General features: G+C 52.9%; 11 protein-coding genes and 3 long non-coding RNA genes across 25 annotated transcripts; 6 read left to right on the top strand and 8 right to left on the bottom strand.

Moving 5' to 3' along the window:
- Positions 1-1,276: 1,276 nt before the first annotated feature.
- TRIM56 (tripartite motif containing 56) lies at positions 1,277-9,746 on the top strand. Of its 3 annotated transcripts, none has more exons than XM_007186606.3 (4): positions 1,277-1,328; positions 1,430-1,495; positions 2,352-2,409; positions 2,519-9,746. In XM_007186606.3, the coding sequence occupies exon 4, from the start codon at positions 2,520-2,522 to the stop codon at positions 4,785-4,787; it is 2,268 nt and encodes a 755-aa protein (XP_007186668.2). In that variant the 5' UTR covers positions 1,277-1,328; positions 1,430-1,495; positions 2,352-2,409; position 2,519; the 3' UTR covers positions 4,788-9,746. The 3 variants fall into 3 exon arrangements, with proteins under 3 accessions (XP_007186668.2, XP_057385383.1, XP_007186667.2); XM_057529400.1 differs by having other exon boundaries at positions 1,311-1,328; positions 2,298-2,409; XM_007186605.2 differs by lacking the exon at positions 1,277-1,328 and having other exon boundaries at positions 1,343-1,495; positions 2,298-2,409.
- Positions 9,747-28,083: 18,337 nt separating this feature from the next.
- On the top strand, positions 28,084-34,981 carry SERPINE1 (serpin family E member 1). Its single transcript, XM_007186604.2, has 9 exons — positions 28,084-28,241; positions 28,897-29,168; positions 29,815-30,048; positions 30,589-30,783; positions 31,398-31,596; positions 33,068-33,168; positions 33,286-33,372; positions 33,911-33,994; positions 34,326-34,981. Exons 2-9 carry the CDS (start codon positions 28,898-28,900, stop codon positions 34,361-34,363), a joined length of 1,209 nt encoding a protein of 402 aa, XP_007186666.2. The 5' UTR covers positions 28,084-28,241; position 28,897; the 3' UTR covers positions 34,364-34,981.
- A 2,036-nt stretch (positions 34,982-37,017) lies between these two features.
- On the bottom strand, positions 37,018-46,333 carry LOC130704862 (uncharacterized). 2 transcript variants are annotated; one of them, XR_009005378.1, is made up of 3 exons: positions 45,664-46,333; positions 40,780-40,896; positions 37,018-40,684 (listed from the first exon to the last, which is right to left on the bottom strand). It is a non-coding gene; the product is annotated as an uncharacterized LOC130704862 (long non-coding RNA). The 2 variants fall into 2 exon arrangements; XR_009005379.1 differs by lacking the exon at positions 45,664-46,333 and adding an exon at positions 45,281-45,638.
- Positions 45,426-51,501, top strand: AP1S1 (adaptor related protein complex 1 subunit sigma 1). Its single transcript, XM_007186603.3, has 5 exons — positions 45,426-45,537; positions 47,374-47,552; positions 48,205-48,313; positions 49,293-49,430; positions 50,703-51,501. The coding sequence occupies exons 1-5, from the start codon at positions 45,535-45,537 to the stop codon at positions 50,748-50,750; spliced, it is 477 nt and encodes a 158-aa protein (XP_007186665.1). The 5' UTR covers positions 45,426-45,534; the 3' UTR covers positions 50,751-51,501.
- A 971-nt stretch (positions 51,502-52,472) lies between these two features.
- VGF (VGF nerve growth factor inducible) lies at positions 52,473-67,825 on the bottom strand. 5 transcript variants are annotated; one of them, XM_057528950.1, is made up of 3 exons: positions 66,882-67,825; positions 55,330-55,549; positions 52,473-54,821 (listed from the first exon to the last, which is right to left on the bottom strand). In XM_057528950.1, the coding sequence occupies exon 3, from the start codon at positions 54,799-54,801 to the stop codon at positions 52,984-52,986; it is 1,818 nt and encodes a 605-aa protein (XP_057384933.1). In that variant the 5' UTR covers positions 54,802-54,821; positions 55,330-55,549; positions 66,882-67,825; the 3' UTR covers positions 52,473-52,983. The 5 variants fall into 5 exon arrangements, with proteins under 5 accessions (XP_057384933.1, XP_007187083.2, XP_057384934.1 ...); XM_007187021.2 differs by having other exon boundaries at positions 66,808-67,825; XM_057528951.1 differs by lacking the exon at positions 66,882-67,825 and adding an exon at positions 60,088-60,220.
- On the bottom strand, positions 61,798-65,946 carry NAT16 (N-acetyltransferase 16 (putative)). Its single transcript, XM_007198608.3, is given in 5 exon segments — positions 61,798-62,198; positions 62,200-62,468; positions 62,471-62,558; positions 62,561-62,701; positions 63,342-65,946. Coding segments are annotated over 5 exon segments (993 nt in total). The 5' UTR covers positions 63,747-65,946; the 3' UTR covers positions 61,798-62,108.
- On the bottom strand, positions 63,480-74,376 carry MOGAT3 (monoacylglycerol O-acyltransferase 3). 3 transcript variants are annotated; one of them, XM_057528954.1, is made up of 5 exons: positions 73,759-74,376; positions 73,427-73,539; positions 72,318-72,492; positions 67,860-68,019; positions 63,480-63,566 (listed from the first exon to the last, which is right to left on the bottom strand). In XM_057528954.1, exons 1-4 carry the CDS (start codon positions 74,145-74,147, stop codon positions 68,016-68,018), a joined length of 681 nt encoding a protein of 226 aa, XP_057384937.1. In that variant the 5' UTR covers positions 74,148-74,376; the 3' UTR covers positions 63,480-63,566; positions 67,860-68,015. The 3 variants fall into 3 exon arrangements, with proteins under 3 accessions (XP_057384937.1, XP_028023464.1, XP_028023463.1); XM_028167663.2 differs by lacking the exons at positions 63,480-63,566; positions 67,860-68,019 and adding exons at positions 70,913-71,453; positions 71,534-71,741; XM_028167662.2 differs by lacking the exons at positions 63,480-63,566; positions 67,860-68,019 and adding an exon at positions 70,913-71,741.
- A 16-nt stretch (positions 74,377-74,392) lies between these two features.
- LOC103017470 (putative diacylglycerol O-acyltransferase 2-like protein DGAT2L7P) lies at positions 74,393-76,943 on the bottom strand. Its single transcript, XM_057528824.1, is given in 7 exon segments — positions 74,393-74,580; positions 74,843-74,873; positions 74,875-74,994; positions 75,096-75,191; positions 75,193-75,245; positions 75,287-75,976; positions 76,928-76,943. Coding segments are annotated over 7 exon segments (1,194 nt in total).
- A 643-nt stretch (positions 76,944-77,586) lies between these two features.
- PLOD3 (procollagen-lysine,2-oxoglutarate 5-dioxygenase 3) lies at positions 77,587-85,220 on the bottom strand. 2 transcript variants are annotated; one of them, XM_007186600.3, is made up of 19 exons: positions 84,773-85,157; positions 84,318-84,409; positions 84,015-84,151; positions 83,744-83,907; positions 83,501-83,613; positions 83,266-83,329; positions 82,612-82,709; positions 82,247-82,348; positions 81,946-82,071; positions 81,631-81,752; positions 81,092-81,196; positions 80,853-80,978; positions 80,421-80,562; positions 80,230-80,343; positions 79,968-80,036; positions 79,391-79,495; positions 78,719-78,865; positions 78,364-78,489; positions 77,587-78,022 (listed from the first exon to the last, which is right to left on the bottom strand). In XM_007186600.3, the coding sequence occupies exons 1-19, from the start codon at positions 84,882-84,884 to the stop codon at positions 77,867-77,869; spliced, it is 2,220 nt and encodes a 739-aa protein (XP_007186662.1). In that variant the 5' UTR covers positions 84,885-85,157; the 3' UTR covers positions 77,587-77,866. The 2 variants fall into 2 exon arrangements, with proteins under 2 accessions (XP_007186662.1, XP_057385402.1); XM_057529419.1 differs by lacking the exon at positions 79,968-80,036 and having other exon boundaries at positions 84,773-85,220.
- A 203-nt stretch (positions 85,221-85,423) lies between these two features.
- On the top strand, positions 85,424-93,888 carry ZNHIT1 (zinc finger HIT-type containing 1). The gene is made up of 5 exons (XM_007186601.3): positions 85,424-85,885; positions 92,560-92,730; positions 93,180-93,259; positions 93,384-93,553; positions 93,648-93,888. The coding sequence occupies exons 1-5, from the start codon at positions 85,864-85,866 to the stop codon at positions 93,667-93,669; spliced, it is 465 nt and encodes a 154-aa protein (XP_007186663.2). The 5' UTR covers positions 85,424-85,863; the 3' UTR covers positions 93,670-93,888.
- Positions 85,900-91,557, top strand: LOC130704895 (uncharacterized). The gene is made up of 3 exons (XR_009005452.1): positions 85,900-88,467; positions 88,711-88,793; positions 88,886-91,557. It is a non-coding gene; the product is annotated as an uncharacterized LOC130704895 (long non-coding RNA).
- Positions 93,889-101,130: 7,242 nt separating the features above from the next.
- On the bottom strand, positions 101,131-108,103 carry CLDN15 (claudin 15). 2 transcript variants are annotated; one of them, XM_007186599.2, is made up of 6 exons: positions 106,510-108,103; positions 105,929-106,392; positions 103,028-103,192; positions 101,956-102,037; positions 101,739-101,855; positions 101,131-101,650 (listed from the first exon to the last, which is right to left on the bottom strand). In XM_007186599.2, exons 2-6 carry the CDS (start codon positions 106,143-106,145, stop codon positions 101,524-101,526), a joined length of 708 nt encoding a protein of 235 aa, XP_007186661.2. In that variant the 5' UTR covers positions 106,146-106,392; positions 106,510-108,103; the 3' UTR covers positions 101,131-101,523. The 2 variants fall into 2 exon arrangements, with proteins under 2 accessions (XP_007186661.2, XP_057385823.1); XM_057529840.1 differs by having other exon boundaries at positions 103,028-103,123; positions 105,929-108,103.
- Positions 108,104-108,205: 102 nt separating this feature from the next.
- Positions 108,206-111,976, bottom strand: FIS1 (fission, mitochondrial 1). Its single transcript, XM_007186598.2, has 5 exons — positions 111,821-111,976; positions 110,838-110,970; positions 109,403-109,479; positions 108,854-108,959; positions 108,206-108,516 (listed from the first exon to the last, which is right to left on the bottom strand). The coding sequence occupies exons 1-5, from the start codon at positions 111,863-111,865 to the stop codon at positions 108,419-108,421; spliced, it is 459 nt and encodes a 152-aa protein (XP_007186660.1). The 5' UTR covers positions 111,866-111,976; the 3' UTR covers positions 108,206-108,418.
- Positions 111,977-112,108: 132 nt separating this feature from the next.
- LOC103017297 (uncharacterized) lies at positions 112,109-116,085 on the top strand. Its single transcript, XR_451373.2, has 3 exons — positions 112,109-112,257; positions 112,783-112,867; positions 114,994-116,085. It is a non-coding gene; the product is annotated as an uncharacterized LOC103017297 (long non-coding RNA).
- The last annotated feature ends 19,137 nt before the right edge of the window (positions 116,086-135,222 follow it).

The following is a 135,222-nucleotide window of genomic DNA, read 5'->3' on the forward strand; positions in this document are numbered from 1 at the left end:
TGGAAGTACCTCTCAGCCTCCTTCACGTCCCAGCTCCTCCCCAGCTTGCCCTTAAATGTCTATGTTCCGCATAGTGCCATCTCGGCCCTGCTCTTCTCACTTTGGACACTGTTGGGTGACTTCATCAAAACCAAAGATACATTGCAAAAGTCTAGAAAAGTCATAAGCCGGGTTATCAGCAGCCAAGCTCTCCGTCCTGACCTCCAGACCTGCAAAACCTGAAGGACTTCCTACCCTCCTTCCGGCACCTCCCTCCACAGGGACAGTCACAAGACCCACGGCTTCTTTCACCTGCAGCCGCTGCTCACACGTGAGGCTCCCATCCTCCACCCTCCTCTCTGCCCCTAGTGGCGCTGTGTCAGCTCAGACCCCTCCACGTTTCACCTGGACCCATGGTCAGGCCCCCCCTCTATCCTCTTGGCCGCTGCCAGAGTGAGTTCTCACCGGTTCTGTTTCCTCCCGAAATCCCATCACTGTTGGTAAAGCGATGCATACATGGGTAGCTGTGTGATGAATCAACTACGGCAAGATGTTAACTGTAGAATCTAAGGGGTAGGTACAGGGGTGTTCGTTCCAATCCTTTCAACACCTTTGTGCTTCCAAATTTTCAGAAGATGTTGGGGGAAATATCCTTCAATGGTTTCTTTTGGCTTTTTGGATAAAACTCAGACCCCTTCATGTAGAACGTAAGGGCCTCTGTGACCTGGCCGTTTCCTCTCCCCTCATCTGCTACCACTCACATGTCCCTTTCCCACAAACCATCCTGAATTACTTGGATCCCCCAGCAGGGTCGTGGTATTTCATTCCTCTGAGCCCTCGGACTTGCTGTTCCCAGTTCCTAGAATGCCCTTCCCTGCGTTCTTCTCAGGTGATCCCCAACCCCCATGCACTCTTCTGACTCATCTCAAGTGACGCCTCCTCCAGGAAGCCTTTGCTGACTCCTCAGTTCGAGCCCCTTTATCTGGTTCCCACAGCCCCTCCCGTATCTCAGCAGAGATTTATGGTACGAAGGACCTCACCTAAGACTGGATTGGCAGATATGCAGCAGCGCTGGAACCCGGGTCTGAGACGGGGCTCTAGTTACCCTACGTCTCCAAATCACCTATGATCTCTAATTTCTTCCCTCAGAGGACGCATCCTCAGGCATCTGGCCTGCCTTTGCGACAAACACACTTAGCAGGCTGAGCGAATCCTCGGGCTCAAACTGACAAGCCAACCTCGGTAACTCCAGCCGCGGAGGCTGCCCTGGCCCCGGAGCCCTGGAGCCCTGCTGGCGGGGGCTGTGCCCTGCTGGTGGAGGAGGCCCCCAAGGAAGAGCTCCAGGCAGGGTAGGGAGGAAGGCGGGGCCTGCGGCTGTACAAGTCGGTGTCCCGGGCCTGGGACGGAAGTTGCAGAAGTACAATTAGTTTCAGTTTTGTTTCTCTTTCAGGAGCCCAGCAACAGCAGCGCCAGGGCCTCGGGGGTTCTCCACTCCGGGTCCTGGAGCCCCGGCTAGGTAAGGAGAGGGGCTTGGAGGGCGGTTGAAGGGACAGCTGAACTGGAGGGGGTGGGGGAAGGGAGAGAGCGGGAGGAAGAGGAAGGGAGTGGGGAGAGGGACCCAGAAGGCGGGAGGAGGGGGGAGGCTTCCCCCGCGGGGCCAGAGATCTGAGACTTCCTGGGGAAGACCCCCTCCCACTGTCTGAGCTCTCCTCCCAGCCCCTGCTTTCTGAAAGTTTGGGGGAAATCCCCCAAGTTTCTTGCTCAAGTATTTCACAGCCACTGTGCAGGGAGCTGGGGGCATTCACAGATGATCCTCATGTGACTCTACCCTCCAGAGGCTTCTAGGAAAGCAGGAGGCCTCTTGCAGCAGGAAAGGCTGAAAGAAAAGGGCTGGAGGAGATGGGGCAAAGGCTACGGTGACCCTGAGTTTGAGGGCTGGAAGGAAAGAGTGAGGCAGCCCCTTTCTCTCAGGCATCCTTTCTGCCTGTTCATTTCAGGACAGTCGAGGCAGGAAGAGGGGCCCTCACAACCCGTGATGCCACTGCCAGGGCCTAGGAGGCAGGTGTACGGGGCTGTGGGAATTGGGGTCCCTCATACTCCCCCACCCTCCAGGAGTCAAGGCACATCTGCCCACCCAGACCCTCAGCTGGTCCTCTCTGCCCTCCCCTCACCTGGCATCCCACCCCCAGCAGGACCCCCAGGATCTATTCACACCAGACTCGCACCCCATGTGCCACAAGGCCTGTCAGTGGGGGGCACCGATCATTACACCAGCAGGTCTCTAAGGCTGGGCTTCTTGGTGTTGTCATATCTCGCAGGGCCTGACATGCAAAAGTGCCCTTTACTTTTTCACATTTGCTGAATGTCTGCAGGGAGGAGGGAGGCGGCTCTTTATCTCAAGAGACCAGAAGAAAATTCCTGGCTATTCAGGTGAGAACCCAGACCTGGTGGGGCTTGAGGATGGGGGAGAGGCGAGAGGGCAGGTGGGGGCCACCGTGGAGGTGCCCTCTGTCCTCTGACCCCGACCCCTCGCTTGCAGAATGGTTTCCCAGGGCTCCTCGCCCTCCCTGCTGGAGGCCCTGAGCAGCGACTTCCTAGCCTGTAAAATCTGCCTGGAGCAGCTGCGGGTGCCCAAAACGTTGCCCTGCCTGCACACCTACTGCCAGGACTGCCTGGGCCAGTTGGCCGAGGGCAGCCATGTCCGATGCCCTGAGTGCCGCGAGTCCGTGCCTGTGCCGCCCACGGGCGTGGCTGCCTTCAAGAGCAACTTCTTCGTCAACGGGCTCCTGGATTTGGTGAAGGCCCGAGCTGGCGGCGACCTGCGTGCAGGGAAGCCGGCCTGCGCGCTGTGCCCGCTGATGGGGGGCGCCAGCGCCGGGGGGCCAGCCACAGCCCGGTGCCTGGACTGCGCCGACGACTTGTGCCAGGCCTGTGCCGATGGGCACCGCTGCACCCGGCAGACCCACAGCCACCGCGTGGTGGACCTGGTGGGCTACAGGGCAGGGTGGTACGACGAGGAGGCCCGGGAGCGCCAGGCGGCCCAGTGTCCCCAGCACCCGGGGGAGCCCCTGCGCTTCCTTTGCCAGCCCTGCTCCCAGCTGCTGTGCCGGGAGTGTCGCCTGGACCCCCACCTGGACCACCCCTGCCTGCCCCTGGCCGAGGCTGTGCGTGCCCGGAGGCCCGGCCTCGAGGAGCTCCTGGCGGGCGTGGACAGCAATCTGGCCGAGCTGGAGGCCACCCGGCTGGAGGAAAAGGAAGCCTTGGCCCGTCTGCGGGAGCAGGCGGCCAAGGTGGGCACGCAGGTGGAAGAGGCGGCCGAGGGGGTCCTCCGGGCCCTCCTGGCCCAGAAGCAGGAGGTGCTGGGGCAGCTACGGGCCCACGTGGAGGCTGCCGAGGAGGCTGCTCGGGAGAGGCTCGGGGAGCTGGAGAGCCGCGAACAGGTGGCCCGGGAGGCGGCCACCTTTGCCCGTCGCGTGCTCAGCCTGGGTCGCGAGGCCGAGATACTCTCGCTGGAGGGGGCGATTGCCCAAAGGCTTCAGCAGCTGCAGCGCTGTCCCTGGATGCCTGGGTCAGCCCCCTGCCTGCTGCCCCGGCTGGAGCTCCATCCTGGACTCCTGGACCAGCAGTGCCACCTGCTGAGGCTCTCCTTTGAGGAGCAGCAGCCCCGGAAGGCCAGCGGGAAGGACGGAGCCAGAAGCCAGGGAGGCGACGAAACCCAGCCCCAGAGCAGGGATGGAGCCCCGACCCCGAAGCAGGACGGAGCGCAGACGCCCCAAGAAGATGGAGCTCAGACCCTAAAGGCGGAGAGAGCCGAGACTCCCCAAGAAGACGGAGCCAAGACCCCGAAAGAGGGCAGAGCCCAGACACCCCAAGAAGATGGAGGAGCCCAGTCCCCAAGGGGTGGCAGATCCAACAAGAAGAGGAAATTCAAAGGCAGGCTCAAGTCCATTTCTCGGGAGCCCAGCCCAGCACCTGGGCCAAACCTGGAGGGCTCTGGCCTCCTCCCCAGGCCCATCTTTTTCTGCAGCTTCCCCACGCGGATGCCGGGGGACAAGCGGTCTCCCCGGATCACTGGGCTCTGTCCCTTTGGCTCCCGGGAGATCCTGGTGGCAGACGAGCAGAACAGGGCCCTGAAGCGCTTCTCCCTCAATGGCGACTACAAGGGCGCGGTGCCCGTCCCTGAGGGCTGCTCCCCATGCAGCGTGGCCGCCCTGCAGGACGCCGTGGCCTTCTCGGCTGGCGCGCGGCTCTATCTCATCCGCCCCGACGGCGAGGTGCAGTGGCGCCGGGCGCTGAGCCTCTGCCAGGCCAGCCACGCCGTGGCCGCCATGCCGAGCGGGGACCGGGTGGCCGTCAGCGTGTCAGGCCACGTGGAGGTGTACAACATGGAAGGCAGCCTGGCCACCCGGTTTATCCCTGGGGGCAAGGCCAGCCGGGGCCTGCGGGCACTGGTGTTCCTGACCACCAGCCCCCAGGGCAATTTCGTGGGGTCGGATTGGCAGCAGAATAGCTTGGTGGTCTGTGACGGGCTGGGCCAGGTGATTGGGGAGTACCGGGGGCCGGGCCTGCACGGCTGCCAGCCAGGTTCCGTGTCTGTGGATAAGAAGGGCTACATCTTTCTGACCCTTCGAGAGGTCAACAAGGTGGTGATCCTCGATCCGAAGGGGTCGCTGCTCGGGGACTTCCTGACGGCCTATCACGGCCTGGAAAAGCCCCGGGTGACCACCATGGTGGATGGCAGGTACCTGGTCGTGTCCCTCAGTAATGGGACCATCCATGTCTTTCGGGTCCGCCCTCCTGACAGTTAAAGGGCTGGGACTGGGGAGAGACTTCGGGGTGGGGGGACTGGGGGGGTAGAGAGAAGGGAAGCAGGGCGGCCCGAGGGATGTGGGCATTTTCCCAGAGAGCAGGGGTTGGCAACTTTTCAAGGTGAAGTGCCAAACAGCTCTTCAGGTGCACAGGAATAGGGACCAAGGGGCGTGGCGTGGCGTGGCCATAACCCTCAGAGGCAGAGGAGGAGGGGTTGGAGGGGTGCTGGGCATTAATGCTTCTTGCTTTTGCTGGGGGTGACTGCCGCTGCCGCCACCGTACAGTCTAGGTTTCCAAGATGTGTAAGCTAGTCCTGATCTGAGTTCTTCTTTAAAACCATTCCTGATGGGGTAACCCAGGGAGAGTCTTGGGGAAGTGGGTAGAAATAGCCCTTTAAGCCCAGGGCTTGAAGGGTATGTCAGGTATGTACTTTCTGGAAGAGAGCTGAGAACCCCCTCCCCTCCGACTTGAACGGGACGCACCAAGTCAGAAGAGGTCTGGGATTTTGAACCCGGCCATAAATGGCATCTTCCACCAGCCTCGGCTGGGAAGTTGAGGCTCCTCTGATAATGGCGTCCCCCAGTGAAGTGCGGGGTGGACTTCATGGGGGACCAAGTATAGACAAAAGCCGAGGCCAACAGGCGTTTACCTTGAAGTCCGTGAAGAGAATGTGCTACTAGAAAATGGAACCCTGCAGTGTTGGAGTCTAAAACACAGGGTTCTGAGTGTGAGACGAGGGGAGACCCTGGGTCTTACCCCCCAACTTCCACCACCCCTCACCTCCAAGCCAACCTGAGGCCAGACCTATGTAGGATATAAAACCTTTTCTTTTTTGATGTCTTTATACTTCCTGGAGTTTATTTTTAGCCTCCTCTTAGTTTTCTGGCACAATTCCTTTTGAGAAATTTTGGCTGAACTAAGGGGTTGAAGGCATTTGTCCATATTGCCATTATGGGTGGGGAAAAAACCTAAGCCTAGAGACCAGGTGTGGGACTCAGGGGCCAAACCGGTTGGAAGACCTGGGAAGTCGGTAGTGGGGCTGGGATGGGCAGAGGGGTGAAAATCTCATGGAGGGATCCCGTCAGAAATGAGCCATGACCACCGGCCTTTTGCATAGGCTGTGGCAGCGGTGGAACTGAGGTGGACATGTTTAGCCAGGGGCTGTTGAGAGGTGACCAAAGGGAATAATATGTAAGGATCATGGGCAATGAGTGTTCATGGGAACCAGAGAGATTTTGGACAAGTCCGGATGGAAAGTGCAGGACATTAGGTGTAGGGAAAAGAAAATCTTTTTCCAGGGAGGTCATTGATTGTTTAATGAAGTGAAAGGGGAAATCATCAATGTCAGGTGGACAAATTCAATTATATAAAATTTTGAAATGTATGCACAGGAAAGAAGAACGAAGATTAAAGGAAAATCAATGAGATGAGGAAATTACGGAGCATTGATCTGAGGAGTCTCCAGTATATGCAGTGACTAAACAGATCTACTTGGTCAAAGGACCAAATAAGCCGTATACCCAAGAGAACGAATGCCCACAGGCCAGGACACATAAAATGAAAAATAAAATAAAATCGACCACTTGCATTCGTCAAAAATACATTTAAAAAAATATGTCGTGGGGAAATAGACCCCTGGCACTATAAATGATGCTTCCTGGTGAACAGTTTGGCAGTTCTTGACAAGAGTCAAAGAAGTGATTATAAGACGAAGTTATCTCACTTTGGAGAGTACATTCTGGGAAAAGGATTCAAAAGGAAAAAAAGTATCTGCACACAGATATTTGTGGCCACCCTATATATTACAGTCTTTGACAGGAAACAGCTCCTGTTCCTGTTTCCAAAAAATTGGCTTAGCTAGCCAATTCTGGCTAGACCAGAATCTAGCCAAGTAGATTGTGGTCTAGCAGGGCAATGAGCTACTGCCTTCATGTATGACAATTATGAGAACTATTTAGATGAATATGATGTTATATGATGCAATCGTAAGCCAAAAAGAAAAGATTTTGGCTTTCTGATCACGTAATGATAGCAACAAGGTAAAAGCATGTCTGAATAGTTACCGAGTGGAAATAGGTTCAAAATGTGTAAATAGTCAGTGATTGGGGAGATTGGGTTCTTTTTATTTCATGCTGTTATTCATATATGCACATTTCTACTTCAGTTATTATTGTCCATTAAATAACATATATGCTTGACTACTTCAGAAAAATACACTCAAGAATAACTACTGGATTTGTAAATGAATGTGTCAGAATAAGTGAGACTGTCCTATCAGGGGTAGGGGTGGGGGGGTAGGCAGGAGTCAGGAGGAGAATCCCAGCTGGTCAGGACCCAGCAGGGAGGAAGGGTCGTCAGAGCAGGGTCCTGTCTGGTGACTGACCAAGGAATCTGCCCTGGGAAGTTTGCAGAGCTCAGGTGGTCCCCGTGGGTGGTCCCCGTGGGTGATCGGTCATTGTGGAGTGTCCAGAGGCAGGGGAAGGTCTTATTGGGTTCACAAACTAATTCAGACCAACTGGAAACCAAGTGGCGGTTCTGCGGAACCAGCTAGTTTCAGATGAGTTGCACGAGTGGGGTGCTGTGTCTGTCTTCTTGTAGCTCTCTCTACAGAGTCAGCACAGTGATGGCTCCTAGTAGGTGCTCTGTAAACGCCTGTGGAGCGAATTGATGTCTAGAAAATGCCAAGTTTTCCAAAACTTTGGCTTGTGGGAAATCTCCAGTAGGGGGCACTGTGGACACAGCCTACCATAAGCCTCCAGGAGACTGGCTCAGCTCTAAGTCACAAAAGAGGTGAAATTCAGGTGTCCTGCTTATACGTCCTGGGTGTGGGGCGCGGTCCTGGCCTCTAGGGGATAAATACCTTCAGGTTGGAACAACAGGTTTGCAGAGCCGCATGGGAACCGCGTGCAGAGGGCCCGGCTAGTGGAATGGCTGCAGCCGAGTGGCTCACCCCTGAGGCAGGAATAGAGAACTTCCGGAGGGAAATATCACCTGGATGCAGGAAGAGAACCCCACAGGTGCTCTAAAGATGCAGGGCACATGGGGCTTTCAGGACGCTGTAAGAAGCCTGGGGAGTCGGGCACTGGACGATTGACAGACATACTGAATTTTCCTCGTGAAGGGGTAGGGGTGGGAAGGCACAGAACACGGCAAAATGTGAAATGGATGAGAAGTATAGCATTGAGCATAATTTGGAGGTAAAATCCCCAGTGCCCCAGCTGTCACCCGGGAATCCTAACAAATCCCGGCACAGAAAGCACTGCTCAGTGCGGAGAGAGAGTTCTTGGCTCAACTACAGATGTTAAGAAATCAGGAACATTGTGAAAGATCCAACATCCCCACCCTGCATTGGACTATGGCAATTAACTTGATCAATCATTCCTTGTGCTGTTTGGAACTTTCCAGATCGTGTAGGAATGGAGAATGCCGTTCGGGTAGAGAGAAAGGGAGTAGAGAACCTTGTTCATATTCTTTGGGTTTAAAAAAGGAAGGTGAACGAGGCAGCGGAGACCTGGGTTGAGTGCTGGCTCTTCCAACTAAATAGCTGTGTGATGTTGGTCTAGCTCCCTAACCTCTCTGAACCTCAGTTTCTACATCAGTAAAATAGCGATAATAATAGCCACCATGCCCACCTCACGGGGTTGTGGTGAGGACTGGCTGAGAGGCATAGAGAAGGATTTGTACCCCATCAAGCTCAAATCTGCAGTCTTGGTTAGGAAAAATTTTAACCGACTTTAGTACTGACTTATTTTCCATCAGGGTAAGCGTGAATGGGGATGTTGTGTGCATGCCTTGTGAGGGGAAAACTTGAGAACGTCTGGGTAGAGTTGTGACCTGCTTCTCCTTTGGAGGAGACTTATGTTTCGCTTTCCAGCAGTTATTTGGAGAAGCCATTTGCTAAGACACAGCAGTGACCATAAGAGCAGAAGGGACCAATGGCCAGCTTGCTAAGACTCAGTGCTACTCCTAAAAGCCAGCTGAGAATCAGGCTGTACTAATGAAGGCCTGATAACCATAGGTATTTAGAAGAAATTCAAAATGGCAAGAGTAGCCCAATTTTTTGGTAATTTAGAGAAAATATAATTTGGGAGAGAATAACTCTTCTTTCGCTGTAGTCTTATTATTACTGTATCTATAAAGCCACGTCATAGAATAATCTACAGAGATAATATTCCAGAGGGGCAGACATTCAAGAGAGAAGTCAGAAGTCTTCCGAGGAAATTGATGAGGTTGGTGACCTGAGCTGGGCAAGATGTGATAAGTGGATGCCAAGATCAAGGCATTTGACCATTTCTCCTGGGCAGGTCAGCTGAGAACTAGAGTTATCCCGTAAGTTAAGTGGGAGATTGGATGGGGATGCAGAGTTCTGTTTGGGGGAGAAAGTAGTCTTAGACCAGCTGGGGCAGGGAGCTGCCAGAGAGAGTGCTCAAGAAGACGTTCCCATTAGGAGAAAGGTCAAGTTCAGATGCAGGCTTAGGAAAACAGGTAACTTGACAGAAGGTAACAAAACCAGCCTACCCAACTGATTCATGAATGTAGTTTAATTAAATGAATCTGGATGGGAACAAAAATAGGTCTAGGAACCACAGAGTGATTGGACATGTGGAGAAGGCTCAACAGGGTCTGGCTGACCTCACCCTCACCTGAAGCCTGGGTGAGGAATCTTTGGGACCGGGTGGAGAGGGGACCGTATGTAAAGAGGCAATTAGGAAGTAGTTTGGGGAGGTTTTGGAAGGTTATCTGACTTGTCTTCAGAGAAAGTTTGAACTGGTTGCATTAGCAGCTAAGAGAAATGGGATTGGAAATGGTGGAATTGGGGCCTCTGTACCCTTGGTGTCAGCCCAGCAAGTATTTCTTTGTTGCCACCAGGCTGAAGAATCTGTGTTGTAAACTCTTTCATTCCTTTATACTTTGTATCTTTTTTCTGTTTCTTAATAAATTCTTTTGAAAAATGTGAACCTTCTCTCAGATGGTTCATGGGTATGGGAAATGATCAACACCCAGGTAGCAGACTTCCCTGGCGGTTTAGTGGTTAAGTCTCCGCACTTCCACTGCAGGGGGCGCAGGTTCGATCCCTGGTCGGGGAACTAAGATCCCACATGCCTCGCGGCACGGCCAAAAAAATTAAAAATTAAAAAACTAAAAAAAACCAAAACAAAACCCAGGTAGTGAAGGGAATCAGATATCATGGCCATTCCCTGCTGTAGCTCCAAAGATGCTACACAGAATCCTTGGGGACATTTCAGGAGCACGGTGATCAACACTGTCATCATCTGTGGTCCCAGCCCTCGCCCCGGGCCACTCCCACCTGTAGGACAGAGGGGCCCTCTGGGCAGAAATGTGCATCTTCCAGGCTCACATTTGGTGGGAGGGAGCCCTCAGGTGATCTGGCCCAGCAGGACCCCGTGGAGGTGTATATGAAGGAGGTGGGCCAGGGGCCCAGGTCAGGATGGCCGTGCCCATCACTGGTCTCTGCTTGTTTTCTGGTTTGTGGGCTCCATCTAACGTGCTGCATTTGTGATCCCACAGTGGCCCCTGCAAGGCTGAGAGGTACCCAGGCTCTAGGAATATCTGCCTACTGGCCAAACCCAACCCCTCTGACCTACTCTCCAAAGACCCTCCAGGAGCTCCTGACCCTCCCTTCTGAGTCCTGAGCAGGAAGAGAAAAGATCTCAGGTCTTTATTTCTAATTCACTCAGCCTCCGGCCTCCCCATCAAATACAGGAGTCAAACAACAGTTACTGAGTGCCACCTACCTGTGCTTCACATCCATCGACTTCCGGGATGGAAGTAGGCACCATCAACGTTATTTTACAGACACGGAAACCTAGGCCTGCGAGGTTTGCTCATTTTAAGTAGATTTCGTTTCTGACTCCAAAAACTGCCCTTCCGACCAGCTCTGAATCCTGAGCGTCTGAATTCTGAGCCTCATTCATCGATGAGAGAGCTGAACAAAATGAGACCTGAGGTTCTTCCCCGAGCTAACAGGCCAGGACCTGTCCCTAAACAGGTCCAGAATCTAGACCCCGGAAGGGAAGCTCGGTGATGCCCCACGCACCTCCACCACCATCTTCTCAGTGCCAGAGCGGCCCCGCTTCCCCACGGAGCAGGAATGACAAGCCACAAGAGAATGCTCTAAGCGGCTCGGTGGGGAAGCAGAGGGTGGGGATGAGGGCCCACCACTGCTTCGGTGACAGCCTGAATAAGAATTCCGCAATTCATCATCAAATGACTCAGCCTGGCTTTGGACCAGAGCCTCTGTGAACCCTGGGGAGTGTGACTCAGCAGCTGAGGGGGCCGGGCGCAGGAGAGCCTGCGGGTCCATGTGAGCGGTGACTGTGGGGAGAATGGCCTGTTCTAGCTCCAGACCCCAGGGCGAAGCGTCTGCCCCTGTGGTCAGGCACACGTGTGCTCGGTTCCCAGCCATGCGGCCCAGCCTCCTCCCTCAAACCTGGGTCTGTCTCTCCTCTGCACTGGAGACGTCACAGCCCCGGAGGTGGCAGACCCACTGCCTCTGCTGACGGGGTCTGCAGCAAGTTGCCAGGCCACAGACTCTGCAGGCCTCTCTCCTCTTCGCTGCCCTGCTGGGGTCAGGCCACCTTCGAATAAGGGCAGCAGAGGCCACACTGTAGGGGTGGGGAAGCAGGGCCATGTCACAGGCTGGGCACACAGCTGGACAGATGTTCACTGCATCCCTCCTCATCACTGGGGTCAGGGGAACGGGCCTCTGGGGTCTTGATTTTGCTCCAGGGTCAACTCAGAAAATGTCTCTTCCCCATCAGAAAGGGCAGCGCCTGTTTCCTCTCCCCTGAATACTAAGTTAGGGACAGTCTCACCAGAAGAAAAGAGCCAGAGCAAGGAGAGACGGAACAGCCCCCGAATCCAGTGAGGGGCCAGGGCACCGAGGCCAGAGGTCAACGTGCAGGGCGGGTGTGCACAGACCCGCTTCTCCCCGCCAGCGCCTGCTTCCCTCCCGTCTCTGACGGCCCTGACTACTTTCTCACCTCGATTATTCACACGCAGCTCTTTCCTCACCTGCAAAACCCTTCAGGACAAGAACTTCTGATTCACACTGAATTTTCCATAACCAGGTGTTCTATAAATACCGGTGAGGGAAAAGATCGAATGAGTGAATTTGGGCTAAAATCTAGTCCCTGTCACTTACGTCAGATAGAACACGGAGAGGAGCTGGAAACATTGCTGGGGCAGGCGCGGAGGCAAAGAGGGTTTATCCCTTTTCCTTAGAAGGGAACATGAGTAAGAGTGAAGTTATCTGGAAAAAAAGATAGTAATCTCACTCCGTTGTACTTCTCCTATGTTCCATGGCACTTTAACCTTCTAACATACTATTCCATTGAATTATTTGTCCTACTTATTGTTATAATTTGTCTCTTCCCCCAAATTCTACCCCAGGTAGAATGCAAGCCCCAGGATGGGGCATTTTGCCTGTTTTGTGCACTAATACCTCCTATGCCTGCAGAATAGTGCCTGGGATATGGTAGATTCGGAATGAATGAATGGTATCTATGAAACATTTACTTGGAGGCAGGTCCCTCTCCGCCCGCTATGTATTTACGTGTACTAAAGTCCAGGAGGTGCATAGTATTATCACCTCTGGTCTAATTATGGGAACAGTGAGGTTAGAAGATTATGTGACATGAACAGGATCACCAGGAGCCGGGAGAGGAGCTGGGCAGAGGTCAACACCAGCCTTGGCCAGCCTGGGACCAACTCTCCAGCACTCCCTGGCGAGGAGATGCACACGAAGCCTTCCCAGGAGCCATACCCTGGTCCAGCTTTGCTGGGTGAGGCTTTTTTTTTTTTTTTTTGGCGTGGACCATTTTAAAAGTCTGTACTGAATTTGTTACAATATTGCTTCTGTTTTATATTTTGGTTTTTTTGGCCACAAGGCATGTGGGATCTTAGCTACCCGACCGGGGATGGAACGCACACCCCCTGTATTGGAAGGCGAAGTCTTAACCACTGCACGACAGGGAAGTCCCCAAGGCTTTTTTTTCTTTCTCTTCCTTCCCACCAACTTCCCACACGACCCCATTCTACCCCCCAAAAGTTAGCTCTGCCCCAAAGTACAGCTTCTTGTCAGTTGGAAAGACTTTTCTTGGCAGGAGAACCACGGAGACACGGGAGCAGAGCGCGGGCCGGGGACCCTGGGCCTGGCTTTCCCTGCCCGGGCCCTGCAGAGCTGGGACAGGGCCGTGCCGTTCCTGCTCCCCACCACCTCCCTCCCCCCACCCCACAGACTGCGTGGGAGGCTCCCAGGCCCAAGCTGAGGGCAGGAGGAACTCCCCAGATCACTTTTTCTGTGCGTTTCCTGCTGCTGGGAGCTGAGCTAGAACCTAAGGAGGTTCCTGCCCACCTCAAGGCGTGAGGGCTCCAGACACTGTCTCCTCTCCAGGCCAGCCCTGCAGGGCCCAGGCAGGGAGAGCCAGGCGCCCTCACCTTCTGCCTTGCTCCCCAGTTCCCTTCTTGGCTCCCGTGCCTCCATGGTTCTCTCGCCAGGAAAAGTCTTTCCAGCCGAAGAGAAGCTACACTTTGGGGCAGAGATATCTCTTGGGGGTGGAATGGGGTCGTGTGGGAAGTTGGCGGGAAGGGAGCTATAAAGGAAAACATCATCCAGGAAAGATGAGCTGGGGTGTGGCTCTCAGGAAGGCCTTGTGCGCTTCACCTCCCCAGGGAGTGCTGGAGAGTTGGCTCCAGGCCGGCCGCGGCTGGCGTTGGCCTCTGCCTGACCACTCGCTCCTGTGTGATCCCTGGAGAAAAGAATAGAGACCCAAGAACACCAGGAAGCAGGGAGAAGGCTGCAGAGACTTGAGGACACACACATCCAAGCTCAGGGAGACACGACGCCATATATCTCCATCCGAGGCCTCGGGGAGGCAGCAGGAGAGGAAGCGAAGGAGGCTGGCGTGTCTGAGCATTGCCTGGAAGTGGTCCATCAGGGGAGGCGGAAGCTGGATTGGGGTTTGTCATCGAGAATCTGTGTCCAGATGTTGAGAAGCAGTGCCACACCCTACGTATGGGTTTGTGGGTGTGGCCAGGGCCAGGCATCTTTGCCGGTGTTTAGATGAGGTGTATCTCTGTGCTCTGCAAAGCACACAGGGGTGGGGGACCTGCTGTCAGGGTGTTCCCCGGCAGGGCACCATGTTCCCAGGCAGGGCACCATGCCAACTTTCACCTCATTAAAGAATCAAGACTGGAATTTCCCTGAAGCTCATTTCCTACCACTTACTACTTAGCGGAGGACCAGAGCTGCCACATCTGTCCTCCGAGGGCAGATGCTGGGCGTGGGCAAGGAGCAGAGCCCTCCAGGAGTGCCTCCATGCCCCGTCCACCTCTCCACCCAGAGGCCCGTCTCCTAACACAGAAGCACATGTGCCTTCCCTCTTGGATTCTTCCTCCTTCTCCTCCAAGAAAGGGAGTCACAGGGAAGAGATCCACATTTAGTCCCAGCTCCACCACTCGCTAAGCAGTGACCTGTGCAGAGGTTCCTTCACCTCTCTGAGCCTCCGTTCCTCATCTGTAAAACAGATGCAGTAAGACAGCACAGAGGTTCCCAGATGAATAAACAAGAGGAAGAACATAAACACAGACGGTGCCTGGCACGTGCAGATGTTCGGTCCATGGCCACCCATTCACTCCTCCCCTCACCCAGCCCTTGGGACCACGGGCCTTCTCTCCATCCTTTCAGAGGCAAAACACCCCATGCACCCATCACTCACTCCACCATGCAGCACGTATTTACTGGACCCTGCCTCTAAATAACCAATGCAAACAGCAAGTGCAAAAACGTCCAGGGGGAGCTTCCCTGGTGGCGCAGTGGTTAAGAATCCGCCTGCCAACGCAGGGGACGCAGATTCGATCCCTGGCCCGGGAAGATCCCACATGCCTCGGAGCAACTAAGCCTGTGCGCCACAACTACTGAGCCTGCGCTCTAGAGCCTACGAGCCACGACTACTGAGCCCGCACACCACAACTACTGAAGCCCGCGCACCTAGAGCCCATGCTCTGCAACAAGAGAAGCCACCGCAATGAGAAGCCCGCGCTCGGTGCAACTAGAGAGGGCCCGCACGCAACAATGAAGACACAATGCAGCCAAAAATAAAATAAATTAATTTAAAAAAAAAAGTGTCCAGGGAAGACACGGCCGGGGCGGAAGGTGGCCGGTCTCCCAGACGAGGCAGCTTTATCATGGTGCTTCATCACAGCCCAGCACCTCCTTCTCGGCTACATGTGCACACCTTGGACAAAGCAATCTCAGGTCCAATTAACATGAACCGGACGCACAAAGAATAGCTTACAGACCCCAAATGCTGGCTTGTTAATTTACAAACAGAGTCACATCCCCAGGCACCTGGACACATCTCTCCTGGGGGCCTCAGAATGTGGCTTTAGTGTGGAATCAGAACAAAGTCAGGACATTGGATGATCTTAATGGCAGGATGACAGTCTGAGGCATCCTCTGCACCTCCAGGCACACCCGTCCTGGGTCCTAGCCACTGAAGTTTGCGGGACGGGACGCCAATTGTCCGGCACAGCCTGGAGCCCCTGCACCAAGATGGGTCTCCTTGGGTCCCCCTTTATGATGAAGAGGAACTTTCCCCTCGTCTTGGCATTTTCCCTCAGACAGAAGACAATGCAGTTACTTCGCTGAAATGCAATCACAATCTTATCTGCTCCTCTACGTCTCCTTAATTGGATTTGGGATATTCACAGACAGACAGTCTCCTAGGTAATTTCTACAGAGGGCTAATATCCTCTCCTAAACTGAGTTTCTTCTTAATTGAATTCTCAGAAGGCCATGTTAACTTCAAGGTATTTGGCTGTCAGGCCCAAGTCCCGCCCACGTGGGGCAGTATTAAGGGACACAGGAAGAAAGTTTACACCCAAACAGTTCCTACCTCTAAACGATGTACAACCCAGTAGGGAAAACAAAACAAACACATGCAATGCAGTCGATGAATAATCCAGTGCTGAATGTGTGATTGTGTGGGTCTGCTCGTAAAAGGGATCAAGTTCAAAGGACAGACAGCTTAGGATGGCCTGGAGGAGGCTGGGAAGGCTTTGGGGAAGAGGCAGAAGCTAAGGCATCTTGGGAGGCTCTGTGGACAGCTGACTTACGTAAGAAAAGCAGGGGAGGTGGAACATTCCAAAGGCAAAACATAGGTGGGAAAAATGGAAATCAGATGGTCTAGATGGAAGGGGGACAGATGTGACCAATTCAGATCCCGCTCCTGTGATGAATGGCTTCCCGGTTCCCTCTTTCACCCCCACTGTTCCTGTTCCTCTTCCCCATCCATGAGCTGGGCTTGTGGAGAAGGTCAGGGAGGCCCATCTCCCCCACCCTCCCCAACATACACAAACACACGCGTGTCCAGACGCAGCAGAACTAACGGTCTGCTGGACAGGAAAGCCCTGTCAGAGTGCAGGGAACCTCCACCCCAGGCCAGGACGGACAGCCCTGGGCTTTCCACCTGCTGCACTGATCACAACCTGATTCAGCCCGGAAACCAGCCCCAGGTGCTAGACACAACATGACCTCTTCCCCTCTCCTACCAGCCCCTTGGGATTCTCAGAAGTGATAACAGGGAGTTCCCCAGTCAGGGGCTTTCCATCTGGGCTCTGCTGCTGGCTCCCACCTCCACCCCCACTTCCCTGAGTAAGCTACCAGCACAGGCAGGCAAGGGCAAGATGGAGTTTGGCATGCCATTTCCAGAAAGAGGGAGAACTGGAGGAGAAACCCCCTCAGAGCCCCGTTCTGGTGGTTTAGGTTCAGGACCAGACCCCTGAGACATCCAGAGCAGAATGGTTTCCATTAGTGCTAGTCTAAAGCAGGAGCTCAGAATGAGAAGGGGTGCCCCCCAATTTCCTGGTGTCCCCTCTGAAGGAGCTAGACCCTGGAAACAAGACAACGGCCCCTCTGCTTCCCCAGACAGCCTGGTCCTTAGACAGAGCTGGCCAGTGTGGAGCTGAGGACTCAGGAGGGCGAGGTCTCTGCCTGCAGGGCCCGCAGCTCCTTCCAACCCTGGCATGACTGAGGCTGTCTGCGTCTGGGACCAGCCTCGCAGAATGGTGAGCTGGCAGGCAGGGCTGCACCCTGGGAAAGAGGGAGTGGGCCCCAGGGAGCCAGTTGTTGGTCTAGGCTGTGAATAACGGAGGCCTCATCGGCACCCCAGAGCCCCGGGGCAGAAGCACCCAGCACAGGGACTGAGTAAGAGAGCAGGTCCGGGCGGGTGGACGACGACAGGGGGGTCGGGAGGCTCTGTCAGGCTACACACACACACACAGACACAGACACAGACACGCACACACACACAGACACACACACACACACACACACACACACACACACACACACACACACACGAGCAAATCTCCCGGCCTGCTCTTTGGGGTCCTTCATTTCCAGGCCCTTCTACCCACACGACTCTCTGCTTCTCCAGGCTAACTCGTCCTCCCTGCATGCCCCTCTGCCCTATCCCAAAGGTTGGGGCCCTGGACTTCTCCCCCCCTGCCCCAGGCCGTGGCTGTATGCCTGATTTCATGTGTCACTCAAGAGGCATTTGACCCAACCTTCCTTGGAACTGCTTATCTTTAGAAATGCCTGTCTTTCTCCGGAACAGAGCCCTGAGTCCCTCCAGGGCTGGAGCCATATCTCCAGCCCCAGCACTTTCATATGCCCAGCGGGCAGAAAACACAATGAAAGCAGCTCTGCAGGAATGCCAGCAGATGACAATTATGATAGTGACCTTCATTCTTCACAGGCCCTGCCCCACAGGGAGCTTTCCTGAACAGTTCACAGCGTGGCTCTTTCAAGGCATTCGAGGCATGTTCTGGCTCCTCCAGCCCTGAACCAGCTTCTCGTCTCCTCTCTCCCTCTCCACCCATCTCAGAGTTGAGCCTGAAGTCCAAGGTCAGCAGAAAACCAGCTCACAGACATGAACAGGGCAGGAAAAGTGCTCAGGGAGCAACTGGGTCAAAGTTCAGCACGCCCATCCTCCTCCCCAGCTCACCGCCAGAGGCTGCAGCTCCCTGTCGCCAGGTGACCCAGCCTCCAGGCCTAGGGGAACACTGACCAGCTGTCAGGTAGACTCCTTCAAGTGTGATAAGGGGGCTCTGCCTCCAACAGCCTCCCCAGGGCAGCAAGTGCCTGACATTTCACGTCACTGGCTCATGGGGTCTAAGGTCATAGTCTCAATCCTAGAAGCACCCGAAGAGCTAGTAAAAACAAAACAAACCCCAGTATCCCAGGATTCCAGTTCAAGATTCCAATCATCAGGGGTGAGTCTGGGTCTCAGGACTTTTCAAAAGCTCTTGGCGGGGGTGGGTGATGAATTCGGAGATTGGGACTGAAACATACACACTATTATATATACACAATAGATAGCTAATAAGAACCTGCCGTACAGCACGGGGAACTCTACTCAATTCTCTGTAATGACCTATATGGGAAAAGAAGCTTAAAAAAAAAAAAGAGTGGATATATGTATATGTATAACTGATTCACTCTGCTGTACACCTGAAATTAACACAACATTGTAAACCAACTATACTTCAATCAAAATTAAAAAAAAAATTAAAACAAAACAAATGCTCCTGGGTGAGCCTCAGGTGCAGTGGGGGGGCTGAGAATCACTGGATCAAGGCACAGAATATCATAATTCCAAAGTGAGTGTGACTCGGGAGGGTTTAAAATGGTGAATCCTTAAGACCTGAGTTGGAATCAGTTCCTTGCTGGGCAGCAGATCTGGGGGGGTGCGGGGAGGGGAGAGGGGATGAGACCAGGGTCAGAAGAGTTCTGAAGGAAAGAGTCAAGGGTGGTGGGAAGGGGGCAGTGGGACATGCAGTGAGGGAGGGGCATGGACCCATCCTGGGCTGGGAGGTGAGGGGGGACAGCTGTACAGCTATGTGGACAGGTGAGGCACTGAAAAACAGAATGGAGTTAAGAGCTGAGGGCTCTGGAGCCAGCTCCTCTCATTAGCTGAGTGAGCTTGAGCAAGAAATCCGACTCCTTTGTGTGTCGGTTTCCTCATCTGTAGAATGGGGACATCGCCACTCCCCGACTCTGAGCCACAGGAGAACGAACTAAGGTGATGAGTACCAAAGAGGGCTTGGCAGATGGCAACCACTCAGCATACCGTAGCCATCATTACTGCTGTAGTTTGGGGAAGAGGGCAACTCCTAAAACCCTAAAGAAAAGGCATGCAGACCCCAACACCTTAGAAAAGAATGGATTTGCAGATCAGAAGCTGCCTCAACATACTAACAGGGTCAGTCACAAATCCAGGCTGCCTGGCACGAGTTTTCAGAGGCTCAGAATCCATCCTTCCTCCAGGCTTACCAGCATGGGAGTCTGGGAGGCTAGGGGCCCTGCAGCCCTGACGTGGCGGTTGCTTCTCCCTGTCCCTTTCGGATGTAGGCTTCTTCTCTAGCTCTGGGACTTGCCACATTCTTGCTCTTTCTAAAGGCCCTGAAAGAGGACGGAACTTTCCCCTCTGGTATTGCACACAGTGTGGGACCCCAGACAGGCCTCCACCCTGTTCCGGCCATGACCTCATTCATCTCTAATGAAGTTCCTGCAGGTTCTAGCTTCTGCAAATCCTGCCCTAGAACCTAGAATTGTCTTACTTGATTTCCAGCAGCCAACTGGCCATTCGGGGGCTGTGACGGTCCCAGCATAGATGGGTTTCTTTACCAGATGCTCCTTTGGTTCTCCTGGGATCTGCCTGACCTTGGCAGGGGACCCTGTTTTCCCCCCTAGGAGCTCATCTGCCTAAGAAGGCCAGCAAAGGGGGGGGGGGCAGGGACCATTTCTCCCAGTCACTACAAAGCGGGACTCAGACCTCCAGCCTTCCACTCCAGTGCCCATACCTGGAAAACAGTTCACGCTGGGGCATCCCCAGGGTTGTTTACCTGATTGGAGCAGGAAGGCGCAGTCCCTTTCCTTTCCCCCTTGTTCCCTGGTAGGTGATTCTGTTCCTTGTGCATTGTTTTCTTTCCGGTGGAATTTCTGCTCTTGAAGACTCAGCGTTCTGCGTTCCTCCCACCGCTGCCGTTCCTCACATCCTGGTTTCCTCCTGTCCAGACAGCGTTGGCCATCGGCCAGGACCTCGGCCATTCGTGGAGAGGGCAAGGGCTGAGGACAGCAAAGGGTGGAGGCGGGAAGTGGGAAGCTGATCATTCCTCCTTCATCGGAGCCTCAGGCCTCTTCTGCAGGGCCTGCAGTGTGTCCTCCATGGGCAGTGTGTCCACAGTGGGTGGCATGTCCACTATGGGTGGTGTGTCCACCGTGGGCGGTGTGTCCACTGTGGGTGGCGTGTCCACTGTGGGTGGCATGTCCACAGTGGGTGGCGTGTCCACGGTGGGTGGCGTGGCCACCGTGGGTGGCTTGTCCACGGTGGGTGGCTTGTCCACGGTGGGTGGTGTGTCCACCATGGGTGGCTTGTCCACGGTGGGTGGCATGTCCACTATGGGTAGTGTGTCCACCATGGGCGGTGTGTCCACCATGGGCGGTGTGTCCACAGTGGGTGATGTGTCCACCATGCACAGGCAACCCCTCCCCCCCTGCAGTGGGCAGTGAGGCCCAGAGAGCAAGCCTGGGGTGGACACATGGGGAGGTTCTACACAGACGGGGACAGACCTTGGACTTCCCACTCCCAAATTAGTTCCTCCCTGGATTGGGTACAAGACCCGCCTGGCACTAAGGCAGGCAGGGAGCCCAGACGGTCAGGCCAAGATTGAGGTTAATCTCCAGTGTGGTCTCAGGACAGCGGTTAAGGGTGGGCGCGGGGTGGCAGGCAGTACTGCCCAACTTGTGCCAGCTCGCCTGCCCATGGCACTTCCTGTGGGGTTGTGGAAGGTGGGGAGAGGGGGAAGGTGTTTGGGGGGGGGTGGCTCATGCTTCCCCTCTCCTGACCTGGACCCTAGCCCACAGGCCAGTTCCAGGAAAGAGCCCAGGTCTGATTCCTGGGTGTTAAATGCAGCCCAGGTCAACATGCCCCTCCAGCCATGAAGCAGAAGGGGCCCCAGAGCCTTTGTCAGGTCTGGGCCACCTCACGTCTGCCACTCAGCTCCCCTCACTCCAGCAGCCCAGCCCCTCCTCCACCCGTCCCCCCAGGCAGAGCTGTGATGTGAATGACAGTTACGCATTTGCCTGCATCAGCCTTTAATCACACAGCCCTGTTAGTTCCTGACACTGATGGGAGTGGGGGACACAGCAAGGCACCACCAGGCAAGGGACTCAGGACAAAGCCATGTTATAATTCTGGGTCCTGGGAATAGGAGGGACAGCAGGCATTGCCAGCTCTGAGCATCTGCTTTAGATCGAATTTCTTAACTTGGTAATGATGTCTTTTTCAAGCATCTGCAGGAAGCCTGGTCCTGCCCTGCCAGCGCCAGACATGGGCCTTCCTTGCCCCAGTGCCCAGGCCCCACCTGCTGAATTTCTGGGGTTCCTTACCTGAGGACCTGATTAGCTAATCCCTTCTATCACAGGAGTCTTGGTCTCTACCCTCTACCCTCAGGAAACCAATGGGCTCAAGAGAGGACACACACACACACACACACACACACACACACACACACAAACACACACATATTTTTTAAAGTCAGCTGAAGCCTATTGATTGCTTTCTTTCTATGGATAGATACACCTGGTCATTTCATTCAAGCCATCTTTTGAAACCCTAACAAGATAGTTATGGAAGTGACATCATTCTCCCCATTTTGCAGAAGAGAAAAGTAAGGCTGTGGGGAGTAAAAAAGTTACCCAGAGTCTCCTGCTAGTCCTCAGGCCACATCTGCCTCTTTCTACAGAAGACATCTTGTTCATGCCCATGGTGTCTGTCTAGAGAGACTGAAGCATTAGGAAGGGAAGATGATTTGCTCACGACCATGTGGATAACTGGAGCCAGGATGTCTGGTCACAGTGATGACCACCGGGGAATCCTGACGTGTTGAGAGCAAACACATGTGGCTCAGTAAGCAGGTCTGATCGAAAACAGTCTTCCCTCGGTATCTGCAGATTGGTTCCAGGACCCCCGCAGGTACCAAAATCCACAAATACTCTAGACCCTTATATAAAATGGTATAGTATACTCTGTCCTCCGTATTCGCATGTTCTGTATCCACAAGTCCTGCATCAGGGGATTCAACCGACTGCGGATATGATCGGTTGGTTGCATCCACGGGTTCGAACCCACAGATGCGGAGGGCTGACAAGAAGGGGAGGGGAACCTTCGGGTGGTGAGTCTTCTTGGGATGCCTTTCCTAATCAGGGTGGGGTCTCTGAGGTCAGGAAGAGGCAGCAACGGGGATCCAGGAGAGAAAAAGCAGGTCTCCGAGGATGACGTAAGGGACAGGAGCAGTTGCAAGGAGGAGCCCGGTGCTCTGGAGAAGGGAGTGGGCCCAGGAAAGCAGGGATCAGGAGGCGGGTGTGGACGGAGTCGGGAAAGTGTTTCTATGTGGCCTCCAGCCTGCAGAGGGTAGAGGGTGCTGCTTAGGACGGCGACTGCGGTGCAGTGTCTGAAGGCATCTCTGAATGTCACATCAAACCCATCCCAGAGGAGATTCAGAGAAGCTCCTTTATGAACAACTGAGCTGGCGGATGAGGGGAAGGCAGCCGTCCTGTGACTCCCTGGATCAGGCTAACGCCCTCCTGCTCCCTTTTCTTCACACACTGCACTGCTCACTGCTCTCCCCAGCCCTTTCTGCAGCCAAACGGCATGGAGCGGCAGAGGAAGAGCCCCCCACGGATCCAAGCAAGCCAGCAAGACAGGCACCAACTGCCTTCCTGCGCGCCAAGCCAGCTGAGGCAGCCCGGGGTGACTCAGACGAACAGACATGCAGAGAAGGCCTGCTTCCATATGGCGAGGAAGTAAGAGAGAAGGAATAGTCAGTGACTCGGGACGTCCCTGGCTCCCCACTGGCAAATTCCATCTGTGCTGCATCACCAGGCTGCTTCGTTCCTGGGACCTCTGCCCCCCACAGGTTCCCCACTGACCCAGGGTCACTGTTTATCTGGGCGTCTGCCCAGCTCAGTAAACTGGTTGCGTCCAGAGCCAGGATGCAGACTAGAGCAGGAGCCTCTACTTCAAGAACCTGGGAAGAGGCTGCAGTAAGAGTAGACCTAGAACACGAAAGCCCATGAAGAGAGCAAGACGGAGATGGGATGCCTCAGGCAGAAAGGGTTGCTGCCCGGAGATGGAGACAGGTGGAGAGAGGATGGGAGCATTGTCTCCCCTCCCTGTCCTGGGATCTGTGACCCGCACCCCCCACCCCCACCCCGCCCCATCCATGCTGCCCTCTGCTTCTCCCTTGCAACCCAGCATCAGTACCTCTTCCTCCGGGAAGACTTCCCTCCACATTTGGGCCCACACCCTGATAGCCCGAGTCTTACAACTTTGTATACAGAGTTTGACAGATGGTTTTAATCTAATCATTGCATGATGTTAATCTTCTGTCCCAGGATGTGTGTCTGTGCCTTCGGAGAAGGGAGAAGCTTACGTTTCTCTGAATCACACCATCGGGCATTGATTGTCAATAACCATTTGGCCATTTGGGGGAAGAGTCACACAACAGCCAGGGTAAAATGAAAGAGGATGTGTCCAGAGAAAGTGATAAAGGGAGATTCAGGAACGCTGGGAATGAGGAACAAGTGCTGGTAAATAGGAAAGAAGTGAATCAGAGTTAGACAATCTATGTACGTGGAGAGAGAAGTGGAAGGAAGGTTAGGATGGGACTGCGGTAGACCCGGTGGGAGTGGGAGGTTCCCAGGCCTGCGCTACCTCATTCTGGCTGCCACCGGCAGGCTCTGCGGTCACACCTACGCCAGAAATCACACATGCCATCTGCCCCATACTTCCCCCTGTGGCCACACTGGGCCCCGTTCTCTCCCTCTGCCTCTTTCTCCCAAGAGAACAGGCTCTTTCTTCCCTGGGGGCTGTGGGGGGGTCTCTGGTGCTCACTGAACACTGACAGTATGAGAGGCCACCCCCAAGGGAATACTGCCCCCCAACACCCCCCCTCCGAGAAATAAGGATAAACAAGACATGGCGATGGCCACAGTAAAGTGAAGGATAAGCACAGAAATGACTGTAAGAGAAGGGGATGTTTGTAAAAGTGGTTCAACTGTTAGGGCGTGTTACAGGGGAATCAATAAGACATAAGGGATGTGGGTGGCGGAGAAGGGGACAAAAGGGCCAAGACCAGAAGAGTAGGTCAAACTCTACTCCATTTTCACCTGCTGATAAAACAAGCCTCCGTCCTTCCTGGTATGCTGGAGGGTTCAAGACACGTGTCAAATGTCAGTGGGGTCCACACGTGACCCCACAGCTCAGAGAGGAAAGTCTTCCCAGGATCTAAAGTCTGCAAAGTCGGCCAGTGGGAGCATGTCAGGATCAGGGTGAAATCAAGAAGATCTGGCCTGAAATGGACAGAGGGGCTGACAGCCATTCTCCTGGGTGACCAGCCAGTCTGCTTCCCCAGGCATTTCATCCACTCTGCTAATCACCGAGAGACATCAAAATATATAACAAGGCGCTTGCCTTATGTCAAAATTAACAGCTCAAGTTGTCTGGGTTCCTGTCCTGGTTCTGCCCCAACCGAGAGCGGCTGCCACTTAGTGAGCGCCTGGAATATGCCGGATGCTTACAATATTTCATTTAATCCTCACAAAACCCCTGGGAATCAAGGGTGGGAATCAGTGTCCATCTACATACCTACCTCACATACAAAAACTGAGACCCACAAAGTTTGGTTTTGCCCAAAGACACATAAGTAGCTAAGTGTCAGAGCCCTGACCAGGCCGGCTCAATGGGCACTGTTCTCCCATTTATGGTATGTCGCTGTGTGTTCTCAAACACATCCCACGGCCTCTCTGGGCCTCAGGTCTCTTACCTGCAAATTCAAAGGACCGGACCAGATGGTTCTTAGAGCCCTCCTGCTCTGAAACTCTATGACATGATTGGAGAAAAAAGCATCCCACATTGGGGGATGCAGGTTTTACTGTTACGGGAGTTTAAGGCGAGATGGCTGGAGGTGGCGGCTGGAGAAGGCGTAAAGGAGAGGGGCTTATGGTGGCAGATTAGGGGGAAGTCAGGCTCGGCACCAGTGTGAGGAGAGACCCTGGACAGGCTGAGGTGGCCCATGTCTGTCGGGCTGTCCCAGGGTCGTGATCTTCAAAGAGAAGAAACTGACACAGAGCCCAGGCCTCGGCTCACTCCTACAAAATGGGGCCAAAAGCCCAGCCCAAACACAGGCTATTTTGGGCGTTGTATTCTTTGGAAAGCCACCAGGCCAGAAATAGCGCTGTGAGTTAGTAGGACCCCGGCCTTCTGCCACCCCCGGCTCTCCCAGTGAAATTACCAAGAATCAGGAGGCCGGCTCTTAACATTCCAGGGAGCCTGTGTAACTGATAGGAGGCAGCCTCTTCTCCCCACAGGAAGGCCTGGAGCAGAGCATTTGACTGTAAAAGGGATTCTGCACAAGGAGAGGAGAGGGAAAGAGGGATTGAGTCACGGAGAGCAGAAAAGAGAGAAGGGGAAAACGGGGAGAGAGCTCACATAGCTGAGACTACAGGAGACGGGCGAGAGGGGATGGAGATTCCCAGTGGATGGAGGGATGAGTAGAAGAGATAAGAAGAGGGAGTCTAGAGGGAGAAAAGGAAAGAGAAAAAGAGGGTGGGTGCCTGGGGCTTGGAGAGCAAAGGGGAAGCAAAGAGGAAGAACAGAGAGCAAGAGGGCAGCTGGAGGGCAGGAGGTAAAGCGTTGGAGGGAAGACCAGCATAGCTGAGGCCCCAGTGGAACCAGGGCTACTGGGGTGGGTGGGATGGGGACAGGGATGGGGGACAGTCACGGAAAGTGTGAGTCTGATCTCGTCACGAAACACCTGCTCAGGGCAGATGAAAACATCTTTCCCAGTTGGCTAGAACTGGAACTTCCCCCAGAAATCCACAGCCCTGTAACTCATCCTGTTATCTCTGACCCTCCGGGACTCAGAGATCCAGTTATTTCAACAGTAGGGACTTTTGACCCCTTAAAAAAGAGCCAACGCTTGAAAGAGGTGACGGGGTCAAGGCTGTTAGTTTGGTGTTCAGGGAAAGGAGGGAAAGTGACAGCTCCTTGAGTCAGGCTGGATTCTGAGAAGGACGTTGCAGGGAGGTCTGCTTTGGGGCAGGGGGCGATCGGACTGCACCCTGGTGTGGAGAAGATCTCCTGAAGGCAGACCAGGGGGAGGCAAGGCCATTTCACGGAGAAGAGAGGCAGGGACCACGATCAAGTCTGGGTTTAGATCATCTGGCGGCCCCAAGTGATCAGAAAGTCAAAGGGAGGGTCAGAAAACCCAGCATGGTACAGTTACACTAGGCTTTGCCTCAGTTTCTAATCCACACCCACCAGACACCTACAAGTCTCCTCCAGTTTGGGAAAAGACCCCTTAGTAAGTCAGCCCTTTCTGTTTCCAAGGTAAAGCGTACCCCTTCTCTCCCCAAAAGGACATAGAGCTGCTCCCAGGTGCTCCTGTGCCCAGGAACAGAGGGGCTTTTCTGGAATGGCATCAGGATCATTCAGGTCCAGGGGTGGGGACAGAAGTGGTCACTGCCCTGGCAGGACCCAGGCGGTCCCAGAAAACAACAGGGCTTTTATGGCTGAGGCTGAGCGAGGAGAGAGACAACAGCTTCTGGAACAGTCCACGGAGGAAGGGATGAGGCTCATCTGAAGTGGCTGGAGAGGCCGGACAGCGGGGCACCTGGAGGGCAGGTCCAGCCACCTCTTGACCCACTGCTCTTCCAACTTGGGGCTTGGCACTCCCAACACAGACTCCCAGGTCCCTGTCCCCCTGTGGCCCCCAAGGGTGAAGGGCAAGGCATTGGGGCCTTTCTGGGGTTAGGAGATGGCTCGGAGGCTTCCCCTTCTCTCCGTGCCACCCCACATCCCCACCTGGTTCCCAGGGGCAACAGGGAAAACAAAGGCGGAGGCAGAGTGAAAATGGGAAAGTCCTCCAGCTGCAGTTGCCCTTGGTATCTGTTTACTTAAAAAATCCAAAACAAACATCCCGACACATCCACCCACTTAAACTTCCTGTGATGCTGCTACCGGCTGTCTCCATGGATACTCCCAGTTGAACCCCACCACCTACACAAAACATGACAGTGTGTGGACTCCCCCACCCAAGTCAAGGGCACCATCCCCCCCAGGACCCCTCTGGCACTACCCTGTCCACAACATCAGGCTACACAGCCAAGGGTGCCACCAGACCCCTAAATGCACCAGCACAGTCCTACAAACTAGCCTCTAGCCAACGTCCACCATCTATAGAATTCTTTGGTCACTTTGCCACCCCTAATCCCGGTGCCCTAGAAGCACATCCCGTAAACCCGCCATGAACTGACGCCCTTACTTCCATCCCTACTGCCGCCACTCCAGCCCTCCAAATGTCTGCATCTGGAGGAAAAGGATAAGACGTAATCCTCCCCAGTCACAGCAGGGAGCTCAGAAAAATGAAACCTACACACTGGGCTCCTAATTTCCCGCCAAGGCTTTAGCCCTTTACCCCAGTTACCCACCACCCCGCCCAGCACACCTCAAACCCCAGCCAGACAGGACTGTTGACACAAAGAGAGCCCTGGGGACACCACCAGAGTCTGGACACGTGGGGGAGTCAGCCACGCATCACCCGATGGACGGGCTGGCAGGCGCTTGGCAGAGAAGAGGGAAAGAGGAGAGGGAGTTCTCCACCAGGCTCATGTGCTACACAGTCAAAACCCAGACAATCACATGGCACGCTCCGTGCCCTCTGGCTGCTGGGATGTGGTCAGGAAGAGGGAGGGGTGTTCTTCCCAGTTCGGCCAGTGCATGGAGCTGGTGGACAAAAGTTTGCAGGATCTTTAGCTTCTTTGATAACTTTGCAGTGATCTGTTTCTCCAAAGGAAAAAGAGGAAGTGTAAATCGTTTCCCTACACTGAGCGCCGGGGAAAGTAAGCACTGGGTGCCAGGGGTCAAGCTGGCATAACATCCCGAGGCAGAGGGCAGCAAAATCAAGGGAGGCCCTGGGGTCAGGGCAACCAGGACTTGCTCAATTGTTCCAAGCCCTCTCTCTCACATGTACACAGACAGGACTGCACGCACACACACACAGATGCCTCAGCAAGTCCCACAGAGGGAGGTGCTGAGGGGGCCCGACCGCTGTTCAGACAGACTTCCAGAGCCAGAAAGTGGGCGGGGCCGGACCATGAGTTAATCTGCTTCCGGCCCACATCTGGTATAAAGGGAAGCAGCAGCCTCCAGAGGAGCACGGCTGCATCTGGCTGAAGGACCAAGAGCACTGTCCAAAGAGCCACACCCCCTCCCCAGCAGAGGAATAGCCACCACCATCAACACCCGAAGCCCCAGCAGCAGCAGGAACGAACTGCCAGTCACAAGGCACCTTGAGAGTTTCAGGTAAGAGGAAAGCAAACTGTCTCCATCTCTGGACCTCGGGCTAAGGCAGGGAGCAGCCCTCTGCAGAATCTCCTCCGTCCATGATCCCCAGTGTTCCTCTTTCTTTCCCTGGAGACCTGCAGCCCTGAGTTGACCCCGTCATATCAGTGATCCCAGGAGAGCGGGGAAGATGGGCAGGACCCCCCAACAATCCCACCACCCAGAAGCAAGGGCCTCACCTCTCTTGGACCCTCTCCATTGAGACATTCCCCTTTCCCAGCGCAGGAAAGGGGTTTTTCACGCCTGCTAACTTGAATGAAGCAATGACTGTGAAAGCATCATAAGAGAATGAAAAAGCATCGTGTAAATCACAGATGTTATTATAATTTCGCCTTTCAGCCTCCTGGAAGGGAAGGGAGATCTCTTGGAGGGTGTTGCCAGCGGGTTCTAAGATTCCCACAGGTGAAAACGCACTTAAGACTCCCTGGGGCTGAGACAGAGAGGAAAAGGCTCAGGATCTGAACTCATCATGGTTTCTGTCCTGCCCTCCTGTTCGCGTATCATCTGCCAGCGGCAAACATGGGGAGCCTGGCCATGGCTGGGGTCCCATCACCCCTCCCCACTCACCATCCTTCCAGAACTATGCCCTCATCTGATCCTTTTCCACTGGCTCTAGGATGCAGATGTCTCCTGTCTTTGCCTGCCTCGCCCTGGGCCTGGCCCTCATCTTTGGGGAAGGCTCTGCCTCCTACAATTACCAGTCTCCGGCGGCCCACCTGGCCACAGACTTTGGAGTGAAAGTGTTTCAGCAGGTGGTGCAGGCCTCCAAGGACCTCAACGTGGTTTTCTCACCCTATGGGGTAGCTTCAGTCATGGCCATGTTACAGCTGACCACAGGAGGAGAAACCCAGCGGCAGATCCAAGAGGCAATGCAATTCAAGATTGATGGTGAGAGATGGGGCAGAGTGGGAGGCGGGCATTCACGTGGTCTTCCCAGGACAGGGGTGTAACTGACCAGAAGCAGAGGAAGGGCTGACCCCAGCTTAGCTGAGCCAACTCCTGTCCTCCCATGCCGCAGGGATGGACCACTGCATCTTCTTCTTACCACACCCTGTGTCACTTGGCTCTTGGACAGTCACAAGGTGTACAGGCCAGTGGATCTGGTATAAACCAGCCCTGCCTCACCACTCATATACTGTGTGACCTTAACCCCTCCGAACCTCAGTGTCCTCATCTGCAAAATGGGGACAATAAAAGTATCTACCACGTGGGGCTGTTGTAAGGGTTAACTAGAATGATGCATGTGAAATGCCTAGCATAGCTATTGTTATTATTCAAAGAAAAAAATTAGGGTTTATAACGTAAAAACAGAGAAAATTATTCCAAGCCAAAGAAAGGGTTAGGACCTAAGATTTTTGAGGAAAAGAGGGAAATGCAGGAAAGATTAAGGTTTGGAATGAAATCTCCATCCAGAGACCTCCGGGGGAGCAGAAGAGTCCCGTGCATGTGGACAGGGTTGGGGGAAGTTAGCCCCACTGGGAGCCCTGGGTTTGAGATGAGCTTAATGTGTCCTTTCCTCCCCGCTTTGGCTCAGAGAAGGGCATGGCCCCTGCCCTCCGTCGACTGTACAAGGAGCTCATGGGGCCATGGAATAAGGATGAGATCAGCACGGCTGATGCCATCTTTGTGCAGCGGGATCTGAAGCTGGTCCAGGGTTTCATGCCCCACTTCTTCAGGCTGTTCCGGACCACAGTCAAGCAGGTGGACTTCTCAGAGATAGAGAGAGCCAGGTTCATCGTCAACGACTGGGTGAAAAGACACACAAAAGGTGAGCAGGCAGGGAAAGGAGGCCAGTCCCAAGGGCCTGCAGAGAAAGGGGATTCAAATCCCAAGTGTCCTAACCTCTCCCTTCCAGCATCTTCTGCTCTGTAGACAGAAGGTCAAGTGCTTTAAGAATCAAAGCATCATGTTTTTCCATAATTAGGCCTTCCCCGTGAGCCAACTCTAAAGTCATCCCTAAAAAAGTATTGCGAGATGTTATAAGAACAGTTATAACCGTGACAAGGGGCACACACAACCCGTCAAGACTGCAGCTTAGGGAGCAAAGTAAGGGGAGACTTATGTTTCCAGGTCTGATCCTGGACAGGATCCCAAGACCATGCAAGTGTGGTGAGTTGGAAGGCTTTCTGAGACTCTTAGGAAGATGAAAGGGTTTGAAAGCAGCTAGATAGGTTCACTAAACCTTACCCAGGCTGTCTTCTGACGGAATCCCTTCTGACACACATCCATTTGAGGACTGGGCGCTGAAGAGGACCATCGAAAAGGATTTAAAAATATCTAGCCTCCTGATCACCTCGATCTCCCACAGGCATGATCAGCGACTTACTTGGCGAAGGGGCTGTGGACCAGCTGACACGCCTGGTGCTGGTAAACGCCCTCTACTTCAATGGCCAGTGGAAGATGCCTTTTCTAGAGTCGAGCACCCACCACCGCCTCTTCCACAAGTCCGATGGCAGCACTGTCTCTGTGCCCATGATGGCTCAGACCAACAAGTTCAACTACAGTAAGTGCAAGACCCTCCCTTCCCCAAGTCCCAGAGTGACTGCACCTCATCCCTGGGGGGCATCCCCTCTAAGGGAGGAGAAACCCTAGAATACACCCCAGCTGTGACAAAGACTCCCCAGGTAGGAGACACTGGGATTATCAGAGCAGCAGAAAGTAGCTTTTACCTTGTGCAAGATGAAGCTGAAATCCAGAAATTCCCTCAGGCCCATATTTGACTGCTTTGACCCCATCTCTCATCTTCATGTGGTTCTAGTGTGATAACCTGGGGTTCACAGATCCTTCTGGGGAAGAGTGATGTGAAAGTTGAGATTGAGGAGATGGGGATTGGAATGAATTAGTAGCTGGGTACTGGGGAGAAGGCTGTGAAGGTAAAGAAGGCCAACAAGAGACAGAGAACCCAGAAGACACTGTGATTTGGCAGAAGAGAAGGGAAATGGGAATAAAGACATTGAACAGGGGAGTGGTGGGGTGGGGGAGCCTCAAAAGCTAGGATGGAGAGCTGGCTTCCAGAAAGAGTGGAGGGGACAGGAGGACTAGTTGAAAAGCCAGTGCCGGGTTAGAATCAACAAGAGCTGGAGCCATTGCCAATGCGCCATCTTGGTGTCTTCGCAGCTGAGTTCACCACCCCCGATGGCCATTACTACGACATCCTGGAGTTGCCCTACCACGGGGACACTCTCAGCATGTTCATTGCTGCCCCCTATGAAAAAGAGGTGCCTCTCTCTGCCCTCACCAACATTCTGGATGCCCAGCTCATCAGCCAGTGGAGAGGGAATATGACCAGACTGACCCGCCTCCTGGTTCTGCCCAAGTAAGCCACCCTTTGCTCTTGCCACACTTGCCAATGCTCTAGTGCCCTCTGCCTACCCCCTCCCCTCTCCCCTGGTTCCCTGAAAGGGCAACCCCCATGTGGAGTTTCCCAAACGTGACATTTGCAGGGTAGGGACAGGGACATGTGTGGGTGGCTGATGGGAAACACTCCGGCCTGGGTTTGATTAAGATTCCTCCCATCATCCCTCTTCTGCTGGAGGGCAGCGGGGGAGTTTTCTAGACCGTGCCCCACATTTCCCACCCTCTGAATACCCAGCAAAAGCTAGCCAAAGGAAGAGCCAGAGAGACAGATGATGCAGGCTTGGGGTGGAGGGGAATACATTGATCTACACTCTTTTAGGAATGCCCCTCACTCCCACCCCCATCTCTTCAAGTTAGCATCCAAACAACGGAGACAAAAGGAATCACTTCCACAGATGAAACAGCCGGAACTACAGCTTCTAGCTGGCTTCCAATAAAGCAGAGTTTTAAAAATCCTTCTGCAGAAGCAAAGAGGGTACCGGAGGCTGAGACTGGATAATTCCAGAATTGTGGGGAAGCGTCCCACCATGCTTACTCCAAATTTCCAGATGCCATAATGCCAGGCTTAGGGAAAGAGGATAATTTAGTTGGTTAGCACGCTCTCACTCTCTCTCTCTCAAAAAAAAAAAAAAAAAAAAAAAAAAAAAAAATAGAGGTAATTAGTTGTGCCCTGATGGGAAGCAGAGCGAGAGCCCCAAAGCCTCGCTGCTGGAGTCCTTCTCAGGCTCAGCTCTCAGAACACAATCTACAGACCGGGTTTTTGTTCAAATATCCTTGCAGAAGAATTTGCCCTGCCCCCTCCCTCCCCAGTCAGACTGAATATCATTGTGCTGAAACTACTGCCTTATTTGAGGAAAGTAATTAGTCATAGGTTCAAGGGGGTGGGGAGATTGCAGGAAAATGTTCATTAGTACTAGAATCTCCCAGCAAGGAGGAGACCTTGCAAATGGATTTGAAAAAAACAAGCTTCCCACTTCTACTTTTTTTTTTTTTTTAATAAATTTATTTATTTATTTGTTTTTGGCTGCGTTGGGTCTTCGTTGCTGCACACGGGCTTTCTCCAGTTGCAGCAAGCCGGGGCTACTCCTCATTGCGGTGCGCGGGCTTCTCACTGCAGTGTCTTCTCTTGTTGCGGAGCACCGGCTCTAGGCATGTGGGCTCAGTAGTTGTGGCTCGCGGGCTCTAGACCACAGGCTCAGTAGTTGTGGCACATGGGCTTAGTTGCTCTGTGGTATGTGGGATCTTCCCGGACCAGGGCTCGAACCCGTGTCCCCTGCATTGGCAGGCAGATTCTCAACCACTGCGCCACCAGGGAAGCCCCCCACTTCTACTTTCACATCAGTCCCCATCCTGTTGGTCTGTGGGGACAGGGATACCTGGTAGGGTTAGAGGTGGCCTGAGCTTGAGCTGTGTCCTGCTTCTGTCTGCAGGTTCTCCCTGGAGAGTGAAGTTGACCTCAGGAGGCCCCTGGAGAACTTGGGAATGATCGACATGTTTAGGCCAAACCAGGCGGACTTCTCAAGACTTTCAGGTAAGAGGTTTTCCTTTCACTTTCTTCCCCTGGTGGACATTGGGGTCCCTAAGAGGACTAAGGAGCTTCTCACTGAGAACCAAAGCTGATGTGTTTTGGTATCCACCTCTGTTTCAGATCAAGAGCTTCTGTACGTGTCACAGGCGCTGCAGAAAGTGAAGATTGAGGTGAATGAGAGCGGCACGGTGGCGTCCTCCTCCACAGGTGAGTCAGGCTCAGGTGAGGCCTGGCAAGTCTCAGCCCCAGGCTTCCAGGAGGGGCCTCGGTCTGGCACCCAGACCCTGGGTGAACCGGGAAGACCCCACTGCCCACGTCAACCAGGTCTCTCGTGGTAGAGCTTCGCTTCCTGTGTGGAGAGCATCATCCCGATCCTACTAGAATACAGGCCTGCTTTCCCTGGCACCCCGTTCCCTCCCCACTGGCTCTGAGGTCCTCTGAATGCGAGGTCCTGGCTTGCTCTCAGAGTGGTCAGTCAACTTAAAGGCACTTGCTTCCAATACGCCCTAAAAGGGTTTAGATAAACGTGCCTGCGAGTGACTACCTGAGAGATCTCTACCCGATTCCTGGAGGAAACCAGGCCTCAGAGGACATCCCAACACTTTTAGGGTTCACATCCAGGAAACAACTGAGCCTCCTAAACCTCCCCCCCATCCCAGTGCCACTGTCACTGGATCACCTGTGACCAATCCAGGCTCCCGTGCCCACGTCCCTCTGCTCTAAGACATGGTCCCTTCTCTTCCAGCCCTTATAGTCTCAGCCCGAATGGCCCCCGAGGAGATCATCATGGACAGACCCTTCCTCTTCGTGGTGCGGCACAACCCCACAGGTGAGCGGGGGGCCCGGGAGACCCCCCCACCCCCCCTGCTCTCCTGGACTCGGGCACTAGTCCGGGCAGGTGTAGACGCCCCCACTCCCCCCAGGAGGACTCCAGGCAAGGAATCACAGCTCTGTTCCCCTTCCCCTCCTCGGAGGCAGTGTTCTCTCCAGACGGGGTGCTCAGTCTGTCCCCCAGTCCCAGCTTAGTCACTAGAGCGGCAGTGCCTCCAGACACTCACTCATCTCCCCGTATCTCAGTTCATCCGTAAACACCGAGCTGGGTGAGCTGTGCTGTCCCCATTCCCCCCACTTCTCATCGCCCATGATTCTTCCGTCCTCAGGAACTGTCCTTTTCATGGGCCAAGTGATGGAACCCTGACCATGGGAAATGCAGCCCTCATCTGGGACAGAACTGGAGATGTCCAAGAAGAAGAAACTCCGGAGCAAAGAATTTTTATTTTAATTCATTTTTCTGGAGAAAGAGAAGATATTTACCTTTTTTTTTTTTTTTTTTTTTAAATGGTAAATCTTTCAAATCTGCCTCTTAGACCTCCGGCTCTCCCAGGAGGGGGAAAGAGGACCTTTGAGTTAAACTCCCCAGTGGAGACCCTGGGAGAGACCTCGGAAGCACAATGCCCCGAAGGTCTCCCAACAAGACTGCAGAACTCCCAGGATCATTTGCGCAGCTGCTTCTGCCCATCGCTCTGCCCGTTCGGGTCTTCGGACCCGGATCGCACTGAGGCCCTGGCAGGATGGCATCGCAAGGCTTACAGGAAGGAGCTTTTGTGTGTTTGCTAGAAATAATTTGTGTTCCGGTCACGTTGCCATCACTCTTGCACTGTCTTGCCACTGCTGAGAAAGCTGGCTGCAGGCCAAAGAAGGCCAATGGGAGAAACACTCTTTCATGTCAAGGTCCGTCCTCCCCCAGCTCAGAGGCGCGAGACCCACCCAGGCCTGGCTGGCCCCTCCCCAGAAACAGTGTGCATATATTATTTTGGAGTGTAGGTGACTTGTTTACTCAGAGAAGCAGGTTTCTTCTTCCCACAAACTTTATGTTGCAGAAATAGAGGGAGAGAGATGAGATGTATGCTTGGTTCTTGGCTCCAATACCCTGGTGGGGAGGGTGGGATGCCAGGGGTGTCCTTGAGTATTTATCACATCCTTGTCCTTGTGTGCTTGTGAGAGAGAAAGGACTATGGAGAAAACATATTATTTAAACTTGTTCATAGTGTTCCTTTGTGGTCTGTGTCATTGCACCTCAGGAGTGGCCACTTGCCTGTCATTCCCCTCCTGGCAGCAGGCGTGATAGGGCCCACACTGCCACCTGGTGGCTGCCTGAACCCCACCGCTCCTCTCCTGGCCTTTCCACTCCGTGGAGCAGGACACCTGCCGGGACTGTCCAACTTCAGCCCACTTTAGGGACCAAAAGGATGTGGTGGGTCAAGGCAGACAGAGTTGTTGTTTCAAAATTTTCCAATATATTTAGGAGCGGGAGTGCAAGAGGCTACACGACCTAGCAGGACAGAACTTTCCCCAATTACAGGGTGACTCACAGCCGCATTGGTGACTCACTTCAGTGTGTCATTTCCGGCTGCTGTGTGTGAGCTGTGGACACGTGAGAGAGAGAGAGAGAGACAGAGAGACAGAGAGAGCGAGAGAGCGAGAGCGAGAGAGTGAGAGAGAGAATGAGAGACACAGCAAGAAGCTCGGGCTCAATTACCCCCGTTAGATAATCTTTCTGAAAGCCAACTAGCTGGTGGGTAAGGCATGAAGACCAGTTTATTGAAGAATTGCACATAGATGTCGAATGAATGTAACCTAATAGAACACTAATCATCCCACTGCGCCCTTCAGTGAAAAATCTTCGTTCTTTGTGTGTTTTTTTTCTTTTTCCATGATGCACTGGACAATGACAGCCACACAGTACCCTCAAGGATACCCAGATGTGGGGTCCAACGTTCTTGAAAGTGTGTTGAATTCTATGCTTTTTCACTTTTGATATAGAAGCAACTAAAAAATGTTTTTTTAAAATAATAAATAAATAAAAAGAATATTCCAAAAGCGTCCCTGGCCTTGACTTTCCATGTTTCACACGGTACAAAATCCAAACGCTGTCAGTTCACAGACCTCTAGGGGGAAAGGGATCTTTATGAAACACACACCCACAAGTTCAAGGCACACTGACCTGTCGTGGGCGAATCCACAGGGCTGGCCACCGGGGCTCTGCAAGAAGACCCCCAGGGATACATCGTGCAGGACATGATTCTCCCTTTGGGCACCATCCTCAAAAAGGAAAGAGGGTTCCCCAAACACCTGCCACCTGCCCAGACACACCTGCTCACTGCTCTGTCACTTCCCGTCTCTGTTCATGCCATTTCCTTCCCCACCCTCCCCCATGCCTACCCCACTCCCCATTTCTCAAAACCCAGACCAAATCCATTTCCCCCACCATGGATAACCCATGGATCCAGTCAACATCATCGCTCTCTGCTTGGCATGTACCCGTCTTTCTTTTTCCTGGTGTGCAACAGTGCGTGCATGTGTGTGCTCTGTGAGTGTGCATGTTGTCCTTCCCACCCCCATGGACATATCAGGTTCCTTGAAAACAAGGCTTTTTTGTTACATAGATTCTTTTTTTTTAACATCTTTATTGGAGTATAATTGCTTTACAATGGTGTGTTAGTTTCCGCTGTATAACAAAGTGAATCAGCCATACCTATACATATATCATCCCCATATCCCCTCCCTTTTGCGTCTCCCTTGCACCCTCCCAATCCCACCCCTCTAGGTGGTCACAAAGCACCGAGCTGATCTCCCTGTGCTATGCGGCTGCTTCCCACTAGCTATCTATTTTACATTTGGTAGTGTATATATGTCCATGCCACTCTCTCGCTTCGTCCCAGCTTACCCTTCCCCCTCCCCGTATCCTCAAGTCCATTTTCTATGTCTGCATCTTTATTCCTGTCTTGCCCCTAGGTTACATAGATACTTTTTTTTTTTTAATTTATTTATTTTTTATTTTGGCTGCGTTGGGTCTTCGTTGCTGCACACGGGCTTTCTCTAGTTGTGGCGAGCGGGGTTTACTCTTTGTTGCAGTGCGCAGGCTTCTCATCGCAGTGGCTTCTCTTGTTGCGGAGCACAGGTTCTAGGCGCACAGGCTCAGTAGTTGTGGTTCGTGGGCTCTAGAGCGCAGGCTCAGTAGTTGTGGCACATGGGCTTAGTCTCTCCGTGGCATGTGGGATCTTCCCAGACCAGGGCTCGAACCTGTGTCCCTTGCATTGGCAGATGGATTCTTAACCACTGTGCCACCAGGGAAGCCCCTACATAGATTTTTAATATCCTCCTTAAAATCTTATCCTGAACAGTCCTTTATTGTCTTCTTCCAGTATCTTGAAGGCTTTTGCCAGAGGACATACTTCCCCCAATTATTTTCCATTCGTATATTCAAAAATAATTTTTAAATGGAAAAAATACCAAGAACTAGCTGTCAAAATTGCGTGCTATCCAGCTCCAGAGCCCTGAAGATGGGACTGAGAGATGCAGGCCCCCCCTGGAAACCTAGATCATGTCTTAATAGGAACTAATTATTGTCCAGAGGCTCTTGATCAAAACATTGTCTGATAGTTAAGCGGTAGTGAGTTCTCCATCACTGGAAGTGTTCAAGGACAGCCAGGATGACCTCTTGGTGGGGATGAGTCAGCAGTCAGGGTAGAGGTGATTTTTTTTAAATGACAAGGAACACCTGCTCATACTAAGACATTCAAACAGTTTGAAAGGGTAAAAGTGGATCACTGATTGACGTTTTGGTTGTTTCATGGCTTTTTAAAAAAATGTCATTGTTGTTACCAACAATGCTGAGACGGACATCCTTGCACATTTATCCCAGTGCACACGTGCTCGTATATGCATAAGATAACTTCTTAGCAATGGGACTAAGTATCTTTTAAGCATCTCCTAATCCCGCAAGAATGTGATTATGTTGGTAACACCAACATTTTCAAATGGTACAAAACAATCAAAGGTGATCATCTTGCCTGGTAAGAATCCTACTTTTTCTGAAGTTTAAAAAAGCCTTCACAACTTTCCTGAATAACCCCACTGCCATGAATAAAGATAGATTTTTAGACATTGAACTGAAAGAAGCTTCACATTATAATTTTCCCTAAAATTATGTTAGACTTCCCTGGAGCAAATTTTGATTATATGTTTTGGAGAGTAAATCTAGAAAGGGTCTCCATTCACTGACTCCCTCCTCAGTCATTCAACACATACTAAGGCCTTCTCACTGCCCTTCCCCTCCTGTATCCCTCTCAAGTGTCAGTCCAGGGGCATTCTTGGGGCCTCCAACACGACGCACTAGGATGTTCCAAGGAGATGTGGTTATTACACCTTCTCCTTATGGTTTCCTCTCTTTACATTCAGGATTTCTTATCTCCCACGAGGCTGATGTAGTAAGAGGGGCCCCAAAGTGCAATCAAGCCTAGAAGGAAGGTCTTCCTCTCCCCTTAGAAAGCCAGTGGGAACCAGGGCAAGACCCAGAGGAACGAGGCCTAGAATGAGTAGTTCCCCAAAGCTACTCTCAGCTTTAGAGAGAGATGCTCTCCTTTAACCTCGATGACTTCTCCGTCTTTCCTTTCCTATTCTCACTGTGCAACTGGCAAGCCTTGAAGCACTAAGATATGGTTGTAGAACTACAGGGAAAAAGGCCAGAGAGGCCACTTTGCCTCTTCCTAGCTGGCTTAGAGCCCATACACAAAAACTAGATGTAGCCTGAGCCAGCTCACAAGATACTTCTACGCTGAGATTTATGGCCAAAACTTCAGCTGGGGCTAAAGGATTCCTCTTCCTGCAGGAATACTTCCTTCCTCTCATACAGATCCCGCTTCGGGCTCATAAAGGGTAGCTGGCTCATGAAGGCAAAAGTCCAAGAATTTAGGACACCAGCATCCAGATTTAACTTTTGTCCTCCTTATACCCTGAAAATGTGACCAAAGCCAGGCACTGGGCTAGTTGTTGAGGAGCTACCTATCTGTGACAGATTTGCTTAGAGACCAAAAGAGCCTCCTTTTTGCACAAGATGCTTCCAAAAGCAGAACACATTATAGCCTTAATTCTGCAGGATGTAATTCAAACACTGTCCATACATGCTGAGAAGGCTCAGAAGAAAAGAGTTCTTCAGAAGGCCTCTTCGCCACCAAGGGAGTTTGCCCCAGGAAGTGCCCCATTTAACACTACCTTCTTTTCTTCTCAGATATTTTGAGGACAAAGACGGTGATGCAGCCTCACAGTGTGAAGCCCACCCAGCCCTCCTTGGCCACTCTTCCTCTCTCTATTTCTAGGGATGAAAACTCCACAAGATCTGCCTGCATCTATCATAACTGCAGATTTCTTGTTCACCTCACCCATTGGAATTATTTATCTGCCCAGGTGTGGGCAATGAGTATGGATTTTGTAAATCCCTCAAGGGTAAAAAGATTCTATCAGAATGAAACTTGTCAAGGAGATACCATCTGTTTTCCAAATCATTTTTTTTTCCAGGTGGTTCCTCAAGTAAGTTTCATTGTACTAATCATGGCATGCACTTCTGTAGAGATGAGGAAGGTAAGACACAGGAAGGTTGAATCACTTGCCCCAGCCATGCCTGTGCTCCTGGCCACTACACTGTACCGCCTTCTCTGTGGCATTTGTGAACACAGGTCTCCCTGAACACAGAGGAGGGCTCAGACGCAGTCAGGAGCAAAGGTGCTGCCCTCACGTGCCCGTCACCAGGGCGTCCTGGGTGCACACCTGTGCCTTACCGGCTTGAACACCAGCATCCTGAATGCAGCCTTTTCTCCCCTGGCCACCAGAGGTCGCTTTGGCGCCAGTGGAAAGCTTCTGAAGCAAAGCAGCTATGGCTTCAACCAAAATCTTGCCAAGTCTGAACTCCAATTTAACAAGTTTTTCTTTAAACGTGTAACTGTATACTGGGGGCGATGAAGCACTTTTAAAACAGAGTAAGTGAGGGACTTCCCTGGCGGTCCAGTGGTTAAGACTCTGCAGGGGGTGCGGGTTCCATCTCTGGTCAGGGAACAAAGATCCCTCACGCTGCTCAGCGCACGCCAAAAAAACAACAATAATGTAAGTGATTGATGTTTCTTACTCTCAAGTACAGGCATACCTCGGAGATACACTTAATTTATAAATACTTTATTGCTAAAAAATGCTAACCATCATCTGAGCCTGTAATTGTAATCTTTTGCTGGCAGAGGGTCCTGTCTTGATGTGGATGGCTGCTGACTGATCAGGGTCGTGGTTGCTGAAGGTTGGGATGGCTGTGTCAATTTCTTAAAATAAGACAACAATGATTGACTGCATTGACTGACTCTTCCTTTCACAAACAATTTCTCTGTAGCCTGCAATGCTGTTGGATAGCATTTTACCCAGAGTAGAACTTCTTTCAAAATCGGAGTCAATTCCCTCAAATCCTGCCGCTGCTTTATCAACTAAGTTTATGTAATACTCTCATTCCTTTCTTGTCATTTCAAGAGTCTTCACAGCATCTTCACCAGGAGTAGATCTCACCTCAAGAAACCACTTTCTTTGCTCATCCAGAAGAAACAACTCCTCACCATGAAAGTTTTATCGCGAGATTGCAGCAGTTCAGTCACATCTTCAGGCTCCACTTCTGATTCTAGTTCTCTTGCCATTTCTACCACATCTGCAGTTACCACAGTAGTCACAAAGATCACTGATCACAGGTCACCATAACAAAGATAATAATAATGAAAAAGTTTGAAATATTGCAAGAATTACCAAAATGTGACACAGAGGCATGAAGTGAACAAATGCTGTTGGAAAAATGGCGCCAGTAGACTTGCTCAGTGCAGGGTTGCTACAGTACAAACCTTCAATTTGTAAAATACTCAGTATCTGCAAAGCACAATAAAGCAAAGCACAGTTAAATGAAGTCTGCCAGCATCTACGGAGAATACTCACCAAAAAGCTGAAATGTTATGGGAATCACTGCAAAAATGGTTGAAAGGAACATTCTAGAAATGATCACTGGAGTGTAAAGGGTTATCAGGACCGGGTGCTTTGTTCAAACTTAAAGGATGAATAAGATGGATTTGGGTCTGTGGGGAGGGAATGGCAGGGCATTCCAGAAAACAATATGAACAAAATCACAAAGGAAAAATAATAGCAAGGCAGGTTCCAGGGACACGCCTGAGAATGAAGTCCCAAGTCATCAAGTTGGTTTTCAGACTGCTGCCTCCCTCCTCTGATAACCCAGCCAGTCTCCCCTTTTTCCATACGCTCTCCTAGTCTATCAGGCAGGTCTGATCTATGTCCCTTGAATAAGCCATGCTTTTTGTGATCCTTCATGTCCCAGGCTGATAGTCTGCAAACTTAGGAAAAGGTGGCGATGTTGACCACAATGGGAAACCAAGAAATGGGATGGTTTCAGGGGAAGGCGGAAGGAAGTTACTCATTTTGGGCAAGTGAAGTTTGAGAGGACAATGAAATTTTCAAGTGGAGGATCCAGTGTACCTTTCTTCAACAACTCTTGGGTACCTGCTGTGTGCCGGGCACTGTGCTAGGCACAGGAGAAACAGCAAAAGAAGGCAGTTTATCCTCCAGCAGGAATAATAGATATTAAATATGTACTATTATATAGAAAATTAGAATTTAGCATATTTGGGGTGAGATGTAAGATTTAAATATCTCGATTAGGTAACCATGTATACCAATCATAATTGAAGCCAATCAACAAGCACTGTGCTAGGTGCTGTAAAGAAATAAAACATGAGTAAGACACTGTCCCAAGGGGAGCTTACAGCTCACATGTGCCATCAACAGACAGTGTGGTGTGATTACCTAGTTTACCTAGTTTAGCACTCAGAGTCCTTTGTTACCAGGAACTGAAACCAACTCTGGCTAAATGAAGCAGAAAAGGAAACTGGGGAGCTCAGGGAACTGCCAGGAGGGCCAGAGAACCAGCAGGAGGTCTCACACTGGAGACAGAGCCCCAAATTACAAATCACCAGGTACCCCCACCCTACCTCTTACTGGTACGGGACACTGCCATTGGCACCACTCCACCTGCGCCCTAGGTTTTGTCCTCTACGCTCATCACCCCATCCCCCCTCATTCCCTCCTGGACCAAAGTCCAGGTGAGAGTAAAGACTGGCCGAGTCCAGCAGACATGCCCATGCTGTGGGTACAAAGAGGGCTGCCAAAGGGAATAGCTGGGAAATTCGAATGCTACACTGGGAGGCTGCTCTGTCTCCCCCTAGACTCGTAAGGTGGGGATTCCGAAACCCTAGGAAGGGGGTTTAGAGCCAGGGAAGTGAAAAAGAATGGCAAACATCTACCACAGAAAGTATTCAGGACCCTTAGGAATAGCATATGATAAGGTCCCAACTGCTTAGTTAAAAAAAGAAGTTAAAAAAACCCCCAGAGATGACTGCAAATGACATCATCAGGGAACAATGAGTACTTAAAGAATACACCAAAAATGGTGGCGGGGGGCTTCCCCTGTGGCGCAGTGGTTGGGAATCCGCCTGCCGATGCAGGGGACACGGGTTCAAGCCCTGGTCCGGGCGGATCCCACACGCCGCGGAGCAGCTGGGCCCGTGCGCCACAGCTGCTGAGCCTGCACTCTGGAGCCCGCGAGCCACAACCACTGAGCCTGCGTGCTGCGGCTGCTGGAGCCCGTGCTTGACAACGGGAGAGGCCACCCAATGAGAAGCCCTCCCAGCGCCGCGAGGGCAACGAAAACCCAACGCAGCCAAAAATAAATAAATAAAAAATAAATTAAAAAAAAAGAAAAAAAAAGGTGGCAGGGAGCGTCATCACAGGAGAAACATAGATCATAGACTCAGAAATGAAAGGCTTCGGAGGCCATGTGGATCACCCTTCCACCCACCGCAGGAACCACCTCTCCAACCGGATGAGGGAAGAGGGAAGGCTTGGGGAGGTGTCAGCATGGGGTTTGCAGGATAACAATAAAGACGCCATCCATACCAATGAAGGAGAATCTCACCTCTCCTACTTTTCCATTTATACAAATGGCACCACTAATTCTCCAGACTCATCTTTGATTCTTCTTCCTTCTCTACTTAGATGAGTTCTAAATTCAGCTGATTGGCCCATTACAGGTATCTCTCCAATTTGTCCCTCTCCATTTCATTTTTGTGCCTAGATTCCCAAAACTGCCTCCTAGATGATCTTCCAGCCTTCCATTTGTCCTTTCAAATCATCCCCCATATTACTATAAGATTAACTTTTTCAAAGCTGTTTTCACCAAGTTATTCAGCAGCTCAGACAACTATAATGACTCCCAACTGCCCACTGCATCAAATCCGAACTCATCTGCAGACACAAGCTTATTGCACCCACTAACTCATAGATTCTCTACGTGTATCATTCACTAAACATGAAGAGATAAATGCGGTCCACTATCTTCTAGTTAGTTTAAACCACTTGAGTCTATGACTCTATGTGAGCAAAACCCCTATTTCTCACAATTCTCTCATGGATCTTATCTTCTCTGCAGCTAGGCATGGCACGTTGAGACAAGGAATTCTAGAAAGTGTCATCTTTCCAAGGAGTGTAGGAGTTTACATCTCTAGATCTTCCGCACTTCCTCGGGCTGTTGCCTAGATCTCTGCTTTACATCTTTACCTCACTGCTCATTACTTCTTTTTTTTTTTTTAATTTTTATTTATTTATTTATTTATTTTTGGCTGTGCTGGGTCTTTGGTTCGTGCGAGGGCTTTCTCCAGTTGCGGCAAGTGGGGGCCACTCTTCATCGCGGTGCGGGGACCGCTCTTCATCGCGGTGCGCGGGCCTTTCACTATCGCGGCCCCTCCCGTCGCGGGGCACAGGCTCCAGAAGCGCAGGCTCAGCAGCCGTGGCTCACGGGCCCAGCCGCTCCGCGGCATGTGGGATCCTCCCAGACCAGGGCTCGAACCCGTGTCTCCTGCATTAGCAGGCAGATTCTCAACCACTGCGCCACCAGGGAAGCCCTCATTACTTCTTTATATACAAACTTCTCCTCTCCCTTATGAGCACATTTTATTATTTTGCCTTCTGCCCTTCTCACACACTCCCATTCCATCTTTTCACTCCATGATGACAACTTGCTTTACTGATATGATTCTTGACCTAAAAAATAACACCAAGATAGTTCAGCCAATGTCTATGCCATTGGCAAGCCTATGATATAGGCAGAGGAGAAAGGGAGATGAAAAACAAAGGAATAAGAAAAAGAAGTAGACCAAAGAAGTTGGGAAAGGCAAATAGTAGTAATCGCTACCAATATCAAGTGTTTACAGTGTGTCTGATACTTTCTATACAGCCTCAAATCGGACTTGCAAGGTAGGTATTGCTATCTTCATTTTTTAAATCAGTAAATGGAGGGTTAAAGGACCCACCTGAGACTATACATCAAGTAGAGATCAGAAACCAGATTGCATCCCAGGTGATTAGGCCCACCCCCTTGCAACTAAAGCATATGACCTCCATAACAAAGAGTAAGAAGAAAAGAACGCAAAGTGGAGACAGGTAGAGCCTTACCAACATTTGCTTCAAGTGCTACTCAAAAACAATAGCATCATTAGTTACCAACAATTATCTAGAAATATGCCATTAAGTTTTCGGCATGACAAAATTTAAGATTTTTCTCTTATCCATTTATATGCAAACTCCTTTACTACGTGGACACACACACACAAGTATACACACTCACACGTGCACATCCTCAGTCAAAAAGCTTGTATTACAATTTACATCCTTCTCATTTTTACACTTGTGTCTGGGTTACGACTGTCCCTTTTTAGCTTTGACCCGTGCCAACTTTTTAAGATTCTCTTTATTTCTTCCTCTTTCGCCTTAATCATGCTTCTCCCCCTCTTCCTTACATCACTTTTCTATCAGCCCCTCCTTTTCTCTTTTTATTTCTCACCTGCCTCATTACCTACACCTTTCTCTTACTTTGAGTGTTGTTGCATCTAGCAGGTTCCCAGTAGATATCTATTTTGAGCTCCATACTTCTCTCATGCTTGCCCCACCACCACCCTTTGTCTTTGCCTTCCTCGTCATTCCTCCTTCCCTACAGACAATTCCCACCCTGCTCCCTCTCAATCGCCCACGCCCCTTCCATTAAACCACCCTACTTCCGCACAAACTCCAGCGGTCATCTCATCCACCTCTCACCCCTTTACCCGCCTTTCTCCCCCAAGGTTCCAAAGAGCGAGGACCTCATTGTCCTCCTCCCCCACCCTCCAACCAGCCCACAAGACAGCCTTGTTACCATGACGACAGGGCTACTCAAAGCTGAAGTCAAGGACCTGGTTGCCATGGCTTCCGCTTCTCCACCTCCAGCCCCGCCCGCGCGCCCCGCAGCGTTGGCGCCTGCGCAGTACGCAAAGCCTTGGTTCTCTGAACCGCGGCGGACAGGGCGGGGCTTCAAGCGAGAGGGAGGGAAGGAGGCGAAAGGATAAGAAAGGGAGTGGAGCTGGCGCCTACGGTGGCCGAAGAGGGACGCGCAGGGCCGGAGGCTGCAGGATGGTAGGCTGTGCAAAGAGGGAGGGGAGGGGGAACCGAGGGGCGTGGGCTGCACCTGCAGGGGTCCTTGGGGCCGCCCTCGGTGTGAGCCGCTCTTTCTCCCTCCGGTCCTCAGAGGCCCTCACTTACCTGGGCGGGTGGGCTAGCCGGCCTCGGAAGGAAGAGCAGCTGGAAATGGCTTTAGGGAGAAGGCGCGGAGAGGGGGCGCATTTGTGGGGAGAGAGGGAGGTGACTAGGGGGCGGCGGGACCGTCCGGAGCCAGGGGGAGCGCGCGGGTCGCGATCCAAGGGGTCCCAACCACTGCCGCAGGGAAGTCGCCCGAGGAATGGGGGCTCCGGGGCCTGTTGGCGGAGGGAGGCAGCGGGGGTCGCGAGTCACCGAGACCCTCTGTCCACGTGCAGCCCAGAGCGGCGGCGGCCGGCGGGAAGGGCGGTGTGTGCGAGGGAATAGTTTCCGGGTCCGAGGAGTGGACGTCCTGCCTCACCTAGAGGCGGGGGTGAGGTGGGGAAGCCAAGTGGGCTCGAGGTTTTGCTCTCGGGGACCCAGGCTTTGGCTTCCCGGTTCCGGTGCTCTTGGCTCTCCGCCCCCCACCCCATCCTCTTTCCGGAACTCGGGCCTTCCGTCTTCCTGCTCCCGGCCCACCTCCCATCGTAGCCGCACACGGCTCCCTTGCGCCCCTCTGTTGACCACCCGCCGCGCTAGCAGCGCTTCGCCTTCCCCGCCACCAAAAAAAGCCAGTTCTCTCGAATTCTGATCCTTAGCCGTCTAAACTAGTACTGTTCCGCACACCCAGGGCTCCAGCCCTGGTAATGTACACGGAGAGAAGAGCTACAGGGAGACGGAGATGACTCCAGGATGTGGCCCGCACCCGCCCACCCCCCCGAACTGGGAAGCTGTGGTTGCACGGGGTAGTGAGGGCTCTGCACTCCCCAGTCCACCCCGCTGCGCTTATTCCACAAACATTCCCTAGGCGAGCCACCCTGAATGGCTGTGTCCAGACTGAGGGACTGAAAGGGAAATTGGTCACCTGGTATCTGGGGAGGTGTGGGCGTTCAGCAGGAGGCACCCTAAAAGGAGGAAAAGAGGAATATGGCTGGCCAAATGCCTGGAGGGCCGAGGAGAGCAGAGGGTGGAATCCGGGGCTCCCAATACCATGTGCTAACGTGAAGGATACCCCTGGGCACAGGACTGGCACGGGAGGGCAGTGTGTTGGGGACATCAGCAAGGGTGTATGGCTAGGATGGGGTGGAGGATTGAGGTAGCTTCTTGAGAACAAAATACCTGATTTCAGCGTGGTGGTGGATAGAAAGAGCAGGAAAGAAAGCAGACATCTCTGACATCAGCTATGGGCTGCTTGTCACCGTGCTAGCATTTTACCCACCTTTGGAAAACAGGATTAGGAAACAGGAGGTCAGGAAATAATAATAATGATACCTAATGTGTTATAGTGCTTACTACGTGCCAGGCACTGTTTCACGTATCAACTCCTTCAATCCCACCTAACAACTCGGGAAAGTAGGTACTTTTATTTCCATCTTACACACCAAGAAACTGAAGCCCAGAGACATAAAGTAATTGCCCAAGGCAAATTGCTCAACTACTAGAGCCAGGATTTGAACCCAAATGACAGACTCAGAAGCTCTGACACCCCCTACAAGGAAAGGCACCTGCTGGTGGGAATAGCCAGAGTTGACAGCAAGGGCTGATGTTTTGAAGAAAGTAGGAGCCGTGAGTAGAGAAGAGTTAGATGGGATGAGTTTGGGGCTGTGTATTTCTGGAGGAAACCAGCTCAGAGAACCAAATCTCTGACCCTTGGCTCTGACTCCCCCCCACCCCCAGATGCGATTCATGCTGCTGTTCAGCCGGCAGGGGAAGCTGCGGCTACAAAAATGGTACCTGGCCACCTCAGACAAGGAGCGAAAGAAGATGGTTCGGGAGCTTATGCAGGTCGTTCTGGCTCGCAAGCCCAAGATGTGCAGCTTCCTGGAGTGGAGGGACCTCAAAGTTGTCTATAAGAGGTGACTCCCCACCTACTTTCAGACCTGCCTGGATCCTGCTTGATTGGGGTCTGGGATGGGTTCACCTGGCCAAGAAATAGGCAGTCCCTTAGGTCAGGGAGAGCTTAGAGCTAAGGACATCTGGAGGGCAGTGATGAACTCCAGCCGCCTTTACTTTCCAAATTCACCTTGAAGAAATTCTTGTTCCCTTTTGGTTTTGCTCAAGCCTGACACCTACTTCATGCACCTACCTCTGTCCCAAAGGCCCCATCTTGTCTATTGCACACGTCCCTGGCAGCCTCATTCAACAATCATAGATCCTGCACCACTTTCCTAACACACACACACACACACACACACACACACACACACGTGCACCAACCCTTTCCAGTTCCTCCTCTGAGCAGGTGAATTCATGGCTCAGGTTTTTGCTGAGTCAAACTGAACAGGTCAGAGGTCGACAGGGAAAGAGCTTGCGTCCCTGCCTGCATTTGTGAGAGGCAGAGTGAGTTACTGTTTGCATACCCTGGGGCCACCCCGCCTGTGTCCAGTAGGGGCACAGACTGGGAATGGGGGGAAATGAGAGGTTTGGGCACAAAATGCCTGGGTCCCAAAGCAGCCCCAGCAGCCCCAGCAGCCGTCCCAGCCATTCCTCCTGTGCCCCTGCCCTCAGATATGCCAGCCTCTACTTCTGCTGTGCCATCGAGGGCCAAGACAATGAGCTTATCACGCTGGAGCTGATCCACCGGTATGTGGAGCTCCTGGACAAATACTTCGGCAGCGTAAGTCTCCCCATCCACCCATTTCCATACGCAGCAATCCCCTCTTTTTACCAAACTCTGGGATCCTTCCGGTCTCTGCCCTGGGAAGACTCAGGAGAGGGGAAGTTGGAACAGTGAGAACAGTAGTTAATCTCCCTCTTTAAGCCTTAAGCCTATTAGCCATGCCCCTTAATCAGCTCAGGGGGGAGGAGGGTGGGGACCAGAATCTGCCACTTAGTCAGTCCATCTAGAGCTCAGCTCCAACTTCTCACACAAGGACAGAGGCCTTGTTCAGAGTTTTATCAGTGGTTCCTGACCTTGACTTTGCTTTGGAATCTTCTGGAGAGTTTTTTTAAAAATAGCGATGCCTATGTCTCAACCCCGGAGATTCTGAATTAACTGATCTGGGATATAGTCTGGGCACTGGCAGTGAGCTCAGATCTTAGGTGGGGAATAGTAATAACTCCATAATTTGTATTCCACTTAATAATTTACAAGGTGCTTTCAGGTTCTCCTGTTTGCTCCTCATTCCATCCTATGAGTAGGTGTTGGTGTCTCCATTTTCAGATGAGAAAACTGAGACTCAGAGAAATTAAATGACATGTAGAGTTAGCTGGTTAGTGTCAAAGTGCTGCTTGGAACTGAAGTCATTTACCCCATGATCCAGAATCTCCTTCCCTGCCCTGCCTCAGTGCCTAGGGAGGGAAGCTAGCCCAGCCTCTGGTAGGAACTGTGTCGCAGATTTGGGGGGAAGGCAACAGGAGTCAAGGTCAAGGGTAGACTAGAGCAACTAATATTTCATGATCACAGAGAAAGAAGCAAGAGAAGGAGAAGGAAAAGCCGAACCAAGGACTAAGGCCTAGGGGTTGGGAGGACAGAGACCTGGGGCAAGAACCCAAGGTGAGGAGGAGTGGTCACGAAGGCCATGGAACTGTGATGAGAAAAAATGGGGGTGGAGATGCACCTTGACACTCAGCTCTGCCTCCCTCCCCACCCCCAGGTTTGCGAGCTGGACATCATCTTCAACTTTGAGAAGGCCTACTTCATCTTGGATGAGTTTTTGATGGGGGGCGACGTCCAGGACACCTCCAAGAAGAGCGTGCTGAAGGCTATCGAGCAGGCGGACCTGCTGCAGGAGGTGCGGGCTGGGGCGGTGAGGAGGAGGGGGAAGATGGCCAAGGCCAAGGGCGCCCTCCCTACCCTGGACTCCTTACCTGCGGGCCCCAGCTGCCCGTTCCCGCCCTCCCTGTGGCGTCTGGCCCCCAAGGCGCCTGGTTGGCCAGCTGGCCCTCAAGCCCTAACTGCTCGGGTTGGAAGGTAGTGGGGGTGGCAGACGGCCGCCTGTGCCAGTTCCCCCCTCCTTCTCCCAAGACCCAGGGTATCTCATCCCAGCCAAATCACCTTTGTCCCACGCTTCTCTTGGCATTGAGGGTTGCTCAGAGAATTGGAGAAGGGGGCACATGATAGGTCATTCTTTCTTTCTTGTTTTTAAACACACACATACTCAAAGCCTCTGCTCCTCAGAAGCAAAATTTTGCTATGGGGATTTGGGGGTTGGGGTTGAGGGCGCCTGGTTGTTGATTCTCCCTTCTATCCGGCACCCCCGCCCTCACGCCATTACTGCCTGCCCCCTCTCTGCTGTGCCACTGCTGAGCCTCGGTGCAGGGAGATGAGTCACCGGAACCTGCAATGATGAGCAAGCCAGCCTGAGCTGGCTCTGAGGAGGGGGAGAGATGGGGGGCGGGGGGGCGGGCTCATCCCTGCAGAAGGAGAAAGGGCAGAATCCAACTTGCCACCTCACTGGTCCAGCTCCCCCATCTCATACACACACACACACAGACACACACACACACACGCACACACACACTCATACACACGTGCCCTGGCACTCACACACCCACCCTGTTGCTAGTGCTCTGTTCAGACCCTAGTGACTCATCTCTCTGCAGTCTGGTCCACCTTTCCTCGGGGACCTGATGCCAACTTCTTACTCCCTCCCCGCACCCAACCATCTGCCACCCCCAGCCCTGGGAAAGCCAGTTTCCCAGCCCCCAGTCCCAGTTTTACTCCCTCCCCTTCAGACACTAAGGCCGAACCCCCTTCTTGCCAAGCTCCTGGCTTTGGGTTCTCTGGGTGGTGGTGGACTCAACCTGGACCCCACTCCTTGCCATGGCTGGCTCTGGGGGGTGCACCTGGGAGGCGCTCCTGCGAGGCTGGAGAGCTCCCCTGAAGGGTCCCCAGCTGTTCCAGCCTTGGGCTCACGTTGGCTTCTCTCTTCCCTCCCCGTGTCTCTCTGTGCTTCCCCCCCTCTGTCTGTCCTTACGATTGCTGTCTTGCCCACCCTCCGCTCCCTCACCCCGTCTGCCTCTCCTGGTGTCTCCACATCACCCTCTGTCTGTCTCTGCCTTAGGAGGATGAGTCGCCGCGCAGTGTGCTGGAGGAGATGGGTCTGGCCTAGCCTCCGCCCGGGGCCGCGTGGAGATGTGGGGAGCTGGTGGAGAGGCAGGGCATCGGTGGCCCTTTTCTTGGTGGGACCCAGCTGCCCCTCCCCTGCTGCCTCACCTTCTTTGGCAGTGAGCTGTGGGCTCAGGGCCCTCAAACATTCCCTCCCTCCACCCCCTACCTCCTGTTTCCCCTTTTCCCACTGAAGGTTTTAGGAGCTAGGAGGCAGGAAAATGTGACCAAGTCGGGGGTGCTATTTGGCTTTCATCCCCTGCCTTTGAAGAACTAATGTCACCCCAAACTCCCCCCCACCGCCCTTATAACTGTAAATATATAAATATGTCAGGTTAAAGGGAAAAGGTTTTCAGGGCTCTTCTCTTCTCCCTGCCCCATAACCTACCTCCAGCCCTCCCCGCAGCCAGCCAGGGCAGCTTCTCTGCCTGGGAGGGGGACCTCCGTGTCTCCAGAGGGAAGTCCTTTTCCCTCATCTGTCTCCTCCCCTTCCTTCTTGGCTGCAGTGGGGCCTCTCTTGGCTGCAGTGGGGCCTCCGTTCAGTTCCAGCAGAGGAGCAACATAGTTAATGTTTTTCTAACCTTGCTACTTTGAGGGAAGGGAGGGCTGGGGGAAGGGTAGGCCTTACAGAAGACTGGGCCCTGTCCCTCCTTCACTCCGAGTTCCGGGTGAGGCAGGAGCTAAGCGGGTGGGGTGGGGAAAGTGTCTGATTTTTTTTTCTTTTCCTCCGAAATAAAAGGAAAAGCATTTCTGGACTTTGCCTGGCTTAGGCTCTGTGAAGGAAGGCAGGGCTGCTGCGATCAGTCAGGACGCGAAAGCAACACTGCCTGTTCCACTCATCCCTGGAACTAGAGTTGCCAGGTTTAAGGCCAAAAAAAAAAAAAAAAAAAAGGAAGATACCCAGTTCAATTTGTTATGATAATGATAATGTTTTTAGAATAAGTGTGTCCTGTGCAAATGTATTCATTGTTTATCTGGAATGCAAATTTGACTGAGTGTCCTGTATTTTACCTGGCACCGCCCTCCCCCCAAACAGATTTGTGAGCTCAGTGTCTTTGACCTCAGTGGCCACTGACCAAGGTGCCTCCAGCTCCCTGAGCTGCCTTCAGACAGGGAGGAGCAACTCCTGGGGATGTGGTTTCACTCCTCTGAGGTTTCTTTGTGGTCATTCACCTGGTTTAGTTTCATTTGGGGAGACTCAAGAGTTCAAGGATATATCCCATCCTCTATGCTTAGAAAAGGCTTGAGAAGCAGTTAAAAGCAGGATGTTTCCATGGCCGCCAACCCCTCCTCCCCATATGTCTTGTGAGGTACATAGGACCAGGGAATTTAGGGAGCAGTTAAAGGAGGTGGGTGGGTAAGGTGGAGCAGGGGTGGTGGGAGCCACCAGCACTGCCTAAGTGGCCCTGAGATCGTGCAAAGAAGAATTTACTAGGTGGGTCAGAGCTGCGGCACCTTATCCGCTCTGCATCTCTCTGCCAGGGCCTGAGGACCTGTGACTTTAACCCCCAAGCTGGAAGTGGAATTTAGGGTTTCCTAAAGGATGTGAGCCTATTCTACGCAATCCCCCCCCCCCCGCGAATACGGTTGAAAGAGGTTCTATCACTCAACCTTGGCTTTTGAGCAGGAGGAGATGGGTGTTGTGGATGGCGCTTCCCTCACCGCCCCTTGGGAAGGACCACGCAGGCCCAAGGGGACGGGTGAATAACCGAGAACAAAGTCCTAATAAAATAGTCACTTTTATTTCTTAGCAAAACTATTTCCTCCGTGAGGGGTATTTACAACAGAGTAGGGAAAGAAGGGGTAAATTCACAGCGATCCGGAGAGGGTGGAGAGGCTCTTGGGAGGCCCAAAGGGCGGGAGACAGACACTTCTTCACACAGTTAACTGGAAATCCTTTTTCCGGTTTCAGACCGGGACATCCCGAGAGGGACTAGGTGGGGACGGGGCCCCGCGGGGGCAGGGAACTCGCACAAACTACCCGGCCCCCTGTGCTGTTCCCGAGACACCCGTGAGTGAGTTTGGGATTTCGGGCTTCCGACGCACGAAGAGGTCTGACAGGTCCCGGCGTAGCCCGGGGGCGGGGCGGCCCGCGGGCGGAGGGGTGGGCGGGGGCGGGGCTGGGCGGCGGCCGAGGGCGGGGCCGGGCGCATGCAAAACACTGAGAGGGGAAAGGAGCGACACGGAGGGGGGGTGGCGGCGCGCGCGGCGGCGCGCGGGGGCGGGGCCGGGGCCGGTCACGGGCGCCTGAGCAGCACGTGCTCGATGTAATTCTCCAGCTCCTCCTGCTCCTGCAGCCGGCGCTCCTCTGCCTCCGCCTGCTCCTGAGCGCGCCGCGCCTGGGCCTCCCTGTCGGGATAGTGGCTCGAAGGCGGCAGGGCGTGGTGGTAGTGGCGGCGGCGCGAGGCAGCGGGTGGCTGCAGTGTTCGCGGCCGGATGTAGTTGGGAAAAGGGTGGTAGGGCCCCGGGGGAAACACCTCGTCCTCCTCCCGATCCCAGGGCGGGAGCACCTCGTTCCAGTCGGGCAGCTCGTCCCGAGCCGGGGCGGGGGAGAGGGGCTGGGGCTGCGGGGAGCGGGCGTGAGTGGGGACGGGGGCGGCCCGGGGGGGCGGCACAGGCTCGGGAGGGGCGTTCTTCTTCCGCTTCCGCTTCTCTTCCACCTCCTCGATGATGCTGACCACGTCGTCCGCTGGCAGGTGGAGTTTGGTGGACAGCTCAATGAGGCTATCGATTGTCTGCGGGTCCATCTCTTCGTCGTCGTCGTCCTCCTCCCCGCCCTCCTCTGCCCCCTCGGCCTCCTTTCGTCGGTGGCCGGGCGTCTCCTCCTGGGAGCGCTTGTCTTCGGCTCCGGCTTCCCCGTCTTCCTCCTCAGCGAACAGTAAAGCGTTCTGTCGCGCCCTCTCCGCCTCCTCCGCCTCCGCCTCCGCCTCCGCCGCCTCCTCATCCTCTTCCCCCACCCTCTCCTCCCCGCCGCGTCTCTCCTGCTCCGCCTCCTCCTGCAGCCCCCGACCCCCAAGGCCGCGCTGCCGAGCCCCGCCCTGCAGCAAATACTGGAGCAGCAGGTCGGAGGCGAGGTCGGCCAGCCGCTCTTCCTGGGCCGCGGCCTGCCGTGTGGCCTCCGCCTGCCGCCTCCCAGCTTCCACCTGCGCCAGCCCTTGCTGTAGAAGGCGCTCTCCCGCCTCAGAGCCGCCCAGGAGTGAGGTCTCCGGCCGGCGCGCCTTGGTAAAGGGAGCGCCCAGGCCTTGGTACGCCTTGGACAAGGGTGCCAATGCCTCACCTAGGTGTGTTTTGGGGGAGGACACTCCTTCCCCGAACTGGTGGGCTTCGGGGAGGTGCCCGCTCTCGGGCATACGCGCCTGGAATTGCGGGGGAGCAGGCGGCGGCAGGGCCGCGCGCTCCGGGACGCGCGCCTGGAACTCTCCCCAGGAAGCCCGCCACACGCGCTCCGGCCCGGGGCTCTCCAGGTTGACTCGGGTCAGCGTGTGCGTGCGGGTTTCCGTCTCTGCTGCCGCCGTCTCTTGCTGGCGCTTGGCACTGCTCGGACTGAAATCTCGCAGTTCCTGAAGCAGGGAAGCTAGCGCCTCGAGCTCCTCGGAGGGGTCGGCCGCCTCGGGACCATTCTCCTGAGTCTGAGGGCGAGGCGGGGCCGCGGGCGCCTGGGTCTCTGGCGCTGGGAGACTGTGGGTCTGGCTGCGCACGGTCTCGGTCAGCAGAGCTTCTGCTGCTTCTTCCTCTGGCCGCTGCTGGGAGCCGCCAGGCGCTGGGGGCGAGGCCGGGCGGTCGAGTGCCTGCAGCAGCACCGCGGCCAGCGCCCGGGGATCCACGCCCTGGAAAAGCTCTCCCTCGTCCTGCGGCTCTGAATTTCTAGCGGCTCGGACCTCTGGGGCGCTAACACCCTTCGGCCCGAGCACTGCGTCCCCAGCTACCGGCTCTTCATGCTCAGAGCTGGGGGGAGGTGGCTGAGCCTCAGGGTGCCCCGGGGGCGCTGCTCCCAACCCCTTGGTCAGTAGAAGGAAGCAGAGGAGGACAGGAGCCGGCAACCTGAGCGATTTCATGACCGAAGGGCTGCCGGAGACTGTGAAAAAATAGAAGTGACCAAAGAAAGAGAGGGTTTCTGTAAGAATTTTCCGCTCTCTGATTTTATATTCCCTTCCCCCACCTTTAATCAGGAAAGCCGGGGCTTCCCTTATCCCCCTAACCTTACCCTGAAAAGGGACGTTTAGGAGCAAAGGAGGAAGATGTTGTGCCGATCTCTGGAGTCGTGTAAATGGGAAAACGCCTGCAACCCTTGCTCCCCCAGTGCCTCCTCGCCCCCTTCCCTGAGCCAGCTCACTGCCAGCGCCCACGTACTAAGCAGCAAGGATACGGGGAAAAAAAAAATCTCTGCTCCCTCCCCACAGGACTCCCCGGATGGTGCGTGGGCGACTTCAGCAGCAAGAGAAAAGCGGCGACTCCCCCATTTACCAGGGCCCCTTCCCGGGGGCTCCCCGCTGTGTTTTCAACACTCCCAACTGGGGGAGAGAGAACCCTCCCTCACGCCCACGGCTGCTGAGGGTTTGAGGGACGGACAGCAGAGTATTTACCAGCTGGTGCCACGACGCGGGAGGTGGAGAGGAGGGTCGGGGCGGGGTTGGGACAGGGGAAGATCGGGACTCGTCCGCCTCGGCTCCGAGCGGTGGCTAGGATACGAGCGATGGTCGAGGTCTGGCGTCCAGTGGGCTGGGCTCAGCTGGGTCCGCGCGGCTCCGGGAGACTCGCTCGCTCAGGCTTCAGCACGCTGGACAGCGCCCGCGCCGTTACCGCCTTATAAAGAGGAGCGCGCGGGGTCACGTGGGAATCGCCCCGCCCCATTGACGTCAATGTTCATTCATGGGGAAGCGGGCGGGCGCCTAGAGGCGGGAGGCCGCCCAGCGATTGGAGGATGCGTGCCTCTCCCGGCCCGCGCCTGCGCGCTGCAGGGCTCTGTTGGAGGGGTGTGCGCTAGCCTGGCACCAGGGAAATGAATGAATGAAGGAATGAATGAATGAAATGTTGAGGCGGGCGGGGCAGGGGGGCTATGAATGAATGAAGGAGGGACGAGGAGAAAAGGATGAATGAATGAATGGCAGAATGAATGGAAGGGTGGATTCAGAGACGCTGCAAGGCGGGAGGGTGGGTTACAGAGCAACTTGCAGCGGCGGGAGCCCGACGAGCGGAATAGGGTGGGGGCTCTCCCAGCGTCTGACTGGGTCCCATAGGAGATCCACACTGGGAAGGGGGAAGATAAGGATTGCAAAACTGAGGAGGGGGCCAGACTCCCCATTCCCCGACTGCACGGTGCGTGGGGAACACGCCCAAGGACGGCGTGAACCTGAGAGAAGAGGGATGGTTCTGCGCGCCTGCGGGCGCTGTCCGCGGATCTGCGGTGCAGGGTGCGGGCCCTGGGCCGGGGCACATGGGTGGATCTTGAGGCTTGGGTGATCCTGTCGGAAAGGATCCGAGTTGGAAGAGATAGGGAAAAGAATGAGGATGTGTGTGCCTCTGTGTCGTGTCTGTGCATGGTCTGTGCGTGTCTCGAGAAAAAATGTGTGTCTGTCCTTCTGTCCAGCTGACTCTGTTGGCCCCTTTTCAGACCACCTCTCCCCACCACCCTCCTGCTTCTTCCCCTCTCGCTGCTACCCCCCAAAGGACGTTTGGAGGACGAGAGCAGACCAGGTGGGGAGGGGGGTGCGCAGGTGGGGGGTGACTCAACTCCATCTCTCTCCATTGCTTAAAGGGAAGATTTAAACGCGATGTGGTGGGGGGGGGGAGTGGAGGGTGGGAGTGCAACGTCAGAGATCGCCCCTGTCTGCCACCAGACCCCTCGTCCGCATCTCCTGCCAGAGGGGTTGGGATTGGAGGCTTGGACAGTTAGAGGTTCCGGGGGGATGGGGGGCGATGACGCACAGATTGCGCAAAGAGAATCCATCAGCGAGCCGGGTCCAGTGAAGGGAGACCAGCCGTGGGCGGGGGTGGGGGAGGACGGAAATGAGGAGGGGGGCAGGGGAGAGGAGAGGGAGGCAAGGGGAGAAGCCACTGCAGGAATGAACGGGAGGGAGGGAGGCTGGAGGGGGGCTGCGGCGCAGGCAGAGAGCTGTGCGGGGGCGTGGGCAGGGAAAGGGGGGAGTGGAATGACACATGCCAGACACACAAGGACTGCGGACACGGGTGCCTGTGGGCACACACAGGGCACCCGCGCCCTAAGACTCTGGAAACCGGAATCAGAGCTGTCTGTCAGGAGCTCCGAGACTCTTTCAGAGCCAGTCCTCAACCCCTTCCTCATCTCTTCCTAGCACTGACCCTCATCCTCTCCTCTTTCTCTCTCTCTCAAACTCTCTCTCTCTCTCTCTCTCACACACACACACACACACACACACACACAAACACACGCTCACGTGCTTTCCCTCTATAGCCAGCAGTGGCTTCTCGGTTCCATCAGTGGCTCCACTTTCCCAGAAGAAAGCCCATCAGCTCTGCGGGGAAAGAGGTGGGGAGAAGTAGAGAGAGAGGAAGGAGAGAAGAGATGGGGGCAGGAGAGGGAGGAAGGCAGGCAGGCATCTGGAACAGGTAAAGGATCAGGCTAAAGAAAAAAAAAAAAGGAGAACCAAGGTGACTGTGAAGATGCCAAAGACGGAGAGGAGGGGGCAACAGACCTGAGACTGTGCCTTATCCCCCTCCCCCAAACTATCTAGGACATCCCTCTGCCCCTATGGGTTCCCCTCATTCCTCTTCCTCCTCATCCCACTCCCCTTTATCCTCCCTGCCTGGTTACCGAGAGCAGTGGAATGGGGAGGGGGGGGTCACGTTACCTTCCTGAGGAGGATGAATCAGAGAGAGATGGCTCAGACATCTGGTGGGGGGAGGGGAAGCCATCCGAGAGGGAAGGAAAGAGGGAGGGAGGGAGGCGAGGTGGGGGGGGGGCAGCCTGAGAGGCTGATGGGGCTAAGAGACCAAGTATGAGATGAGGGAGATGGGCATCTAGAGAAACTGTTTGTGTTCCTGTGGGCTTGTATATGTGCACATGCATGTACATACGTGTGCATTGCATTTGTGTGTGTCCAGAGATTAATGAAACATACGGGGAAAGAAAAAGAAAGGGAATGGGGGGACCAATTGTGTATTTAATCAGCTAGAGAGTGGATAGGCATGGTAATGTTCCAATTTAAATATGTAATTTTCTCTTCCAATCTGTGGAGCTGTGTTTTTGCCTATTTCCAGGTGTCTCTGTAAGTGTGAGTGTGTGTGGGTCCTGATCCCTCTGAGTGCCTGTATACCTGTGCGGTTGGGAGTTTGAGTGCATCCAGTCTGGGTACCTGCTGGTGTCTGAAAATTGTGCCTAGCTTGGTGTGTCAATAATATGTGTGTACCCGTGTGTCTTTGTGCATTTATCTGGGTCCTTCCATGTCTGTTGATATACGTTACAGGTTATGTGGACTGCTATGGGCTTTTGATCTTTCCTGCCCCTCCCCCATTTACCTTCACCTCTAGATTTCTGTGCAGAAAAGCCTCAGTATCCTAGCTAGTCATCTGCAGCCTCCAAGTTCAAGTCTTGCCCCGCGTTTTTTAGAGTGTTCCCTCATTCCTCCATTCTTCCCCAACGCTTTCCTCCTCCACTCCGCCCAGAAGTCCAGGGGAGCTTCTCAGAAATCGACATCCTAAGAGTCTCAGTCATTATGACATGGGGGAGGGGGCAGTGAGATGGAAGCCAGGGCAATAGGTTTGGTGATTCCACAATCTGGATTGTGTCTGCATGGACTCTGAATCTCTGGGTCTGTTTCTGCCTCTCTCTATCCCAGTTCCCTTCCAGGGTCAGCTCGTTCACATGCACCCCACCTCTCAAAAATGTGCTGTGCCCTTCACACCTGGCTGCCTCTAAGGGCTTCTGGAAAAGAGCTGGACTGGGGACAGGTTCCTGGGGTTTGGGAGAGGAGGGAGATGGCAGGAAAGAAAGAGGAATGAGAGACAGAGCTGGGAAAGGCAAAGCTGAGATGGGGACCAGGAGGGGAATGCCTGGTGTTTGCTCTGAGATGTTTGTATAAATCCGTCTCTTTGTCTTTGTTTCTGAATCTCTCATACTCTCCAGGAGGGTAGTAAGAGAAGATGGGGTCCAACCAAGTAGTGATCCAAGCTGAAGATTTGGAAAACCAAGGGAGGGGGCAGAGCACTGGGTCTTTTCCCTGAGAAGGTTTGGGAAAGAAAAAGAGAGCAGGGGCTTGGGGGTCCCCGCAGCTCACCTCCCCTCTCTTCCTCCCTTCCCCCAAACCAGTGACTCACCTCTGCAGCCTTTCAATGCGTCAGCTATGGGGGGGACAGGCAGGGAGGGGCACTTTATGAGAAAGGCAGGGGTCTCCACCTTGAATTGAAAGAAGGTGCTGAAGAACCCCGTGGAAATGGCCCCATTAGAACACATCATTGCCTATCCCCTGCCCACCCCAGTTCAGGTGGGTGGGGAGTCCTGGGAAGGGGACTGGGAGAGGGCTACGGGCCACTGGTGGATCTGGGAATGATGAGTAATAAAGGGGGGCTCACCCTGATTTTTAGTCCCAGGGTCCCATTCCTTCATACCCCCACCCACTCCTGGGTGGGGGAGGGGAGACCCAGCAAGCTGGGGGAAGGCAAAGCCGCAGAGATGAGTCACCAAGAAAGGAAAAGAGAAAGAGGGAAAGAGACAGAGATGAGGAGAGACACAGAGACAGCCACTGGAAAGACTGAGAAAGGAACACACACACACACACACACACACACACACACACGCACACACCATGAAGGTGGTATCCACAAACTAACAGGAGGAAGGAAATTTTGTACTTCCATAATCCTGAACCAGCCTCCTCCAGCATCCACCTGTCATACAAACACACACACAACACTATCATTCAGAGTTACACTGATATCCTGAGACACACCCACTTACACAAACACAATGTCACACCTAGTCCAGCAGAGTCACCTGTCCAGGCACATGCTGAAGATGTGACCAGTGTAATGGAGGTTCAGGTTGAGAGCCCTCGATTCCTTTTACACAGGATGGTGGGAGGGCATAAAAGCCCTAAAGGAATGTAACTTCAAAAATCCAAGACTCACAGGCTATGCCTTGCACACGCGACGATACACACAGTCCCCTGCTTCCCCATCCACACGTACATAGTAACCTATCAAGCGCCTCCTCGTCAAGAAGCCACTTGGAGTACCTGATTCTGGGGTACGCCAGGCCCGTAGCCCCGAATATATCCCACCCAGACACCCCCTGATTCGTACACACATGTACAGAAACACAGACACACAAAGACGCCCATGGCCACACTCACACGGACGGAAACCACCTTGCGCTGCCTTGCCCGCGTCCGCACACGTCCTGGCGCCCCCGCGTGGTACTTTTCGGGATCGCAGTCTCCGCCGCTTCGGAGCTCGGCTCCCGCGGGGCGGCGCCCAGGCTCCCTCCACCTCTTCCCCCTCCGTGCGGTGCCCACCCAGGAATGGGGAGAGAGCAAGGGCGCTGGCCACGAGAGAGCCGAGAGCTGGCAGTTAGACGCCTGGATCGTGGGAATGAGGCAGGCTGGTTCCGGATGCCAAGGGGAACTTGCGAGAGAGCAAGAATTTGGAGCAGCAGCGGACTCCCAGGTCCAGGGGAAAGCGAGGCCCGGGACTAGTCCAAGCGCCGCGCCGCTGCCCGCCTCGGTTCTGAGCAATCAATTCTTTCTGCCGCTTGGCTGGTGTGGGGGGTAGGGGCGCGCAACGGCCAGCAGCCCTCCCCAGCTCCCCTCCAGGAAGTCATTAGCCCCAGTGGCACAGGGCTTAGAGATCCTCTCTGATACAGGCTGCTGGGGAAGGGGGAGAGGACAATGCAGCTCATCCCTCCCCACCGAGAAGAAGTGAAACAGACACAGAAGGTGGGCCAAGGGCCCGTTTTATTGCAATACAGCCATGGCTGAAGTGACAGGGAGGAGGGCAGCTTGGTCAGGTGCAGGAGGCAGCCAAGCAAGGCACAGCAGCACAGGCGGAATGGGGGGAAAGAGGGGAGCAGCGGCTGTCTTCTTTGTCCACCTTCTTCCACCTCCTGGCGCCCTCCTCTGTCCATGTCTTTGATTCCATCCCCAGCGAACCCTGTGCTCGCTGTCCATTGTCCAACAAGAAGGTCCAGCTACAGTGAGGTTCTGAGGTATGCTCTGGGCTGGGGACACCTGGTTTCTAGTCTCTGCCAGACTCCCAGCTATTGTGAGCCACTTGGAAGGCACTTGAGTCTTTCTGAGCCTGTGTCCTCCCTCTGCGGGAGATGTGAGGATCCCGTGTAGGAGACATCGCTGTGCAAATGCAGCTGTTACTACTTGCATTTAAATAGAAGACCGTCAAAGTCTAGAAAAAGCATAAAGGAACAAGAGGATGGGAGGGGTGTCCAGAAATATCTGGAGGAGGGGGTTCCAGTCGCGCTAGAAGGCAGCCCGGGTAGAAGCAGGAGACAGCCTCGCACCAGGCTGAGGGACCTGCCCTCCACTACACCAGGCTCTCCACCCAGAACCCTCTGGTTCACGGGCCTGCTTCGGGCCCTTGGTTGGGGGCATAGGGAAGGGAGCCTGCAAAATAGCACCATTGTGCAAAGTTGGAGGAAACCCCAGTCAGAGGAGGCAGCCTCAGAAAGGTGCATCACCAGAGCGTAAGCAGGGGCCAAGTGGGGGTGAGGCATTATAAATCTATTTCCTTTACAGGGTCCTTCTCCATATTACACACAGGGTGGGGGATGAAGAGATCATGGGGAAGGGGAATGGAGGGGCAGACAAATGGACAACGGAGAACTAAGAGAGGTCCAGGCACAGGAGACTGAGAGGGCGATGAGGAGAGAAGCAGAGGGTAAGCTCTGGGGGCCTGAGAAAGATGGGGAGGAAGAAAAGTAATACCTATTGGGCAACTGTGCTCCTGGCCGGGTACTGGGCGTTGCACACACTTCTGCCAGCTCCCATCCACGAGGGGGCAGAAGGGAGAAGCCACAAAGGGCAGAGTACACTCCCAGGCTGGGGCACGGACAGGGAAAGGCTCTGAAGGAGCCCATTCTTTGGCGGGGAAAGGGAATGGGTGGACAACAGAAGCGCGAGTGGCTCCCCCAAACCCGGCGGTTCAGATCAGGGTGTGGGCAACTGCGTTTGGGGGCGCTAGCGTCAAGATGGCAGACAGATGTAAGGGGGAAAGGGAAGGGAAGGATGGACAGCGGGTGAGTGTAGGCGGCAGAGCCGATGACCGAGGGCAGGGGGAGGGGGCGGAGCTTGAAAACAGCAGGGGCGGGGCTTTGGGGGGATCCGAGGAAGGAGGTGGGTCTAAAGTGCATCTTCTCTCCCCTCCGACTGGAGAGGCCTTAGATGTCGGCCTCCAGCAGGTATTGTTCGGTATAACCCTTGACCAGCTCGAGCCCCAAGCCAGCCTGGCAGAAATCAGCCAGCCTGGCAGAAATCAACCAGATGTAACCACAGCTGGGGCGCCAGGAAGAGCTGGCACATGACGTTGAGGCCGACGAGACGCGGGGCCTGGCGCTGCAGATGCCACAGAAGCTGGCTCTGAACCTGCGCGCCGTCGCTGCCGAAGGCGTAGATGTTGAGGTAGCGCCACGTGCCGTTGCCGCCAGGTGGGATGGGGAAGGGGCGCGTGCACAGCGTGAGCACGCGCGGGCGCGCGCGGCTGTCCACGCGCCACTCCAGGCCCTTGGCCGCCAGCAGCTCAAGTTACTCTCGCTCGGCCGGTAGGGCTGCCAGTCCTGGATGATGGTCCCGCCCGGAAGCACGTCGCGCTGCACAGAGGGCGACAGCAGGGGAGGCGTGCCACGTCGCCGCCAGCCTCCGACACGGCCTCCGTGGGCAGCGGCGAGAAGGTGCCGGAGGCCCGCAGAGCCGCCAACCGCGCGCCCAGCCCCTCCAGCAGGGCCGACACGTTGAACTGGACCAAAAGGATGCCCTGCGGGGGGCACGAGCGAGCGCGGGGCGGGCGGCGGGAGGGCTGCGAGTCCGGCGCCTCTTGGCATCGTCACTCCCACATTCACACCCACGGGCTCCCACCTGGGCCCCTCGGGAGGGCCGACCGTGCGGGGCCGGGTGGAGTGGGGTATGTGAGAGCATGCAGGAACCAGGGGCAAGGCCTCCGAAAACCTGGATCCCCAAGGAGAGTGGAGATCAATGTGGAGTAGTCAGAGACATGGGGATGTGTGCCCCAAGAGTGGAAGCGAGGGAAGCTTATCAGTCGGTAGGATGGGGGAGGCAGAGGGGAAGGACAAAGGCTCAGATTAGGATGTTTGGGTCCCTGAAGAGAGGCGGGATCGATGTAGGGGAGGCAGGGACACGAAGTCCGGACGCCTGGGCTCCAGCCTCCTGGAGTAAGGATGGAGGGTTTAAAGATTGAAAGTCGGGAGCTGTTTGACTTTCCCTGGGCAAAAGGGCCTGGGTAAGGACTGGGAGTCCCAGGGCAGGGCTCATGGGCGCCCCCACTCGGCCGAGTCTGCAGCAAAGGAAAAGCCGGTGACTGGCTGCATGTGGGGTGACAACGCCCGGAGGCCCCTCGGGGACAGGCCCGCCCATCCGAGCTCCCTTGTCCTTCTCACCTGCTTGGTGATTAGGTGGTATTTCTTCAGCTCCCGGGACGCCAGCTGGTCGTCCCGGGTGAGTCGTGCCACCTTGATCCCCGGGTGCCTTCGCTTGACCAGCTGCGAGCAGAAGCGCTGCAGCATCCCAGCCAGGCCCTTGCCGCACTCCCAGGGCGCCGCGCGCAGCCCCTCCACCAGCGCCGTCTCCCCGGCGTCGATCACGTGCACCGACCCCAGGGCGATCTGCGGACCGAGGCCGTTAGGGGGCCCCCGCCCCGCCTTCGCCCCTGCCAGGGCTCGCCTCTTCCCACACACTGAGCACTCCGTCGTCACCACCCCGGGCGCTGGGCCAGACCCGGGGCCTGTCCAGGGAGCTCTCCTCAGCACGTGGGTCTTGGATTCAAGAGCCCGCGGAAAGATCATTCGCGGGCGTCTCTTCCACCTCTTGAGATGCTCCAGACCCCCCGAGCATCAGGTCCTTGCCCATTCGCCACGCCCCCTTTCTTTGGCTCCACTCCCAGGAGCCTGCTACTCCCAGCTTCCTCTTAGCTCCGCCCCAGAGCCCATCTCTTAGCTGCTCCTGCATTCAGGCCCTCTTGGTGCGAGAGTTCAGTCTACTCAGGGGTCCAGACCCCTTTCTAGCTGCTCCCACCCCCAGACTACCCCCTCTTGTCTGCTCCCCTACTTTCTGTGCTCCTTCCCCCAGAAACTCGTCAAAGGAATCCTAAATTACCGAAGCTGTCAGGTTCCTCCGCTATTCCGAGTTCTACACATCCGCCACGCACCCTCACTGGCTGGGCCCCTGGATCCACACGCCCTTCTCTCTCTCTCCTTTTCTTCTTTTTGGGAAATTTCTTCCTGTAATCCTTGCTTCATCTCCCACTCAGGCTACCCCTGCTCTTCTCATTCCTCAGAGTTTCCTTTTTGGGTCAATGGCTTGTGGATCTGGTACCCCTTTGGCATCCAGCTCTTCTTTTTCCCCTGCCCAGAGACAGGACGAAAGAGAAAGGCCCGTCCCCAAGTCCGGATGACTCCTCATTTCCAGATGTCTCTCCTCCAGACCAACCAAATCAACCAATCAAATCCCCTCTTCTCTCTTTCAGCCAATTAGAATTGTCCACTCACATAACCTACATAAGCCTCAGTAACCAACATCCCAGGGGACACACATACCAGCTACTTTGAGGAGGGTGATTTTGGGATGATTAGACTTTTTTTTTTTTTGTAAGAACATGACCTAGGTTTAGGAGATGGGACCAGCAGGGGCACCAAGGGGTGGGTTAGAGATAATTTTAGCTTCCATATCACAAACATGGCTTATGTAAGCACAGTGTGGTTCCAATACAAACAAGCTTCAAAACAAGGGCTCCATCTCCCTCTTTCTTTTCAGTCTAATTCTTAGGCTTAAGGCTCTCCCAGGTAAGCTGGGGTGAAGTAAGACAGCTCAGGCCAGTATCATCAGAGGGCAGGGAGAAGCACAGGCTCAGAGGATCTTAGAGCCCCTGCTATGGCCACTAGGGACCATCAGGTTCAACTCATTCCTTTCACAAAGAGGAAATCAATCAAGGCCCAAGATGGTTAAGATCTTGCCTAAGGTGAGTCAGCTTGGACAAAGCCGGGCTAAAAGTTAAATTTTCCTGGATCTCAGGCCAGTGGGGAGATCTCCGACCCCAGCCTGAAGAGCAAGGATAGGCATGACTGGGTCCTTGGCAGGAGTCAAAGTTTCCAAGTGCTAAGGGTTAAGCTGACTCAGAAGCAGAGATGAGATTGCGGGAGGAACCCCCACTGCCTTCTCCCCACCGTCAATAATTTCTATGCCAAAAGTGAGCTCAATCAGATTCCTTGCACCAGGCTCTGGAGATGATGAGTCCCAGAGAGGAGCAGGTTAGCTTGTGGCTCCCATCTGGATCTCCAGACAACCTCATCAGCTGTTCATGGGTCCCTGGAACATACAAGCTGGTGCTTCAAGGATATTCCAGCAATTCCCCACTGCCTCCATAAGGGGGCAGAATGTGAGCAACTTGTAGACCGGAACACATCCAACTAGGTGCAAACATTAGGCTCCAGTTTCCCTCTTACTTTCAAGATGGGGAGACTACTGCCAAAGAGTGTGTCTGCATCTCAGATAAAGATGTGTGTAAGGGGAGGGCATTCCCAGGGTCACAGGAAAGAACGGGGAACTTGCTAATTCACCCTGCATCTTTTTTCCCCCGGCACTCTACTCCTATTCCCTTTGGGGGAGATGTAAAGGTTCCAAGGTCCTTCAACCCTGGAGGAGGTGGGAGCTGGGAACAAAGCAGGTCAGGGGTAACAGGCCAAGCGAAAGCAGCCAGCTGGCCCCACAACCCTTACTGCACACTCTGATCCCTTCCCACCCTCCAACGTGGCTCCTTGAATTCTAACTCCCATTAGGTGTCTAGACAGAGACAGAGGCAGCCCTGTGCCCCTGGGCACTATGGGAGATGTAGTCCAAGCACCCCCTGGACCAGGCTCCAGGAAAGCGGGCAGCATTTCCTTATCATCCTTGTATCCTTTCTCTCAATCTCATAAATATGAATGATCCACTCTGGCGAGAGGATGATTGGAGTCATCGCTAGGCATGCCGGGAGCCCACCCCCCACCCCATCTCTCTCCCACCAAACACACCTGAAATATTGATGGCCCTGAGGTCGCAGCTTCTCTGAGCTGGAACACGGAACAGAGGAAGCAGAGAGAGGAGGGGCGGAGTCAAAGAGACCGCAGCTACACAAAGCGCCCAAAGAAGAGAGCGAAAAGGACTGGAGCCGAGGCAGAAAGGAGACCAAGGCAACCTGGAGATGATGGGGGGTGGGGGAGAGGCACGGATACCGAGTCACAGACATGACACCTCGTGACTCAGGGCACAGCAGATGCCAAACAAGTCCTAGCACGCGCCCCCTCCCCAAGGAGACCAGAAATAGAAAGCAGCTTGACACACCCCCTTCTCCCCACGATGTGTGGTGGGGAAAGGGGTCACGGGCAGGAGAAAATCAGCAGAGGCTGGAAGAGAACAGAGACTTGAGAGCAGAGGCAGGGGAGACAAGATGAAGTGAGGCAGGGGCAGGGGATGAGGAAGATGGACCAACGAACTGGGGAGAGGGGGTGCCTCAGAGGGCCACAATCATGGAGAAGGGGCGGCTGTACTGGAGGGTGGTCCTCGGTCTTTTGGGGGAAGCAGGCGGGAGGGAGATCCCGAAGGAAGCTGTCTACTAGGCAGGGGTCCCCCTGGGCACCAGACTCTGGGGACAGGTGGGAGCCAAATGATGATGGGAGGCGGAGGGAAAGCGCCTCCGAACACCTGGGCGAAGTCAGGTCTCAAGTTATCTGGGACGCGGGACTGGGATGGGTTGGGCGGTAGGAGGCGCAGAGGCTCTCTTCCCCTGAGGGGGCGTGGCCTTCTGCTGCCCCCATTCCGCGGGGGAGGAGCACGCCAGCCCCCCGCCCCCAGGCCTGGCAGCCCCCCTACCTCTCTCAAGCCAGGGCCAGGGACCGGGTGCTGAGAAGCCGATCGGGGCCGGCCGCGCAGACAGCGAACGGTACCTAGAGCGGGGTCACCTCGGAGCTCCGAGGGTCAAATTCCGATGACACGCGGGGACCGGGCCGCCGCCGTCCGGTCCCTACTCGGAGTTCCGATGCGAAGGCCGGGTCTGCTCAGTCCTGCACGCGGGCTCGGGCGCCCAGAGCTTCGGGATTCGGGCGGTACGCGCGGCCGCTGCTCTGCTCGGGCTCGGCCGAGGGGAGGAAACCCCAGAGATGCAGAGGAAACATGGCGCGGATCTGGAGCGGACTCGGTTGCCACCGGGGGCAGGCGGTGGGGTGGCGGGGCGCCTGGGAAAGCGGAGTTGCCCCTGGGCGGTGAGGTGGGCGCTGCTGGGTGGCCTCTAGCCTTGCAGACGAGAATCCGCCCCTTGTCCCGGTGGGGGGCGGGACTGAGGGTGGGGAGGCATCTCGAGGGTCGGTGGAGGGGCCTGATTGCTGGCTTAGTTATGGCCCCATGCCCGCAGCATCTCTATGTTGGGTCCGGGAATACCCCCCACGCCCAGTCCCCCTTCTCCGGGGGCCACGCTCCTACTCCCCGCAACGTCAGCCCCATTCTCTGATCTCCGGCTGCTAGACAAGTAACAGCGGCGGGAAAGGGGACGCGGAGCCGAACACCCTGGGGACCTGGTCGGAGAAACTGACAGAGGAAATTGGAAACCCATGAAGATCAAGAAGGGTAGAGACACCAAGTGGCAGAAGCCAAGAGCTGAAAGGAGCAGAGCGAGGCCAAGACGGGTCAGATGGGCCACCACTCCCCGGGGGTCGCCGAGCAGCCTCACGCCCCCCTCCCCGCCCTCCGCAATGGCAGGCTCAGCTCCACTCAGCCGCGGACATCTCAGCCACGGGCATCTCACCCGCCGTCAGGCAGCAAGGCCCCCGCGGGGCAGCACGCAGAGAGAAAGACTTCAGTGTACACCTGGGGACACCCGAGTACAAGAACACAGACCTCTGTGCACACGGCTGGGCACCCGTGCTTACCCGGTGGGTGGACGAAGGGTGGGAGGGAGAGCGCAGTGCAGACCCGGAACCGGAGCGGCTGCAGCGCTGCTGCTGACTCTGAACAAGCTGGTGACCCGGGCTCTTAACTCCTGGGGGCTCCCCACCGCATAAAGTGAGATAAAAACACCTGCAGTTCTACCTGCAAGGAACCAGGAAAGGGATGGATGTGCATGTCCTTTAAAACCTGTAAAGTGCTGCGGAGGATGGGACACCACCCCCTTGTCTCCACTGTCGTTCCTGCCCAGCTCCCATACCCACCGCTTCCCACCGAAGTTGACCTCTCACCTACCTCATCCCAGTTTTATACTTTCCAAGGTAATCACTCCATAACCTGGTAATCCCATTGGCTGTGCTAATGTGAAAAGATGGAGGATCATGTTCCTGGACTTCCACACACAAAGCCACCCCAAGAGTTAAAGGGATCAGAGTCATCTCTTGACTTCAAGGCCAATAGGCCAATAAGTAAGTCACTCAACCTTTTTTTTAAAAATAAGACTTCCCCTCATTTCTGATTTTTTGAAACTGCCAACACACTGTGCATCTCACAAAGCTGCAGTCAAGGTGGAATACATTCCAGTGTGGGAAAGGACCTCCAAAAGTTAAAGGTGTTGGAGCAAAAAGTCACTAGTGGCCGAAAGGAGATGCGATCACACTCTAATTCCTTCCCTTTCACCAGAAGACTCCCCTCTGCCACCAGAAACGCTTGGATTGGTCCAACATTCACCCACCTCCAGTTTCCTCAACCAATCAGAATTGAAAGTTTCCCAAAGTTCCAGTTCTTTCATGTCCAAGCTATAGGTGGTGTTGCATTCTTCCATCAAAGGCTCAAATACAGTTGTCTTACTGAAATTTTATCAAATATTGATGTTCGACCTAAATCCAATCATTTATTAGGGGTTACAAAACGGTGATATTCTTAATCTGTCATTCTGGTTTTTTTTCCCCCCCCTAGCTGGAATATGCCTATAAAAGGAAACTTGTTCTCTTCTACTATGATTACCCTTAGAGATAGTTTGTTGAAGGAAAGACCAGATAAATGCTTACATTTTTCCCTTTATTTGTTAACTATTCAAATAATGTGGTGGTTCCTCAGCATCCTTCAGTGGTGATCGATTATTACTTTCAGACAGTTATGAACTCATTGATTTTAAACAGGCTTAATGTGGTGCAATCCAATGCTGTTATTGTCCTTATTAATGTTGAAGCTAGCCAACTTTTTGGATAAACTGATGTTTTAAAGCGACACAGAGGATCGTGCTAGATCTTCAGGAAGCACTACGTGGATGCAGAGGAGAGGATGCCCTGGACCAGCCTGGCACGTTGGCTGGTCAAGGGAAGTGAGACCCCAACTGTGTCTTAGAAATTCCTCTCTGGGGACTTTCCTGGCGGTCCAGTGGTTAAAACTCCGCATTTCCAATTCCCGGGGCGGGGGAGCTGGTTCGATCCCTGGTCTGGGAGTTCATGCCACGGGTGAGGCAAGAAAAAAAAAAAATCCCCTCCAGATGACAAAGAAGGGCAGGGTCCCTCCTGCGCAAGGGGAAGCCTGAGCAAAGCCCAGAGCTGAGAAACAGCCTGCTTTGCAAGAACAAGCAATTCTGGGTTGCACCCATCCTGTAGGCGGGGACTGGCCAGCCAGGGGAGGGCTTTAAACAGGAGAGTGACAGATTTGCCTTGTGAGTAGAGGTTGCCCTCTGGTGGCCACATGGACAATGGCAGGGAAGGAAGAAGGCCTGCCAGGAGGCAATTAGCTGTGCTCCTAAGGCATATATTCATATATTTGTAAGTTAGACGCTTCCAGATTGGAGGAGAAACCACACATTGTTGGGGGTTATTATCCAGATACACGGCAGGAGAAATGGGACAGGGAACCTTGACGGCTCTGTACTGTGGAGTCCAGAGCTCTTGAAAATACAATAGATCCTTTAGGCAGTTTAGTGATCCGTCTTCTCTCTGTGCACGTGGCACCTGCACTTCCCCAAAGAGAAGATCCCATAGCAAATGTTTGTCACCGCCCAACCTGGAACATTCTTTGTCTAATTTGCACAAAGACCACGTCTCGGTGGATGCAGCCCCCAGGCAAAAGCAGACAGTACTTTTGTGTGTCTGGTATCCTGTGTGTCTACAGGGTAAGGCTCTGTTTGTGGGGTGCCTCAAATGCTGTGCTGAGGAGTTCACACCTTCTGACAACGAGGATCCAGTCCCAGTGAATAGGAGGAATGACACGATGAAAACAGTGTTTTAGGGAGAGCATCTTGCCAGCGTGAGAAGGTGTTAGATGGGAGATGAGAGGCAAGACCCCTACTCTCTGAGGAGTGGTCCCAGAGGAAGTCCACGGGAGGGATGGGGGCCTGGAGTAAGAGAAGAAGCTAAGAAGCACTTAGAAGAAGACAGGAGGCCAGGAAGTGTGACTGGGGTTCTGGAAGGTGGGGAGAGAGGAAGGAGGTGAAGGTGATTCTGGCATCCCTAGCATGTTACCCGGGAATGATAACGTCTGGTGGCAGCGGGCAGTGCAGGATATTAAGCTCCTTGGATACGCAGATGCTATGTTTTGTCTACAGATGAGTTGGCTTTTCAGGGCTGCAGAGACTAGCAGTAGGGGAGGACCCACTGGGGCTGGAGCTCTGGAAGAATGACCAGAAATAGGTCTGTAGAAGAGCCCACATTAGGGTCTACATGGGTGGCGGGTGAGTGGGGATAGCCCCGGGCGCAGGGCTGAAGTCTGACCCAGTGGGATTCTCACTGTCTGGGGCTGGAGCTTCCGAAACAGCTGTAATGATTCTCTAACCGACCCTAACCTCCTCCAGCCTGCTGGGTCGACTCCTCTACCCATTCAAAAGGCTCGTCCCCAGCCCAGCCCATCCCAGTGCTGACTCCTCTCTTCTTTCTCTGAAAAGGCTTCCAGATGTTTCCTCCTGGCTCCATCCTGGGTGAGTGGGCACCCACCCAGCAGAGAAATCCAAGGGTAGAGATGGGTGGGAAGATGATGGCTGACAGTTCTCCTCAATCCACACCCAAGGACGCCAGTGCAGCTGTCCCAGGAGCCTGAGTACATCTCATTCACTTCCCAGGACAACCCCGTGTATGTTCAGTGGAAGAAAAATCAAGCCGTGCCCTTGTGATCTGTGCACTTCTCTGTGTTGTATTTCAATAAAAATTAGAAACCCTGCAACTCTGAAGTAGGTAGCCCCGTGTTATAAGGAGGAAACTGAGGTTTGAAAAGCTTAAGTGACTTGGATAAGGCCACGGTCAGTTGTTGGTGGAGCTGAGAATCCGATGGCGGGCATCCGATTCTACGAAGTAGTGGTGTGAGAGAACTACCTTTTATTGGCGCAGTAGCATGGCAGTAGGTGGGGGTCTCAGGGCACTGGGATCAGGGGCTGGGGGGCTGGTGGGTGTGGGGGGAGGGGTAAGGCCGGGGCTAGATGAAGGTGGGGCGAGTGGAAGCTGGGACACCTCAGCTTTCCTTGTGCTCATCAAACAGTTGCTCCAGAGCCTTCACATAGAGCATGTAAGAGTGGTCAACCTGCTCCTCGGTGGGCTGGAGACACTGGGGCACCGGGACGGGGCAGCCCACTGAGGGGAGAGGGGAGACACGGGTGAGGCGCTGCTCATGAAGCTGATGGCAGCCTTCTTCCCTGGAGACGGGCACTCACCCACAGTGGTCATGGGCCTGGAGAAGGGCACCAGGCCCCAGGAGTTGGCTGAGAAGAGACCATAGCCCCAGAAGATGCAAGGAGAAAAGCCCAGGAGCTTCTTGAAGCCCAGCATCTTCTAGCACAGATGCTGCCACGAGTCTGGGGCAAAAGCCTAACTCTGAAGATATCATTCTCCCCAAAGGAGTACATGGGCACCAGAGAAGCGCTGGGAAGGGGCGGCAAGAGAGAAGACGGGTGGTCAGATCAGTGTCTCAAGGAGTGCCCCAAATTCCTCCCTCGCATGATTCCACTTCCCAAGGCCATTTGAAGCAAATGACAGTGGCTACAAAAGAGATCTGAAAGAGGGATTTACATTTCTTGAGGAAAGACTGTGTACTGGGCCTTCCTATATACATCTTCTCATACAGTCTACAATTGCAACATGGTGGCCAGGTAGGTATTAACCCTATTTCACAAGTAAGGAAGCGTGCAAGGACTTGCCTTTGAGAGGGTGTCATAAGAGAATTTGAACCAAGGGCGTCTGAGCCCCAGGGTCCTGTGACTTGCACTATGATCCTGTCTCTCTCCGCCTGGGAGGGAACCTGGGGAACTGGCACCGGTGCTTGGCACAGAGGAAACACTCAAGGGGCAAGAGCGCCCTCTAGGTGTGGTCACAGTGTAAGCTCTGGGGATACACAGGCCCACCTACAGGGGTGCGGGTGTGTAGGGACAGAGGGTGTAGACCCCCAGACACACTGTGACTTCTGAGCATTCAAGGCAGCGCCCCTGGGCACCCACTCACCCGTGCCTCAGTGTCAGGCGGACAAAGCCTTTCCGATTCTGGACAGTGAGGCAGTGCTCCCCTGGGATGGCATACAGGGACATCGTGGGCCTCCTAACCAGGACGACCACAGCCTGCCCGACCTGAGGCTGCGAGAGAATAAAATCCAGGCTCTGGCGGTTCATGGAACATCCTCCTGCAGGCACGAGGAGGTGTGGGAACAGTCACTACCCCGTCCTTGGCTCCCTAGTCCCTTACCCCACCCTTTAGCCTAGGAAGGGTGAGCCCCCCATCCCTTTCCTTCCAAGCTCCCCTACCCCTGTGCCCATGTCAGTGTGCCCTACAGCACCTCTCCCAGCAAGGATGCAGGACGCTTGCTCCAAAGCCATTCACTGACGCCCACTGTGAGCCTGGCCAATGTTCAAGCCAGGTCCCTGGGCTGAATGGTGGGTGGGGTGTGGCTGCTTCCTCCCCTCAGCTCAAGACTCACCAAAGGACAGAAGGTAGTCTTGGTAGACTGGGAAATGGAAGAGGCCATTCAGCATGGCCATCAAGGGCCGGAGCCTGGGGAACTGCTGGGAGAAGCCAGAGCTCTCAGTGGAGAAGTTACAGAGGATTCCCATGGCCATGATCCCATGTGGGTGAGCGACCAGCAGGTAGTTCCGGTCAGGGGGCAGCTCTATTGTTTTCACCAGTTTTGGGGGCAGTGGGCAGGATGAGGGGAAGAAAGCTTAGACAGCAGGATACCAGCTGAACAGAATTCCCTCCACACCAACAGACTTAACTTAGGGTTAGAGTTCAAGGTCCTACGATGGGGTCAAGGGCACAAGGGGCCCCCTCTGGTACACCATCCCACCCCTCCCCCATTGCCTGAACTTAGGCAGCTGTGGGGCTCAGACTCCAGCGTAGGGAGGGGTGAGTAGGTGGGGTACATAGAGGGAAAGGGAGGAATTAGAGCATCTCCTTGGAGGGTCACCTGTTGCCTTAATGGGAAAATAATCCCTTAGGTGCTTCCAAACAGTCCAGTTCCTCATCCACTCAGAATGCCTTCCTCCTTGGGCAGACAGATAAGCGTGGGAGAATTCCTGGAGGCACCATTTATCACCTCTCACTACTTGTTTAGTCCTCACCTGGGGGGCGGGGTGTGTGTCCCGGTCCAGGAAGAACCGTACCAAGTAGAGAACAGAGAAATACCAGAGCGACGTGAAAAGGAGGAAGAGCAGGAGAAGGGAACAGAAGGGGCCTGGGGGAAAGATGAGAAAGAAAAATGAACTAGCTTTTGAAACTCCAGTGGCTCCTCCCCTCCACCCTCACCAATGAGATCACTGGCCATCTCCCAGCTGGACCTCTGGCCCCTCCCCCCTCCCTTGGCCCTCGGACATCCTGGCAGGTGGGGCTCCAGCCTTTCTCCCCCCACCCTCCCCCTTGCCTCCTCCCCCAGTGGACCCCGGGCACCACTCACCCGTGAAGAGGAAAGTGAGCAGGTAGCAGTAGGCGCTCAGTACTTCTAGCCGCTGCTTCTTCAGGGTTTTCATACTGCGCGAGGGCGGCGGGGCTGTGGAGACTCCCACTCTCTCCCCTTCTGCCAGCAGGGCTCCAGGACCCGGAGGACAAACGGTGAAGATTTCGGTACGAGCCGGGGAAGCCTTTCTCGTCTGAGTGACCACGCCCCTGGGGCCTCCCGGGGTTGCTTGTAGAGGGCTGTGTGGATGGGGAGACCTTGGGATCCGGAGCGCCACAGGTCTTCACACACTGATATTTGAACTCCAGACGGTAGGTCTGGGCTGGCCGCTGGGCGGGGCTGGGAGGCGGGGTAGGGGCCGTGCGATGGAGATCCACCCCCGCGTGCATTAGGAATCGTTGTGGGGAGCGGTCGCAGAAGAAGCCGGAGAGCCCACCGACTGGGTCCGCCGAGACTCTTTGATCTCGAGTGCGGCCGGCAGATCCTGGACGCGCGCCCCGGGTGTGTCTGCGGGTCTCCGGGAGTGTCTGGTCCCCTCCGAGGCCCGACCAGGCGCGCGGACTTCCCCCGCCAAGTACAAACACACACACACCGCAGGTCTGTACCCACCTTTAATTTCAGTGCCCACCCACAGTCACCGAGGGCACCGGTGGGGGCCGGCGGCGTGTCTAGGTGGGGGGAGGTGCCCGTCGGCGGGGACGCCAGAGCGCGCTTTGTGCTCTTTCAACAGCTGCTTGAGCCGCTCCAAGTAGACCTCGTGCTGCGCATCCACCCGCGCCCGGCTGGGCCGCGGGGTTCGCTGCGCCGGGATCGGGGCCCCCACTGTGGGCGGAACAGGAGGCCAGAGGGGTGGTCGCTAGCAGCCGCCCGCAGGTCACTTTCTCGCTCGCCGCGATTAACTGGGACAGAGTTCAGGGCTGGCGAGGTTGCCGAAGGCAGCCTGGGGGCGTGGCCGGAGTCCAGGATGTCAGGCCCCAACCGGGGGGGCCTTCACCTCCCGGCGCGGGGAGGGTGCAGGGGCCTTCAGCCCGGGAGGAGCAGGTGGGGGGGCCGGATAGCGGAGCGGGTAGAGGCCGGGGCTCGCCGACGGTGTGGATGGGCGTGCGGAAGGGCAGGAGGAGGCCCCCGGGGGCCGTGGAACAGCGGCAGGGCCACTCTCAGCAGTGGCTGCAGCGCTTCCTGTGTCCTTCGCACCCATGAGCCCGGCGGGTTCGGAAACTGCTGGATGAGCTAGTTCTCCCCGAAAGAGAAGACTGGCATCAGGGAGGTCCTGGGGGAGCAGGGGGGCAACTGACTCCGGACCCCGCCCGGGGCGCGCTGCGCTCCTCCCCGGCAGCGCTGCCCTCTTCCAGCGCCAACTTGACAAATCTCTTCTGATTCCGGATTCGAAAGCTCAGCGCTCCGGGCTTTGCCTCCCACGCCTCCAGGGGCCCCTCCCACTCCCAGGAGGCCCCCCGGGGCCGGGACAAGAGATAGGAGGCGCTGGCCTTGTCCCAGGACACTGATCCTGCGAGAGAGGGCGGAGGCCAGGGGACCTGACGCCTGATTCTTCCAGAAAAGAGGGCGCAGGGCTCTGGGAAAGTAAGTAGAGCTGGGACCAAGTGCCCGCATGCGGGAGGAGGGCAGGTAGGAGGTGACAGCAGGGACTGGGGCTCCTGAGACCCAGCGCTCTCCTCACCAGCACACATGATGTAGTCCTGGAAGACAGGGAGCTGGAACCAACAGGGCAGGGTGAGCAGGTGGGGCTGGAGGTGAGGGAAGAGGTGGGAGAAGCCAGTGGCCTCTGTGCAGAAGTTGCTGCAGGCCCCGCTGACCAGGACCCCGTGAGGGTGGAAGCCAAAGAGGTAGTTCCAGGAGGGATCCGGATCTGCGGTTTTAACCAGCTGGGGGACAGAGGGTGCACACCCCACTGGGGAGCTGACATTGGACTTCGGGGGTGAAGGTCCCGAGAGTCCATTCTGAAGCCCTGCTCCCAGCCAGCGCACCGTTCCCGAGTGCCTCGCTGAGATGGGGAGGTGGTCACGGATATGTCTGCGAATGGCCCGGTTGCGGACGCAGGCAGAGCAGTGGCCTCCTGCCCCAGGTGTGTTTCTATCTCCATGGAGCCAGACCAGGTGGAGGACCGCTAGGATCCAGGCCCAGCCCAGGAATACAAGGAGTAAGGCAGCCAGGCACACGTGGGCAGGAGGTGGTGGTGGTGCGTGGGGGGTTGTGGGGACTCAGGATCCGGAGGTTCGAGTCCCAGGTCCCCCGTTTGCCCCCTTCCCTGTTCCATGGTTTCAGGCCCACCTGTCCTATCTACATCTTTCTCCCTCGTTGAAGGACCCCATCCCACAGACCCCTGCCCTGCCTCCCTCCCTCCCGTGCTGGAATGGGGAAGCAGAGTGCCAGGCGCAGGTTTCCTCAGGTCTTCAGGGACTCAGTGAGCCCCCAAAAGGGGAAGACCCATTGCAGGACGGCAAACACTTGGAGGCCCCGGAAGAGGTGGCTGGAGGAGGATGCAGAGGGGAGTCACCCAGGGGCCACCATGGCTGTGAAGCGTACCTTCTTTGACCCAACCCACTGGTCCTGACCCCTGGCCTGGATTCTGCCCTCGCTTCCGCCCCGCTGCTGACCTGCACATTGGAGCATTGTGAACCCTGGCATGGAAGGGTTAACCACTATTTGGGCTCACAGGGCTGTGACCAGTAGGACCAAAAGGGCTGTGGCTTGGAGCCTGGGGGTGAGGAAGGCGTTTGACTTTGTGGAGGTCAGGACTGGCTCCCTGTGAGGAGCAGGGCTGGGAGAGGTCTGGGTGAGCAGTGGTTGCCATGTGTGTGTACCCTGAAGAGCAGGGCTCCCCATTGGTCACCCGGGCCTGGCCCCTGAACGGTAGGTGACCTGCAGGAGGATATATTCCCTAAGGAGTAGCTTAGGCCTCTGTGGGGAGACCTCCAGAGGGGAGGGTTTTATGGGAAAGGCTAAGGATTGGGGAACCCCTCCAAGAGAGAGCCCACTGGTCTGTCGGCACACCTTCCAGTGGGCTGGGGCCAGTCCTCACTGTGACGGTGGCCCTGTTTAACATTGACCAGAGGCCTGCAGAGCCAGCACTTTTTCCAGGTCAGGGAACGTCACTTGTTTTTGGTTTTTTTTGGCTGCACCTTGCCTTGTGGGATCTTACTTCCCTCACCAGGGATGGAACCCATGGTCCCTGCAGTGCAAGCCAGGAGTCCTAACCACTGGACCACCAAAAGTCTCAGTTAAAAAAAAAAAAAGTCCCGGTCTTGTCTTTTTCAAGGCTGCTTCCCATCCCCCCTCTTCCAGGAAGCTTTCCTGGGCTGACCCTCAGGATTCCCCTCTCCTGATTCCACCTAACGAACAGCTTAGATGCAAGAAGCCACAATAAGGTTCCAGCCTGTCTTCCCTCAAAGAACACATGCCCCCAGGGGGACTTACTTCCCCAGCAATGTCCCTGGAGCCCAGCTTAGGGCTGTGCCACCCCACACTTCATGCACTGGAGAAGATGCTATCAGGTGAGGAGAGAATCAGGGAGGAGAGCTTGTGGGCTTTGTGGGGGTGGGGATGGGGGGTTCTCACCTCAGCCCAACAAGGGAAGTTCTTCTTTCCGTCTGGCCCTCCTCACGTCCTCCCCCAGCTCTGGCAATGACAGGGAGTTAGACATGCGAGCCAGGGAAGCTTCCAGGCTCCCACTCTGCTCTAAAATCATGTTTCCGCCTTTTCTTCTTCTCTGTTCTTTTCCTCTGGAAAACCCCGGGTCTCCCCTCTACACTGGGTGGCGGGAGAGATACGGGGTCCACAGGTAGATGAAAGAATAAATGGACTCGAGAATTACAAATCCTCTTTTATTGAGAGGGAGACTGAAAAACAATAATTTATCACGTGGTGAACACCCAGAAGCCCTCTCCCCGGGAACCCTTGGGGGCTGAGGGGTGGAGTAAGGGGGCTCCCTGAGCTTCCTGAGGGCCGTGTGGTGGGGAGCGAGGCGACACATTCAGTCCCAGGCACACGGAACGTACACCCAGGAGGCGAGGAGCCGGACAGACCCCCTCCGAGGAGGGGGGCACAAGAAGGCACAATGGCAGGGAAGCTTGGGCAGAGTGGTGGAGTGTCAGGGGTCGACAAAAGACACCATGATGTAGCGAGTGCCCCGAGTGGTGGGCAGCCCCTCGTGGTAGTGGGTGAGGCGGCCAGGGTGCAGGAGCCCCCAGCCCTTCCGGGGGGACGACACCACGCAGTCGTAGCGCAGGAAGCGGCAGCCACCTCCCTGGGAAGACGAGAAGGGGCAGGAGTGCAGAGTGAGCGGAAGTGGGGACTGGGCGGCGGGCTGACAGCGGGGAGAGCCGACTGGGGGAATCAGGGAGGCAGGACACAGGAGGTTTGGGCATCAGCAGATGGGAGACCCAGAAGAAAGGGTGAGGCTGCCAGCCCGGAAGGGGTCCAGAGGAGGATACCCACGAAGTCACTGAGAAATATAAAGAAGGCAGACCAGAGGGAGGGAGGTGACTGAGGGGTGTGTGTAGGGATTGTAAGGGGGCGGGACACAGGGTCCTGCGTGTGGGGAGGGGCCCTGGGGGCGCCCTGAAGCGGAGGGCAGTAGGGACTCACCTCATAATCCAGGCCCTTGTGGTTGAGGGCGACATTGAGGGTGAAGGTGGATGAGTCGTGATGTGGCCGGAGAGAGGGCTGCTCATCTGGCCGGTAGCGGACCACAAAGTTCATCACCGCCCGGGTCTGTGGGGACACGGGAGGAGAGGCTGGAGGGATGGCCATCAGGTCCGGGGAGGGGGAGGGGTTCTCACTGGTACCTGCGGGCTGCCTCCCCCAGGGCTGCCCTCCTGTAGGATCTCATTTTATGGGGCCCCAAACACCACGGGGGCCAAAAAGGCATCGTGTGGAGACGTCCCACCGGGACGGGGTGTGGGAAGGGGGAGGAGTGGGGGTGGCGAGTGCAGCGGCCCACCTTGGTGTGGTAGCCTGGGAACAGGCTCTCGGTCATGGGCCCCACGTACGTCCTCAGCAGCTGCAGCCACTGGTCCTCATAGCCCACCTGCTTCATGTGGATGTCCACAGTGGGCACGTTCTCGTAGCCTCCAGCCAGCCTTGAGTCCTGTGGGCAGTGGGCACTGAGCCGATAGGGCAGTGCCAGCCTCCCCCTCCTCTTGCTCCCAGGCCTTAAAGCCTGTATTCCCTCCGTCTGGAAGTCTCGACCACTTCTTAGCTTGACTCACTCCTCCTGTCCTCTAAGTGTCAGCTAAGATGTCACCCCTCCTGTGAAGCTCCTCGGTCCCCCCACGTCTGGGTCAAGGGTCCCTCCGGAGACTCCTGCAGCACCTGGGCTGCCCATCACAGCCTTTAGAAGCTGGGTTGCTGCTGCTACTGACAGCAGGTGAGACCCAGGAGGGCAGAGCTCGACCTGCACCACCCAGGTCAGGGGCTGGCGTCTAGGACCCACCCCGTAAGTATTTCTTGAACGAGTGGATGAATGAATGAATACAGTTGTGCCTCCTGTGGGCCCCTCCCCCTTGGGGACCCCTCCTTGCTCCCACTCTCTGGATTCCATTTTCCCTCAATCAGGGAAATTTCACCTCCCTCCTCCTGGGGTCCCCCCTGCTCCCCTGCCCCAGCCCCTCACCTCATGCCGGCCTCCTGACCACTGGCCGTAGTTCTCCATTTCCTCCACCAGCTCATCACACATTTGCTCAGACAGCAGAGGGAACCAGTACACGTCCGGGCAGGGCTGAGGACGGACAGGGCAGGGCAAGAACAGCAGGGCCGGGTCATGCTCGGGGAGCGGACAGGCAGCCAAAGGAAGGGAGAGAAAGCAGGGAGCAGAAAGGGAAGCCAGGAGATGAGAGAATTTGCAGGAACGGGGATCTGAGTGTGGGGACAGGTCAGGAGACGCCGGGCCAGAGAAGGTGGGAGCAGTGCTGAAAACATGGCGCAAACGGCACGGGGGTCCTGGAGCCCCGGGTTCTGGGATAGTGGTTTTCAAACTCGTCTTAAAAAGTATCATTTCACCCATACACCAATATACCCAACAGACAGGAGAGGACCACCCTGATTAATGCCAGGATGGGGGCGGCAGGCCTATCTGCTCAGCCTTTGCCTTCATCTTGCCTGAGCAGAAAACCCTGAGGCACCACTAATCCAGGCGGTGGGCCCAGGGGGTGATGGCCATGTGACGGGTCGGGGTCCTGCGTGGGGCTCACCTGTTCCACGAACCCCTCCCCTTCCAGGGCGCGGCTGTAGTTCTCGTGAATGTACTGCTCCTTCCAGTCCTGGGGGGTGGGGGGTGGGGGGAGGCGCACCTTGACCCGGGCCCTCTTCATTCCGTCTGCTCCCACCCAGGAAGCCCCCTCCCCAGGCAACAGGAGAGCCTGCACAGCGCGCATGCACGTGCGGTGGGTCTGGGGCATCCTCCTTTAGGGAAGGAGGGGAAACTACCTTCTGAGCGAGGGGCCGCCTACTCACCAGGGGGTTGTCGAAGATCTGCCAGAGGTCAGGGTGCAGGTGGTCTGTGTCATACCGGGAAGTGGCCAGGAGGCGCCCAAATTCGTGCTGATTGCTGAGGTGGAGAAAGATGCCCTGGCATGGGGGGAGGGTGTGAGAAGGGTGACAGGGAGCAAGCGCCTTGTCCCGCCTCGAGCCCCAGGCCCACTCACCTTATCCCGCAGGCTCTTGCAGAAGGCCATGTCTGGGTCAGTGTCACTGCCCGAGAACACCTCCCTCTGGGGCAGCTCCGTCCTCAGGGTCTCCCCGCGGATCACATAGGCCTGGGATATGTAGGGCACATTCCACACGCCCCTGGAGGCACCCACACCGGGGTCAGCTAGGTGGGCGACCCCCACAATCCTGCCCTGTTCCTCCCAGGAGCCCCTTCCCTCGAGGGCTGTGAGCTGCTAGGTCCCACTGGCTTCCTCCGTCAAGCCCTGCTGGTCGCAACCCTCTCATGCCCCCCTGCACGGTCAGTCCCTGCCCACAACCCCCAGCATGTCTTATGGGTGGCCACTGGACCCCGAGACTGGGGCTTTGGGGCAGGATGCAGGGGTCTCCGAGGGCCCAGCTCGGGGGAGGGGAGGGGCTGCAGGACGCACACTCGCTTCCGCTGCACCAGCTCCACGTAGTCCTCGGAGCGCGCGTAGTACTCATCGGGGCTCAGGGCTCCCCAGAAATTGGACCACAGCTTCCCGTGGCGGGACAGCATGGGCGCTATCACCTTCCTGTGGACGAGCAGAGGTGAGGACCAGGTGGAGTTGTGCCCCGCGCCCAGGGGAGGAGTTGGGGGTTCCCTGGGGACTACTTGGGGGCCCTCTGGCTGAACCAGGGGAGCGACCTGTTCTCTTCAATGAGGATGCGCAGGGTCTGCGGGTTGCTGATGACCGCGTCTGCGTCCAGGCTGAAGTAGAATTCACACCTGGGGTCCTGCCGACAAATGTCCCTGGAGGTGACAGACCAACAGACAGATGAGCTGAAACGGGAGCAGGTGGGGGGGAGAGGGGACTGTAGAGTGGGTGGAACTCCCCCTACCCGCTGAGGAGAAGAGGAGGAAAGTGGGTAGAAGCACCAGCAAGAGGACAGGAGGGAGAAAAAGACTGGGGGGGGAGGGGGAGGGCGGGAAAGGGGGAGGCCGAGGCCTGTGTGCCTCCTCCCCCAGGACCCCCAGATTCTTCCATCTGTGCAGGGCAAGGGAGGGACAGCACGCGTAGTGGCTGGGAGTGCGCTACTGTGGAGGCCGAGGAGAGGCTGGATGGGGAACGGAGAGGGAAGGGGGCGTGCAGTGGGTGGCAGCCCCTCCCCCACTGCTTTCACCGCCCGCCCCCCCCCCCCCCCCCCCCCCCCCCCGCCCACAACACCTGCCGGAGGCTCACTCACATGGCCATGTCCCTGGCCTCGCCTGGCGTCAGGCCCTCCTCGGGCCCCACCAGCTTCACAGCTGAGAAGTGGTCCTGCAGCTGGGGCCAGGAGTCAGCAATGTGGGGCTCGTGGTACACCTCCTGGAGATGGCGGGGGGAGAAGGGGGAGATGGGGAGACTGAGAGGGCAGAAAAGATGGCGCCTGAGGGACAGGAGCGGGGAAGGAGGTGAGCAGAAGGGTGCAGGAAGGAGTCTGGGATAGGGAGTGGGAGTTCTGATGAGGGCAGGGGCGGGGTCCCTTGGGAGGGAGAGGCTGTCAGTCGGGGTGTCTCACGTTGTTGTGCAGGAAGAGGGTGACCCTGTCGGGGGGATAGTCCAGGAGCAGCAGCCGCTGGAGGAAGCGGGGCAGGAACGGGCTAGGTTGTTCCACAAACACTGCCAGAAGCACCCGGGGGGGAGTCTGGAAGATACAACGTGATGGGGCTCAGAGGAAAGCCCGCCAGTCTGTCCTCCACAACCCTGGCAGGTTTGGGGGTCTCCAGGGGCTTTGCCCCCACCCACTGCTGCCTGGAATGCCCTCCCTGCACCCCCTGCTTCCAAGCGCTCTCCCACCCACGCTGGCACTCCCTCCTCACCTGCCCCCCCGGGAGTGGCCTCCGGTCCTGGTCGCAGAACCCACAGCCTCCCTCAGGAGTCCAGCCATTGGGGACGTAGTTTCCCAGGTAATTCAGCTGGAGCTGTTGGGAGAGACGGTGAGAGGCTGAGGCTGACGAGTCCAGGGCCAGAGGTGAGGGAGGTGGGGCAGACAGGCAGGGGACAGGGCAGGATGGGGAGCGGTGGCCACTGAGAAACTCTCCCAGCACCCGTGCTTCTGGGGCTGGGGAGGACTCACTACTTGGAAGGGCTGGAGGAACCTGGGGGCTGGGGCGAGGTCTGGGGCAGGGGCTGTGCGGCCAGGACTGACTGGGGCTGGGGCTGAGGGTATAAGCAACTGGGGCACCTTAGTGGGGCCGTTCCCATGGACCACAACAGGAAGTGTGTCATAGGCCACATTCCGGATACGCACGCGATTCCGACCAAACTTTAAAACCACCTCATCTGGGGAAGAAAGGCCAGGCTTCAGACTCCCTTTCCCCCAAAGCTGCCAAACAGCACGTGCTTCTAAATGTGGGGGGGAGGGGCGGGGGCTGCCCAGCTTCTCTAGAGGATGAAGGACTGTGACCCATGGGGCAGGGACGGGATACCTTCTCTCTCCGAGGGCACTGACCAGGCAGCTGCCACCCTGGGGCACCCCACCACTTACTACCTGTGTGACCTGGGCAAGTCACTGGCCCCTCAAAGAGGCAGTTTCCCCATCTGAGACAGGTGGATAACCACAGACCCGCCCTTTGTAGAATTGTTGTGTTAAATAAAATTACAAAAGTAAAGCCCTGGCCCAGAGCCTTGCCACATAGTATGTCAAACAGACATTAGGTACGACCACTGCTGCTTCTGTTACTATTAGCACAGTGCAACTAACTCTATCAGCCATTCTGACGTTTGATGAAGTTAACATCGAGGTGAGTTGAAGATCACCCCAGTTCTACCAGGAGGCCCTCCCACGTTCAGGACCCCCAGCAGCCTCTCATCACCCCTCTGATTGCCTTTTCCTCACCTAAAGCCCCGTTGAGGTTCTGAAAGATCTGCGATTTATGATCCAGATTAAGGCTGAATTTCTCCTGGATGGGATGAGATGGGGCAGTTAATTAAAGAGGGGGTGGGACATCATTTCCCACTCTTTTCTCTTTATGTCTTTCAAGAAGCCTCTTTACCCCTTCCCTCCCATTCAGCCTGAGAGGCCTGCCACCTCCAGAGCTTCAAGTCGGGACCCCTCCTCTGCCCCTCCCTACCCTCAGTCCTGGGTCCAGGTAGAGCCGAGTGTAGAACAGCTGATCGTCATCGTCATCTTTGTACTTCCACTGGCGGACGATTTGGTGGATAGCGGGGGCGAAGCCAATGAATCCTGGGTCGGGGGAGGGGAGGTGCTGACTCCAAGATTCCCAGGGTCCCAGGACCTGTCCCCACTCCCTCTCCAGCCCGCAGGCACCTGGAACACTCCATGCCCCACCACTTTTGGACACTCTGCCACTCACCACCAGAGTTGAGGAAGCGCTTCCCCGTGCCCACCTCAGGGTACTGCTCCGCCAGCCCCCACTCGGGCCAGCAGAAGCCCTCTGCAGAGAAGAGCAGGCGGCTGCCACTCTGGACAAACTTCTTCAGCAGCTCCGAGGGGCTGCCAGCCAGAATCACATCGTAGCTGGGGGAGGAAGGGGAGGATGAGCAGGACAGCCACTAGGAACCTCAGTATCCTCACCCCCTCTTTCGTCCACCCCTCTTCTTTCTCCCCAGCCCCAGCCCCTTTACCTGTCCACAAACATGATGACCATATCTTCCCTGACTGCATATTTCTCCATTTCCTTCTTTAGCCACCTGACCTTCTGTCCTCCACCAACCGTTCGGGCTACATCGCCCCCTCGCCACTCCTGTCCCAGGCCCAGGGTCTGTGGAGGAGACCCAGAATGCCAGGGAGGGGCTCAGGCGGCCAGGTGGTCCCACCGCCCTGACCAGGCTCACCGTGGGGTCCCAGGCATCCAGCCCTCAGCCCACTCCTAGGCTAGACCCCACCCCCACCCCTTCTAGAGGCCACGAGGGTGTTCCTCTCCTCACCCGCACAGTGTAGTTGAAAAACTCCGCTGACCGCAGGAAACGCCGGTATCCTTCTGTCTCGCCTGTGGCCACGGTGATCACCAGCAGCTTCTCTGTCACCAGCCAGGAATTGGCACTCAGGACCCACTCGCCCAGCTCGCTGCCCCACGCGCTCCACTCACCGCAGGCCCCCTTCCCCTCCCTCTGACCCTGCTCCTGTTCCTCACCTCCTTTCCGCATTCCCTCTTAAACTCTTCCAACCCAGGGAAACCTGACCCCAGTGAAAGCGGGATGGGAGTAACACCCAGAAATTCGGGGTCAGTTTCCATGCGGAGGGTGGGTTTCAGTTCAGAGCGAGGAGTGGGCGAGGGGCCGTGTGATTCGGCCCTAGGGAGCCCGCTGGGCGTGGGAGAGGCCGGCCTCGACCCTCTCCCCCGGATCAGTCTGGCGCCACTCGCCCCTCCCGGGGTTCTCACCTGGGTTGACAGGGTCGCTGCCCCGGGGACGATTTGAAGCCGAGGCCTCAGGAGGCGGCGACAGCAGTAGCAGCAGTAGCAGCAGGAGCCGGAGTCCCGGGCCCGAGGCCATGACGGGGAGCTGGCCGAGCGGCACACAGGCCCGCACTGGGCTCTGGCTGTGCGCCTGGACCCGAGCTCCGGAGAGGGGCTCTGGGAAAAAGGATGCGGGCTGCTGTGCGGCCCGCAGCTAGGAGGAGCCGGGTTGGGGCTCCGCCCTGGGGGGAAAAAAAAGCGTACCCGGGGGTTACAGAAAACTCGAGATGCCGGGCCTTAGACAAGGCGAGGATTGTCCCGGGCGGTGAGCAGAACTGAACGAGCGGAGGGGGCGCGCAGCCCGGAGGCGGGGGAGGGGCGGGGACTAGGGCTGGCGATCCCGAGCCGAGGACTTTTAGAGCCAGCCCGGCCCACAGCCAGCCTAACACTTGAGGAAAGTGAAACGCGGAGAGGGGAAGTGACCCCTTGCGGGTCCGGCGGGATGCGGAGGCGGGTCTTTGCCACAGCCCTGCATCGAGCAGCCGGGCGGAAGACCCAGAAAGAGAGGCGGTGGGGACGCGCGGAGCGGGTTTGACGGCAGGGAGGGAGAAGGCCGAGGAGTCTGCGGCCCCAAGGGGTCTGGGGGTTGAGGTTTTGGCAGAGGGTCACCGGGGACCTCTGGGATTGCCCACTCAAGCCAAGTTCTTTGGTACTCCGGACCATCATCTTCACCGCCCAGGGGAGAAGCTCCAGGGGATGCCTTTGTGATGATTGTATCTTCAGACGGACCAAAGGAAAATGACGTTTCTTGAACGATCACTGGCAACACCTCTTTAAAATGACCCATTTCGAGGGTCCCGCAAAATACACAACTACACCGAGGTCGGAAGTAGTTTTGCCCGTATAAAATATGGCGGAAAGCTTTCTGGTCTCTAAGGGAACATTACGCAGTAAAAGCGGTGGATTACACTGCGCACGCGTAGAGGCACGCGCCACAGGAAGTCGTCATGCCCCTACCACAGCGCGTGATTTAGAACGCGTGCGCAGTAGGCTCATCTGGCGGCTGTGTTGTGAAAATGGTGGAGAAGAAAACTTCCGGTATGTGAGCCCTCTGCTGTTGGCCCCCTATCCTCCTCTAAAACCGAACCTGGCCTAGGATTCCCTCAACCAGTTATTAGTCTTAAATCCCTACCCCGGGCCTCGGGTCCTGACGTCGGGGCAGACCCCCAAACCATCCGTTCACGTTTTATTCATGCGTGCTGCAACCCGGGCCCTGGGGATGGAGAAAGAAAAAAGATCCTTAGCATCCAAGAACTGGCTTTCCGGGAGCTGGGCAGACGCGCAGACTTACCGCTGCATTTCAGAGTGATACGTGCTATGGTAGAGGGATGCAGAGTGCCTGGGCTCGGGGAGGAGTGGCATCCAACCCAGCTTCTGGGAAGGAGGGGACTGGAGGGAAAGAAAACGCTTGGATTGAGTCCTGAAAGTCACAGTTTAGCTCAGTGCAGTTGCGTGGGGACTCCTTCCCTGCAGCGGGAACCGCACGTGCCAAGGTAGGAGAGCAAGAAAAAGCAAATCGCTTAGGAAGCCAAGTTCACAGTTCTGGGGCTTGCAGAGGAGAGAGGCTGGAGGGCTAGGAAAAGGTACCCTTGAAAGGCATTGTATACACTGCCGAAGAGTTTGAACTCTCTGGAGAGGGCGGTGGAGAGCCATCAAGGGCTTTTAAGGCAGGGGAGTGACCCAGACAAATTTATCTCTTAGAAAGGGAGTTTAGCTTCAATGCGGAGGATGGATTGGAGCGACTAGAGCTGCGCCGTCCGGTAGAAATTTCAGGGATGATGGAAATGTTCTTAATCAGCACTATTCAGTATGGCAGCCGGTAGCCACATGTGGCTATTGAGCACTTGAAATGTGGCAAGATTGAGAAACTGAATTTAAAAATTTATGTGTCTTAATTAATTACATCTTAATTAATCTACATCTAAATTTCAGTAGCCTCATGTGACTAGTGGCTGCTCTATTGTGTAGTGCAGGTTCAGAGATTGGAAGGCCAGTTAGGAAGCTGTTGAGGAATCCAGATAAAAAGAGATGAGGGTCAGAACACTCTGCCAGATTGACTTGTAATAAATCCAGTCATGTCATCTTTAAACCCCTCACTGGATCTCCAACACCCTCACCATAAAATCCCCAAATCCAAATTCCTTTATTTTGTTATTTTTTAAATTTTTAAATTTATTTGGTTGCGCTGCGTCTTAGTTGCAGCAGGCGGGCCCCTTAGTTGTGGCATGTGAACTCTTAGTTGCAGCATGCATGTGGGATCTAGTTCCCTGACCAGGGATCGAACCCGGGCTCCCTGCATTGGGAGCTCGGAGTCTTATCCAGTGGACCACCAGGGAAGTCCCAAAGCCAAATTCCTTTAGATACTTAAAGGTAAGATTCTTAATGGTCTGCCTGACTTCCTATCCCCATCCTCCCCCCTCCCCACCACACACACATACTTTATATACCAGCCATACAGAACTTTAAAAAATTTATTGAAGGCACTGCAGTCTTTCATCCAGGCCTTCTCTCATGCTGGTACCAAGGCCTAAGACACCCCACCCCCATCCCAATCAGGCTAACTTCTATTCATCAGTCAGGCCTCAACCTAAATTTACTTTCCTCTGGAAAATCTTCCTGACTACCCCAAGCCCCGGTTATGTGTTTCTGTCATGTGCTTTGTAGTACTTTGTACTTCCCTGTCCTAGCATGTACTGTCCTGTACTGGGCTTGTTTATTTGATAATTTATATTCCCCACCTGACTGTAAGTTCTGGTTGTATTCCCAGAACCGCCTGGTACTTGGAAGGGAGGCAGTATAGTACAGCGATCAAGAGGATCTCTTTTGATGCTGGGCAGTTCTGGGTTTGAATTCTGACCCAGGTGCTTATTAGCTGTGTAAACTTTGGACAGGTTTCTTAACCTCTGAACTCCAGTAAACTGGGGATGATAATGATACCTATCTCATAGGGTTGATGTAAAGATTAAAGGATTCCATTTATGCAAAGAGCTTAGTACAGGCAGATCTCAGAGATATGCAGGTTCGGTTCTAAACCACTGCAATAAAGCGAATATCGCAATAAAGTGAGTCACACAAATTTTGTTATTTCCCAGTGCATATAAAAATTATGTTTAGGGACTTCCCTGGTTACCCGGTGGTTAAGACTCCACGCTTCTACTGCAGGGGGCACGGGTTCAATCCCTGGTCGGGGAACTAAGATTCCACATGCTGCTCGGCGCGGCCAAAAAGAAATCTTTTTTATTTTTACGTTATAGTCAGTTAAGTGTGCAATAGCATTATGTCTTTTAAAAATGTACATGCCTTAATTTAAAAATACTTTATTGCTAAGAAATGCTAGCCATCGTGTGAGTCTTCAGCGCGTTGTAACCTTTTTAGCTGGTGGAAGGTCTTGCCTCGATGTGGATGGCTGCTGACTGATCAGGGTGATGGTTACTGAAGGCTGGGGTGGCCGTGGCAGTTGCTTAAAGTAAGACAGCAGTGACGTTTGCCACATTGATTGACTCTTCCTTTCATGAAGGATTTCTCTGTAGCCTGCAATGCTGTTTGATAGCGTTTTACCCAGAGTAGAACTTCTTTCAAAATTGGAGTTAATCCTCTCAAGCCTGTCACTGCTTTATCAAGTAAGTTATATAGTATTCTATTTTTTAAAGGTCTTTGTTTTTTCCTTTCCTTTCCTTTCCCTTTCTTTCTCCTCCGTCCCTCCCTTCCTTCCTTCTATCCCCACACAGCTTGCAGAATCTTAGTTCCTCAACCAGGGATCGAACCCTGGCCCACTGCAGTGGGAGCTCGTAGTCCTAACCACTGGACTGCCAGGGAATCCCCTGTTATGTGATACTGTGAATCATTTGTTGTTGTTTCAACAGTCTTCACAACATCTTCACCACGAGTAGATTTTATCTCAAGAAACCACTTTCTTGGCTCATCCAGAAGAAGCAACTCCTCATCCGTGAGTTTTATCGTGAGATTTCAGCAATTCAGTCACATCTTCAGGCTCCCCTTCTAATTATAGTTCTCTTGCTGTTTCCACCACATCTGCAGTTACTTCCTCCACTGAAGTCTTGAATCCCTCAAAGTCATCCATGAGGGTCGGAATCAACTTCTTCCAAACTCCTGTTAATGTTGACATTTTGGCCTCTTCCCATGAATCACAAATGTTCTTCATGGCATCTAGAATGGTGAATCCTTTCCAGAAGGTTTTCAATTGACTCTGCCCAGCTCCATCAGAGGAATCATTATCTATGGCAGCTATAGCCTTATGAAGTATATTTCTTTTTTTTTTTTTAATTAATTTATTTATTTATGGCTGTGTTGGGTCTTTGTTTCTGTGCGAGGGCTTTCTCTAGTTGTGGCAAGTGGGGGCCACTCTTCATCGCGGTGCGCGGGCCTCTCACTATCGCGGCCTCTCTTGTTGCGGAGCACAGGCTCCAGACGCGCAGGCTCAGTAACTGTGGCTCACGGGCCCAGTTGCTCCACGGCATGTGGGATCTTCCCAGACCAGGGCTCGAACCTGTGTCCCCTGCACTGGCAGGCAGATTCTCAACCACTGCGCCACCAGGGAAGCCCTGAAGTATATTTCTTAAATAATAAGACTTGAAAGTCAAAATTACTCCTTAATCCACAGGCTGCAGAATGGATATAGTGTTAGCAGGCGTGAAAACAACATTGATCTTGTTGTACATCTCCATTAGAGCTCTTGGGTGAGCAGGTGCATTGTCAATGAGCAGTAATATTTTGAAAAGTATCTTTTTTTTCTGAGAATTAGGTGTCAACAGTGGGCTTCAAATATTCGGTAAACTATGTTGTAAACAAATATGCTGTCATCCAGGCTTTGTTGTTCCATTTATAGAGCACAGGCAGAATAGATCTAGCTTAATTCTAGCCTAATTCTTAAGGGCCCTAGGATGTTCAGAAGGGTAAATGAGCGTTGGCTTCAACTTAAAGTTACCAGCTAGCTGCTTTAGCCCCTAACAAGAGAGTCATTCTATCCTTTGAAGCTTTGAAGCCAGGCATTGACTTCTCCTCTCTAGCTATGAAAGTCCTGGATGGCTTCTTCTTCTAATAGAAGGCAGTTTTGTCTACATTGGAAGTCTGTTGTTTAGTGTTGCCACCTTCATTAATTATCTTAGCTAGATCCTCTGATTTTTTTTTTTGGCTGTGCTGCGCAGCTTGCGGGATCTTAGTTCCCCAGTCAGGGATCGAACCCGGGCCCACAGCAGTGAAAGCGCACAGTCCTAACCACTGGCCCACCGGGGAATTCCCTTAGTTTGAGCTTCTGAATAACTTACTGTAGCTTCTACAACAGCACTTTTAAAAAATATATTTATTTATTTATTTGGCTGTGCCGGGTCTTTAGTTGTGGCATGCGAACTCTTAGTTGCAGCATGTGGGATCTAGTTCCCTGACCAGGGATGGAACCCAGGCTCCCTGCATTGGGAGTGTGGAGTCTTAGCCACAGGACACCAGGGAGGTCCCTCTACATCAGCACTTGCTGCTTCAGCTTGCACTTTTATGTTATGGAGATGGCTTCTTTCCTTTTTTTAAAAAATAAATTTACTTATTTATTTATTTATTTTTGGCTGCGTTGGGTCTTCGTTGCTGCGCGCGGGCTTTCTCCGGTTGCAGCGAGTGGGGGCTACTCTTCGTTGCGGTGCGCAGGCTTCTCATTGAGGTGGCTTCACTTGTTGTGGAGCACAGACTGTAGGCTTGCGGGCTTCAGTAGTTGTGGCATGCAGGCTCAGTAGTTGTGGCTTGCGGGCTCTAGAGCGCAAGCTCAGTAGTTGCGGTGCACGGGCTTAGTTGCTCCGTGGCATGTGGGATCTTCCCGGACCAGGGATCGAACCCATGTCCCCTGCATTGGCAGGTGGATTCTTAACCACTGCGCCACCAGGGAAGTCCCTGGCTTCTTTCCTTAAACGTCATGAACCAACCTCTGCTCGTTTCACACTTTGTTTCTGCTGCTTCCTCACCTCTCTCAGCCCTTGTAGAATTGAAGAGAGTTAGGGCCTTGCTCTTTATTAGGCTTTGGATTAAGGGAATGTTATGGCTGGTTTGATCTTCTATCCAGACCACTAAATCTTTCTCCATATGAGCAGTAAGGCTGTTTTGCTTTCTTGTCATTCAGGTGTTGACTGAACTAGCACTTTTAATTTTCTTCAGGAACTTTTCCTTTGCATTCACAACTTAGCTAACTGTTTGGTGCAAGAGGCCTAGCTTTTGGCCTGTCTCAGCTTCTGACATGCCTTCCTCACTAAGCATAATCATTTCTAGCTTTTGATTTAAAGTGAGAGACATGTAGCTCTTCCTTTCACTTGAACACTTAGAGGCCACTGTAAGGTTATTAATTGGCCTAATTTCAATATTGTTGTGTCTCAGGGAATCGGGAAGCCCGAGGACAGGGAGAGAGACTTGGGACAGCTGACTGCTAGAGCAGTCGGAACACACACACATTTATCAATCAAGTTTGCCGTCTTGTATGGGCGCGATTTGTGATGCCCGAAAACAATTACAATAGTAACATCAAAGATCACTGGTCACAGATCACCATAACAAAGATAATAATAATGAAAACGTGTGAAATATTGCAAGAATTACTAAAATGTGACATAGACACAGTCTCAGGCTATGGAGAGCTCAAGCAAACACACTGGATTTGGCCCTAGATGGCCACTGGTGTCCTGAGTGCGAGTGGTCCCCATTAAATGGAAGTTGGTTTGCTGGGGTTGGGTAGGAGTGGGTGGGAGGTAAGGAGATAAAACTTACCGTGGACCGCACTCTCAAAGCAGAGTAGGTATGAAGTTGGGTAGACACGTGAGAGTTTAGCAGGTTTTTCTGTGGAGGGGAAAGTACCAGTTGAGTGGGAGGGGTTGAAGATGCAAGAGGCGGGGAGGACTCGAGCTAGAGGTAAAGGGTTTGGGTTTAGCAGTGGGACTTGGGGGTGCGTCCACTTGGAATGGAGGGACGGGGGGTACCCATGCAGTTATGATTGAGGGTAGGCTGATGGATGGGCATCTCTCCATGGTGGCTCATGTCCTTTTAGGTGGGAAAGGAGATTGCTGAGTGTAAAGGCTGAGTGCCTCAAGGTCCCAGTGGAGCCTGGAAGCCCCGAGTGTACTGTGGTCTCCGTCAGCGTGGTTGTGTGATTTTGGCCAGCAGTGAGAGGTCTCCAGGAGGCATTTCATTGGCTGTGTCTGGGATTGGGAGGAAAGGCTGGGGCCAAAAGGATAGAAAACAGGCATGAATGGGGACTTACCTGGTAGTCCAGTGGCTAAGACTCCACGCTCCCAGTTCAGGGGGCCCGGGTTCGTTCCCGGGTCAGGGAACTGGATCCTGCATGCCGCAACTAAGAGTTAACGTGCCGCAACTAAGAATCCCGCATGCCACAACTAAAGATCCCACACGCAACAACGAAGATCCTGCGTGCCGCAACTAAGACCCAGCGCAGCCGAATAAATAAATAAGTAAATATTTAAAAAAAAAGAAAAAACAGGCATGAGTGACTGAAACGGCAGTCTTAGGTAGCTGGGAAGGAAGCAGCCAGAGTGGGTGATATATTGGGAGAAGATACAGGGGCCAAGGGCTTGGGGACTAGGATGAGATCAGAGAACTTGTGCCTCCCCAACCCCTGGACGTCTTCCACACACGGCTCAGAGCCAAGGCCGCCCCAGCTTCTCTCTTCTCTGACCCCATAACTCTTCTGGCCCCGTCCCATCTAGTTCGCTCCCAGGACCCTGGACAGCGGCGGGTGCTGGACCGGGCGGCCCGGCAACGCCGCATCAACAGGCAGCTCGAGGCCTTGGAGAATGACAACTTCCAGGACGACCCCCACGCGGGGCTCCCCCAGCTCGGCAAGCGGCTGCCTCAGTTTGACGACGATGCGGACACTGGTGAGTCGGGTGGAGGAGGGAGCGGGCGCCGGGTGCCAGGAGACAAGGCTGCAGGAGGAGGGAAGAGCCGGCCCGGGTCAGGGTGCGTAAGGACATCGGGCTGCGGGATGGATGATCCAGGAGCTCCTCTGGCTCCTTTGAGCCAACTGCTCTCCCTTTCTGTGCTTCCGTTTCCTTTCCTTTATGTATCAATAGAATAAAGAAGCTGGAGCCGACGAGCTCTGAGATCCCTTGAGCTCGGACACAAAGCTCTAGATGTAGGGAGGGTGGAGATGGAGGAAGGCTTGGCTTGGAGAAGTCGGGGGCGGGGAAGGGTGTTAGAGAGAGGCCGGCTTAGAACCCAGGTGGGCACCTGGGCAATGAATGGACACGGGGGATCAGAACGGTGAAGCAAAGAACCAGTGTCTTCCTTGGCACGTGCCAAGTAACTCATTGCTCTTGACCTCTAGGAAAGAAAAAGAAGAAAACTCGAGGTGATCATTTTAAACTTCGCTTCCGAAAAAACTTTCAGGCCTTGCTGGAGGAGCAGGTGAGAGGAGCTGGCTGGGGAGGACCCCACAGGGCAGGGATGCACCTGTAGAGATCCTTGGCCCCGGCGGGTGTTCCTGGGAGGGGACAGAGGGGTCACAGGGCCAGCCCCCTTGTCTCTGCAGAACCTGAGTGTGGCTGAGGGCCCCAACTACCTGACGGCCTGCGCAGGACCCCCATCCCGGCCCCAGCGCCCCTTCTGTGCTGTCTGTGGCTTCCCCTCCCCCTACACCTGTGTCAGCTGCGGCGCCCGGTACTGTACTGTGCGCTGCCTGGGCACCCACCAGGAGACCAGGTGAGAGGGGCCTCCCCCGGGTCCACACCCTCCCCCTCCTCCCCCCACAGCCTCCTGGACCCTCTGCTCATCCTGGGCTTCCTCTGCCTTGCAGGTGCCTGAAGTGGACTGTATGACCCTAGGCGTCCCCAGAGAGGAAGGCCTTCCGTGCATCACCTGGCCTCGGAGAGGGCATCACCGAAAGGAAAGGCGCTCCCCCTGGACCAAGAGAGGAGCCCAACAAAGCTCGTGTCCTGTCCTCCAGGGAAGACCAGTCTTACTCCCAGGGACTGTGGCAGGGCAGTGGGCTGAGCCCTCAGCGTGCTGTTGTAATAAAAGGTCTCATGCGAGGAGGAGCCTGCCTGTTTGGTCCTGTGGTGTTTTGGGGGTGAGGCTGAGGGGTCTCCTGTCTCTCGAACTCACTGCTCTGTGTCTTTTCCTACTCCCGCTGTCTGCCCCTCATGGTCCCTGACCGTGAAAGATTTTGTCCCATTCTCCTGCCATCCCCAGGTCTTTGCATTTCTTGGCTGCTTCTTTTTTTTTTTTATATTTATTTATTTATTTATTTTGGCCGCGTTGGGTCTTCATTGCTGTGCACAGGCTTTCTCTAGTTGCAGTGAGCAGGGGTTTTTCTTCGTTGTGGTGACTTCTCTTATTGCAGAGCATGGGCTCTAGGCGCGCAGGCTCAGTAGTTGTGGCTCACGGGCTCTGGAGCGCAGGCTCAGTAGTTATGGTGCACGGGCTTAGTTGCTCTGCAGCATGTGGGATCTTCCCAGACCAGGGATTGAACTTGTGTCCCCTGCATTGGCAGGCGGATTCTTAACCACTGCACCATCAGCGAAGTCCCTTGGCTGCTTTATGTCGCTATTTGGGTTATCGATCTAGTTCTTTTTTTTTTTTTTTTTTTTCTTAATTTTGTTTCTGTAGTTCCTCTGGGTATCTTTTGAGTACCGCTGGCTCCCAGGACTGGTGATGGGGAAGTGGAGCGAGGGAAGGGGTGGGGACGGGGGTATAGAAGGGTACCACAGAAGGCACCAGCCCTGTCTTTGTCCTCTGGTTCTTAACCGAATGGGAGAGACTGGGACCTCGTTCTTGGTGCTGCCCGTCTGAGGGAGCACTTGTCCTTAGGAAGCCCCTCTTACCAGGGGCTGTGGTGTGTGAAATTATTAGCAGCAGAGAGAATCCAGAAATTTCTGGGACGCATCAGGAAGTTCACGGTATAGAGGCTCCTGTTCTTGGCGGCCCTGGATGCTGTAACTTCTGTGGTACTAGAGCTTCTTACGCCCACACCTTCTCTAAGTGGATTGCAAGCTGTGAGCTCTTAAGTGCCTTGGAGTTGCTGTCTTAAGGCCCCATACCCTGTTGCAACATAGCAAACCAGGTGCTTAGGAAATACTTGTTGCACAAATTACTTCAGTAGGATATTAATGGGATCCAGCCAAGCTGGTGTCAGGGAACTTCTTAGGCTCTTCTCCCCACTCTTGGGGACTTTCTTGGGGTTGGCCCAAATATTCCCAGTGTCTTCCTGAGGAGCTTCCTGCCCTTCCTCTGGAGACTTGGTTGGGCAGGTGGTGTTGGTGACATCTTCGTGTTCAGTGGTGGCGAGGACAGGGTTTAGAGACAGTCCTCAGTGTGGTGGTTTTGAAAAATGGCTGTAAAATTTTTTACTATCCTTTCATCAAAAGGTAGTGCTTGGTCCCCTTCCCCTGGGATCTGGGCAGGCTTATGACTGCTTGGACCAGTAGAAAATGGTAGAAGAGCGATCACATGACACTTGAGGTGGTAAAAGGCAGTGCAGCTTCTGCCTTGTCCCTAGGACACTTGCTTTTGGAGCCTTCAGCTACCATGTAAGAAATCCAACCATCCTGAAGCTGCCACGCTGCGAGGAAGCCCAGGCTGCACCCAGAGGCCACGTGCAGGTCCTCCCATTGACAGGTCCAGCTGAGCCAAGCCTTCAAGCCATCCCAGCCCAGGCTTCCATCATAGGAGTGAAGATGCTTCCTGAAGATTCCAACCCCCAGACATCAAGTTACCCTCAGCCATTTGAGTCTTCCTAGCTGTGTCCTCAACATCGTGGAGCAGATGCTGTCTCTGCTGTGTCCTGTCTAAATTCCTGACCTGCAGAATCTCTGTGTATAATAAAATGGTTTATGCCTTTGAGTCTTGGGATGGTTGGCTATACAGCAATAGTAACTGGGACATGAGGAATTCAGTCTGCTGGCTGCTAACTCTTGGCCTAGATTAATGATCTTGCTCTCAGGAAGGGAAACTTTCCTAGATCCTAACCTTTCTGTTTTTCTGTCCACCAAGAAGTATACTCAAGAAAGTAAATAGAGTTCCCTGGTGGTGCCACGGTTAGGACTCGGTGCTTTTGCTGCCGGGGCCCTGGGTTCGATCCCTGGTTGGGGAACTAAGATCCCACAAGCCGCAGGCATGGCAAAAAAAAAAAAAAAAAGACCATTTCTGGGCTGGGAAACACCTTCTATGCTTCACTGTGATCACCTGCGTCGGAATTCCTGTCAGATTTCCACTGAGTCGGCACAATCTCTTTGGTTTATTTCCTAAATTTACTGACTTTGTTTCATATTTTATTGCTATAAAAAGAATCACATAGGTTCCGCTTGCTGTAAGATTTGTCTACTCAGTGACACACTCAGTCTTCCCCAACTGCCCTTGATAGGACAGAGCCAGACCCTAGGGGCTCCCGATGCTCTGATGCTGATTAGGTCCCCAAGTCATTCATTGATCTTCTCTAGGAAGGATCTCCAGACCCCCATTTGAAACCTTAACTCCTCAAGGAAAACCTTGAGCAATTTTTGCCAGCTTCCTGTGTACTGGTAGAGACTTGGTCCCCACCTTGGGAAACACCTTGGTCTTTGGGAAATCTACACTATGCCAAAGCTTCTAGAGGCTAGAAGCTTCTAGATCCAGTGTCATGTGATAGGGCAGCACAGACCCTTCCTGGGCCCGCAGGGGCAGAAGAGGTTAATGCTAGGATCTGGAAGGCTGAAGACTGGGGCGCTCCCACCTAAAGACCTCAATGAGCTTTAAATTTAACTGACATGGATTAGGGACTTCCCTGGTGGCGCGGTGGTTAAGACTCTGCACTCCCCTCAATAACAAAAAAACAGACAACCCAATCCAAAAATGGGCAGAAGACCTAAATAGACATTTCTCCAAAGAAGATATACAGATTGCCAACAGACACATGAAAGAATGCTCAACATCATTAATAATTAGAGAAATGCAAATCAAAACTACAATGAGATATCATCTTACACTGGTCAGAATGGCCATCATCAAAAAATCTACAAACAATAAATGCTGGAGAGGATGTGGAGAAAAGGGAACCCTCTTGCACTGTTGGTGGGAATGTAAATTGATACAGCCACTATGGAGAACAGTATGGAGGTTCCTTAAAAAACTAAAAATAGAACTACCATACGACCCAGCAATCCCACTACTGGGCATATACCCTGAGAAAACCATAGTTCAAAAAGAGTCATGTACCAAAATGTTCATTGCAGCTCTATTTACAATAGCCAGGACATGGAAGCAACCTAAGTGTCCATCATCAGATGAATGGATAAAGAAGATGTGGCACATATACACAATGGAATATTACTCAGCCATAAAAAGAAACGAAATGCAGGTATTTGTAGTGAGGTGGATGGAGTTAGAGTCTGTCATACAGAGTGAAGTAAGTCAGAAAGAGAAAAACAAATACAGTATGCTAACACATATATATGGAATCTAAGGAAAAAAAAAAAAAAAAAAGGTCATGAAGACCCTAGTGGCAAGATGAGAATAAAGACACAGACCTACTAGAGAATGGACTTGAGGATATGGGGAGGGGGAAGGGTAAGATGTGACAGGGTGAGAGAGTGGCATGGACATATATACACTACCAAATGTAAAATAGATAGCTAGTGGGAAGCAGCCGCATAGCACAGGGAGATCAGCTCAGTGCTTTGTGACCACCTAGAGGGTTGGGATAGGGAGGGTGGGAGGGAGGGAGACGCAAGAGGGAAGAGATATGGGAACATATGTATATGTATAACTGATTCACTTTGTTATAAAGCAGAAACTAACACACCATTGTAAAGCAATTATACTCCAATAAAGATGTTAAAAAAAAAAAAAAAAAGACTCTGCACTCCCAATGCAGGGGGCCTGGGTTCAGTCCCTGGTTAGGGAACTAGATCCCACATGCATGCCACAACTAAGAGTTTGCATGCCACAACTAAGGAGCCCATGTGCCGCAACTAAGGAGCCCACGAGCTGCAACTAAGGAGCCCACTTGCTGCAACTAAGACCTGGCACAACTAACTAACTAAATAAATAAAATATTAATAATAATAATAATTGACATGGATTAGTTTGGAGAGCCAGGAATTCTGGGAAACAGGCCATTTGGGTCTTCAGTCTCAGACAAATCTTGGGCCCACTACTTACTAATTACTGTACTACCAATTATTACTAGCTTGGACAGGTCACGTTGCCTCTTTGACTCTGTTACAGCCACCTCCCAGAAACTGTGAGGATTAAATGAGACTGTACCAAGCCCAGTGCCTGGCGTCTGGTAAGTACTCAGCTGTTGACATCATTGCCCAAGACCTAAAGCAGTTTGTTGCTGAGCTTTCTCATAGCTAGTTCCTCAAAAACTGGAGGATTCCTGGAGTAGCCTTAGCACCTTGCCTATCACACGGTAACTAGCTGTCTGCATTTCTGTCTGCTCCCAGCCTGTGAGTTCTCTGAGGGCAGGGGCCCGGTCTTGCTGCTGTAGCTTCTAGCAAAGAAGAAAATAGTGTTGAAAAGGGTACATGTGTCTATGAGTCTGTTTCTGTTTTGTAGATAGTTCATTTGTGCCTTATTTTAGATTCTTCATAGTTGGTAGGTGCAAACTATTACATTTAGAATGGGTAAACAACAAGGTCCTAATGTATAGCACAGGGAACTATATTCAATATCCTGTGATAAACCATAGTGGAAAAGGATATAAAGAATGTATATATGTGTATAACTGAGTCACTTTGCTATACAGCAGAGATTGACACAACATTGTAAATCAACTATACTTCAATTTAAAAAAAACTACAAAAAAAAGGTACATGTGTCGATAGCTCTTTATAGCCATGTGACCCTCGCACAATGGACAAAGAAATCAAAATTTAACCCCATGGTCATATTAAGGCACATAGTAAATGCTCGAATGTGAAACTCGGCTCCGGTTTGTTTTCCTGAAAGGGGGAAGGGACGAGAAGAGGCAGGTCAGCATCACGTGGCCCAGGGCCTGTCCTGGTAGATTGTTACACTAAGGGCCTGCATGAAATACACTTCCCAGTGTCTATGCTCCTGGACAGTCCCTTCCACGTGGACTTTGGACTTGGCCAGGGGACATCCGCAAATGGTACGAAAGCAGAGTATTGGTGGTGGAGGGGCAGGGATAGGCCGTGGAACCCTTTATGTAGGGAACAGCGCAAAAAGCATAATTGTTTCTGGGTGGAGCCCAGTAGGAAGCCCTGACTCAAATGTGTGTCCAAGTGAGCAGTCCAGCTCGCTGAGAGAGCACGGTTGCATGGAGGAATAGTAAGAAATGGGGACAGAAAGGCAGGCTAGGGCCAGGTAGTGTGTCAAGGTGTAACTGTCTTTTTTTTTTTTTTTTTAATTAATAGCTACTTTATTTATTTATTTATTTATTTTTAGCTGTGTTGGGTCTTCGTTTCTGTGCGAGGGCTTTCTCTAGTTGCGGCAAGCGGGGGCCACTCTTCATCGCAGTGCGCGGGCCTCTCACTATCGTGGCCCCTCCCGTTGCAGGGCACAGGCTCCAGACGTGCAGGCTCAGCAGTTGTGGCTCACGGGCCCAGTTGCTCTGCAGCATGTGGGATCTTCCCAGACCAGGGCTTGAACCCGTGTCCCCTGCATTAGCAGGCAGATTCTCAACCACTGCGCCACCAGGGAAGCCTTGTAACTGTCTTTTTTGTTTTGTTTTTTCTGAGGCACCGGGGAGCTGCCAGGGCAGGACAATGAACAGTGCTCCAGTAGAGGAATGGGGACTGAGTCACAAAGATGGGATGAGAAGCTTACTTAGGGGAATTCTGTAATGAGTCCAGGCAAGAGAGGTGAGGGCCGGACCCAACACCAGGCGGTCGAGGGGGAGAACTAGGTGGATGTGGAAAAACTCTGTGGAAGGAGAGTTGATAGGATTTGGCAGCCAACTGAGGGGAGGTGGTGAAGAGGAAGTGAAGGGAGAAGCCAGAGATGACTGAGGATGTCAGTCTGTGAGACTCAGAGCTTGGCATGACAGGAACTGTGGCTTTGGGGAAAAGTGATGAATTTACTGAGCCTGGTGAAAACACACAGGGGGTGCATGACTTCTGAAGCTCCAGAGAGAGGGCCCAGTTAGCATGCAGATGTGGGAGGTCCCTACAACCCAGGACAATGTTGGTGCAGGTGAGCAGATGGGATGAAAGAGAAAGGGGAGGGGGCCAAGGTCAGAACCCAGGCCACCCCGAAGTGTCTGGCCGCTGTATTCAGCACGGCAGGGGATAGGTGCCAGGACAGGGCCCTGGTCCCCCCTCCTTCCACCAGATGCCAGGCTTCCTTCTCACGGCCTCAGTTTCCTGTCTCAAGTGTGTACTGGCCGCTCTGTTCAGTACTCACTGGGACTGTGCCAGGCATGCCCATGACCCCGTGCCACACCCGACCTGGATACTGAGTCACACACACACCATCAACACGCAAGCCTCTCTGAACAGACCTCCAGTGCCTTTTCTGGAAGTTATTATTTTTTAAAATAAATTTATTTATTTATTTATTTTTGGCTGCGTTGGGTCTTCGTTGCTGCCCACGAGCTTTCTCTCGTTGTGGCGAGTGGGGGCTACTCTTCGTTGCGGTGCGCGGGCTTCTCATTGCGGTGGCTTCTCTTGTTGCGGAGCATGGGCTCTAGGTGCGTGGGCTTCAGTAGTTGTGGCACTCGGGCTCAGTAGTTGTGGCTCGCGGGCTGTCGAGCACAGGCTTAGTAGTTGTGGCGCACAGGCTTAGCTGCTCCGCGGCATGTGGGATCTTCCCGGACCAGGGCTCGAACCCGTGTCCCCTGCATTGGCAGGCGGATTCTTAACTGCACCACCAGGGAAGTCCCTCTGGAAGTTATTGAACCGTCCCCAGAAAACTGTACTTGCACCAGGCCTGGTTGATTTGACACAGTTTCAAAGGGCTTGTCAATTTCTGATATCCACTTTCAGGCCCAGGTAAAGAAACTCTGCTCTAGACCAACTGTCTCCTTGTACAGCTGTGAGAAAGGTCCAGAGTAAAAGGAGTGATCTGTTATCAATCTGGCCAGAGGGTATCTCTGCTATTCCGGTTCCTGGAGCTGGATATTCCTTATCTGCTCCTTGATGGCCCTTATCGGTAGTTGTAACAGTGCCACACTCTAGAAATCACCTGCCACTCCTCTTCTCTTCTGCTGGATGGGACAGTCCAAAGGCGATGGAGAGGAGAACAGGTGACAGCCTGGGGTCCAGGAACTGAGGCGACCCTGGGTGCTGCCTCAGCCACCCCTTGCTGGGCCAACTGCCTCATGACACCTTCAACCCCTGAACAGTTCCCAATACAAATTTATTTATGCAAGTATTTATACAGACCACAAACACTCAGGGACGCCTCCGCCCCCTTAACGGCCCAGAACCCAGACTCAGAAGGTTAAGAGGGGTCCAGGCTCAGGGGCCAGAGGTGAGTTCTCAGGAAGCGGGTTCTTGGCCTGAGAGGATCCAGGGAGCCAGACGAAAGAGGCGTGACCGGGGCGGAGCTCCGACGGGGAAGGCGGGGCCTGAGGTCAGAGCTGGGCGCGGCTTCCGGGCACGGGGCGGAGCCTGAAGCGTGGCTTGGCCCTGAGCTTGTTACCGCGAGCAGGGGCCTGCGCCTGCAGCCCCGGGTTTACGGGGACCCCTCTCCACTGGGGGCAGTGGGAAGGGAATGGGAGGCCAGGCCTCCTACACGTAAGCGTTTTTCCCGTACTTGCCAAAGCTGCTGTCGCCTTCTTCTTCCGAGGCCGAGGTGGGCAGGCGGGCAGCGAGGCTTTTGGCGGGCATCACTGGGGCCTTGTAGGGAGGCCGGATGCTGGCAGGGGAGAGAACCCGGGTCAGAGGGAGATGCGGCCCTCGCCCCGCGCCCCGCGCCCCGCCCTTCGCGGCACGCCCTCCCTTACCTGGCGCCGTGGTCCTCGTCCCGAGAGCGGCAGCAGTTGGAGAAGAGGCAGATGCCACCCAGGATGGCGAGCAGGGAGGCGCTCCAGCCCAGGTAGAGGGCGGGGCCCAGCTCGTACCTGGGGACAAGGACGACGAGCAGGTGGTGCTAGCTCGGGGGCGGGGGGGGGGGGGCAGAGGCCCACCCATTACTCCCGTGGGTGGGGCTCCCACACTCACTTGGTTCCAGGGTACAAGGGGTCGAAGAAGTCCTGGGTGATGTTGAAGGCGTACCAGGAGATGGCCACAATCCCGCAGACACCTGGGGGAGGGAGAGGAGAACCGCACTAGGCCCTGTGGAGGAAGGGCGGCCCAGAGAGCAGGACGTGGGCATCAAGTCCAAGAGCAAGTTTCATTGGATCCCTTTCATTCCCCCTCTCCAGCTCATGACTCTTCTGTTTCCTAGGTCAACTGCAGGCTGCTCGATCCAGCCCCCAGGACCCTACCACAGCCCACCTCTCTTGTGGTCTCCCACTCTGCTCCTTAGACCCTCTTCCCACTGTTTGTCCCCAACCTGCCTTGGCATTCCTACCTCTAGCGCCTGGACCACATAGTTTCCTCGCTGGGAATCTGCTCATCCAAGTCCTACCCATCCTCAGAAGCCCAAGCAGTCTTCCCCATCAGCCCTGCCTGCCCCGACTCCCCTTTCCTTGGCCTCCTAGAGCCCTCAGCGCTGTGCCAGGTCTTCACCACTCGGTGCATGAAGGCCTGAAGCCAGCTGGGCCCCCGGACTACAGGTCCAGCCTGGCCGCCCCCTGGGGGCTTGTCTTCCAGCAAGCCACCTGGCCTTTCTGAGCCTGTTTCCACATCTGGAGAACAGGACAAGACCTGCCCTCCCTCACAGGCTTGTTGCGAGGTGATGTGTGCAGAAATGTTTTGCAAATTGAAAAGGGATGGCAAGTCACATGGTACTGTTATTGTGTACAGTGTGTGTGAGTGTGTGTGTGTGTGTGCATGTCCTAACTCTTCCCATCCAGGCTGTAAGCTCTGGAGGGCAGAAACTCTCACCTTTGGAGTCCCTCCCACACCTCACTCCTACCTGGCTCCTAGTGCGGGCTCAAGAAACATTGCTGATGGACTGATTTGATGGACTCACCAAGGGATTTGGTGAGTATGGGTGAGAGTGGGGTGAGCAGGGAGAGAGGGCAGGTGTCAATGCAAAGGGGAAGGTGAGGCAACCGTGCAGTCTGGGCCAAGGGCCACCCCACCCCCACCGCGGCACAGCCTCCCCCCGTAACTTTCCCCCAATTACCAGCCAGTATGTGTAGGGCCCCTGCGGTGGCCGCCAGCTTGGTTTTCCTGTAGCGCTCCAGGCCCCCAATGTTCGTGCAGCGCAGCCCCACCATGCCTAGGAAGAGGCCCAGGAAGCCCAGGAGGATGGCGGTGATCATGAGCGCCCGGCAGGCCTGGATGTACCCTAGGGAGGTGGGGCGCAGCCATGGGTCCCAGAGCCGGCCCCTTCCCCTCCATCTACTCTCCCGGCTATGACAGTCAGCCCCTTATACAACCTGCTCAGGTCTCAGTCCCTAAAAGCCGTCAAGTCCTCTCCCTGTCCTTCAGGCCCCATCCAGCCTAAGGGGTCAGGCTGAGGGGTCACACCCCCCTCCATCCCAGGAGCTCACCTCAGTGCCAACGAGGCTCAGCGCCGCCTGACCCTCCCGCCTGCGCAGGCGCACTTCGCCTCTACCTCCGTCACAGGGCTTCTCCTCGGCGCCAGTGACACTTTGGCCGGATAACGCTTTGTTCTGGGGGGCATTCTCTGCATTGTAGGATGTTTAGCAGCATCCTTGGCCTCTGCCCACTAGACCTCAGCAGCAGTCCCCCCAAACAGGACAATCAAAATGTTTAGACATCGTCAAAAAATCACCCCTGGTTGAGAACCGCCGTGCTCTGCTGGGTATTACAGACACTGCACCCAAGCACCCCCTCCCTTTCCCCACATCTACTAGGTCCCATTTAGTGCCCAGCGCAGTGCCCGACATCCTGAACTGAGCCTCTTCCTGGAGTGACCGATAGGGGGCAGCAGTGGCCTATGGGTCACTGGGTAAAGGGCAGCTTCTTATCTGGAACGTGGGATACCTGGGCCTAGGACCAATCCACGTCAGTCTAGCTCATATGCTTTCAGTGCCTGTTTCCCCTTTCTCAAACTCGAAGAAAAAGGCTGCTCCCTTTCTGGCCCCCCTTCCTCCTTCTCTGTCTTTGGTAGTTGCCAAGCACTCCCAAGGACCTTGCACCCCTTTACCGGGTGGGGCAGTGCCACCTGTGTTGAAGGGGAAAGGCTGGGTCCCTGCCAGGAGGATGTGAAGCGACCCAGAGTTGGGGAGCAGGGAAGAGCGACAAAGTTCTCTGGGAGCATTTTCTTATTCCCAGCCACTCCTTCCGGAGTTCCTACCCTCTCCCCATCCATCCATCCACCCATCCCCACCTGGGGCAGACCAGCTCCGGATCCTCAGGTAGCTCTCGTAGACAAAGAGAGATTATTGAAGGGCCCATAAGAGCATGGGCTGGGTGGCTGCGAGGTGAATAATTGATAGGAACCTTCCCAGGACCAGAACCAGCCTGGGAAGGAAGTATCAGCTGGCTCGTGATACACACGAGTCTGGATTCCAGCCCCCCTACACCTGTGTGGCTCTGGGCAGGCCACCTTGCAGTTTTCCAGCTTCTGGAAGATGAGGTTACTAACACCGCCAAAGGCGGGGCTGTTATCAGCACTGAAATGGTGCATGTGAAGCATGCAGCACGATGCCTGGAACCTCAACCTGGGCAGCTGCGCTCTCTGCTCTCCCCCTCAGCACGCCCTCGCACCCCTGTCTTTCATTGTCTTTCGTGCACACTCATGAGAGGTTTCAAGCAGCGGCCCAAGTTGGGGCCCCTCCTTACACCATGGTGTGGTTGAGGGGTAAGTCAGAAGGGGGTGGCCAGGGCTGCTGAGTGGCTGCCGCCAATGTCCGTTCTGGCCACCCAGCATTCTGGGTGTCTGGCCCAGACTGTACTCAACTTTTACAGAGGGCTTTTTTTCGGGGGGGTGGGCATCCTGGATGGGATGAGAGCATGAAGCCCCTGCAGCTGCCTCAGGAGATTCTGGGAATAGTGGGGGCACGAGAGACCCACCTGGACTCCCTAACGGCTCAGAGCATCTTTGACATACACGGGGGCGATTTCGTGGCATGCTGACCTCGGCTCTTTCCCCTACCACCTGGGCCCTGCAGCAGGGGGCCTGGAAGAGCATGACGGCTCCATGAGCACCCAGTGAGGGCCTGGGAGCTGCACTGCATAGGGTTCCTCGTCATCCCCTCTTGGCCTGGCGAGAGGCCGACTGAAGGACTCTCCTGGGGAATGATGGGGGTGCTACTCACAGGTGAGCAGGGAGCAGGAAGATGCTCCAGCCACCAGGGAGGAACTTTCTGGGCCAAAAGAGCTGTAGGCTCCAGCCCGCCAAGAACCTCAAAAAAGTACGTTGACCCGAGAACCCCAAACACATATACACACACACCCCTGCTTCCAGTGGACACTGAGATGTGCAAGAGGACTCCCTTTAAAACAGTCCTTTAGAACTCACCATGGCAGTGAGACCAATGCCCCAGTGGAAGCCTGGCGAAGCTACTGAGACTTTTAAGTATCTCAACCCCCAAGAATCCAAGATGAGGTTTCCTCTTCACCCCATGAGCCCCAGCACTCCCACCCTGAAACTAAAATGCTGAATTTGACTGAGCAAATATAGATGCTCACATCACATTAACATTTTGCACATCTTATCTCATAAAATCCTCACAACCACCCGGTGAACCAGTGCTATTATGACCGTAATCTTACAGATGGGTCAAATGCAGCTCATTTTGTCACCTGCCAGGGGCACAGAGCTAGCCAAAGGCAGGTGCTGAAGCCAGCACTCTGGCCCCAGTGCCTGCACTTGTAGCCACAAAGACAGAGGGTCAAGTCAGAGCAGGGGGCCACGTGTTGGTGAGGCCTCCACCGCAGTTCCAGAGGGCTGCCCCCAGCACTCCCGGCTTCAGGAACCCAGGTCTCCCGGCTGGATTGGGCCTCCCGGATCTGTATGGCGCCCAAGGTCAGACCGCAGGCAGCACCCACCCTTGCCGGGGTCTCTCCAACCTCCCGCCTCCCTCTGCTCCCCTTAGCTCTCCCCACCCCGTACCAGAGAGGGCCAGCATGGACGGGAACTCCCAGCAGTTGTAGACTCCGAGGGAGTCGGTGGCACAGCTATACCAGAGGTTCTCGAAGATGGTGCTGGTGGTGATGACATTCCCGTGCACGGTGGACACTCGCCAGCTGCTGTGTGTCAGGGTCACCCCGAGCATCAGCAGCCCCAGGGCTGCCATGAAGAAGCCGAAGATCTCCACAGCCACCGACATGGTGGGACACAGGCCCCGAGGGGAGCCTGGGGCCCCAGAGAAGGGGAGGGACTGAGCCCCAGGGGAACTTGGAGGGGCTTAGGCTAAGGAGGGCAGTTAAGGCAGGCTGGGGAGAGGGAGGGAGGCAGGCTGCAGCCTCTGTCTCTTCCTTAGCCCAGGTCTGTCTCTGGCTCGTCTCTTCCCTCTCTCCGGGCCTCTCCGCTTCCCTGCGGGTCGGTCAGAGCAGTGAGACAAGAGTGCACGGCAGCTGTTGAAGAGGAGATGGACGGAATAAACGAAACGGGCCAAAAGTCCACCCCCTCCCCCCCAGTCTCTGGGCTGCCCTGGGCTCCCCGCCCCGCGAGGGTGTGGGGAGAGGACTTACCGGGGAGGGACTAACGGATGCCGCCAAGGAAGGGCTCCCACGGGAGGCACTGGGAGCCGAGGGGAAGCGTCCGCCTCTGACTCAGCTTTAATCGGGGGCCAGAGAATGGAGTAAGGGGGACAAGAGACAGAGACAGAGACTGACCACAGACGGGTCCCCTGCACCTTTCAGCGGGGAAGGATCAAGGGAGTGGAGCCACCCGCTCTGAATGCTGGTGAGAACAATTCAAGAAACTCAAAGACCTAGGGGTTGAGGCATTGAGTCTCCAAGGAAGATGAAGGTTGAAAAAGGGAATGGGGAATCTGGGAGAAACCCATGGCTCTGGAATCCAACCAACCTGGATTCAAACCAGGTCCCATCATTTACCAAAGGGATGTGGGCATGAAGTTTGAGCCCCTTGAGCTTGTTTCTGATTCTGTGAACTAGAACTACTCCTCCTTACTTCATAGGTTGTATTAAGAATTGTGACTACAGATCAAAGCTCCCCGCAAGCATGAATTGCTTGATACTTGGTGAATGCACTGGGTCTGGGCGCCCAAGGGCCAGGGTGAGGCCACCAGGAGGTTGCTCTCCCCCAAACTTCAACTTCCTGAACTTGAATTTCCCCCCTTGTTGGGATGATCTTTGACTCTCGGCAAAAAGCTTGATCTTGCTGCTAAGGGGCCTCAAGGGGGCTAAATCACAAGCCCAGGACATGATCCTCTGATAAGCTAAGAAGCAAAGAGTTAGCAGAACTCTCAACCAGCTCTATTAATCATGAGAGATCAGAAACCTCTGGGTCCCCACCCCAAACCGAGGCTGGGCACCTGTCCCAGCACAGACGGTCTCAGTTCCCGCCCCAAGGCCATGGCTGGGGCAGCTCTGGTTCTCTTCTGGCAGGTGAGGCTGGGGCTCAGTCCAAGGGGCCCGTCCTACACCCAGGCGGTCCCATGGGCATCACTGCTCTGAGGTGTAGTCCCCCATCCCCTCCTCCCCGTGTCAGGCTCCTCTGTGCTCCCCCAGGTGCCTCCGCCCCAATCGCCCCCAAGCTGGGCTGAGGAACGAGAAGTATGCAGTGAAGCAAGGCAGGCCCACGCTGAGCCTGGCACGGGGCGGGTGTTGGGCAAAGCAGGCTGTGTGGGGACTGGGTCCCGATGTTCCTTCTGCAACTGGGATGTCCTGGGTTCCTGACCTCTCCCAAGACCTCTGCCGACTCCATGCCAAATGCCCATTTCCTTTCCCCCACCAGTGGCCCCCCTCCCCTAAGGAGTGGGATGGGGAGGAGGAAGGGGAGGACGCAGGAAAACAAAGGGAGGGAAGGGTGGAGGTTTTGGAGGAAACTGAGTGGGGGCCCCCCTGGTGTGGAAAACTCCACACGCTGAGAGGCAGCTGAGTGGGTCAGAAGAGATGGGAGACGTAAATTCTTGCCTGCCCCTTCAGCTCTGCCCTTTCCACCCCTGGTCACTGCTTTTTCTCAGGATTCTACGGCCGTGCAGAGGGCACGTCCCTACGCTGCCTGCCGCTGCTCAAGGACGTGGCTGGGCTGAGGCGGGGGAGGAAGGAAGGGAGTCGGGTCTGGGCAGCTCAGCGGACAAAGGAGAACCCCACACCAGCCTGGGGGGCAGGAGTAGGAAGGCACAGAGCAGGGAAAGCCCATGCATGACCCCCACCCCTGGGCCCAACAGAACCTGCCCCTTCCTCAACACAGACACAGAGGTTCCCAAGCCAAAGCCCAATTTTATTTACACTCATCCCAAAACACATGATTTGGGGCTAGGGGACAGGTCCCAGGGGAGAGGAGGTTGAAGGTCACAGAGGACAGTGACAGGTGCAGAAGAAGAAAGGGACGGCGAGGATGGGTGGGCCTCTCTTCCAGTGTCCTCCACGGGCTCCCACGTACCCCCACGCGGAGGCAGAGATGCCGTCTCGTTCAGGATTTGGACTTGGATACAGCAAGTCCGATGAGCCCAGCCAGTCCCGCCACGCCCAGGGCCATGCCTCCAACAATGGCCATGCCCACTAGACCATCTGGGGAGAGGAAAAGGGAGACCGTCACGAGTCCAGAAACCTAGTCCCTGCAGGGACCTCGGCCACCATCTTGCCGCCCGCTGCTCCTCGACAGAGGACGTGCCTCTCTATCTGGAGTCACGGGGTGAGGGACCCCTGAGAGATGGAGAAAGAAGGGGGTTTGGGGAGGAACTGCTTGGAGGGCACCATCTGAAGAGAGCCCAGAGGGCCCAGGCACGAGGGAAGGAGGAGGACTTAACAGAGTTGAGAGGGACCTGGGGATGCTGGGGGCCAGGGAGACACGAGGGTGGGGAGTGGACGGAGACGGAGGGAGAAGGGCAGAGAGGACGGCCTTCACCTTTCTTCATGGCCTTGTCAATGAGCCGTTCCAGTTCCTTGGCCTGGCTGTTCTGCGGCTCCGTCTGCAGCAGCCCCCGCACGTACTTCAGGGCCTTTTCATATTCCTACGCTCGGGGAGAGTGACACACCCCCTCAGAATTCTATCCCTCCTTCTCCCCATCAGAAGGGCCTTCCCTCCGCTGGCCCCAGGGCTCTTCCCTCTACCTCCCCCGCTCCCTCCCCCCCGCCCCACCCAGTGGAGTAGAGTCCACAAACCACCCCAACTGTGTGGGGTTGATAAGCCGAGGGAGATAACAGCCCAAGGCTTGGGGCTGCACCCCACTGCTGACGTCACACTGCTCCCCACACCCTCGGCACCTGGATCCTCTGTCTCTCACCTTCCCTCAGGGTCCTGCTATCACCCTGCACCTCTGTACCCAACACCACCCCCTGCCTACCGCCCTCTTCAGCCTTCCAGAGGGCCTGGGCTCTGTGATGGAGGAGAGAGACGAGAGGGAGCTTGGCCACCCAGGCCGGGTGGAGGGGGAGAAGGAGCTCTCTGCCTTACCTTGAGCCGGTAGTTCCCCACAGCCAGGTAGAAGACATAATCCCGCTGCTCCTCTTTGCTCCCTTTGGGCAGCAGCTCTAGGGAGGGAGGGAGGGAAGAGGGTAAAAACCCCTTCTCTCCCTTCCTAGTGCCTGTGTCCCAGAGGCCCCCTCCACTCCCTGAATACCTATAAGATCCTGGGAGAACGTCACTGTCCTGAGCCTCCATTTCAGCTCTGGTCACTCCGGGCTTCCCAGCCAGAGCTCTGGGGCAGCATGAACCCCAGCTGCCCCAATGCCCCAGTGATCCACACCCCGGTATCAACACTACAGTCAGCTTTGGTTCATCCAAGTGAACTGAAAGGAAATCAAGGCACCGGAGAAGCCAAAAGCCATCTCTACTCAGCTGTGGCATCTGCTGTGTATTTTAACTACAGCCGCTTGCTGACCAGAATAGTGTTCAAAACCAGTTTGCACTCCTTCCCCCTTTAAAAAAACAGCTCCAAACTCACCTTCAGTTACCCCTCCCTGAAAGACCCCACCTGACTTTCTTAGTTCAGTGACTTCCCAGAGGCTCATGTGTTCAGTTGTACTCTGCATTAGAATTTGCTGCTAAGTGGTTTTGCAGGTGTTTACACATCTTCCCAAGTGTCTGTACTGCCTCCTTAACTAGACTGGCCATGTTTAGAGACCAATTCTACAGCTGTGCCCTGCTGTAGAGGAAACCTGAGAAATAGACAAATGGAGGCGGAGATGATTTGCATTAAGGAAGAGTCTTACTTTTATGGATTTACAACACGCATCCTTGGCTAGTACAGTGATTGCTTATACACCATTACTTGACCAAGAGAAAGGGGGTACAGAGAAATTTAAAGGTCAAGTATTGTGGCCTCTGACAAATGGTGACCCATCCAAAACCAGCAGGAAATAGGATTCTGATCAAAAAAGCACCACGTGCTCACAGGTTTTGGGAACCATCTTCTGTACTTCTTCCACACCGCCCCCCCAAAAGGTTTTCAACAACAGCTGCTAAATAAGCAACACGGTGGGGGTGGGGGGCAAAGAGCATGGGACTGGGACACACAAGCAGGAGCTTCTAGTCCCAATTCAGCCATAAATCAACCAGCTGTGTGACCCGAGACAAGCCACTTTCCTTATGTCTAGACTACGGGATCACCAAAGTCCTGTGGGGACCGACATGCTATGACTCTGTCTGGCAAAACCACCATCGATGAGGTGGCAAGTAGCCAAAAGCACAGTGGGAGAAGTCAGGCTAAGTAGAGCCCTTATTTTGCAGTGCGTTTACTGGTAAATAACTGCGAAGTGACTGCACTATGAGGTCCCATGTTGAAAAAGGATCCCCGAACTTGAGATGGAGGGAGTGAACCAGGCCAACGGTGGTTGAGGACGATGGCAGTTGGGAAGGGGAGAGCTGGGGAGCCAGCCTAGCACCTCACCCTCCAGCAGAGCAAGGCCTTTACGGATGTCATCGTTGTATTTGCTTCGCACCAGGCACCAGGCATATTCAAACTGCGTGCTCTTGGACACTGAGCCTGCTGCCTTCTCAGACTGAAATTTCCTTTCAAACTTCTGCCATAGGAGAGGAGAGGAGTCATTTAGAGGTGAAGGGGCAAGCCACACTGTAGCAGGACCTGGGTGTCCCTTTCCCTGTTACTCTCCATCTTCCCCTCTGCCACATTTCCCTTGCGGGTCTTGGGGCCTGGTACCCCAGGTTCTGCCATCTCCATCCCTGGGACCCAGACATTCTGCTTCTTAGTGGCGGGCTGTCTTGGCCCCCCTCTGCTTCCCTCCCCCTAGTGGTACCGACTGGAGATGCCACCTGCTGGCGGCTCCAGGCACCGCTCCCGGAGCAGCTGACCCCGAGAGGCTGAACAGTAAACACGCTGTCAGAACTGCTCAACAACAGCCCACGCGGTCCCTCATCGGAGACTGCTTCTCCCATCCCCACCCTGCCGGTCTGGACCCTTTCTTATCTGAAAAACGGGAATAAAAATAGTGCCTACCTCCTACTAGAGCTACAAAGATTGAGATCTCCCCTGAAAGGTTCTCAACACCGTGCCAGATTGTGACTAATATATGAAAGTTTAAGGTGGTCACTGTGTTCCCCCTGCCACTGAAGGAGCACTCAAAATCGGGTGCCCGCACCCTGACCTCCTAGCTCCTGCATGCATCAGCACCCGTCAAACTCCAGGCCCCCAGGCTGAGGCGTGGTGGCGCAGGAAACTACATCTCCCATTAGCCTTTGGGGCAAAGTGGAACCTCTGGGCAGGAGCTGGAGGCTGCAGGGGCTGCCGGGAGCCGTAGTTCGACTTCCCTAGGCAAAGCTGATGCTGGGAAGAGGGTTTGGCCCCTACCCGGGCTCTCCTCAGGGCCCGCCCTTCCGAATCTTCCTTTTCCCTCCCTCAGGGCCGGGCCTCACCAGCAGGTCCTCCACAGACACCAACTCGTTCAGCACGGCCTCCATGGCCGCCGACCCCGCAATGCTCACAACTCAGACGCTACTGTGCCACCTTCTCCATGGCCCACTGACCGGGGCGGAGAGTCACTTCCGGCGTCCGACGGAAGCGGGATCGCCCTCCGCTACGGAGAGCCAATCGCTTCACGTAGCCGCCGCGAGCCCGCCCCCCCCGTCCCCCCCGCCGCCGCCGCGGAGCAGCTGGGATCAGTGATGCGCATGCCCCAACCGGTCCTTCTCCTTCCCCCACGACTCGCAGGCCGCAGGCGGGGCCGGACCTGTCCTCAAGCCAGTCTTCCCGGGTACCCTGCGTGTGCCTCCGTCTACGGAGGCTGCCTCACTAAACTCTGAGACTATGTCTTGGTGGTTAGCTCCCAGACTGAAAACAGCGGAAAGAGAAGGTGGGGAACTGGGCATGAATCACATAATTTTAGGGACCAGTGTAACCCTCCTTCGCTCCTCCCCGCTCCCCCCCACCCCAGTTCTCCCCTCCCAGATATCTAGGACCCTAGAGGCTACGTGACTTCTCAGTGCCGGCAAGAAAATCATAACTAGTACCAGGGTTTCCAGGGCCCCGGCTGACTCTACAATGCAAGAGGAAAGAAAACTGATCTGTTAACCATACACCCAGGACTGGAATACATAATAATGGGGAATGCTATCAATGGGAATTTAAAGAAAAGCTGTTGCCACTGCTTGCAGAGAGGGTCCAGTCTTCTAAATATTATTTAATAAAGCATCCTCTGCGTGTACCCAAGGGGGAAAGGCCTGCCATGTGGGGTCATGGACAATAAGGAGCTTGGCAGTGAGAAGCAACAAAGCATGGAAAGGAGAAATGCTGCATGCCACTCTGGCATCTGTGTTCTGTGCAGTGATGGGACTGGGTAGGTAGTCATTTTCAAATTTCTTTTTACCTTGACCCACAGTGCTCCAGTACACATGTGAATGTAAGTTCCACGAGAGCAGAGACTGTATCTTGTTTATCCATGCATCTCCAGCTCCGAGCACAAGGTAAATGTTCAAGAAATATTCGTTGAATAAACAGGAAATGAAGCCGACAGTAGTAATGACGGCAGTGCAAGTGCAGGGGATTATCATCCAAACACCTTTTACATTTGCAAGGCCCCTTGATTTTTTTTTTTCTTTCCTCATAATAGCCTTGTGAGTTAAGTTGGCAAGTTATTCTTCTCTATTTGGCTTGGAGAGTTGAAATGATTGTGATACGAGCTCAGTAAACTTTGAGAGAAACCTCAGTTTAGGGAACTGGCTCCATTAATAGTCAAGGAGAAAAATTCACATTCATTCAAAGATGTATTGAGCTTCTAATTTTGGCTGGGCTTTGAGGTAAGCAGAGAGGGTAAAAAGATGTACGGAATACGAAGCAGATGGGTGAAAACAGAACCGAGCACAAAGGGCAACTACTAGCAAGGCGGGGAATATAAGAAAGCCAAAAGGGCATTATTTCTATCAGGACGTTACTTCCTTTGGGTGGCCTGCTGCCCCTTATGCATGTTTGTATCTGTTGCAGCTCTTGGCACGGGCCTGGCACGTGGCAAAAGCTCCATCAGGGTTTGTTAAATGTATATTTGTGGGGGGGAAAGGAATGCCTTACTCACATGGCTCAATTCTGTGCCAGTGAAGGGATCCTAAGTCTGAGTTTGTGTTTCTCTGGTCTAGTTAGCATAGCCATCCACCCTGGATCACAGGGATAAGAAGTAGTGCCTGTTAATTTTACATCCAAATTATGTTTCTCCATCTTCTTCAACCAGCATCCAAATGCAAACCATTGTCATCTCTGCCTTGGGAGCCACTGACAGCCAGTTCACTGGTGCCCTGCATCCATTCTTGCCCTGTTACTGTCAATTTACCACCCAGCAGTCAGAGGGACCTTATAAAAACACAATTCTCAATTTATCTGGAACCCTTTGATGGCTTCTCATTGTCCTTCTCATTGTCTGGTCTGTGCTTACCTCTCTGCCTCATCTCTCCATCACTGCCTCTCCCTGTTAGGCCTTCTTTCAGGTCTGAAACCCCCAGTGGCCACAGGCCCTCTGCACATGCAGTCCCCTCTATCTGGAACATCTTTCCCCTCCCCCTTTGTTTATATGGCTCATTCATTCATTCATTCATGATTTAATTCATTCAACAAATACTCATTGAGCACCTGCTATGTGCCAGGCACCGTTTAAGTGCTAGGGATCAGTGCTGAATAAAGTTCTTGTTCTCATGGAACTTGCATTTTAGTGGGGAAAACAGAAAAAATACTTGAACAAGTAAATAACTAAAAACACAATAATGGCAGGAGTTGAAAATGCTTTGAAAACAAATAAAGCAGGGGAAAGGGATTGAGAGAAGGGATTGAGAGAAGAGGATACTATTGGAGGAGAGCTCAAAGAAGCCCACCCTGGAGAGGTGACACCTGGGCAGAGTACTGAAGGGCGTGAATGAGCCATGCAGGTAAATGGCGGAAGAACATTCCAAGCAGACAAATGGGCAGGTGCAAAAGCCTTAAGGAAGGAATGCACAAGAGTTGTTTAGAAAGTGAGGGCAGAGGGGTAGCCAGGGGCAGATCATGTAGGGCCTTGTAGACTCTGGGAAGGAATCTGGATTTAATTTGATGAGTGATGGGAAGGCACTGGAGGGTTTTGGGCAACAGAGTGAAATGATCCATCGTAAAGGAATCCCTCTGGTGGCTGCTGTGGTGGCCCAGGCAAGAGGCAGCGGTGACCTGGTCTACCGTGGCAGCGGTGGGGGTGAAGGGGTTAAGGGTATATGGTCAGAAGGGAGAGTCAGCAGGGTCTGCTGATGGATCGGATGTGTGAGAGGGAGGTAGGGTGACAGATAGGTTTGTGCCCTGAGTGACCTGGTGAGCTCCTACTGACCCTCAGTTCTAAGCTCTAAGGCTCTTCCTTAGGGAAGGCCTTCCCTGGCATCCAGACTAGGTGAGGTCTCCTGTAGAGAGGCAGAGCATTACCAGTCCTACATTTTAAGAATATAAAACTATAACCCGCTCATTCCTTTCTTAGTTTGCCCTGTGTTTTTGTGAGCCACACAAGTATTGGTTTGGGTATGGTAATAACATCTGCCAGGAGCCAGAGACTTTATTCTGCTCTCGTCTCTTTTTTTCCCCCGTAAAGGAATGCTCACACATGACCTGTGGTCCAAAATCATACCAGGAAGGTATGAGCTCCATTTGATCCATAAGGAAACAGAGGCTCAAAAAGCTTAAGTCATCTGCCCAAGGTCACAGAGCTAGAAGTGGAGGAGCTGGGATTCAAACCCGAGTCCTGCTTCAGCTTCAGAGATGAAGAGTCAGTTAAAGAATAAATAGAAAGAAAGGATATGACAAGTTTGTAAGTACTCTCTAGTTTTTCATCTTTAAAAAATGTAGGTGTAAATTTGTAATTTTTTGGTTTTGCACGGTAGAGGACTTCCCTTAAGCAGCAGATGAACGAGGAAGGAAAAATTCAGGTTAATTCAAAATCAAAACAGGCAAAGCAATCCTGACAAACCATTTTTTTAGTAAAACACGGTAGTAAAATTGAAAACAAAACCCCCCAAGCCACCACCAGTGCTGCTGAGATTGTTGTAAAACTGGTTTCTGCCTCTTGGCAAGCGGCCTGTATTTTTAGTTCACACTATGTGTTAGTTTCTAATTATTGTGTAATGAGCTGATAAATGCCACCGTCCTGTACTAGACTGGAAGCGACAGGAGGGCAGGGTCTGTCTATCTTGCTCATCTTATGCTCCTAGAGCTCAGTGCCTAGCGCGAGTAGATACTCAATTTGTAACTGTTGCATAAATGGATATTGCTGTTGCCATGATTAACTTTTTGGAAGAGAATCAGGCAATATATAGTAAGAGCTATAAGATAAAATATTATTTAACTAGTAATCTACTCCTGTGAGGAAAAAATATTCAACAAAAGCCAAAAAAAAAAAAAAGAAGAAAGAAAGAAAGAAAAGACATGAAGATATTCATTCCTTAAAGAAGATGTGGTACATATATACGACGGAATATTACTCAGCCATAAAAACGAACGAAATTGGGTCATTTGTAGTGACGTGGATGGACCTGGAGACTGTCATATAGAGTGAAGTAAGTCAGAAAGAGAAAAACAAATATCGTATATTAACGCATATATGTGGAATCTAGAAAAATGGTACAGATGAACTGGTTTGCAAGGCAGAAATAGAGACACAGATGTAGAGAACAAACGTATGGACACCAAGGGGGGAAAGTGGGGGGGTGGGGGTGTGATGGTGTGATGAATTGGGAGATTGGGATTGACACGTGTACACTAATATGTGTAAAACAGATAACTAATAAGAACCTGCTGTATAAAAAAATAAAATTAAATTCAAAAAAAAAAAAGATATGAATACCTCTGATCTAGGAATTCCACTGCCAGCTATTCATTAGTGAGAAACTTGCACATGGGCAAAACATGTCTAAGAATGTTTATAGCATCATTTTTAGTAACAGAAAAAAAACCCTCAAACTGGAAACAACCCAAATACCTTTTATATGAATTTAAGAATGAGTACTTTATGGTATATACACATAGAATTGAATATAGAACATTGAAAATGAAGTACAGACACATTTGTCAACGTGGTAAATCTAAAAAATTGTAATGCTGAATAAAGAAAATTTATTGAAAAAAAAAGATATTCATTCCTGCACATCTTCGAAGGTAAACAAACAAAAAAAGCACCAGGGAATGGTTTTATTAAATGATGGTACATCAATATTACGTTACATCAATATAATAATAAACAGCCTTAAAGTTATAGTCGTTTGGATTCTAGGCATGTGGCTGATAATACTCAAAACAAAACAAAGAAGTGTGTACTTCTCAGATTCAGTCCTGTGAGTGGGCAGAAAAGAAACGGACATTTTTTGTTGGTGGAACTAAAACCTAGAAGTGGTACTTGGTGGCAGATTCCCTCCCTTGACTACACCAGAAATTGGAGCCTGTTCTGGACTTCTGCCTTACAGCATCTTGTCAGTGGTCAGCCCAGGAGAAGTTCTCAGCAAACACCCACTAAACAGGGTTCCACTACTTGTGTTCTTCCAATCTTCAGTGATCTGTCTCCTCTACTTCCCACTTTCATCTACTATTTAATTAGTTAGGGAGTCCGATCAACCGCAAATTGATTCATTCATCCATCCAACCAACATTTGTTAAGGGTCTACTGTGTACCAGGCACCCTTCTAAGTGCTGGGTAAGAGAAATGAACTAAACAGACATAGTCCTTCCCCCATGTAAGTTACATCTTAGTGGAAGAGAAAAGACAGCTAACGAATAAGTACATGACGTCAGATACCGCTGCCTCCGTTCTGTCGCCATTCTCTAACAGCCTTCACGTGTTTTCCTCCTCCAACCCAGCCTGGCTGCCAGCTGCATTTTAAAGTGCAAATCAGACTTCACGTCTCCTGTTTAAAATACCGTCTAGACTACTCAGGACATTGTTTAAATTTCTTATGCATACGAAGCCCTTCAGGATCGCCTCTGCTTACCTCTCCAGCTTCATTTCCAGGCACCCACGCGCCCTGCACACGGAGAGTTTTCGTGGGACGGCCACCTTTCTTCCACCCGGAATGTTCTCCAACTGGAGATCTCCATCCACCAAACACCTGAGTCCCTGCATGGCCCGCAACTAGCAGCCGGGCTCAGGGCCGTTACCCTCCGGGACATCTTTCTTCTATCCGGCCCCCGTGCCTCCAGCCCCTAGGAGGTACAGCATTTATCACCCAGTCCTACAATCCTTTATGTGGACAGGGGCCGTGTCTTGTTCATCTCTCTGCCAAAGGGCAGGCACCCAAGAATCGTTGGTGGGGTTAATGAAAAAGTAACGGCCGGCGTTCTAAAAAAGAGGCTAAAAACCTCGGAGACGTTTGCACTTCCGGGTGGCGGTTCGGTCGGCACCCGAAGATGGGAGAAGTGGGTACAGGTACCTCCTCAGGGGCTGCTCTAGGAGAAGTGCTCGGTGATCCGGAGGACCCGGGGAGCCTCGAGGGGGAAGAGCGCAGCGTCTGCCTCTGCGCAGTAGTCGCCCTCCGCAGGGAGGCGGAGCCGAGAGAAGCCTGGGGCGGGGCGCGGGGGGCGGGGCGCGGGGGCGCGGCGCGACTGAGAGGTGGAGGGGGTGGTGCCGAGGTCTGGGAGCCCCGAACCTCACAACTCGCCCTTGTGCCCGGGGGTGAATGAAGCGAGGCTCACTGTAAATTAAAATTTACCTGTTGCTTCCTTTAGAGTCTGTCTTGGCTCGAAAGTATGTGATGAGTGCACACAACGTGCCCATGAATCACCTGGGATCTTGTTAAAAGTGCAGAGTCTGATTCAGGAGGTCTAGGGTAAGGCCCAAGATGTTGCGTTTCTAATAAGCTCCCAGAGGACGCCGTTGCTGTGGATTCTCCAACACACTTTGAGGAGCAAAGGTGTGAAACAGTGGGGTTTTTTGGCTGCATTGGGTCTTCGTTGCTGCGCGTGGGCTTTCTCTAGTTGCTGCGAGCAGGTGCTACTCTTCCTTGCGATGCGTGGGCTTCTCATTGCGGTGGCTTCTCTTGTTGCGGAGCACGGGGCTCTAGGTGCATGGGCTTCAGTAGTTGTGGCGCGGGAGCTCAGTAGTTGTGGCTCGCGGGCTCTAGAGTGTAGGCTCAGTAATTGTGGCTCACGGGCTTAGTTGCTCCTTGGCACGTGGGATCCTCCCCGACCAGGGATCGAACCCATGTCCCCTGAATTGGCAGGCAGACTCTTAACCACTGTGCCACCAGGGAAGTCCCGAAACAGTGGTTCTTAAATGCGGTCCCCAGACTAGCAGCATGGGCATCAGCTGAGAATTGTTTAGAAATGCGAATTATCGAGCCGGCTCCACACCTGCAGAATTAGGATATCTGGGGATGGAGCCCAGCAGTCGGTATTTTTACAAATGCTGTAGGTGATTCCGATGCACGCTGGAGTTTGAGAACCACTGGACAGCGGAAAAGTCAAATTGAGCCTCATTTCTCTATAGACTTGTGACTGTGATCAATTTGCCTTATCTAGTTAAGCTTCAGTTTCATTAGCTTGAAAAATCAGGATGAAAATACTAATGCCTTCCTAGTGAATCTATTATGAGGAGGGAACATGAGATAATGATTGTAAAGCACTTGGCACACATAATAAACATTTTATAATAGTTATCAGAGCCTAGAGAGCTTAGAGTAATTTCACTAGTGTGACAGGGGCAGAAAAAGACTTTAAAAGGAATGAGGAATGGGAGGAGGTGTGGTAAGCATATGGAGAAATGACTTTACTCTTTCAGGCCACTAAAGCGGAAAAGACAGGGCTGCAGTGGTAGATACCACAGCAATGCTACCTCTCAGCCATGGTGATTATCCATAAAGCCATTCATTTGGACAATGAATAACTTCATTTATTTGGAGTGCCTCTTCCAAATGAGTGAGTTTCAGAGAGCAATAACAGACAAAAGGGTTCCCCCCCACCCACCCAAACAACAGATGTACCTTAAACTATTTAGGTGTGATTTTCCTACTTGTCTGTTCTGGGAATGACATCGCCTTTGCTGTTTACCGCTTTGGTCTTAGGATTTGGAAAAGGGAAGGAGGCAAAACTCAGAGGCAAGAGAAATTTCTGGATCAGTGAGTTTTTATTCAGCAATGAATTCCAGCTGCCAGAAGAAGAACTAGAATATCTAGTTGGAGGGAAAGCTTCCCAACACATTTTACTTTCATCAGTACATTTTATCAGCATTACCCTGATACCAAAACCAGCCAAGGACACCACAAAAAAAGAAAATTACAGGCCAATATCCTTGATGAACATAGATTCTAAAGTCCTCAACAGGGCTTCCCTGGTGGCGCAGTGGTTGAGAATCTGCCTGCCAATGCAGGGGACACGGGTTCGAGCCCTGGTCTGGGAAGATCCCACATGCCGCAGAGCAACTAGGCCCGTGAGCCACAACTACTGAGCCTGTGCGTCTGGAGCCTGTGCTCTGCAACAAGAGAGGCCGCGATAGTGAGAGGCCCGTGCACCGTGATGAAGAGTGGCCCCCGCTCGCCGCAACTAGAGAAAGCCCTCGCACAGAAACGAAGACCCAACACAGCCAAAAATAAATAATAAATAAATTTTAAAAAAAAACTGCATAAAAGCCTCAACAAAATATTAGTAAACTGAAGCCAGCAATACATTAAAAGGATCATAGACCGTGATCAAGAGGGATTTATTCCAGGGATGCAAAGACGGTTCAACATCCAGAAATCAATCAACATGATACATCACATTAACAAAATGAAGGATAAAAATCATATCATCATCTCAATAGATGCAGAGAAAGCACTTGACAAAGTTCAACACCCATTTATGATAAAACTCTAACAGAGTGAGTATTGAGGGAACATATCTCAACATAAGAAAGCCTGTATATATGAAAAACCCACAGCTAAAATCATACTCAAAGGTGAAAATCTGAAAGCTTGTTTTCTTTTTCTTTTTTAAAGTGAATGGTTTTTATATTTTTAAAAATATATTTATTTAATTAATTTATTTGGTTGCAACGGGTCTTTGTTGCAGCAGGTGGGCTCCTTAGTTGCAGCTCGCGGGCTCCTTAGTTGTGGCAGGGAAACTCTTAACTGCGGCATGTGGGATCTAGTTCCCTGACCAGGGATCGAACTTGGGCCCCCTGCGTTGGGATCACAGAGTCTTAACCACTGTGCCACCAGGGAAGTCCCTGAAATCTTGTTTTCCAAGATCAGGAATAAGACAAGGCCACTTTGGCCACTTTTATTCAATGGTATGGAGATTCCTCAAAAAATTAGGACTAGAAGTACCATGTGACCCTTCTATCTCCACTTCTGGGTATTTGTCTGAAGAACACAAAAACACTAATTCAAAATGCTATCTGCACCTCTATGTTCATTGCAGCACTATTTACAATAGCCAAGATATGGGGGAATGGATAAAGAAGATGTGATAAATACACAATGGAATACTACCAGCTGTAAAAAAAAGAATGAAATCCTGCCATTTTCGACAACATAGATGGACATTGAAGGCATGCTAAGTGAAATAAGTCAGTCATATATAAAAAGAAAGATACACTGTCCACATATTCTCATCAGTAGGACCCTTTATGGTCATCTGAAGGCTTTACTTTGTCTATTTCCAGGCTCACAACTGCTGAACTGCCTTTTTCTGTATAGTTTGCCAGGATTATCTGAACAGCAGGGAGTGTAGCAAATTGGCACATTATAGGAGTGAAAACGTTTTATACATTTAAATCATTAAACCCTTATCTCTATTCTCTTGATCTTGACCAACAACATGCCACCGAGCTTAACGCGGTTATAGGGAAAATAAAAGGGCTGTACCTCTCTAAAGATGGGAAGCCCGAGTCTGGACATAGGGCATTTGTTTTCAAAGAAATCAGGTCAGTGATCAGAGGACCTATCTGGTTAGCATGGAATTTGTTTTAAAATGATAATGCTTTCATTAGGGTAGTTGAGAAATAATATTTTCACTAAACTTTTGAATCACTCTCCGCCTGCTGAAGACCTAGAGCATAACCTCCTCCTATCTTATGTCATCTATTTCTTCTATAATCTCAGTCCCAGGCTCACCGCCTGTGTAAAACTCGCTCTTCCTGTTGGGTCTCTCCACACCAGCTGGGTGTCCTACCATTCAATTCAATTCTGACGCTAACTAGAGTTCGCACAGACCGCGCAGGTGACAGGCTCAGTCCCACAAGACTGGCCCCCCAACTTTAGATGCCAGTCTCAAGTGATAGTTCCCCAGTTTACCTGTAACTCCTGTCTGACTTGGCTACAAATTGAAGGTTCCCATGAGCATCCCCCCTTGGATTCGACTCTGCTAGAACAGCTCACAGAACACAGGCAAACACGTTTACCGGTTTATTATATAGTAAAGAATACAGATGAACAGCCAGATGAGAAGATACGTAAGTTGAGGTCTGGAAGGGTCCTGAGCTCAGGAGTTTCTGTTCCCTTTGAGTTGGGGGTGCACTACCTTCCTGGCACATGGACTTGTTCATTAACCCAGAAGCTCTCTGAACCCCAAACATTTGGGATTTTTAGGGAGGCTTCCTCATGTAGGCATGATGGATCATTAACTCCACTTCCAGCCCATCTCCCCTCTCTGGAGAATGAGGGTGGGGCTGAAAATTCTAAGCTTCTCATCATGTCTTGGTCTTTCTGGTAACAAGCCTCTCATTCAGTTCACCAAGAGTCATCCTATTAGAACAAAAGATGCTCCTATCAGTCAGGAAATTCCAAGGGATTTAGGAACCCTGTGTCAGGAACCAGGGTCGAACACCAAACATCAGAACAAAAGATGCTCCTATGCTCCTAGTGCTTTTATTAAGAAATTACAAGGGTTTTAGGAGCTCTGTGCCAGGAATAGGGGACATAGACCGATACATTTATTTTCTATTATTTCACACTCCCCTAAACAATACTAGCATGATATTAAAAATAATCCAGTTTATTTAATATTCTGGATTATTATTCCGATTTCTCACTTACATTGCTCTATTTTCCTGGTTGCTACACTTTAATTTCACACATGAATTCAAACTAATTAGTGTATGAGGAGAGTATTATGATAGGTCTTTCACTAAAAGTTGTGAGTTTATTTCTTTTTTTTTAAAGTGTGTAGTTTTATCACTTTCAAGTACTGTAAATTGACCTGGGTTAGTATTAATTAATAAAAACCCTTGAGGGTCATTTTGTAATAGGAACGTTCTTTACTAAAGTAGTGACTATTTATAGATAAATCAGTATGAAAAAAGATGCTTGGAAGTTGTCAGCTCACTTAAATAATTTAATTATTCCCTTGAAACCTGTGTAGTATAGTGAGAAGACACCATCAATTTCTGATTACCTGGGGAAATAGGAGGAGGTGACATAGGTCACATTTACTTTAAGATAGTGATTAAACAAAACATGATGCAAAGTATATTTTTAAATGTAAATGTTTTTCATTAAAGCATTCATTGTTTTTATACATGTATTCACACATTCATTGTTCTATAGACATTATTCAAAAGTATAAAACACCTTTTTTTTTTAGATTTCATTTATTCAATAAACTATGCATGATTCATGCAAAATGATCTTTAGTTTTAAGCCTTTTTCAGTGATTTCCTCCTCATAAGTATGAACTTACACAATGATAGAGCAACAAAATTAGCTGCTTTGACACCTACTGTTGAAGAAAGCAAAAATATTTATTGCAGTGCAGGGGTAGGTAAAAGATTTCTAACCATAATCTGCCAAGAACTGCAGGAATTATTCATACCCTGAGCTAAATAGCCACAATCAGTATTCTTGTTAAGTGCAATTTCATTTGTAAAACACCTTTTAAAACACAAGTACAAGGAGTTCCTGGGCAGTCCCGTGGTTAGGATTCGATGCTTTCACTGCCGAGGCCTGGGTTTGATCCCTGGTCACGGAACTAAGATCCTGCAGGCCACTTGGCCAAATAAATAAATAAATAAAAATAAAACACAAGTACAATAGTTTAAAAACCAAACTATTTTTTAACATTTCATAAATTGCTTGACAAAGAAATAGCCATGCTTCTAATAGTTAGAATAGTTTGTTATCTGTTTTGAACTGAGCTCTGTTTTTGTAAGAGTAGAATGAAGTTGGTCACTGAACACACCATCCTCTTTGCTCCCTAATAGTCCAGCAGACATCCAGGGTCCTTGACCTGGGGGTAGGTGACAGTATCTACACTTGGGCTTTGAAAGAGTTCGTGAACTCCACAAAATTGTATGTGGGGAAAAATGTGTACGCATATATGCAAATACATTTGGGGGAGAAGAATGGGTTCATAGTTTTCAAAAGGTCCTAAAAATAATAAATATAGGAAAGCAAGGACCTTTGTAAGTCATGGCGCAGGGCTCCATAAGACACTGAGAACGCATGAGGGCCAAGTCGGAAGCATCTGTTTTGGCTAATTGGGGGGGCCTCATGACAGAATTGGGGCTGCTTGCTCTAAATCACTGCAGCGTGGTCAGGGTTGTGCCCTATAAACCCGGCCCCTCCCGTGGGCTACATCTGCATTGCTAAGGAATATTTGAGACGAGTAGTAGCTGGGTAACTCTGCTGAAGGTCAGAATTTAATCTGTAGTTTTAGGGTGAATTGGGAGGATGCCGGTGTGGTGAAAGCTGCATGTTTGTTTTATATCTAACGTTTAGAATTTTATAGCAGGAATGAGCAGAAGAGCTTTAATCCAGCCACTCGTGTTTTAAGTGAGAAAACAAGATTGAAGAGGTGAAGTAACGTTCTCAGAGCTCCTAGGTCTCCTGGTTCTCGGTCCACAGCAGTTTTCCTATGCACTAATATTTCTTTTGATATGTGGCAGATCAGCTTTTAAAAAAAGTAATTCTGATGCACAATCATCTGTTTCTGGTAGAAAGTTAGGTAGCTCAGTCATTCTTGAAGAAGAATGTCTGCGTGAGCTAGATTACTCAAAATGTTCCAGTCTCAGAAACATCCCTCCCACCACTTGGAAGTGTTCAGATGCTAGAAAGGATGTTCCAGAAGGCCAGCTGTGACTAAAAGCTGAACGGAGGCTGCTTCCTCTGAAAAAAAAAATGAGATCATATCAAGCTGGGCAAATCTGAGAGCCAGCTAAGGCATTGAACCTTCCTAAATGTCAAAATTGTGAAGGTATTTTTAGAACATTGGGACTTTTACTGATTTAACAGCTGGGAGAAGATGAAAGCAGTGGAAAAGCCCAAAGAAATTTGAAGTTTAGATAAATCTGTATGTGCTTGGAAGGTTTTTGTTCAATGTGGAATGGCCTGAGCTTTATGGGCTGAATTGTGAGCCCCCAAATTCATGTGTTGAAATCCTAACCTCCAGTCTCCCAGGATGACTGTATTTGGAGATAGGATCTTTAAAGAGGTAATTAAGTTACGATGAGGCCATTAGCCAATATGACTGGTGTCCTCAGAAGATGAGGAAATTAGGACACGGACACACAGAGCGAAAGTGTGAGGACACAGGGAGAAGATGGCCACGTACAACTGAAGGAGAGAGGCCTCAGAAGGAACTAACCCTGCAACACCTTGATCTTGGGCTTCTAGCCTCCAGAACTGGGAACCCTTCCCAGTTTGTGGTACTTTGTTAGGGCAGCCCTGGAAAACTAATACAACATGCAAAAGTCATTTTGCATGAGAAAACTCATTTCTTTTTGTAATTACACAAAAATATTCTTTACGAAGCCTTGGTAAGTGCACAATGCAATCCTCCCTTGGGTTCTGTTCCAGAGCTTTCTGGACCTGATTCCCAGGCAAGCCTTGTGCATTCCTGGCCTCTCTGATGGCTTCTGCCATTCACTCTGAGTGTGGAATGCAGAGAGAGTTTTTCAGATACTGGAGCTTAACTCCAAAAGGTTAACCTCTAAAACGAAGGTCTTTGCACACCTCCTGTGATCGTCAGGGGTGTGGCATCACACCTGCAGGGGTGTGTTAGCATCTGTGGCCCCTCACCATTCCGATAACCCTACTTGGTGTTCCGCTGCAGGGATTTGTGGGGGACAGGGGGTGGGGAGCTCCCTCACTTGGTGAGTCTGGTGGGGCTGGAGGGAGGAGCACAGAGCCGGGCTTCGTTCGGTGCCCTTTCTGAAGCGCGCGGGGTGGTAGTTCTTGTGCTCAGTGAGGGGCTAGACTTGGAGACCTGTGAGCCCCAATGCACTTTCCTCCCCTCCTCTGGCTAGACCTGGGTCACCCCACTTCCCCTCAGCTCTCAGCATCCAGAGCGGCCCCCTTAGCTGGCCCTGACAGCCCTGCAGGGAGCTCTGGGTGTGGGGAGGGGTCTTTCCTCTGACCACACCCCCTGCAGCCTCGCAGGGCTGGTGGGGCAGGAGCCCAGTCCCAGGTGATTCGCATGAAATGTTAATAAAGGTGTTTAGCCCTAAGGGTGGGGTAGAGAGGCCAACCTTCTTGAAGGTGTATATTACAGTCTAATAACAGGCATCACTTTTTAAGCACTTACTGTATACCGGCCTGCAGATAAATTCTCCCTTCATCCTTCCAGCAGCTCTCCATGGTGGCTATTATTATACCCATTTTCCAGATAAAGACACAAGCTCAGGTGAGAACATTGAGGCACAAAGAGGTGAAATAATTTTGCTAGGTTTCCACAAGCTAGCAAGTAGCAGAGCCAGGAATTCCATACAGTAAAACTTTATTCAGGGGACTTCCCTGGTGGCGCAGTGGTTAAGAACCCGCCTGCCAATGTAGGGGACACGGGTTCGAGCCCTGGTCCGGAAAGATCCCACATGCCACGGAGCAACTAAGCCCGTGAGCCACATGCTGGGGATGATGGGCTTAAAAATCAGGAGGATGTGCTGTGCAGGGTGTGGGGATCCAAGCGGCATCAGCATCAGGATGGGAGGAAAGCAGCTGCTCTCTTGGATTGGAGAGTGAGAAGGAGGTGAGCTTAGGGAAATAGTCGGAAACCCATTTAAGTGAAGGTTGAAGAGTAGCCCGAGAGATGGGAGGAGAACCAGGAATACGTATGCCTAAGCCAAGGAAAGAGTTTTAAGAAGGGAAGGGTCCATATTATCACAGGCTGCTGAAAAGTCAAGTAAGAAGAGGATTGCTTGGATTTAGCAAAAAGGGAAGTGCTGTGGCGGTTCAGTTAGAGGGAACGGAGGAAGTCATTTGGATAAACGAGATAGGTGGCAGATAGAGGAGGACACGTGGGTTCAGTTTTATATATGTGTTTATTATAGTTAGTTGATTATTAACATTAATAATTAATGGAAAGAGACCTGCACATGGTCAAGTACCAGTGGGGAAAGTGCCAGCAGAGGAGAGACTGACATACGGGACAGAGATGATTAATAACTTCAGCAGCACTTCTGCTATCGACTTGCTCTTTGTCTTGGGTCACTACCCTCCGCACCGCATGGGCTGTCTGCTCCCTGCTACCAGAAGAATCTTCTCAACAGCAGACCAGTTCCTGACACTCCTCAGTTTAAGATTTTCTTGGTCCTGTCTCACCTCTCATAACTGTTCTACTTACACCAGGATCTCTCATACTTCTGGACCTTTGCACGGATAGCTCCCTTTGCTGAGGGCTAATTCCCTCTTTAGCCCATTCACTCATAGACGTCTTTCAAGATTCAACTCAAGCATCTTCTCCGAGACCCTCTTGGTCTCAGTGAGGCGTCTCTCCTGTGGATTTCTGCAGCCTCTTCTGCTCCCAAGTCTCCCAGCTCCCATCATGTATAATTACAAATCTCTCTATTTCTCTTTTAAAAGCTGTGACTTCTTTGAGGTCAGGGACTAAAGTTCGTGTTTACATGTCCTCGACCAAACTCAGTGCCTGATGTTTTATGAATGAAGAAGACACAGACCATACTTCTCGAGACTCATACCAACAATAGAGAAACACAAAGCCTGTAACGGTGCGGTGTGTGCCGTGCTTTGGGAACTCTTCTTAGAAGACGTGAGAAAGTTTTGGCTGGGTCATAAAGGATATGCTTGTCAGGTGGAGAAGGTCATCTTAAACAGAGTGAACAGGGTGTTTGTATGCTGTGGACATTTCCACTTCCTAGGTTATTCAGGCCAACCTTCCCACTGAGGGCAACTAAAATGCTAGCTGAAATCTAATAAAGCATCTTGAAAACACTAAAGACCTAACAAAGATAGCAAAACATTACCAGGCCATGATTTAGAAGACAGACTCAGAGGTGGTTAATCAATTTTTTTAAAAAAATTGAGATATAATTGACATATAACATGACATTAGTTTCAGGTGTACAACACAATGATCCTATATGTATGTATATAATATCGTGAAATGATGACCACGGTTAAGTCTAGTTAATAGTTAACATCCATCACCACATATGGTTATTCCAGATCTTGGCTGTTGTAAATAATGCTGCAATGAACATGGAGGTGCAGATATTTTTTGAGTTAGTGTTTTCGTTTTCATTTTTCAGATAAAGACCCAGAAGTGGAATTGCTAGATCATACGGTAGTTTTATTTTTAAATTTTTGAGGAACCACCGTACTGTTTTCCATAGTGGCTGCACTAATTTACGTTCCCAAAAACAGTGCACAAGTGTTCCCTTTTCTCCACATCCTTGCCAACACTTGTTGTCTCTTGCCTTTTTGATAATAGCTATTCTAAGAGGTATCAGGTGATATCTCATTGTGGTTTTGATTTGCATTTTCCTGATGATTAGTAATGTTGAAAACTTTTTCCTGTACCCGTTGGCCATTTGTTGTCTTGTTTGGAAAAATGTCTGTTCAGGTCCTTTGCCCATTTTTTGATCAGATTATTTGTTTGTTTTTTGCAGTTGAGTTGTATGAGTACTTTATATATTTTGAGTATTAACCCCTTATCAGATATATGATTTGCAAATATTTTCTTCCATTCCATAGGTTGCCTTTTCATTTTGTTGATGATTTCCTTTGCTGTGCAGAAGCTTTTTACTTTGATGTAGTCTTACTTGTTTATTTTTGCTTTCGTTGCCTTTGCTTTTAGTGTGTGAATGAACTCTTAAAACTGCTTTTGCCCTGAAGGTATTTACCAACTCAGCAGGGAACTGTTATGAAACTGAATTACAGTTTTGCTTACCTCATGGCTTGAGAGGGACAGAAGTGAAAGTCCAAGGGACATCTAAGGTGAGAGATAAGAAAAAGCTAACTATCCCTAACCCAACACATTTTTGGATTCAGGGTAAGGTTAGACCAGATGTAAACCTGTGTCCTTTTGGCACAGGGAAAAGATTCCTGTGAGATAGTAAACCAAACCTAGCCTCCCTGAGGAATAGTAGACTAAATCTGCATTCCAGAGGTGGTATAAGAAAACTCAAGCAGGGAATTTAACTGAAAGTGGTTCTGGTTTTGATAGTGCCCCAGACATCTGGCAAAAGGGAATGTCCCATTGGAAAGATGGGAGAGATCCAATTTCTCTGCATTCTTTCCAGTATTTGCTATTATTAGTATTTTTCATTTTAGTCGTTATAATAGATGTTTGTTATTTGTAATTACTGTGTACATGTATTGTAATTTTTGTACTTTGATCTTGTATCCTGAGACCTTGTTGAACTCACTTATTAGTTCTAGAAGTTTTTTTAAAATTGTTGTTGTTTTTTGAGGGTTTGTCTTTTGGTAGACAATCATGTCATCTGAAAATAGGGACAGTTTAATTTCTTCCTTTTCAATCTGTATGCTTTTAATTTCCTTTTCTTGCCTTATTGCTTTGGTTATGTCTTCCGGTATATTGAATAAGAGTGGTGAGAGCAGAAATCTTTGCTTTGTTCCCAGTATTAGGAGGAAAGCATTCAGCCTTTCACCACTAAATATAATGTTCACTGTAGGTTTTTAGTAGATGCTCCTTATTGGGTTGAAGAAGTTCCCTTCTATTCCAAGTTAGCTGAGAGTTTTTATCACAAATGGGTGTTGAATTTTGTCAAACGCTTTTCTATATCAGTTGATATGATCGTATGGCTTTTCTTCTTTAGCCTGTTAATATGGTGGATTACATTTAAAAATTTTTTTAATTAAGGTAGAGTTGATTTACAATGTTGTGTTAATTTCCGCTGTACAGCAAAGTTATTCAGTTATACATATATATACACATTCTTTTTAAAATATTCTTTTCCATTATGGTTTATCATAGGATATTGAATATAATTCTCTGTGCTATACAGTAAGACCTTGTTGTTTATCCATTCTATATATAAAAGCTTACATCTGCTAACCCCAACCTCCTACTCCATCCCTCCCCCAATCCCCTCCCCCTTGGCAAGCTCCAGTCTGTTCTCTATGTCCGTGATTCTGTTTCTGTTTCATAGATAGGTTCATTTGTGTCATATTTTAGATTCCACATATATATGATATCATATGGTTTTTGTCTTTCTCTTTCTGACTTACTTCAATTAGTATGATAATCTCTAGTTGCATGGTTTTTGAATATTGAACCAACCTTGCATTTTGGGAATTAACCCTACATGGTTGTGATGTAAAATTGTTTTTATATAGCACTGGATTCAATCTGCTAGTATTTTGTTGAAGATTTTATATCTGTGTTTATGGGGAATATAAGTCTCTAGTCTTTGGTTTTGCGGTCATGGTAATACTGGCCTCATAATATAAGGTAGAAGGTGCTCCTTCTTCTATTTTCTGGAGATTGTGTATAATTGGTGTTAGTATTTCTTTAAATATGGGTAGGATTCTCCAGCGAAACTATCTGTGTCTGCTGAATGCAGCAGGTCTGTTTCACTCATTTCTCACTTGTCTCTGTATCCATGGTGATGACCCTTGGTCAAACTCTGAGAACTACATTTCTGGAATGTTCACATAGCAATGGGTAGATGTTATTCTATATGGCCCAAGTAGTGGGTTGAGAAGAACTAGGCTGTCAACATGTTTAAAGTAAATGTAATGATTCATGATGTGCCCCTGGTGCCTGGTTTGGGGCCATGCTTGGTCACATGGAAGGTATGTGACCAACTCCCTTTAAGAATGTTGGATTCCAGACTTCCCTGGTGGCGCAGTGGTTAAGAATCCACCTGCCAATGCAGGGGACATGGGTTCAAGCCCTGGTCTGGGAAGATTCCACATGCCGCAGAGCAACTAAGCCCGTGTGCCACAACTACTGAGCCTGTGCTCTAGAGCCCGCAAGCCACAACTACTGAAACCCACACGCCTAGAGTCCGTGCTCCGCGAGAGAAGCCACCACAATGAGAAGCCGTGCACCGCAACAAAGAGTAGCCCCCACTCACCACAACTAGAGAAAGCCTGTGCGCAGCAACGAAGACCCAGTGCAGCCAAAAATAAATAAAATTTTTTAAAAATGTTGGATTCCAAGACTCAAGTAGAATTTCCTCGGCAAGGACATCTCACATATGTCCCTGCAGTTTGCACGTGGAGAAGGTGTGTCTGTGCTATCCCTGTAGAGAGATAAGAAAGTATACATTTGACCCCTCCGCTTTTGCCTATGTATATCTTTTTCCTGCTGCTCCTGCACTGCATCCTTTGCTGTAATAAATCTTAACCTTGAGTATAACTTTATATGGAGTCCTGTGAGTCTTTTCAGTGAATCACCAAACTAGTTGTGGGGCCACTGAGATAAGAAGTTGTTTTTCTGAAACTACAAATCAATTTTTTATATTATCTGTTTCGTATTGAGTGAGTTTAGGTAGTTTGTGGTTTTCAAGGTATTGGTTAATTTCATCCAAGTTGTTGAATTTATATGGGTAGAGTTGTTTATAGTATTCCCTTATTATCCTTTTATGTTCTACAGAGCTTGTAGTGATAGCCAATATTTTATTCTTTTTGGTTTCAAAGCACATTTATGGAAAAATTACCTGACTGGAATTCTAACTATAACCCTATGTGGCAGGCAAGACACGTGGTATTATTTACATTGAGTTGAGAAAGAAACATACTTTTTCAAAAAAACTGAAGCATAGTTGACATACAATATTATGTTAGTTTCAGGTGTAAAACATAATGATTCAACATTTAAATATATTAAATAAAAGATGATCACCATGATAAGTCTAGTAACCATCTGTCACCATACAGTTATTATAGTATTATTGATTATATTCCTTATGCTATACATTACCTCCCTGTGACTTATTTTAAAACTGGAAGTTGGTATCTCTTAATCCCTGTCACCTATTTTGCCCAACCCTCTAAACTTGTCTCCTCTGACAACCACCAGTTTGTTCTCTGTATCTATGAGTCTGTTTCTGTAGGAAGACTGTATGTATAGAGAATTGCAGAGCTGATATTAGAGCCCAGGGTTCCTGACTCCAGGCTTCTCTGTTGATAATAAGGTCCCAGATATCACTCCTAGGTAGTTCTGTATCATTCTATACCTATCTTTCAGCTCTTTCTTAACTGGCTCTTTTATTCTCCACCTAACCTTCCATGTCATGCTTGTTTTTGTTTTTGTTTTGTTTTTTTAAAGCAAATCCTATCTTAGAGATCTTTTGCTTATTCTTCTCCAGAACTTCTTATTCCTGGCCTCTCTCCTTTCTCTAGGTCAAATCATACTTGCTCTTTTGGAGACTCCAGCATTATAAAGTCTAACCCAGTGGTTCTCAACAAGAGGAAATTTTGTCCCCCAAAAGACATTGGGCAATGTCTGGAGACATTCTTTTTTTTTTTTTTAATTATTTTATTTTATTTTTTTTGGCTGTGTTGGGTCTTTGTTGCTGCACGCGGGCTTTCTCTAGTTGTGGGGAGCGGGGGCTACTCTTCATTGCAGTGCGTGGGCTTCTCATTGCGGTGGCTTCTCGTTGCGGAGCACGGGCTCTAGGCGCACGGGCTTAGTTGCTCTGCGGCATGTGGTATCTCCCCAGACCAGGGCTCGAACCCGTGTCCCCTGCATTGGCAGGCAGATTCTCAACCACTGCGCCACCAGGGAAGCCCCTGGAGACATTCTTGACTGTCACACTGGGGGTGGTTACTGGCATTTAGTGGGAAGAGGCCAGGGATACTGCTAAATAGCCTACCGTGCACAAGACAGCCCTCCACAGCAGGGAATTATCCAGCCCACGGTGTCGGCAGTGCCAAGGTTAAGCAACCCTGCTTTAAGCCTACGCCTCAGGAGACCTTGTCTGACTCCTGACCAGCTCTTTGAGGTGGCACAGCTGTGCCAGGCCATCAAGGCTGTATTGCTTTGAATTTGTGGTGAAAGACTTGACAATCCATGGCTTTGTGGGCTACATGGAGGGGAGTGGCTTCCTGCCACACAACCACAGGATAGGGCTTTGGACCTCTTGGACTTGCACTTAGAATTCCACGGATACTGAATTACATTTGCCAGTATCTCGGTGTGGGACGTCAAACCCAACAGCCTGGGTGGGTCACAGCCTCACCCACACTTACAGCGTGTGCTGGTCTGAGGCTTCAGTGGAGTGTTGGAGTGACAGGTGTTGTGGTGATGCTGGTGGCGGTTTTTTTCCCCAAACATTGGAAATCTATTGGTTATCCAGCATCAGCTCCATGGTGCTTATGTTTTTACTGGTGGGTTTTGTGGCTGTGATTCTCATGTGCATGCTTTGGAAATGACCCGGTTCAGTACAACTTGGATGAGATGATGATTGACCAGGGTGACAATGGCTGGAAAACTACCCATACAGATGTCTTCCACTTTCCTCCATACTTTGGTCTGCTCTGTGCTGTGCTTGGCATGGGTGCCCAGAAATGTGGGACATTGATTTCCTGGCCTTGGCACTGGTGAAGTGATGAGAATTATCAGGAATTTCTCTCAAGGGGTAGAACTAAGTAGGTAGTTTGTTCAGAAAAGGTTTGTGGATCTTCTCTTCTATCCAAGGTGAGGGGCAGACTTAAGGGGTAGACCTAAGACCTAAGGAGCTTTAGCAATGATGCGTATATTTTATTGTAGGTTTTCTGGACAACAGACGGGGGAGACTGTTTTGCTGGAGGCCCTGGGTCTGGAAGAAACTGGGCTAATTCCTCTGAAATTGCTAAAGGGGGATAGGTGGGACCTAACACAGACTTGCCGCTACCGCCCCACAGGCATTACTACCATGGTGCTGCGAGGCGTGTTGTGTGCATCCTGGTGGGGCCATTACCTTGGCACCGTCTTGTATGCCCCAACCTGCTGCTTCTCTGGCTACGTGTTCAGCCACTGCTTTTGGCAGATCGGAGGTGAACATTGGGTGTGGGACGTCATTCTCACCACCAGGCTCTTCTGATGAGGACTTCCATTTCCCTGGTAGGCAGGCCTGGGCTTAGGAACTTAGAAACGTCATGCAACCTGGACTAGAGTTAGTGTGAGGTTTCCTGCCTGGACCCTCACATGCCTGCTTGCTCGTCCTAGATTCACCAGTTCAGAGCCATTCAGTGTTTTATTCTTGATATTGGCAATTTGTGTCTTCCTTTTCTTTTATCAGTCTTATTAGAGGTTTATTGGTCTTTGAAAGAACCAGTTTTTGTTTTTTTATTTTTAAGAACCAGTTTTTTGTTTGTTTACATGCCTTTCGGTTGTTTTTTTTTTTTTTTTTTATAAATTTATTTATTTATTTATTTTTATTTTTGGCTGTGTTGTCTCTTCGTTTCTGTGTGAGGGCTTTCTCTAGTTGTGGCAAGCGGGGGCCACTCTTCATCGCGGTGCGCGGGTCTCTCACTGTCGCGGCCTCTCTTGTTGCGGAGCACAGGCTCCAGACGCGCAGGCTCAGTAGTTGTGGCTCACGGGCTTAGTTGCTCCGCGGCATGTGGGATCCTCCCAGACCAGGGCTCGAACCTGCGTCCCCTGCATTGGCAGGCAGACTCCCAACCGCTGCGCCACCAGGGAAGCCCCCCGGTTGTTTTTATCGTTTTCATTTCATTGATTTTGACTCTTCATTATTTCCTTCCTTCTGTTTGTTTTAGGCTTATTTTTCTTTTCCCTGCCCTCCCCCTCCCCCCTCCCCTCCCCCTCCCCCTCCCCCCTCCCCCCTCCCCCTCCCCCTCCCCCTCCCCCTCCCCCTCCCCTCCCCCTCCCCTCCCCCTCCCCTCCCCCTCCCCTCCCCCTCCCCTCCCCCTCCCCTCCCCTCTCCCCTCCCCCTCCCCTCCCCCTCCCCTCCCCCTCCCCCTCCCCTCCCCCCTCCCCTCCCCCTCCCCTCCCCTCCCCCTCCCCCTCCCCCTCCCCCTCCCCTCCCCCTCCCCTCCCCCCTCCCCCTCCCCCCTCCCCTCCCCCTCCCCTCCCCCTCCCCTCCCCCTCCCCTCCCCTCCCCCCTCCCCTCCCCCTCCCCTCCCCCTCCCCTCCCCTCCCCCCTCCCCTCCCCTCCCCTCCCCCCTCCCCTCCCCCTCCCCTCCCCCCTCCCCTCCCCCTCCCCCCCCTCCCCCTCCCCTCCCCCTCCCCCTCCCCTCCCCTTCCCCTTCCCCTTCCCCTCCCCCCTCCCTCCCCTCCCCCTCCCCCCTCCCTCCCCTCCCCCTCCCCTCCCCTCCCCTCCCCCTCCCCTCCCCTCCCCTCCCCTCCCCTTCCCTTCTCTTCCTCCCTCCCTCCCTCCCTCTCTTCCTTCCTTCTTTCCTTTCTCCCTCCCTCCTTTCCTTTCTTTCTTTCCCACATCGTGCAGCTTGCAGGATCTTAGTTCCCTGACCAGGGATCGAACCTGGGCCCCCGGGCAGTGGAAGTGTAGAGTCCTAACCACTGAACCGCCAGGGAAGTCCCCTTATTTTACTTTTCTTTTTCTCGTTTCTTGTGGTGGTTGCTTAAATTATTGATTTGAGATCTTTTTGTGAACATTTAGTGTTACCAATTTCCCTCTCAGACTGCTTTAGCTGTGTCCCACAAATTTTGATACAGGTAATACATTGTTTCTTTTAAGAAATAACATAGCTATTTTGAA

This window comes from Balaenoptera acutorostrata, chromosome 15, assembly GCF_949987535.1.
Source record: "Balaenoptera acutorostrata chromosome 15, mBalAcu1.1, whole genome shotgun sequence".
Taxonomy (NCBI): Eukaryota; Metazoa; Chordata; class Mammalia; order Artiodactyla; family Balaenopteridae; genus Balaenoptera; species Balaenoptera acutorostrata.

Bases quoted from the DNA above. Each gene is read 5' to 3' on its own strand.
- TRIM56 (XM_057529400.1), top strand. From the start codon at position 2,342: ATGTCTGCAGGGAGGAGGGAGGCGGCTCTTTATCTCAAGAGACCAGAA. The intron at 2,410-2,518 runs GTGAGAACCCAG...CCTCGCTTGCAG, and splicing joins GAAAATTCCTGGCTATTCAG to AATGGTTTCCCAGGGCTCCT.
- SERPINE1 (XM_007186604.2), top strand. From the start codon at position 28,898: ATGCAGATGTCTCCTGTCTTTGCCTGCCTCGCCCTGGGCCTGGCCCTC. The intron at 30,049-30,588 runs GTGAGCAGGCAG...GATCTCCCACAG, and splicing joins GGTGAAAAGACACACAAAAG to GCATGATCAGCGACTTACTT. The intron at 33,169-33,285 runs GTAAGAGGTTTT...CCTCTGTTTCAG, and splicing joins GGACTTCTCAAGACTTTCAG to ATCAAGAGCTTCTGTACGTG.
- AP1S1 (XM_007186603.3), top strand. The intron at 48,314-49,292 runs GTAAGTCTCCCC...CCCCACCCCCAG, and splicing joins TGGACAAATACTTCGGCAGC to GTTTGCGAGCTGGACATCAT. The intron at 49,431-50,702 runs GTGCGGGCTGGG...TCTCTGCCTTAG, and splicing joins AGGCGGACCTGCTGCAGGAG to GAGGATGAGTCGCCGCGCAG.
- VGF (XM_057528950.1), bottom strand. From the start codon at position 54,801: ATGAAATCGCTCAGGTTGCCGGCTCCTGTCCTCCTCTGCTTCCTTCTA.
- MOGAT3 (XM_028167663.2), bottom strand. From the start codon at position 74,147: ATGCACGCGGGGGTGGATCTCCATCGCACGGCCCCTACCCCGCCTCCC. The intron at 73,540-73,758 runs GTGAGTGGTGCC...TCTTTCCCCCAG, and splicing joins GCTCACTTTCCTCTTCACGG to GCCCCTTCTGTTCCCTTCTC. The intron at 71,742-72,317 runs GTGAGTGGGTGC...GCCCCTTCCCAG, and splicing joins CGCCTGACACTGAGGCACGG to CGCTTCTCTGGTGCCCATGT.
- PLOD3 (XM_007186600.3), bottom strand. From the start codon at position 84,884: ATGGCCTCGGGCCCGGGACTCCGGCTCCTGCTGCTACTGCTGCTACTG. The intron at 84,152-84,317 runs GTGAGGAGAGGA...TCTCCTCCACAG, and splicing joins TTTTCAACTACACTGTGCGG to ACCCTGGGCCTGGGACAGGA. The intron at 83,908-84,014 runs GTAAAGGGGCTG...TTCCTCCCCCAG, and splicing joins GTCATCATGTTTGTGGACAG to CTACGATGTGATTCTGGCTG.
- ZNHIT1 (XM_007186601.3), top strand. From the start codon at position 85,864: ATGGTGGAGAAGAAAACTTCCG. The intron at 92,731-93,179 runs GTGAGTCGGGTG...CTTGACCTCTAG, and splicing joins TGACGACGATGCGGACACTG to GAAAGAAAAAGAAGAAAACT. The intron at 93,554-93,647 runs GTGAGAGGGGCC...TCTGCCTTGCAG, and splicing joins GGCACCCACCAGGAGACCAG to GTGCCTGAAGTGGACTGTAT.
- CLDN15 (XM_007186599.2), bottom strand. From the start codon at position 106,145: ATGTCGGTGGCTGTGGAGATCTTCGGCTTCTTCATGGCAGCCCTGGGG. The intron at 102,038-103,027 runs GTAATTGGGGGA...TCCCTCCCCCAG, and splicing joins GGCCCTACACATACTGGCTG to GTGTCTGCGGGATTGTGGCC. The intron at 101,651-101,738 runs GTAAGGGAGGGC...CTCCCCTGCCAG, and splicing joins GACGAGGACCACGGCGCCAG to CATCCGGCCTCCCTACAAGG.
- FIS1 (XM_007186598.2), bottom strand. From the start codon at position 111,865: ATGGAGGCCGTGCTGAACGAGTTGGTGTCTGTGGAGGACCTGCTG. The intron at 110,971-111,820 runs GTGAGGCCCGGC...CTCCTATGGCAG, and splicing joins TGTCTGTGGAGGACCTGCTG to AAGTTTGAAAGGAAATTTCA. The intron at 109,480-110,837 runs GTGAGGTGCTAG...CTCCCTCCCTAG, and splicing joins AGGCCTTGCTCTGCTGGAGG to AGCTGCTGCCCAAAGGGAGC.